The sequence below is a fragment of the Manis pentadactyla genome, chromosome 1 (genome assembly GCF_030020395.1).
Source record: "Manis pentadactyla isolate mManPen7 chromosome 1, mManPen7.hap1, whole genome shotgun sequence".
NCBI classification, from domain to species: domain Eukaryota; kingdom Metazoa; phylum Chordata; class Mammalia; order Pholidota; family Manidae; genus Manis; species Manis pentadactyla.
This window is the reverse complement of record NC_080019.1, coordinates 196099995-196240211: the sequence shown is the minus strand read 5'-3', so window position 1 is coordinate 196240211 and position 140217 is coordinate 196099995. Positions and strand designations below refer to the sequence as shown.

The following is a 140217-nucleotide window of genomic DNA, read 5'->3' as shown; positions in this document are numbered from 1 at the left end:
GTGGTTTGTGGAAAGCAAATTCCCTCAGCTTTTGTTTGTCTGGGAATTGTTTAATCCCACCGTCATATTTGAATGATAGTCGTGCTGGATACAGTATCCTTGGTTCAAGGCCCTTCTGTTTCATTGTATTAAATATATCATGCCATTCTCTTCTGGCCTGTAGGGTTTCTGTTGAGAAATCTGACGTTAGCCTGATGGGTTTTCCTTTATAGGTGACCTTTTTCTCTCTAGCTGCCTTTAACACTCTTTCCTTGTCCTTGATCTTTGCCATTTTAATTATTATGTGTCTTGGTGTTGCCCTTCTTGGATCCTTTCTGTTGGGGGTTCTGTGTATTTCCGTGGTCTGTTTGATTACTTCCTCCCCCAGTGTGGGGAAGTTTTCAGCAATTATTTCTTCTAAGATACTTTCCATCTCTTTGCCTCTCTCTTCTTCTTCTGGGACCCCTATAATACGGATATTGCTCCTTTTAGATTGGTCACACAGTTCTCTTAATATTGTTTCATTCCTGGAGATCCTTTTGTCTCTCTCTATGTCAGCTTCCATGCGTTCCTGTTCTCTGATTTCAATTCCATCAATGGCCTCTTGCATTCTATCCATTCTGCTTATAAACCCTTCCAGAGTTTGTTTCATTTCTGCGATCTCCTTTCTGGCATCTGTGATCTCTTTCCGGACTTCATCCCATTTTTCTTGCGTATTTCTCTGCATCTCTGTCAGCATGTTTATGATTCTTATTTTGAATTCTTTGTCAGGAAGACTGGTTAGGTCTGTCTCCTTCTCTGGTGTTGTCTCTGTGATCTTTGTCTGCCTGTAGCTTTGCCTTTTCATGGTGATAGGAATAGTCTGCAGAACTGGGACGAGTGACGGCTGGAAGGACTTCCTTTCTTGTTGGTTTGTGGCCCTCCTCTCCTGGGAGAACAGCGGCCTCTAGTGGCTTGTGCTGCGCAGCTGCGCGCAGACAGGGTTTCTGCTTCCTGCCCGGCTGCTATGGAGTTAATCTCCGCTGTTGCTGTGGGCGTGGCCTGGCTCGGGCAGCTACTCCAAAATGGTGGAGTCACGTTGGAGCAGGAGCTGCTGGGAGGCTATTTATCTCCGTAAGGGGCCTCCCTGCTCCCTGCAGCCCAGGGGTTAGGGTGCCCAGAGGTCCCGGATTCCCTACCTCTGAATTAAGTGGCCCGCCCTGCCCCTTTAAGACTTCCAAAAAGCACCCGCCAAAACAAAACAACGACCACAAAAAAAAACAAGAAAAAAAATTTTTTTAATTAAAAAAAAAAAAAAATTTTTATTTAAAAAAAAAAAAAGGTGGTCGTTCGTTTTTCTTTATTCTCCGGTGCCAGCCTCAGGCCTCTGCTCACCGGTCTTTCTGCCCTGTTTCCCTAATATTGGGGTCCCTGTCCCTTTAAGACTTCCAAACAGCGCTCGCCAAAACAAAGCAGCAAAAAAGCAAAAAAAAAAAAAATGGTCGCGCGCTTTTCTTATGTCCTCTGTCGCCCAGCCTCCAGTGCCCGCTCACTGTTCTTGCTGCCCTGTTTTCCCAGTATCGAGCGCCCTGCACTCTGGCCCGGATGGCTGGGGCTGGGTGTTCGGCAGCCCTGGGCTCCGTCTCCCTCCCGCTCTGCCTGCTCTTCTCCCGCCGGGAGCTGGGGGGAGGGGCGCTCGGCTCCCGCGGGGCCGGGGCTTGTATCTTACCCCCTTCGCGAGGCGCTGGGTTCTCTCAGGTGTGGATGTGGTCTGGATATTGTCCTGTGTCCTCTGGTCTTTATTCTAGGAAGGGTTGTCTTTGTTATATTTTCATAGATATATGTTGTTTTGGGAGGAGATTTCCGCTGCTCTACTCACGCCGCCATCTTCCGCCCCCGAGAATCGACAATGAACTTTTATCTATACCCTGTACCACATACAAAAATTTACTCAAAATGGATCATAGTTCTACATGTAAAACCTAAAACTATAAAACTTCTAGAAGAAAATGAGAAAATCTTTGTGACTCTGGGTTAGACAAAGATTTCTTAGATTCAATACCAAAAGCATGATCCATAAAAGAACAGATTGATAAACTTTGATTTCCTCAAAATTTAAAATTTCTATTCTTCAAAAGACACTATTAAGAGAATGGGAAGACCAGCCACAAACTCAGAGAAAATACTTGCAAACTGTATGGCTGATAAGACTTATATCCAGAATATATAAAGATCTCTCAGAATGCAATAAGAAGACTAATAATCCCTTTAAAAACTGGGCAAAAGATTTGAACAGAATGTAAATGATATAAACACTTTTGAAAACAGTTGGGCAGTTTCTTGAAAAGTAAACATATGTCATCCACACAATCCACTACTTTACTCTCCAAGAGAAATGAAGACACACATCCACATAGAGGCATGTACATAAATGTCAGTAGCAGTGTTACCAGTAATAGTCAAATGCAAGAAGCAACCCAGATGTCCATCAACAGGGGAATGGATAAACAAAACTGCAGTATATATCTACAATGGAGTTCTGCTCAGCAATAAACAGGAATGAAACATTGGTTCACACGGAACACAGATGAATCTCAAAATAGTGATGCTGAGTGACAGAATCATTCCACTTACATAAAACACAAACTAATCTACAGTGACAGGATGCAGGTCAGTGGTTGGCTGGAAATGGGGACAGTGGAGAGGGCAGCAGGGGGTTCACAGAGGGGTGGGAGGAGACTGGGGCAAAGATTATGTTCACTGTCCTGATTGTGGCAATAGTTTCATAGGCATGTACATGGGTCACAACTTGTCAAACAGTGCATTTTTAATGTGTGTAGTCATCGTACGTCAACTTTACCTCTCTGAGGCTGTTTTTAACATTCTGAATAATGACATCAGTAAGATGGCAGAATAAGGACATCCGACAAGCCTCTTATCCACAAAAGCATGAGAACACTAGCAAAAAATGGTCAGAATCAACTTTTTCAGACCTCTGGAAATTAACCAAAGACTTGCAATGAGGAATGTTTGTCTAAGAAAAACAGCTGGATCTTGGTAAAAACTGAGCTTTGTGGCATTTTAATTCACCCTCCTCCATTCTGCCCACCCCTTTTCCACAGAAGCCTTGAAAACCAAGCTGGCAGCCACTGCATAGGACAGAATAGAACTGGAATCCCTGCAAAGCCCCATTGCTAGAGAAGGGTCATCATCTAACCTGCATGGTGCCCCCGGAAGACACCCGCTGCAGAGCTGTCTGCATCCGGCTTGGCTTGGAGCTCACCCCGTAGGAACAACCATTTCCCCAAATGCATTTTTTTTTTTTTAAATCAGAGGCAATTGTTTAATATTTCAGCTGCCCAAGGCTGTGGATAACAGTTGGGATAAAAAAAGATTAACAAACAAGTGTAAAAGGAAAAGCTGGGAAATGAGCCTTTCACAGGGGGCATCTGAAAAGCTCCTACACATTCCTAGGAATCTAGAAGGCTGTGCACGTGTCCAAGGCTGAGCAGACCCCACACTCTCGGCTCCAGGCAGGAAGCAAAGGCCATGGAAAAGTTGTCAACTGCCTTGTTGAGTGGTGAAGGTGCCCCCAACACACACAGAGGCCCTCAGCAAGGACCGGAAGCCTTATTGGTTCCCGGAATCAAGGGAAATCTCTGCCCACTCATTAGCTGACCACTAAGCCAGCTGAGGAGAGACTTACATGGCTACACATGACAAAGAATACAGACTTTATGGAATTCAGAAAATAACTAAACAAACACCACCACCCTACAAATAGCAAGGACAAATAAGCCTTGGGGAGAGGAGAGAATCTGATTTCCAGTGTTGCCACGTTATATTATTTTAAAGTCCAGTTAAAAAAAATGGAGACATACCAAGAAACAAGAAAGTATGTCCTACACTCAGGAAAAAGCCATCAACAGAGACAGCCCTGGGGCAGCCCTGGGAGTGAATGTACTGTCCTACTTCAAAAAATCCAGAGAACTGAAGGAGACCGTGTACAAAGAACCCCAAGAAAGTATGAGAACAATGTATTGCCAAGCAGGGAATATCCACAAGGAGAGAGAAAAATAACCAAACAGAAATTCTGGAGTTGAAAAGTACAGTAACTGAAAGGAAACATCCACTGGGGGCCTCACCAGCACATCTGAGCAGACAGAAGAAAGAACCAGGGAACCTGAAAACAGGTCAGCCTGGTCACCTGAGAGCAGAACACAAAAAGAATGAAGAAAAATGAGCAGAGCCTCAGAGACCTGTCAGAACACCACTAAGAACCAAAGACACATAATGGAGTCCCAGAAATTGAGGAGAGAAAGAATATTGGAAAAAATGGCCCAAACTTCCCAGATTTAGTGAAAAACATTAATTTTCACATTGTAGAAGCTCAACAAACTCCAAGGAGGATAAACTCCAAGAGATGCAAGCCTGACAAGTCATCAAACTGTGAAAAGTCAGGCAAAGGGCGATTTTACAAGGAGCAAAGAGAAGTGGTTCGTCAAGTGGTCACAAGCAAGGAGGCCTGAGTGAGACGGAAAGCTGACTTCTGACCAGGAATCAGAGAGGCCGCGGTCACCACACTCAAAAGTAAAGACTGTCTGCCAAGAGCTCTGTAAGCAGTACATCTTCTTTAAAAAGTGCAAGAGAAATGAAAACAAAATGAATAAATAAGGCAATTGAAATACAATACATAAAAATGTATAAATATAGAAATATGTTTAAATCTTAATAAAATGAACAAAAATTAACAAAATGCATCACTAGCAAACCTGCCCTACAAGAAATGCTAAAGGAAGGCCTTTAGGCTAGAAATGGACGACTAGACATAGCTCAGATGGACATGGAGTGACAGAGGGCATTGGAAAAGGGGAACATAGACGGCAGCACCCAGGTGCTGTTTCAGTCAAACACCTTTCCCATTCACAGTTCAGTCAAACACCAAGTCGCCCTCTGGCCCAGCAGCTGGGCTCCTGGGTGTCTCCCCAAGAGAACGAAAGCCTGCATCCATGCCTCCTATGAGCAAATGTTAGTCCCAGCATCATTTCTAAGACACACCATCAAGCCAAAACATACATAATGGAGCCCCAGAAATTGAGGGGAGAGAGAATATTGGAAGAAATGGCCAAAAATTGAATACGACCCAAATCCATTAACTGGTGAATGCAGAAACAAACGGGGTCTCTCCACACAGTGGGATATTACACAGCCGTGAGGAGGGAGGGGCTGTGCCCACCAGAAAAGAGGAGCCTTGGCTTTGTGCTTGCCGAGGTAGGCCACACACACAGGATCACACACCATGTGTGCCACTCACACAAGATGCCCAGGGACGGAGGGCAGATCCGCGGTTGCCATGGCTGTGAGAGGAGGTGGATGGGGACGGACTGCCAGCGGCTGTGGGATTCCATGGGGGAGGTGACAGGAGAGCCCCAGACCTGGATGGAGGTGACTGCTTCATGGTGTGAATGTACTACATGGTGCTGGACTGAGCCTTAAAGGGTGAATTTCAGGATTTGTGAATTACCTTAATTTTGAAAATTCTGTAGGAGGTAGTTTTCTAAAAGCTGGTAACTGTAGTCACCGGGCACAGGGCGGCACACAGGGGCTTGCCCAGGGGTCTCCTCGTGGCAGCGCTCAAGCAGCTGGCCCTGTCCTCAGCCCGGGCCCCCTGGGTGCCAGTGGCGCCCTGGCATTCTGCTGAGGCAGTGGAGGTTTCTGGCCCTGGCTGGCTTCCAGCCCTCCGCCTCTGCCTCCGAGGCCTAACCTACATGCATCTGCCCTTGATTCTAATTCTAAGGACGCTGTGTTTACAGTGTGGTGAGATGAGTGCCCCTGCAGGAGACTCTAGAAGCCAGCCCTCGGGGCAGGGCAGGTGGTGTGCCAGGAACCCCTGCCCCTTGGCTCCTGGGCCGCGTGCCTGGGGAGCCCGACCTTAATCCCAGGGCCTGGCAGGAGAGGCTCCAGGTACTGGTGACAGGACACTGAGCAGGGGCCAGGACTGCAGTCCAGGCTCTCATATTCCAAGAAGAAAGAGCGACAGGAGGAAGGAGCCAGGCAGAGTCAGCTCAAGTCCAAGCCCCCAGCCCCCACTCCCCAGAAATCGGTCACTGCAGATTCCTGAATCTAAAAAAGCGTCCTTCTGATTCTTAAATAGTAGGGCCACACGGCTCCTCGGTTGTCATGGTTCCTTGTTGCAATGAATCAGCTGCAGAAATCATGGGGCTGCGGAGACCAAGAGGATTTGGCTTCCATGGAGATCACTGCCAACCCCCGCTACTCCCCTCCCAGCATGTGCTGGGCGTGCAGGGACTGTGCGCTTGTCCACAGTCCTGCGTGGGCACAGAGAGGCCCAGGGCCCACGTGCAGAACAGAGGGACACAATCCCTATGCTCAGTGACATTTCCCAGGTCCCCACATGCACCAGCTTCCATACTCGGCTCACCGAGGCCGACAGAGCACAGCTGACCTGTCAAGTTCAGGGCTGGAGACAGGGTTTGAGGGGAGCACAGTGGCCTCGGGGCCTGACCCACCAACTCAGCCACCTCCAGGATTGACCGCCTGCAACTTGGTGCCCCACAAGAGGCCAGCCCTCCTTGGACCCCACTTCTAGGGGACGAGCCAGCCTGAGCCCCTCCCCCTCGACCGGGTCCACAGTCACTGTCTCCTGTGGACACTGTGGGGTGGCAGAGCTCTGCCTGGGAATTCACTAGGCCTGGATTTCACTGCCGCCCCGCTCTGGACCTCCCGCTGGTCCGTCAGGACAGAACCAGCTCCCAGCCACTCCAGCACTGACTCACCCCACCACTGTGGCCGACCTTCTCTCCGTAGCCCGCCCTGGGCATGCGGGGTCACCTCGAGGCATGTGTCACGGGCAGAGCTGCCCATGCGGAGAAGCAGAATGCAGCCCTGGGGCGCATGCCAGCTTCCCCTCCTCAGAAGGCCAACTCAGGAGAGAGGCTCGGCAGTGCTGCGAGGGTCGGCGCCTGGGGCCTGGGAAACTGGCTGTTGTGCACGAGCCTCAGGGTGGGGGGCGGCGGTGCGCTGGGAGGAGACCCTGGTGCCCGAGCTGGACTCACTGATATATCTCTAGATTTCGGTTCCACAGGAGTCCAGGCCGAGTTAGAGCGCCAACCGGCAGAAGTGCCTGTGGGCCGAGCGCAGGACGCCGCGTGGCCTTGCCTGGTCCTGTCAACGGAACCAGACGGGGTAGCCTTGGGTCTGGCTTCTTTCACTTGGAAAACGGCATCTAAGGTTTGGGTGTCGTGGGAACGGCCGCCCCTTTTCACTCCTATGACCCCATGGTTGTTCACTGGCTAAGGCCCCTGGGTTCTGTCCGGGTTTTGGTGATAATGTGAAGCGGCCGTGAGCACAGGCTTTCCATTCACCTGGGTGACCCCGGAGGGCTGTGGCCAGGGATCCAGCAGCTCCAATGGGCGCAGCCAGCAGAATGCCCTCTGCAGCCTGAGGATGCCCACGGAGCTGGGGCCCAGAGAGGGAGGGAGGGAGGAGGCCGCAGCCCAGCACACCGTGCCAGCTGCAGAGGCTGCTCCCGCCATCCTGAGGTGCCAGGGCACCACCCTCATCTGCTGCTGTTGGTAGTTCCCGGATCTCAGGTGAGGTCAGGTGAGGTGTGGGGCCCACCTCTGCAGAAGCGGGTGGTTGACCCCTGATCCCCTCTCTGGACCTCATTCCCTACATACCCACCTGGGATCACAGGAGCAAAGAGCTCCCAGAGTGAGGCTCAGGTGGACCACCTGAGATGCAGCCCTCAGGGGGTGCTCACCACGCTGCCCAGCACATGCAGCCCCTGTATCATGCAGAAGTCTATTCCTTCCACTCAAATTGGTCACGCCATGCTGTGAGTATGGGCAGGCAAAACCAGAGAGCCCAAAGCCATAATCCATCCTCCTGTGCCAGCGGCGTGGGCAGCCTTTCCAAAGGACACTGTCGGGATAGAATGCAGGAGGCACGCACACCAGGGCTTCCTGGGGCCACCGGGCAGCTCACAACCACAGAAGTGTGTTCTCCCTGAGGCCAGGGCCTCCCTCCCTTCCGAGCCCCGAGGGGTGGCTCCTTCCTGCCTCTTCCAGCTCCTGGTAGCCAGCATTCCCAGGCTCGCGGCCGCATGGCCCAGCCTTCAAGACCCCACCAGGGCTCCCTGAGTCTCCGTGATTGGAGGGCAGTGGCCTTCTCCCCTGGTGTCAGCCCAACCCTCGGCCCCCTCTTACAGGACGTGAGGGCATTCAGGGTCACCCCGTGTTTCAAAATCCTTGGAATCACATCTTTGCCATGTAAGATAATATTCAGATTCCAGAAAATTAGGAAGTGACTATATCCTTCATGGGCATTTTTCAGCCTAATACACTGGCTTTATATTTTCCAAATGCATATTTCGGCAGTGTGGGAAAGATAGAGATTTTTAAAGCTTGTGATCAGACATCTTACCGATGTTTCATGTTCTTCCGTTTTTTCATGGAACTCTCTCAGGCACTGCAGGAGCAGCGTCACGCCCGGCAGGGAGGTGATGCCGCAGTACCCGCCCCCTGCACCGCTGGAGCCCCTGGACTCTGGGTGGTGGGGTGCCCGCAGACCCCCCAGCCCATCTGCCTCCATGGGGCCACAGCTCCTCCACTGCTGGACAGACATGGGCCACAGTTCCCGGGGGACGTCACACCGTCTGGAAGGGCATCTCTCAACGCCCAACTTTCCAAGATTTTCATTTTTTAGCAGAATTAAGTAATCAGGGCAGGAGTCTCTTAAATTTGGGGAAGATCAGCAAGATGGTCCCTTCATTTGCACAAATATGAAATTGGTTCCTACTGGAGTTTTCCTGGACAAAACTGTGAAATGAGCAGGAGCTTCATGCAGGTGCACGCCAGCAGAGCCTGCGGACGCCTCACACTCACATGCTCGCTGGGCCACAAGAGACAGCGCAGGCAGAGACGGACCGGGGGGCCTCAGCACGTGGTGTCAGCCGGGGAGGAACCTGTGGCCCCAGAGCCGAGCACCCAGGTAACCGGCCCTTGAAGGGACACCCGGAAGGGCCTGGAGGCTGGGGTGCAGCCCGTGCGCACCTGGCAGCTGCGAGCCTTCCCAGCCCGACCACACAGATGGGCAGCACTGAGGCTGCACAAGGGTTGGGCCTCTGAGCCTCAGAAGGACGAGCACACAGCCCCCAACCAGCGCCTGTGACACCTGTGGGGACAGGGCTGTGCTTGGCCATGAGCCCCAGTGCCAGCCTGTGGGGGGTGCCAGGTGGGCAGGCACACAGAGGACCCCCGTTCTCAGTGCAGCACCAGAGGGAGAGGGTGGGGCTGCCGGAGAGCATACCTTTCTCAGAAAACATCACAGCAAAGATCTGCGTGTCACTGCAAAGTGTGCGAATATCACAGAATAACTGGAAATTAACCTGGCCTGGAAAAAATTCATACAGCCAAGCCCCTTGCCTCACCATCTTGCTGACCCCCAAGTGCCCCTCAAGCCAGCCAAGGCGGCTGGGTCTGCTGCATGACAAACAGCCCCCGAGCTCACAACAGCTCCTCCCTCGCAGCCCTGCCTGCACGGGTCAGTCTGGGAGTCCCTCCGGGACCCAGAACCGCACAGGACTACCCACAGCGCCTGGGCAGCGTCAGGAACCTGTGGGGCTTACGGGGCCCAGGCCTGCACCCAGAAGCAACACACCTCCTTCCCCTCGCTTCCCTGGCCCCGCCATGGCAGACAGGAAATGCAGCCCTGCCACATACCTGGAAGGAGGGGCACTCCGTGCTGAGACCGCAGGACCCCCTCCACCAGGGGACAGACAAGCACAGCAGGGGTCCTGCCCTGCCCACCAGGACATAGCAGCAGAGGTGGGGGGCTCCCAGGATCTGAGCAGCTTGAGCTGAGAGCACCAGACGCTGAGAACTGCCCAGAGGGTCACGGGCACGGTGGGCCCAGGACAGGGGAGGCATGAGGCTGGCTGGCACCGGAGAACAAAGGTGGGGTCTCAAGGAGCATGCGCCTTCTCTCCGATGCCTGTGGTCACATCCCACATGAAGGATGCTTCCAACCCCTGTGCCCTAACACAGCTGGGGTCCACTCTATGCAGGGGAGCCCACAAAGCCAGGGCCAGCCCAGTACTTGAACCTGACCTGCAGAGCTCCAACCCTCTCCTATGAAAGGCCTTCTCTGGTGTCATAGGTGGGGTGTACACACAACAGATGCGTGCCGCTCTGTGTGTACCCATCACGTGTGTACGTGCTCTGCGTGTGGGCCCACTGCCAGCTGGATAGCTTAACCATGAATGAAGAAAGAGAGAGAAAGCATTCCTGAAATTCTAACAGGTCAACGTTGAGTTACCAAAGCGAGTTCAGGGTCAGCTTCACAGACACGCACACCAGAGCTCATTGCCCTGCTGGGCTGTTGGTTACCTCTTGGTTACATTTCCTCAACAAGCGCTCCCAGCACCCTCTGTGGGCCCAGGAGTGCTGCTTCCAGGGGCTCACGGGTGCCTGGGAACTGCGCAGAGGCCACAAGCAGGAAAGAGGGTGGCACTGATTTTCATCACTGGGGCTGTTGGACCCACCACCCCTGGGAAGCCCCAGGCCTCTCCAGTGGCACACAGAGGGGGCCCTGAATGCGAGGCCACCAGCCTGGAGTGGGGGCTTCTCCCCTCTGACCATCTGTCCAGTTTCGAGTCCAGCTTCAGTGCCAGGTGGAGGCCAGCCCACCTGCTCTGGCTGGCAAGGACCGCTTCCCACCGGAGGCCCCGCACAAAGGCCCCTGCAGAAACCCCAGGTTGCCGGGACTGGAATCCACAAGGCCACACACGCTGAGGGTCCGAGAGACACCAGTGGCTCCCATAAACCCGTGGGAGAGGAGCAAGGCCCACGGTGCGTGGTCTGGCCCCGCTCGGCCCACCCAGACCGCGTGGGAGACTCCTGACACCCACGTTCCAATGTGTAAGGAAACCGGTTAAAATCTGACAGCCTCGTATCTGCAGCTTCTTAGAAAACAGCATTTGAGGTCCTCAAACTCAAAGGGCACATAAGTGGGGTCCCTGGCGCTTGTTGGGGCACAAGTCAACCCACAGGAGACCAGCCTGAGAAGGGAGAGTGTCTCCTGGGCCAGCCAGCTGTTTCCTGGGAGGGGAGGCTGCACCCCGGGGGACCACCATCTGCAGGAGGCAGGGCGACACGGAGGCTGCCCCACGAGGTGCGTCTCAGATTTTAAACATTAAGAAGAAAGTGAGGGAGAGTTAAGGTTCAGTTTTTAAAAATCGCCTCCCATCAGACCCTACGTTTTCTGTTGTTCGCTATCCTGAAGCAATATTCCCAAGATAAGTTCATAAGACACTGATTCCATGAGACTTGCCATGAAATTAAGATATTGATTAGTTTAGGAATCCTGCCACCCCACCCTCTCTGGAGGGTCAGAGTTCACATGAGCCGGTTGAAGGCTCTGACGCGTCCTGCTGCACAGCCCATTTCCAACCTTACCTCACTCCACAGCTCCCAAGCTATTTTGGCCAAAGAACCCCCCTCCATATAATAACCAATCCTCCCCAGTGCTCATCAGACCCACCTTGGCGGAAGTCGCTGCACGGTAGATGCACAGAGGTCAAATTAGACAGAGTCTGGCCTCCTGAATGGAAGGATGTCAAAATCCTCCCTCATTCATGGGCCGAGCCTTGCTGATGCCCCTGGCTCCAGGCGGGATGGCACCTGCTTGCTCCCAGCAGAGAGGGACTGAGCCCCAGTGAATGCCAAGCCCAGAAAGACAGAAACGGGACAGACCATCAGAGGGAGAGACCTGTGCCAGCCGGGCAGAACCACAGCAGCAGGAGGGTGCAGGGGGCAGTGCCTGCAGGGAGGGCGCAGGGGACCCACGGCCGCCCCAGGCTGGGGGACCCTGACGACAGCGGCAGCTGTGAGGACAGCAGGACAGGCAGCTTCAAAGCAGCCTCCCCTGGCCTGTGCTTGTGGGCTGGGCTCCGTCCACCTAGGTGGGAAGCCTTGCTCCAAAGGGCAGGGCTCACAGAGAACAGGAGAGTCAGGGGACCATATGGCGGGTGCCCAGCAGAGGGCCTGGGACACGGGGTGGTCCTGGCCAGGACAGGCCCACTGTGAGAGCTCCCCAAAGCCTGACCCCTCCTCAGATCAGATGCAGGGTCTCCACACGTGTGACCCCCGGGCATCCCTGGACCCAGAGAGCCAGCGGCCAGATGGGTGGGCAGCCTGTGCACCCCAAGCCCAGTGCTGCTAACGCCCGTTGATGAACTGAGTGTGCCCCAAACCACATGTCAAAGCCCTGGCCCCAAGGACCTCAGAATGTGACTGTATTTGGTGATGGGCCTTTAAAGGGGTGATTCGGTTACAGTGAGGTCATCAGGGGGCCCTGATCCCTGTGAGATCAGGACACAGACATGCACAGAGGGACGGCCACGTGAGGACAAGGAGAGGCAGCCCCTCCACACCCAGGAAGGAGGCCTGGGGCAACCAGCCCTGCCCATGCCTGGATCCCGATGCCAGACGCCCAGACTGAGAGGGAATAAGTGTGTGTCGTCTGAGCCGCCAGGTCTGTGGTATTTGTTATGCTGCCCTGGCTGACTGGTACAGCCTTGAACCCCAACTGGCAGGAGGGAGACAAAAATGAGCCCGGGGCCCGAGGTGCTGTTCCAGCAGGGAGAGGCAGGCAGGGCGGCAGGCCATAAACCAAGCACTTTCTCTGAGAAGCCCCTGACCTGGTGCAAAACAGGAGCTGCTTGCCAGTTTCCAAGACGCCCAGCCCCAGCGGGCTGGAGGAGGGCAGCCACCACCGCACTGGCACCCCTGAAAGCATGCGGACTGCAGGCCCTGGGGACCTGGTGGAGGTAGATGGCGGAGAAACTTGAGGGGACATGTTTCAGGCCTCACAGATGAGGGGGGCTGAGGCCAGAGTGGGAGGGACCTCCCCAGACACACCATGGAGAGCCCGGACCCCCGGCCCCACCTGCCCCTGCAGCTCCCACCACCAGGGCAACTGGGCAGTGCCTTGGGGGCCGGCCAGGGGCAGCAGGGAGGCTGGAAGCCCCCATGTCCTGAGAAGACAAGTGGGCCATCCAGGAGCCGCAGGTCACTGTATCCCTGCCGTGCCATCAGCGTGCCAGCCTCTGCAGGGACAGCTCCTCAGTGGGAGGCAGCTAAAGGTGTGTGCAGAGGGGCCGGGCTGCCCAGAAGGCACCTCTCATGGCACAAGGCCGGTGCCCCTGGAGGGTGGTGAGCAGGAGAGCCTGGGCCAGACCAGCCAGGTTTCTGGAGTGCAGGTTTCTGGACGGAGGGCCTGGCCTCAAGGAGCTGTGGCCTCACTTCATGGTGTTTGGACACAAGCGGTCACACAGCTTCCCCGGCCCAGCCTCTGTGGCCTGGGGGCAGTGGGCAGAGCCACGGCACCAAGCCAACATGGCCCTGCAGGGGCAACTGACCCCCAACTACTGAGCTGAGCAACCCCACTGCAGGCGTCGAACACAGGGCGGACAGCCACTTGGGGCAGGCCCTGTCTGCAGCTCCTGAACCAGCAGGTCCAGAGGGCTCTGGCCTTTCACAGAATCCCGTGGAACATGCCAAGTTCATTCCCCACAAGAAACCACGCCAGCACCTAAGCCAGCTAATGGAGCACACAGCCCCAGTGGCCACTTCCAGAACCTTCTATTCTGGAAATTTCCAGGCAGACACAGAGGGCATGGGGGACCCTGGCAAAATCCAGCCCACAGAGCATAAGGAGTAGGTTGACCCCAGAAAGGAAGGGCCAGCCTGATGTGGGCCCCAGGAGATGGGGGAGCCCCTGAAGGCACCAGAGCTGGCCCAGAGCCATTGGGGCATGCTAGGTGGGGTGGGCAGCAGCCGGGCCCTGCTCAGTGTCTAACTAGGGGCCACACCCTGCCCAGGTCTCAGCCAGGTGGTCAGGGTGGGCATAGCCTGGTGGCCCATGAGGCAGACACAGCCCAACTCGGGTTGTACTGAGCACCCTGAGTGCCCAGCCGCCAGGAGGCACCCGCTGGGGAGGCCAGTCCTGACATCCAGCCAGCACCAGGGCTTCTGCTGCCGTGGCCTGCCCTCTCCCCAGCTTCCAGGCCCAGCTGGCCTCAGCCCCTCCATGCAGAGCCCGGGGTGGCCCTGGGTCCCGTGCACCGGGAAGAAGCCTGCGGAAGGTGCTGGAGGCTGCCTGCACCCGCAGGCCCACTGTAGTCGCCCTGACGCCCAGCCCACCGCAGGGAGCGGGAGTGCTGCCGAGTCCCAGGGCCCCCACGCAGCTGCTGAGCCCAGCCAGGGGCAGGCCCCAGGCCCCACAGGGCCGGCACAGCATGGGGGCTTCCCTCTGGGGATTTGCTTGCAGTCAAAGGGGCCTGCTCACAGCCCACCCCATGCCCCCTCCCTCGGTACCAGGGCCCCCACGTGAGGCCCCCGATTCCCTGAGGGGGCGCAAGGCGGGGGGCTCGGACTTGCTCAGCTGGGCTCAGCAACAGAGCAAGCTAAAAACAGCAAGTACTATGGAGATGCCAGCACCGAGCTTGTGATGACCCCCAAAGGCAGCAAGCTCCTTCCAGGCTGCAAGGGGCCCAGAGCTCATGGCCAGCGGAGGCAGGCAGCGGGTCTGCATTGCCTGCCCTCCCAGAGCACATCGTGGGCCTTAACCTCCCCTGCCCCTTAGCCAAGGGTTCGTAAACCTCAGGGCATGTGAGAATCACCTGGGAAGAGGGGCTGAAGTCTGGATTTCCGTCCCCACCCAAGCCCCAGGGAGGCAGGCCCTCGGGGTGGGGTATCCTGGTGGGGCGGGGCCTCGGGTCTTGGACCGACTCCACTGGGGAAGGAGGCCAGGAGCGGGAGGGAGGCTGGTGAGGCCCAGCTTCCCCGCCCCAGGCCAGCAGCTGGACCATCACCTCCCATATGTGGTGGACAGAGCAGAGGCTGGCACCTGGGGGCACACAGGAGGCCAGGTCTCAGAACGCTGGGCCCATGTGGGGGGACCCTCCTATGGGCTCTGGTTCCACAGCCTGCTGCACGCAGCCTAGGGGTGCAGCCTCAGCCCTCAGACCCTGTGAGTGGGGCAGCACATGGGACCAGAGCCCTATCTGCCAACGGGGAAAGGACCCAGTCCCCGGAGGCAGCAAAGCACAACCAAGCCAAGCACCTGGTATCTCTCCGCAGGCCAAGCTTCTGAAGAGAAACTCCACAGTTTTCTAAACAGGAATCCGGTCAGGACCTTCTGCTGTCTTCAGGGCATCCTCCCGGTCTGGAGGCCATGAGCACCTCCTCCCTAGGAGGCAAGCTCCAGGGAGGAGGCCAGAGAGCCATCTCTGAGGGGCAAGGCCGCCTCCCCTGCATCAGGGCCTGGGCTTGGAGGGACAGTGGGGTCAGAATCCCCTCTAAATAGCTGGTTTGGGGAGCAGGTAGAGGCTGCAACCTTCAGGCAGCTGGACCTCTGCCCCCACCAGAGCCTACAGGCCCCCTGGAGCTCCACGTGGCCCGGTCCTGACCAGACCAGGCCCCAGGCCTCAGGGGCAGTGCTTGAAGCCTATCTCTGTGTGTCACCTGGGGTCCCTGATACCCCTTCTTCCTGCCCAGGGCTGTGCTGGGCACACAGTGAGGCCCCAGCCCAGCCCCACCCACTCCCAGGTCTGGCCAGGGGCTACACCTTCAGTGCCCCACCAGCAGCCCCGACCTCAGGCTGCCTTGGGCAGCCTCTGCCTGTGTAGAACTGCCCCCACGGCCAGCTGCTGAGCACAGGCCCCTGGCACCCGGGCGGCCTCCAGTTGTGCTGTGCAGCGCCAGCAGCTTCTTGTCTTCCTCCCCTTCTGGGAGATGGGCTGTTCCTGCTGCTTCCGGAAAGTGTTTGCTATGTGGCTCCTGGAAACACCATCTGATTAAACAGGCTCTGCCCCAGCCGCCAATCAGAAGCTGTAGGGGCCCAGGGCCCACCATCCTGCAGGAGGGGTGGCTGTGACAGCTCTGCCCTCCAGGTTGGGGCCCGGCCAACAGGACGTGGAAGAAATTGGGAAATCCTCCCTTGGAGCAAACATGTGGCTTCCCGCAGCAGCTTGCAGTGGAATCTCACTTTTCAGGCCATCACCCTCCAGCAAATTGGGCCTTGGGCCCAGGATTTCAAGTTCAAGAACAAGAAGGCCCCATCTTGCACACATGCACACACACAAGGGACACACATGTGCTCATGTGTATACACATCCCCAGTGCATAAGTACAGACACACACATGCATTCGCATATGTGTACACACAGATACCCACGAGCAGGCAGTGGTCTCCACCCCACAGTGTATTTACAGAGATATCAGTTAAACACCTAATAAGTAAGTGAACAGAAATGTAAATCACTGATAAAGTCCCATAAACAATGCCAAGTGGAAATCTGTTTACGACGTGCAGGAACACAGACAAGCTGACAGACACCTCCCGCCCACCAGTCCTCCGGACATCCTGGCTTCCTCCCCCTACATGCCCTGTGCTCCCCCACCCATAGCCTGCAGCTCTGGGGATATGGGCCAAGACGGGGACCACCATGCTCAGGCAGGAATGCTTCCCTGGGCCAGCCAGGGCCTCCTGGACTCTGTCTGCAGGCAAACGGGCACGTCTGAGGGTGAGAACTGCCCCGGGGGGTCCTGCCAGGGTCGCGGAGCGGAGTGCAGCACAGGGACCTCACTGGCCACGCTGCCTCTTCACAGGACACACGTCCCCAGGGCTGCACACATGCCTCTCCCACCACACTGCTGTCCAGCTGTCCGCACAGTGTCCCATGGCAGCTGGAGTGGTGGCTGCCAGGGTGAGCACCTGGCACACTCGCCAGGGCCGGAGCAGCTGTGGGGGACACGGGGGGTGGGGGGCAGCTGTGGGGGGTGGGGGGGGCATGCGCAGCTGTGGGTGACCTGGGCCTCAGGCTCCAGAACGGATGGGAAGACCTGGCCTCCCTCGGTTTCCTCCCAGGCAACAGAGGTGCGGGCTTGCCGGGGCCGGGAGGGCTCCATGATGAGAGGTGAGTGGCACTTGGCCCGGCCCAGGAGTCTGGGGGCCCAGGGGCATGCAGCGCCCGTTGCCATCCTCACCCACCCCGGGGCCACACTGGGGGCACGCGCTGCGGGCCTCCAGCTCGCTCAAGCCTTTTCTGGCTGCCCGCAGGCAGAGGTCCCGCAGCGGCCTTGCGTTTAGGGCCCTCGCAGCCCTGCTCCTGGCGGCGCTGGTGCTCGCGCGGGCCCTGGCTGTGGCGCACACAGGGCTGAGGTCACACTCACGTTCTCCTAGATGCAGGGTGGAAACAAAACCAAAATATTATTACAAGGCTAAGCTCTGCTTCACAGCTGCCTTTAGCAGACGACAGGCTTGTTTTAGTTTCGTCTAAACAACTTTCCCTTCCAGCAGCTGCCTGTCTTTCTGCTCACAGCCCCTGAGGGGACAGAAGTTAGGTGGGACAGTTCAGAGGCCACTTGTCCAGCTCACCGCAGAGCCACGTGCCTGAATGTGGAGGTCTCCAGCCACCCCAACAACACTGTCTCCAGAGAGCCCCCACTTTCCCCTCGGGGGGCCCTGGCCGAGCCAGTCCTATTGTTGGGGTGGCTGGGGGGCGTGCTCCCATCAGTGCTGGGGCTCCGTGTGGCCCCCAGACTCCCAAGGCCCCTGAACAATTGCGTCTGGACAGGACAGAGGAGGGCTCAGCCTAGCATGGTTCAGGCCCCCGCCCCAGCTGGCCCTGGTTGAGGGTGCACACACCACCTTCCAGGCCTGTGGGTACAGCTGTGGACCCACAGGCATCACACACTCGGACGTCAGGATTCTGGCGCTCTTTCCAGATTGCTGCAAGGTCACTTGGCTATAAGAAACAAGCCCTTTGGGGCAACTAGGGCCTTCGACCCTCTGTACCATCCAGGGAGTCTGGCTCCCTGCAGCTCAGTACAGAATCATCTCCCTTGGTAGAAACGGCAGGACAAGGCTAGAAAGGGTGCCCACGGTCGGCCCCCGGCAGCTCAGAGGCAGAGCAGAGAGCTCTGGCTTAGCTGTATTTCTTATTCTCCCTGGTTTGCAATGAAAACATTTAAATGATGCCTTTTGCTCTGCATGCATTTTTGGCTGCCTTCTAGAAGCTTCTGTGGCCTGTGTCCTCTGTACATGCCCTGTCTAGACCATCCCCTTGGGCTCAGTCCCTCTGGAGAGCATCTGCTTCTTTTCCAAGTTCTCTCTCTGCCCACAGTGGACTCAGAGGCATGCCCCCAGCCCCTCCGAGTGCATCAGAGGCTCACGGTTGTCAGGAGTGCTTGTTTGGGGTCTGCCCTGGGCAGGTCGCCAGCCTGAATCACTGACAGCACCTTCTCCTGACCTCAGAATGGACAGAGCAACCCGCATTTCTATTCCTCGGTCTTCTCGGTGGAGACGAGAGGAGGCTTATCAGTCACCATGGTGCAGTGATGCTGTAGTAACAGACACTCCCAATGGCCAGCAGCTCAACGACTACGGTGGCTTTTTAACTCACATGACAGGCCTGCTGAGTCCAAGGGGCTCTGGTTCGTGTGGCCCTTACTGTGGGGCCTGGGCCAACAGACAGGCCACTGTCTGCAGCTCTGCCGCTCACCACACCGGCATACTGCATCGTGCACTGCCTCTGGAGGCTTCCCCCAAACTGGCACATGTCACCTACACTGCACGCATCAAGCGCCCAGCTGACCTAACCCTGGGGGCGGCGGGGGCAGCAGGGACAGGCCCACTCTGAGCTGGGGCAGGCCAGCAGGGTTAACATGTAAAATGCACACACCCAAACTTCCTGAGCCCCAACACCCGTCTGAGAATCATCCACTGGGCACCTCTCCAGACCAGCTGGGCTTCCCAGGGCAGAAGGCTGTGGCCATGCCCTCCTCTGTGGGTCCCAGCGCAGGGTCACCTTCCCAAGGCCTGCCAGGTCCCTGACTCCTCTCACCTTTAAACCACCACCCTCCAGCCCCAGCTGATGCCTCTCAACTGCAGGTCTCTTCATGCTTCTCAGACATTTGACAACAGGACAGGATAGTGTCAAGGATGTCAGAGGGATGGGCTGTGCAGCCCCAGCACCGGGAACTCCCGGAGAGCTCTGTACCGGCAGGCTCTGAGGCCCATCGTGTGCAGGGAAAGGACACCGACGATTCATGTCTGCCCGGCAGAGGCGAGGCCCCTGTGCTTTGCTCTTTGCATGAGACCCGAAAATGTTCCCCATGAAGCAGGTTCTGTCTCAGAGACAAGGAGGTCCCAAGAGCCCCCTGGAAGGGATCATGGGGAGAGGACCTGCATCAGGACCCCAGAGAGGGTGGTGGTCCCAGGACAGCAACCTGCTCCTCCTGGAATGTGAGACCAGGACATCAGCCCAACAACAGGACATCTGAGGGGCAGACCAGCACCAGGGGACCTGCAAATCCCAGGCCTGCTGCCCCAGGAGGAATTCAGGGTAGGGACAAAAGGCCAACCACCCAGGCCAGCAGAACCAGGCAGAGGCCCCACCCAAGGCCGCGGGCAGGGGCTGCAGCGGTAGAGGTGTGGCCTGGGGGCTGGGCACATGGAGGATGAGGGCAGGGTGGGGTCCAGCCTCAGGGGACCACGAAGTAGGGAGCTGGAGCACAGACATGGCCCTCCCCCACCAGCAAGGTGCTTGCAGACCGTGTGGAAGGCTCCCTGTGACCTGCAGGAAGATCCTGGCTTCCCTAGCTCCAGGTCAGCTTGTGTCAGCAGAGAGGGGCACTCCAGAGTAAACCCCAGCGATGCAACTTAACCCCTGTGCCAACCCCGTGACCCCAGGAATGCAAAGTGGTACAGCATGTGGAAAATTAATCACTCCACTAGCCCCGAGCAGGAAAAATAATAACACAACATAGGATTTTCTCAGCAGGAGCCAAAAGGAATTCAGGAAAATTCGCCCTCTCTTCCTAACAGGAGGCCTAAGAATTAGGGATGCTGGTTCCCATTCTTTGATAGGTTACGCACCTGAGAGCCTACTCGTACTCTGTACCTATAGAAGATGTTCGATTTCGCCCTAAAAGCAGTCAGGCATGTGCACATATACGCAAGCACACACGGCATACACACACACAGCGTATGCACACATACACACATATACATGGACACATGGCACACATGCACACCTGTACATGGACACATGGCACACACACACACATACAAGTGTGCACACCGCACATGCATACACACATGATCATATATGAACCAGGCACCAGTTCCCTGTATGCATGCACATACACACACACACACATGTACATACATGGGTGTGTCCTGTGCGCAGATGCATGCATGCATGCTCACTCTCACACACATGCCCCATGGTTGATAGGTCCCCAAGAGAGCAATGGGGCCTTTGAGAAGGCAGCCAAGCTGCCTGGGTGGGGCTGGGGAAAGGACTGCCCAGGCCTCTGAGGGCACTGCCTTGTACATCCCACATCCCGGCCCAGCTCCTCCACAGGACAAGGCCCTGGGGAGCAGCATCAGTGTCTCGCAGGCTCAGAGCAAAGTCGCAGTCATGCACAGCATCCAGCTCAGGGGAAAATGACTGGGGGACCCAGGGCCCGTGGCCCTGGGGCAGGAGCAGCCAATGGGCAGGGCAGCAACTGCCCCACACCCCAGCCAGCACTATTGTCCGAGATGGGCCGCAGCGATGGGGCCCGCTGCCCACCTGGCCTGCATGGTGCTCGAGCTGCTCCCAGCCAAGCCCAGCGGAGTCAGCAGCACCTGACACCCAAAGCCAAGAGCCCAGCAGCCCCCAAGCAACCGCCAAAGTGCGGTCATCCTGAGCAACCTTGTTCTCTTCTGGGAAATGGGGGCCCCACCTGCTCCCAGGGCCGGGCCTGTCTTCGTCGCAGGGACCTGCCTCAGCCCTGGATCCTGAAAGGGGACCCTCACGCTGGGCCCATCCAGCCCCTAGGGCCTGAGTCCTGGCCTGGGCAGGTCACTCACCCTCTCCCCAGCCTCAGGGTCCTGGGCCTGAAGACCCCAGCTGCTGTTGAGAAGAGGCAACCCCTCCCGGCTCTGGCCCACCCCTACGAGCACCCTGAGGACCCGAATGCAGTGTGCCTGTGATGAAGCGAGCTGCCCGGGAATGCTCCTGCATCTGGAGGACCCGGAGGACCCAGAGGGCGGGAGCCCAACCCTGCTGGGACCCCTTCCCCTTCCAGACCAAGTTCTCTCTTGCTGTCCCAAGCTCGTCAGCCAGGCACATAGGGCCCTGGGGCAAGTGACTCTGGTGCCCCAGGGTGCAGGAGCCAGCGGGGCCTGGGGGCTGCTTGCTGAGCCCAAGTCAGGGTACTTAGGAGGGTTTGGACTTGCGCTTGTGCTGGTGCTGCCCTGTGGTGACCTCCAGGGTCTAAGGGCATCTGGGAGGGACCTGAGTCTGTGGGGACAGAGGGCAAACTGTGCAGCAAATTCTAGAGATCCCTCAAGATTGCCCGACCTCTCCCCTACACCCTCCCGCACATGACACTCACCCAGTCTGGGCGGCCCCGCCCACTCGCCTCCCCTCCCCTCCACGTGTGTGCACCTTTTATCCAGGTGTGTACCCGGGATGTGCATGTCTATTCATCCCTGTGTGTAACTACGTGTGCATGCTGCCTTACCCACATACACGAGTCCTGTGTGTGCGCACCCACCTATCCACGTGTGTGCCCGAGGTGCACGTGTCTACTTATCCGCATGCAAGCACACTTACTATGCCTCTGTGATGCACTCATGGTGCTCTGCTAACACACTCAAGGCATGTGCAACAGTGAAGTGTTTAAAGAGGAAACATGGGGCTGGACCCAGGGGACAGTTCTGTTCACAGCCTGGACAAGCATCCACCTGGACAAGCCCTGCCCTGAACCCAGGAGGCCCCAGCGTGGGCCTGGTCTGCCAGCACCCAGAGCCCGGGGGGCCAGGCCTGAAAACCACAGGGGCATGTGCGGGGCTGAGCTGAGCACACCCCGGGCTGCCTTTTACCCCTGGGCCCCAAGGGGTCGTGCTCACAGGGAGCCCTCCTGCATACCCAACTGACAGCCGCCACCCCTGCTGACCACCTCCGTGCGCTCAGCAGTTAAAAATAAAAGCAGGAGCTGGTCCCTGCTGGGTCCCACGGCCATGGCCCCAAGTCAGCAGGCAGCCCGACACCCTGGCAGCGGGAGCCGAGGCCCCCGAGGGCCGGGTGAGAGGACTCGCTGTGCACAGGACACCCGGAGCGGTGCACTGACCACCCACCTGACTCGCCCACAGGGGTCAGGGGACAGCAGCGCACACAGCTCTGCGGAGGAAGCCCCAGGCATCACCCTGCTCTCCCGCAGCCAAGGCCACCATCCCTCCATCAGCCTTCAGACAGGTATGGCAGCTGCAGGGGCTGACCTGGCTGGCTGGGGGCCCCCAGAGCTCCCTACTGCCCCCTCCCCCACCCCAAAGCAGTGTGAGCCACGTCACTAGGACAGTGTCCTCTCCAGATGGCCTTTGGGACTGGTTTCTTCTTCCTGCACTGGACACCACTTCCGTTCTGAGAACCACTGGTGGTTTCTGGTCTGCAGGGAACCCCCTTGTTCCCACTGACAAAGCCAACAGCTCCCCAGGACTCCAGCAGTCACAGCCATAGGGAAGGAGTGTGTGGGGACACGGCTGGGCTCCTGGAACCAGAAGGAGGAGCCCTGAGCGGGGCCCCCAGCCTGGAGTGGACCCTGCAGGCACCATGTCTCCTGTCGCCCACGGGTGCAGGATGGGCACTTCTGCACACTAGTGACAGCCACTCTGTGCCAGCCACCAGGACAGCTGGGACGGGCAGCTTCCCTCCAGGAGGCTGACTGTAAGTTCCCTCTAGAGGATGCAGAGCTGTGTGCCAACAGCATGCCCAGGGACTGCTCTAGGCCAAAGGCAGGGTCATGCGATCAGGGTCAGAGGGCAAAGGACATCTGGAGGCAAAGGAGACATGCTCTCCACAGCAGAGGCTCTCTCTTTCTGCCCAGCCTCCCTTGAATGGGGGCAAAGGGGTGCAGGGGCTGTAATCCAGCCCTAGCCAAAGAGATGTACCTGGACATTGCTGGGTGGGTCTCTGAGGAAAGCCTTTGAAAACAGCAGGGTAAGCCCCTATTCTTCTTGCCTTTTGCCCTCTGTCTTTCCCCCTTTTCCTGCCTGGAATGTCAATGTGATGGCCAGGGCACTAGCAGCTGTTTTAGCATGAGAATAAGTGAAAGACAGTGGAGTCCTGGGTGGCTGATGGCATCCTGGACATTCAGACTGCCTGCTTCTGGACTGTTCTTGTGAGAGAGACAACCCCATACCATTTTAAACATAATCAACCACCAAGACTTGGGTTTTGTGTCATTAGCAGCTTGTAGTACAAACTAGCAGATGAACAACAGCCCCCTCTCCTCCTCCTGACCCTCAGCTAGACGATGCACAGTAATCCTGGGTCTGCCCCTACCCACCCTCCGGTGTACCACCCAGCCTGCTGCCTCCAGACCGCACCCGGCAGATGCAGGGCTGGGACCATAAATACGGCCTCTATACCACCCTGGCACGGAGCCAGCACCCTCCTTGCTCATGCTTGCTGTGGTCCCCACCTTCCCATGTGGACTCCCCTCCTTCTCCGTGTTCCCACCCCTTCTGAAGGCATCCCCTGGTCCGCAGACCTCCTGTGCACCCCAGGCAGCCTGGCCGAGCTTCCAGGGAACAGCTGTACCTGCCCCTGCCAACCGAGCTTCCGGTGGGGAGGGTCTCTCTGTGCAGCAGATTGGGGCACAGGGTCCGAGGATTAGGGCAGAAATACTGGGAGGAATGAATGAGAGGGAGCTGGAGGTGGCCCGTCAGGCGGCAAGCCCGAGAGCACAGGGCACATCAGTCTGGGGGACAGGGGCTTGGATTGGCGACTGGGCCAGGTCCCATCAACCTGGGTGGGGGCATCCGTTCCCCCAGGAGCCCTGCAGCCAGGGGTCTGACCAGGGCTGGCTCTCTAATTACACACTGTCATGTAATTAGAATCTGCTCCCAGCCTAGGGGCCACCTGAGGTGGGAATAATTACCACTGTGCTAGAAACCCTGATGCCAAAGTGGGAGAAGGGCACTGGCTGCCCACGAGGGCGAGGAGCAGAGGGGCCTGGCCCAGCCCTGTGGCTTGCCTGGTGCTGACCTGAACCTAGGGCAGATGCCAAGTGCCTAAGTGGGGGCCACAGGGGGAGCAGCCAGCTCCCCATTCCCAAGGGTGTCAGCAGGAAAAGCTCCTGACGGCCCCCAGCTCCCAGCCTGGAGGTCGGGGTGGGGGGTTCCCTCTCCAGGCTTCAGTTTCCCCTCCAGGTGACCCCCAGGGCCTTCTCTCTAGGTGTCAGGCACCAGAGGAAGAGAAAGGACAAGGCCCCAGCCCTGGCAGGAGTCCTGAGGCAAGAAACATGTGAATTCAGAAATACAAGTAACCATGATTACTTTCCAAGATTCTTGAAGATTTCCCACTACTGAGAGGGACTAACACAAGCCACTATTGGAAATTTGCCAATAATCCCATTTTCACATCCACTGTCTGATCCCTTTTGGAAGGAACACACAGTAAGCCTGTGACTTTAAATGGCGAGGTCCTCCGCACAGACCTGCAAGCTTCAGGTCCAGGAGCACAGGACTAGCCTGGGGAGCATGACGGCAGGGCAGCGGAAGGCCGGCGTCTCGCTATCTCTGCCAGCCGGCGGGTCCTCACCATGCCCTGGAAGCACATGCTTTTAGCAGCCCTGGAAAACCCTGATCACTGGGCAGCGGCCAAGAACCCATCAGAGGCATGCAGGGGCCGGGCGCCAGCACACTACGCCAGCCCAGGCCGCTGTCACCGGTGTCATCGCCGCACGAGGAACACTCCAGAAGCAGCAGGCCTGTTGTTTGTACCAGCGGCACAGGACCCTGACAGCCAGTGATACAGCCCAGCCACTGGCCTCCCTCTTTGTCCAAGGCGAGTCTGCTGACACCCAATTCCCTGAAGCGCAGATAGGGTCCGAGGCCCTCTGAGGACTGGGCATGTAGGGGCTTCAGGGCCTGGCTCGGGTGCCGGGCAGGTGGCCCTGTGTGAACCTGGTGCAGGCACCGGACCCTGTGCAGACAGGCATGATCATTAGCCCAGTGAGCAGACTCATCCGGCCCTGGGCCTGCTTCTGAGCTCAGGCTTCCACGATACATCCAACCCCAGGGCCTGACTGTTCTACAGCGGGGGCCCTGAGGTGGCACTTGCTCCCGATTCTGCCCTGAGCCCCCCTTGCAGGGGCCCAGCCACAGTCCCCTAGGGGGGGCCTGCAGCCTGGCAGACCAGCAGGGAAAGGAAGCAAGCAGAGGGGACAGAGGAGGGGCACTTGCTGGGGGTGTTTCCAAGTGGCACTGCAGAATGGCCCTCTCCCCCCACACCGTGTGCCCTCGAGGCCAGCCAGCACGAGCCTGGGTTTGGTCTCCTGGGCGCGCCCAGGCCTCTGCTCCCTGACTTCCCTTTACACTGACCACATCCCTATGCTGTCTGCAGTTCTGCGTCGGCCCTCAGGGGCCTGCATCCCTGTGGGGAAGGGAAAGCTGAACCAGGGGCACACAGGGCAGGCCAGGCAGGGGGTTGGAGACAATTCGGGGAGGACCGCCAGGCCCCACCATGATGATGGTCCAGCCGGGGTCCTGTATGTCCCAGGGCTGCCCCAGGCCTTCTCTCCGTCCCAGCCCTCGGCATGCCCCCCGCCTCACGCCCAGCTCTGCGTGGAGACTAGTTGTCCCTCTTCCCTGCTTGCTGCCCCACCTCACGAGGGGTGGTGCATACTGTGAATGTGCACTCTCTACTCACCTGCGGGCCTCTAACACTCCTGATGCCTGGACCACCCCCGGTCCAAGTCCGTCTGCAAAGATCAGTGTCCACTGGGACCTGAGATGTGACCATGGTTTACATGGGGTTTCTGTGGGGGGATGTGGTTGGGACATAATGGAGGGGGGCCCTACCCTGGCGTCCTCCTGTGAGGGCAGAGGCAGGCAGGAGGGAGGCAGCCGACCACATCAGAGCTGTGGAGGCTGTGGCCCTGCCCAACTGGACAGAACATACTCCTACTGTCTGAAGCCACCTGTGTGGGAGTGCCACCCCAGGGAACACGTTCGGTGGGTCTGTCAGCCAAGAGGAGCCCAGCGGGCACCCACCTGCAGAGAAAAGGCCGCACATGTGGGGAAGTGTTTGCAGAGTAGTGACAGGTACGACAGGACACACCCCCCAAATGGACTGTGCGCACAGCAAGGAGGACCCAAGAAGAGGCAGGCCCAGGGGCGCTACAGAGCGTGAGACAGGGTCTGACATCTGCCCAGGAGCTGGGGGTTTAACGGTGCCTCAGTCCCCAACCAGGGAACCTTGGAGTGTGCCCAAGGGCCCTACAGGAGACCACCTGCAGGGGAGGGGCAGGCACAGGGCCCTGGGTTCTTGGGGGCTCGCCTGAGCTGGTCTTGTCTGGGCATGCAGACCCTGCTCCTAGGGCCTGGCACTTGCTGATCCTCCAGCCGCACATCCCCTGCCCACTGCCCTCCTCCTCACAGGCACGCAGTACGTTGTGTGGGCCCCGTGCCTGAGTGGACATGGAAAACGGGGACCCCAGCCCAGTTCTTCTGGGGCCCACAGAGCACCAAGGCAGGGACTGCCGTCCCCAACCAGAACTCCTCCAAGGGTCCCACAGGGTGGGGGAGCCACCCAGCCCTGGGAGGCTCTCACTGCCCTGCCTCCCTTTCAGAGCAGGAGCGCCAACTGAGCGCTCCAGGGTTTAAAAGTTATTCAACTTCATCACCTCATGTACCACAAAATGATTGCCCACTCCCTCTGCTAAGGTGGAAAAGACGAGCCCACACAAGTAGGGACGTTCCCACAGCCACTCCCCTTCCTCTTGGGTTGGGACCCATGCAGAGCACCCCCGTGCAGCCCAGGAGGCCCCTCAGCCCCACGCAGAGATCTGCACCCCCCGCCGCCAAGCTCGCAATCCCGCCACGGCCCGGGCGAACGACAGCTCATCCGAGCAGTGGCCATGTGGTTCTCTGCTCTGAGGGTGACAGTCCCCACATAGGCCAGTCCTGAGGCCCCCCCACCCTGACACCTCCTGGGTCTGCCTTCCAGGGCACTGCCCTCTGTGACAGCAGCTCCCGGTGGGTCACACTGCAGTGGCTGGAGGACCAGGACGCCAGGTGCGTGATAAAGGCACAGTCACATTTATTAGGCAAAACAATACAGAAAAGTGTGACAAAGACCGAGCGGCCCGCACCACCTCCCAGGCAGCCAGCAGCGCTCCCACACACCCTGCCTTCTCTCCCAGCACTTACTTTATTGCACAAGTGGGTGTGTCACAAATACTGCTCTTCAAACTGCTCCTGTCACATAGCCTGTTTCTGGGCCCAGAGCTGCTGTGGGGGCCCTTGGCTTTGGAGGCACATGCCCACCTCTCCCCTGTAGGACGCAGGCTTTGAGTCCCTGCCAGGCACAAACCCCGATTCCCTCTCCTGGGAAGAGCCCAGGCCAGGCCTCGGGGGCTGGGAAAGTACCCTCCACGTTCCACATCCTCAGATCAAGGGTTGAAGTCAGTTCTGCAATCCAATCACGAGACCCCAGGGCTTCTAACAACACGGCTGCTCCCAGGGTCCTGCCCTGCTCACCACACGGTGACAGCGGGAGAGGACCTGGCTGGAAGCCACAGGGAGCCAGGGCAGGGGGCCCAGGTGAGAAGGCAGGCAGGCCTCGGGCCTCCACCGGCCCTTTGGAGCAGGCGAGGCAGCAAGCAGCCACAGAACCCAACAGAGCGGCATCCCCTGGTAGCAGGGTGTCCCGGGCCCTCACAGCCCGCTTAGCCACCATCCTGCTGTGGGGAGCAGGGCCAGTGTCCCATGCTGGCCAGCCTTGGGAAGGGCAGTGGCAGGTTGGGAGTCCACGGGACGGCCGAGACACAGAAGGAAGCGGCTATGACCCACGCCTGAGCTCATGCAGATTTATTGTCCCCACCCACCTCCCAATGGGGGGAGGAGCACCATGGGGGGGCAGTCCGCCAGGCTCAAGGTGACATGGCGAAAAGCAGGACTCTCTGGGCACCTCCGTGCACACGCCCGCCGAGCCCAGCACACCCGGGCTGGTCAGAGCTGGCAGTCCTGCCGCATCTGCTGGGCCAGCTGCTGCCCGATGGCCAGCAGGGGGCTGGCTCTGTAGGCCGGGCTGGCCAGCAACTCCTGAAAGCGGGTCCTTTCTTCCTCGCTGAAAGAGTCCAGGTCAGAGCAGGTCAGCAAGCCCCACGCCCTCCACGGGAGGCCAGAGCGAGCATCAGCAACCCCAGGACCTGCCTCAGCTCAGCCAGCCCACACACAGGCCCCTCAGCACAGGCCAGGGGTTACCATGGGATCAAGTGGCAGGGCCTGAGGGGTCCCCGTGGGGAAGGGGGGGCTGGAACAGGGATGGGGCTGAGAGAGGCAGGGGCTCTGTGAAATTCTGCCCAGACCTTCTCCATCCGGGGCAGGGGGCTGCCTTGCTGGGTCAGGCGGAGGAGGGACAAGGAGGGTCTGAGGGCTGACTGGGGACAGTGGGCAGCAGGGCCACCTCAAGGTCACACACACCTCGGGCCAGCCCACAACCTTGACGGGGGGCTACTAAAGGCAGGAGGCTGAGAAGCATGGGGGACGGCAGCCCACACGTGCCGGGCAGACTGGCGGCCTCATCAGAGAAGACACTCTGCAGACGCAGACGCAGTACTGCAGAACAGGCGGGCGGGAAGCTGCACCCCACGTGTCCTAAGGCCCGCCCACTCACCAGGGGGCCCTGACGGGGAGGCAGGAAGACATCCTCGGACCCTCTCCTCCTGCAGGAGCCCCGAGCCAAGGTCACCGGGCGGCTGCCCGTTCCCAGCCAGTGGAGGGGGTCACCCTGCCTCTCAGAAGCACGGGGGTCGGCCTGCACTCCATAGGCCCTGCAACTGGCCATGGCCACCCGCGCCTCGGCTGGGTGCCCCCGGGGAATAACACCTCTGCCCCAGACACTAAGGGGATTGGTCAGAAACCAGCACAGCAGCTCCAGGCCTACAGGGCACCCTGTCAAGAAGGGAGATGGGCAGGGACAGCCTACCCTCGGGGTGGGTGAGTGGGGTGGGAGCAGAGCTCGTGCTCTGCTCCTGCTTGCATGACCCCAGCCAAGGTCACAGCACAGTGGGCCCAGCTTTCTTGGCTGCTGATGGGGAGACAACTCCATTGGGCAAGGGGGGCCCACACCAGCCCCCAAGAAGGACCTGGGTCCCAAGAGGTGGCATCAGCCCTCATTTGGCAGCACCTGCCCCTCGCCTCCCCAGGGGGGTGGGGAAGGGGCTGTGTGGCCCTGCTGCAAGCAGGCTCCTCATGCCAACAAAAGGGGGCTGCCAGTGATGCCCCACACTGCCCCGGCGCCTGAAGGGCCTGGGGTTTGGGGACTTTGCCAGGCGCCTGACAGTCCTGGGGGTGGGGTGGACGGATGGCGGCAGACTATACTCACAGAAGCTGGAGCCTCTGGGCTGCGCTCATGCGGCTCCACTCGGCTGGCCGGGGCCTGCTGCTTGCCCTGCCGGACACACAGACGCTGAGTCAGTGCGGCCACCTGCCCTGCACCTCTGCCAACTGCACTGAACCCAGAGGTCACCAACCCCAGAGGGCTCCTGGGTCACTTGGGACAGCGTGCTCCCCACTGTGGGTGGGAGCACACATGGCCTCACAGGCCCCATGTGGTGGGAGCATGACCCCGACAGGAGGGCAGGGCAGGAAGGCCACCGAGCACAGGGCATGCACCCAAGCTGAGCCTCAGTGGGGAGCTCGTCCCTCACACACGCCTCAGTCAGAGATGAATGAACGGCATTTCTGAAGACCCACTTACCCCTCCCCACTGACTGGCCTGGGCTTCTGCTCTCAGCTCAGTCCTTCTGTCCCATGCAGGCTCCCGTCTCTGACACCCCATCTGCGGCCTCTCCCAGGTCAGCCTCGGCCTCAGGATATGGCTGTGCTGCCTCTCCCATGGTTGACCCCTCTCCCTGTGTGCACCCCGAGCAGGTCCCTTGAAGAACTGCTTCCCTCTGGCCAGTGCCCCCAGGGGGCGGCCGCATGCTGGGAGGTCAGGGGGCTGGGGCTTGGATCCCTGTCCAGTCTATACAAAGGCAAATGGGCAGAGGCCTCCACAGCCCCTCCACTGACAGCTGAGTGTCCCAAGGCCACATCCAGGAGACCCCTGAGCATGCAGGGACTGTCATGAGCCCCAGCCAGCTGCAGGCAGTCTGTGAGATCTGGGAGGCTGCGCCAGTACGTAGTGCCCTCAGCCCTAGCTACCGGCCCAGGTGTGCTCCAAGTGTCCACTCCAAGGCCACCAGGCAACACGGAGTGCCAGTAGCAGTGACCCAGTAGCCAGCAGCATGCGGCGCCTGCCTCGTTCATCAGGCGGAATACAGCTGTCACTGGGACGTGCATGCACACAGACCTCAGGACTCCAACCTCTTCCAGACAAGCACAGCCCGCTGGCCGCACCCTTGTTACTCGCTGTCTCCGGGCAGCCATGCTGTGGGGTCTGTGCTGTGCAGCTCACCCTGAGGGAGCCTGAGATTTGGAATGGACTAGGAGGGGCCCAGGGCCTGGGTTGGGATGTCTGAGAGGGCAACTGGGGTCTGACTGTCCAGGGCCACAAGGCTGTCCACACACATCCCAGCCAACCCAACTCCAGGCCAGGCCTGGGGGGCGGCAACAGATTCGGGTCAGCTGCGCCATCTGTCCCCCTGCCTGAAGTCACCCCTTGCTGGGACCTGCCTGAATGGCACTTCTCCCTGGCTACAAGAAATCCTGTCCAGGCAAAGGCATGGATGAGCCAAACACCGCATGTCACGAGCATTCAGGGGCTGAGCCTGCTCTGCGAGCTGCAAGACAAAGGGACCCCGGCCTGGTGAAATGAGGCCAGTTGGGGAAAGATGGCCTGGAGGCTCAACAGGGCACGGAAGTGGTGTAAAGAGACCAAAATCCACACACCCTGGTGACAGAGCCTGAGGCTAGCCCTCCTGCCATCCACAATGCGGAGAGGGGGCAGAAAACTGTGCGAGTGCACCCCGCTGGCAATACTCCTGCATGGTCCGCACGTGGCCATCGGGAACCCCACTGTCCTGCCTCCGTGGGGAGGCGTGGCCAGAACCCTGCATAGGGACCCTGGGGTCTTGTCCCTTGGCTGACCTTAACCTGTACCCTTCCGCCATGACAACCCAATGAGGGATGTAAAACCTTCTGTGAGCTCCGTGTGTCCTTCTAGAAAATTAGCAGACCTAACAGTGGCCTTGGGGACCCGCACACTTGCCACCTCAACACAGGTGAGGATGGTCTTATAACCATGGCAGGAGCACACCCTGGTCAGTGTGCACACATTGGCTGAGGGCTCCCAGTCCACAGTCAGCACACTGAGCACAGGTGCAGCACCCACCCTCCCATGAGGGGCCAGGGCCACCAGGGAGTGCCCAGGATGGGCCACAGCACCTGGCATAGCCAGAAGGAAGGAAGGGCTCAGAAACACGGCACTGCCCACCACGGATGGGCTGTCAGAGGGACACGGCCCCCTGGAAGCAGCTCCCCGAGGCCGGAGCAGAATGGTGGCTGGAGTGGAGCCCAAAGCACAAGGAGGCCCCCATGAGCCCACACAGACATCAGTGGCTGGGACGCAAGCAGGGACAAGAAGGAGCCTCTGCAGGGGAGCTCCAGGCCGCTGTGTGGCTGCCTCGTCCCCAGGGAGGGGGGCACCCCTCAGGTGTGGGCAAGGAGGGCTCCCTTCCCCGAGGACAGATGGGGACCAGGCTGGAAAAGCCCCGCTAGGCGGCACGGCTGATGCCCAGGCGAGGCCAGGCTGGGCACGCGCTGGCACCGGGCAGAGGGACAGCCCCCTCTATGGTCTTCTCCCAGCACCGTGACCCAGTCCAGTCATGAGAAGTCCCCAGGCCGTGCCAGCTGGGGACAGCCTGCAGATGCCTGCCCGGCGCCCCTCAGTGCCATCAGGGTCATCAAAGCCGAGGGAAATCAGAGGAGGCCTGACGGGCATGACAGCCAAACACACGGTGTCGGGATGGGGTCCGGGACAGAAAGAGGGCGTCGGGGAAAGCTGGGAGACGGGCTGAATGGCCATGTCAGCACCAGTCCCTGAGCTGTGCTGAAGTGCCACACTTGCGTAGGATGTCATGATGTGTGAAGTGTGTGGGCCTCTCGGGACCGTCATCCCTCTGTAAACCTGTGACTGTTCTAAAATAACGTTTATTCAAACCAACAGTCCCCTAGTGCCAAGCAACTGGAGTGGGGAGAGTGATCCCAGCCAATAGAAGGCCCAGTGGCTGGGAGGCCAGCCGGGAGCGCTCCTGCACCCAGAGATACCCATGGCCTCCCCGGCATGCTCAGCTCAGCACCGGGCGGCCCCAGGGCCCGCACACACTCCTCCTGGAGCTGCTGACAGGGTGTATATGCAGTTCTCTCTCCTCTGGGGGCCCCAGGAGCATTTTTCAGATGAGAAAACTAAAAGCAGGGAAAGGATTCTTGACCTGGGTCACATTTTTGTTCAAGACCCAGGATGGAATTTGCATCCCAGGCTCTGGTTCTGTCTCCAAGTCCCAACGCCAGTGGCCACTCCTCTCTGGACTGAAAGTCCTGGCTGCTTCCCCCCCCAGGGAGCCTGTCTGGGGCCGCGGCAGCTGAGTGGCCTGAGCTGGCCCATCCCTCAGGCCAGTGAAAGGCTGCTTTCTGCTTAGAGGGAAAGTCAGTAGGAGCAATAGAATATTTTTTGAAAAAGACAAAATTAGAGAGAGCACAGTAAAAGATGCAGGTAGAGTGCCGTGACAGAACAGAAAGCCCTTCTGACTCCTACAAGTTCTGAGCGAGGCCAGCCCGAGCCCAGAGCCCCTGCCAACCAGAACAGAGCGATCCAAGCTGCACACCTGTGCCAGGAGCCTCCCTGCAGGGCCAAGCCCAAGGCCTTCTCCTTTTCTAAAAAGAGCAGCCTGGGAACAGGAGGGACGCGCTTCTGTACAGCCCACATGTCCTGGGAGGCAGAAAGCACCCTGAAAGAATGCTCTGGTTTTGGAGAGAGGCCCCCGTGGCAGCAATATGGCAGGCTGCCCCCAGGGTGAGAGCAGGGCCCAGAACATCCAAGGAGCAGTGCCAGGCAGCAGCTGCCTCCAGGCTCAGGTGCTCCCCGCACAGGGCTGAGGCATGTCCCAGTGTGCCCGCCACAGTGTTCAGGTTGTCGGCCAGCAGAGGCCCCAGGGCCCCAACCTCAAGCAAGGGAGGGCCGCCTGCTCACCTGGCAGTTCAGTCCCCGAGGACAGATCTCTGGGGCACCAGCAGGGCAGACACCCCATGCCCCCCACCCCTGGCAGCTGCTGCCCTGCCCTACGCAGGGTCACGGCTGCAGCTTCTGCCCCTGGCAGCCTGGCACCCCTGAGCAGCTTTGGATGGACACTCACCCTCGGGTGTGCGGCTGCTGGCCGCCAGCCTGGGGCTCTGGCAGCTCAGGGAGGGCATCCCTCAGGGGCTGCAGGTCCCCCACCACCACCGTGGCCCTCCGCCTCCGTTCTGCCTTGCGCTTCTGCTCGGCCAGTTTTATGGCTTCAATTTCTGAGGAAGAGGGACAAGGGGTTAGCGAGAAGCCAGACCAAGGGCTGCATAAAGGAGCATGGCGGCAAACAAGGAGGCAGCCTGACAGTCCGACTCCTGGGCCCCGGGGCAGCCCGCCCTCTTGCCTGCAGGCACCCCCACCTTCCCTGCATCCACAGGCTGCCGCCCGAGCCATCTCCCTCTATCTCAGAGGACACTTTCCCATTACAGACCGAGGGCCTGAGGTTGCAGGTGAGCCTTTCGCCTGGAAGAGGCGTTGGTGGGGTTCGGCAGAGGGAGAGGGAGCAGCAGGTCCCCAGGGGGGCGTCACTCTCTCCTGGGTGTGTGCAGGAGGGAGACAGCTGGTCCCCAGGGGGAGGCTGCATCCAGACAGTGACCTGGAGGGGCGGCCAGCCCAAAGCGAGAGGGGAGGGTGCCGCAGAGGTCCCGCACAGGGGACAGGCAGCCACAGGAGGGGCCTGCGACCACCCTGGGAGGGGTCAGCCCAGGCAGCTGGGCGCAGTGCAGGTGAGGAAGACCCAGGGAGTGAGGCTGCCGGGCGCCTGCACTGGAGAAGGGGTTCAGGCAGGGCCGTGAAAGTGGTTTTCACTAAGGAATATGTTTATTTCAAAGTTGCTAATAAACACAGGCCCAAACACATCATTTCTACTGTGGGCCTAGTGGGAAGTGAGGTTCACTAGCCTGTGAGCAGGTCTTGCCCCAGGAGACAGCTGGCAGCCAGGGTTTCAACACAGTGAAAGGCGTGGCCGCAGGCTGATTTAAACTACAGAGGCACTGAATAGTTCCGCATTTGACCTTTCATTAAGAGTTTGGAGGCAAGGGCTGTGATGGGTTTAGGATGGCCAGACCTGAGCTTCCAAGCCCTCCTCACCTGCTGTGAGTAACAGGTCACAGCTGAATCGCATCTCAAAAGGTTACAAGTCACTTTCTCCACAAAGGCAGACGACTCACAGCCCAGCCCCTTCTGGAAGGCCATGTGTTGCCAGAGCGGCGTCAGCCTGGCCCACAAGTGACCCCTATGGACTCTCCCTCCCAGAGCTGGTGCTCTAAAACCAGGTCCTTCAGCGGTGTGCCCAGCCATCGCCCCTTGGGGCATCCAGAAGGGCAGTGAGGCCCGGCAGGCACAGAGCAGGCCAGGAGGACTGCAGGCCTGGATGGACAGGACAGCCCGCCAGCTGATACCAAGAGAGTGTGTGCACAGCACTGAGGCCCAAGAAGCGTGTGTGGAAAGCCAGTGGTAGGTGGTGGCACCAACAGGTGTTCTCAAAAGAACCCTTTCCAGAAACTGAAACTGCTCGTCTCCCAGTGAGGAGCCCCGGCAGGCTCTCAAGGCAAGAGGCAGGGCCTCTCCTCCTGGCCCTGGGCAGTGCTGCCCGCCCCGATGCCCCTCAGTTGCAAGAGCCTTAAGGCCCATCTGCCCTGACCACATCCCTGATCAGGAGAGCCCCGGAGGGTCCCCAGGAGCCTCTCCTCCACGGTCCTTGTGCACAGAGCCCCACAGCAGCCCCATGTCCTGCGTCATCAGGGTCTGTGAGGGGCCCTTTGATGCTTTTCATCCTGCCAGGAAGAGGGTAAACGATTGAGCTCCTCATGAAGCTGGGGGCCTCCTGCTCAGAGCTCAACCCCCTAGGTGGGCTGAGATGGCTGGGGGCAGGGGGACTCCAACATCACAGGAGCTTCCCCGGCTGGCGGACCCAGCACCAGGCTGCACGGGACCAAGGCAGGCAAAGCGGAGGCCGGTGGCTCCTGGGAAGACAGGTGCAAACAGCTACACAGGGGTCAGTGGTCAGAGCTGAGCATTTTAGATCAACAGTGCATGCGGTCAGGCTCGGGTGTATCCAAGGCACGCAAAGGCAGCTGGACACGGATACATCTGCCAGGCGGCCCCCAGCAGTGTCTGCCTAGGAGCGAGAAGCCACAGTCGCCACCAGGAGTGCCTAAAGGGAGCTGGAGGCGCCCATGTGCTCAATGAGAGTCACAGAGACCACGACCAGAAAGGAGGGAGGGATGCCCTGACGTGGACAGATTACCACCAGAAGGGTTACATTTTGTGGTAGAACATTTGACACTCAAACACAAAGCAGAACAAGAGGCTGACGGAGACCCAAGCCAATCCCCGCGGCTGGCTCAGTACCCAGCAAGGGACGGGGCGGGACTGCGGGGCCCTGGGCTGCACACCAGCACGTGGGAGAAGCTCTTCCACTCCAACCAGTCCACAAATCCAATACCACGTCAACCTTCAACAGGATTTTTACCAGAATCTGTGAAACTAACTCTAAATCTGATTTTTTTTAAGAAGACTAAATGTGTAAAAATAGCTAAAACAATTTTGAAAAGGAACAAGCAACAGGAGAGCAGGCCTACTGGACAGTAAAGCAAACTGCAAAACAACTGAAAATCAGTGGTGTCATGGGGAGGGGTCGTCCTTTTGGGGAAAGGTGGGCCCATCCCTCCATTTCCTAAAATTAATTATGTGGGTTCCCCTAGAAATCACAGGAAAGACAGATAAGGCGAGCCCCAGACCATCCAGTTCAGAGTCCAGTGATGGGTCTGGGGGCCGCCCAGAGCTGGAGGACAGGGTGACCCAGGCAGCTGGACTCCCCAGGCCACCCCACATCAGGCAGGTGGCCGGGACCTTAGCAGCACTTCACGCACCAGGGAAGTGCGTGCATGAAGCCGAGGAGCAGACGGGGTGGCCATGGGGAGGGCTCTGCAGCAGGAGGACTGGCAGGGACAAAGGCCCTGGGGCAGCAGCAACATGTGCACAAGGGGCAGGGGTGTGAACCCACCAGCCCCAATGGGCAAGGCTTCATCTCACACACAGGGAGGGGACACACACACAATGTGTTTCTACTGCTCCAAACCCCAGCACACACGCCAGCACAAAAGCAAGTCTCTGAGTGTAAGCCTACAGCCAACCAGCAGTAAATCCTGGCCAGAAAACGGGGGCCTGGCTGGTATAGAACAAGCCCTCAACTTTGCCTTAACTTGCTACTTAAACTCCTTTATACTGTCTACCAGAGTGCAATTAAAATCTTACTTGCCCTCAGATTTGGGTGTCCTTTCATTCTGGCCAAGGAGGTGGCACCAAAGATGGAAACAATAGGGAATTGAAGAGGCCTTGGTTATGTGCCTGCAGACCCCTCACTGGACTCTGAACTGAATGGTCTGGGGCTCACCTTGCCTGTCTGTCCTGCGATTTCTAGGGGAACCCACATAATTAATTTTAGAAATGGAGGGAGGGGCCCACCTTTTCCTGGCACAGGGCTGCAGGCTGGCAGCTCTCAGCAAGGCAGACAGTCTCGCAGACCTCTCCACGGCCCCTCCCCGCCCCAGGCCACAGAGCCCACTTCCGCAGCACAGGTATGGAGGAAGGCAGAGGGGAGGCACGGCCACTGCCCTGGCCCCACCCTCCCGGCGGTCCTGAGGGGCAGGCCCTGCCACGCCCTTGTCCTGCCTGCTTCCCCACCCCCCAGGCCAGGTAGGCTGGGGCTCACCACACCTGGTTGGCTTCCCCCACAGGTGGGCACCCTGTGCACAGACAGACCCGTTCATCAGCTCCTCACCTGGCAAACTGTTCTGAGAGTGCCAGTCCAGAATGACTTGCACGCTACCATCTGTCCCCTCAAAAGCAGACTTTCAAGGCCAGCCCACTCCTGAGCAAAGGGGACAAGGAAAGGTCCCTTCCACCTACTCTGTGGTCTGGAGCAGCAGTGCAGAAGCAATGACGGTGGGGGAGCATTTTCAGGGTGGCCTGGCTGGGGGTGCACAAGGCCTCGTCCCACCCCAGCCACTCTCCTGCAAGGTTCAGCTATGAGAGATTCCCAGAGACTGATGCCCCTACATCCTAAGTGGTTTAATTCAAAACTAGCTTGAGGTACAATCAAGAAAAAGCATTTCATATGCAAATTAGGCCTCCTAAAACAACCTCACTGGCTATGGGAAGCCCAGTTCCCTGTGGCACCCAGGTGGGTTGGCACAAGCTCCCTGAAGGGAGGCAAGGGAAGTCTTCTTGTCATTCCCTCCTTCCTCCCTGCCCACATTTGCTAGTCCATAAAAAGCTGAAGGGAAATTCCTTACAAATAGGGCCTAAAACAGAACGCATGAGGGCACCTCGCTGTGCACCACTATGGCCTGGTCACTCACCCTGAACAAGGCAGGCTCACAGGATGCTGACCATGGCCCAGACCCCTAGCCCCTCAAGACTGTGAGAAATTCTGCACCAAAGGTTCAAGCCACTGCAGTAAGAAGACATGAAAACATAAAGTTTGGAAAGGAAGATGTAAAACTGTCTCTATTTTAAGAAGCATTACTACTTATGTAGAAAATTCTAAGGAATGTACAGAGTAGCTACCAGAACTAATACATGATTTCATCAAGGTCAGGGGTTACAAGATTAAAACAAAGAAAATATTTTTACACACTAGCAGAAAAGTAGAAAATGAAGCTTTTGAGAATTCTACCTACAATAGCTTCAAAAACTATAAAACAGCAATAAACTTATCAAAAAAGACCCATGTGAGCCCTCTCCTCTACAAACTACACACTGATAATAATAGAAATTAAAACCAGAAGAAATGGAGACACACATACCATGTTCACAGATTCAAAGACTCGGCATTGTTAAAATGGCAACTCCCCAGAATGATCTACAGACTCAAAGCAACTTTAGTCATTCTCCTACCAGGCTTTTTTTGGGGGGGAGGGGTCTGGTGGTCTTTAAAAAAGCGACAAGCCTATGATAAAATCTATACAGAAATGCCAAGGATCTGCAATAGCAAAGCCATCTTAGAACTGCAGAGCTGGAACAGAGGACTCCATGGTCTGACTCAGACTTGTGCTAACACCACAGCCTGTACTTGAGAAGGCACGAGAAAGGGGTCAACAGAGGTGTACCCCAAAACAGGACCTCACTTAGAAGCCATCTGATTTTTCACAAAGACTCCAAAACAACCAAACAAGGAAACACAGGTCTTTATAACACGTAGCGCTAGCACAACTGAATATCCACATAGAAGAGAAAAAGAGAACCTTAGCCACCACCTCACACCACAGACAACCATTAATTCAAGATGGATCAGAACCTGAAGATAAAAGCCGAAAGTTCAAAGATTTTAGAATAGGACAAAATCTGTATGACCTCAAATTCAGCAAAGTTTTCTTAAACAAGACACACACATTAACCATATAGGAAAAAAAAATTAGATTCCTCTAAATTAAACTTCTTTGCATCCAAAACTAAAAATTGTTAAGAAAATGAATAGGCAGGTCAGTCTGAAAGAAAATTATTTGCAAAACAAACACCTGACCAAGGACTGGTCTCCAGGAAATAAAAATTCTTGAAGCTCAATAATAAAAAGGCAAAGGGCCCCTCGAAACAGACACTCAACTGTAGACGATGCTCAAACAGGCAGTAAGTTAAGCACAGAAAATGTTCATTAGTGGCCATGAAAATTTCCAGCACAAAAAGCTACCACTTCCAGAAGAGACCAGCATCACAGAGGGCTGGCAAAGCCAGGGTGCGGCCAGAGCTCTCCCACGTTGCTGGTAGGAGAGCAAATGTATAACAACTTTAGAGGAACGTCTGGAAGTTGCTTATGAAACTAAACATACACCTGCCCTATGACCCAGCATTCCATTCCCAAGTATTTACCCAAGAGAAATGAAAACATATGTCCACAAGAAGACTTGTAAGGAATGTTCATAGCAGCCTTATTCATAGCAGCTAAAGAGAAAAACGGCCAGGTGTCCATCAACAGTGGGCCCCAAAGAGTATGTCCATATAAAGAAGCACTTCGAGCAATACAAGGGCGTGGCAGCAGCTGCATGCAGCACGGGCAAGTCTCAGAAACAGCCCACTAAGCCAAAGGATCCAGAGCCCAAAAGAGCACATCCTACATGGCACCGTTTCTATGATGTCTGGAGCAGTGAGACATGAACTATGACCCCAGAGCAGTCGGACAGTGGCGACCTCTGGGGTAGCCAAGGGTGGGAGCTGACGGAAAGGGTGGGGGCTCCCAGGGTACGCCAATGTGCTGTACCTGGAAAGGGATTTTGGTTGCACAGGTGGCACACTTAACTACCTGCATTTCATTGTATGTAAATTTTACCTCAAAATAAAAATAAAAAAGAGCCATAACCAAGCAATGAATTCCAGAAGTATTTGGGAGAAAGCGTCCTGATGTCTGCAGTTGACTCTGGAAGGCACGGTGAGGCGCAGGCTGCTGGACGGGGGGCTGATGAGCAGTCAGCGAGGACATGTTCTGTGTAAAGTCTAGGTGGTGGGACCTGCTCTTCTGTATGAAATTTTCCATAATAAAATATTAGGTAAAATCGACTTGGGAGCTGTAGTTAAGGCTATATTCAGAGGCTAACTTATAGCCCGTCATTCCCAAACAGAACAGATAAAAACACAGGGGCTAAGTACTCAGACCTAAGAAAACAAGAACAAGGTATTAAAAAAACACAAACTAAGAATTTAGAAAGCAGAGGAGCAGAACAGACAAATAACTACAAGAATTCTTAGAAGGGAAGAGATAAGCTGCCCAGAAAGTGAAGAGGCGTTACCTGAAGGACAGGGATCACGCATCAGGGGGCCGAGCCCCGTGATCTGATCATGTTAGATGCTTTCACAGGAAATGAGAGCCCGATGCTGATGGGGCAGCAAGAAAGACTGACCGCCATGGAAGGAAAGTTGAATGTCACCCAAGCACTGAGACCAGAAACATTCGGGGTCCCAGTGGTTTCCGTCAGCTTCTCCACATCCGCTTCCCGAGGGATGCTCTGCAGAACCCCACACTAGGGACCATGTAAAGGAAAATGGATGAACAGAACACTTTCTTAAGAAACATCCAAAAAGTGACAGAAAACATAAAATTAGTAATTGAGGAAGAAACTAACAAATATCTCTAAAAAATTAAAAACACACTTTCCTTACGACCTTCAAGGAAAAAATAATGTGGATCATAATTTCACTGAGACAGCATAAAAAAGAAAATATTCCAAATTAACTTAAAAAATTAACAGAATGTTAAAAAAAACAGAAAGAAAAAAATTAGAAAACAATCTTAACAAGAAAATCTTTAGAAAAATAGTAGCAAATATTCAGCATCACGGGCAGTAGCTATGTCCCGAGATATTATCGGTGGAAGGAGGGGCGGATATCCGACCGTCTGGGGCATCCGGCTGCCGGTGGGCGAGGAAACCCGCTAGGCGCCAGGCCCCGGGGCGGGCACGGCCTGAAGGACACACATCTCACAGAGAACTGTCAGGAAACTCCCGTCAAGCACGACACTCTGGTGATGACACATCTCGTCACCCAGCTTCAGGGGCCCCCCTCTTGGGAAGGAGCTAGACAGGGCCCTGCAGGCCCTGGTGTGGGAAGGCAGCGCCCCCCCTCCCGGGCCGTGTGCTGCGCACAGGCACATCACAGCCACCCAGGGCATACGCGCTGCAGGGCCTCCCCGGCCTGGGCCTCCGCCGTGCAGCGGTAGGGCAGGGCAGACTTACTCTGCAGCCACCTCTCACGCCTCAGCTTCAGCTTCTCCTTCTTGGGCAAAATGGTCTTCGCCTCGGTGCCTGAGGGCAGACAGAGAACAGGTGGGGTGAGGGGGGCATTCTCGTGCCCACGGAAGCCTGCAGATCCCGCCCCATGGGGTTTCCTTGGCTATTTACACAGATCCATGATGTCTGAGGATGCCCAGCAGGCCTTTACCAGCAGCCCTTCACCCCGACACCAGGATGGCCGTGGGGATGAGGTGCAGCATACCCATGCAGCCCAGAGGTGCCACACAGCTCACAGAGAGGAAGCACGAGCCAGCAGTGACTGGGCAGAGGCCATGAGGCCCCCAGGTCCCTGCTGCTGGGCCCCCTCAGGAGCCTGTCCTCAGCCCCACAGCATATCTGCTGACCTTTAGTCAGAAGCCCTGGGCACGTTTCCATCACAGACCCTATGAATGAGCCCCACTTCACAGAGCAGAAAGCAGAGGGTCAGAGGGGCCAAGACTTGCTCCAGGTCACCAGGACACCGTGGACGGACTGAAACAGAGCTGATGGCTGGGCCCCAGCCTCTGGTCTCCCCAGCACAGTGGTATGGGACTGAGCCCCACTGACATCACCAGCACCCCTGGGACCACACAGCTGGACAGGTGTTTGAGACACAGGATTTACAGATTTATTCCCCAAAATAAACCAGGAACCAAGGTGTAGGCACAGGTTCTACTTCACTAAGGCCAGGAAAAACAAAGCAGCACCCAGGTCTGTCGAGAGAAACACAGTGATCCCACTAAACTCGACTTCGTTTCAAAACCCAGGTAGAAGCCCAAACCCCATGACTCCACAGGAACCCAGTCCCTTTCCCATCAGCGAGCTCCTGCATGCTGTGGCCTGTGATTAAACCTCCAGACACGCCTGGAGCTGACCTACTTTCCTCCTCATCCTGGCCTCTCATCCGCCAGCAGAAGGGGGCCCTCTGACTGCAGAGCACCCTCAGCTGAGAGGTGGCAGGCTGTTCGCGAGAGAGGGAAGAGCAGGGGGCCTGCCGCACACCCCTGCTCCGCCAGCCAGCATGGTTGCCGGCCCCCCAGCGCTCCCAACACTGCACCCCAGCACAGGAGCCACAGGCACAGCACCAAGGCAGGCACCTGTGCAGCCTGGTGCAGGGGTCACAAGTCCTGGGGGCAGGGGCACAGTGTGAGAAGGGTGAGAGGCACCTGTCTGGGGGCCGTGGCTGACCCCACCCAGCAGAAGAAGGTGGGAGGGGGGCCTCCCACGGGAGCCCCCACGGACACCAGGTAGGGAGCACACCGAGGGGTCCAGGAAGACTTTCTCCCCAACACCCCACAACTTGCCATCACTCAGAAATATTTCAAAAGAACATTGTCTACAAGCTCAGGAGACTGACCCATATGTGGCAGCATCTGAATGTAAAGCAGGCGGAGCCCGACCCTTCCCAGCTCTGCCTGGGGACCTCTGCCCAACAGCCCATCTCCATGGCACCAGGGAAACAGGAACCAAACAGGCTGGCCCTGCAAGTCGGCAGAGGGCTTGGAAAGCTAAGCCCTGCCGAAGCAGCTGCAACACTAGCAGCAGGCCCTGCGGGTCCCAGAGCTTGGGTACATCTGCGGCCCGGGCAGTATGCCAGACACAAGGCCGGGCACCAGGAGCCCTGCTCACCTCGGGTCCCCGCTGTGTCCCTGCGGGTGCCCCCGTGCACCTGGAGGGCTCCAAGAGCCCAAGCCACTCGGGGCAGGCAGGGCCCCGGCTCCACGCTGAGCCCCAGCCTCTGACAAGACAGGAGAAGGAGCCCTGCTGGTCCCTGCCTTGAACCGCAGCAAGCATGCCCAACCTATGGCTGCCTGCTCAGCGCACCTCCAACAGCTACACCAGCCTCAGCAGAAAGGGCTGTGGGGTCACACAAGCAGGGTGTTTAAAAGCACCTGCACAAAACCATGCCCTGGTCCCTCCCAGAGCCACGGTCTTGGGACACCCTGACCGCCAGATCACCCGGAGTCAGCACTGCAGCCCCACTGGCCGTGGGTGAGGGGGACAAGAGGTGTCCAGCAGCATTTCTCATGATTCACAAAGTGGCAGCGATGGGTCCAGTCATCCCAGTCCGAGGGCTCAACAGGAACTCAGGGCGGGAGCAAGGAACGCCAAGTCTACAGCAGGCCCAGCCGACCCGGGCGTCCACAGGACCCAGCGAGCAGCCTGTCCTTAAGGATGAGCAGCTCTCCAGGCCTAAGATAAAAACAAGACTTAAAACAAGACGTATGCACCTTACATATTGGTTGTGGCCAAGCTATGGCAGTACCCAAGTGCCTACTGCTGGACACCTGGCTGCAGGTGTGGTGCACATACGTACAGTGGACATTACCCAGCCATAAGTAAGAAAGAAACCCTGCCCTCTGCAACATGAAGGACCCAGAGGGTGTTATACTAAATGGAATAAGTCAGAGAAAGACAAACACCATATGATGTCATTTATATGTGTAATCTAAAGGATAAAACAAGTGGACAAAACACTCAAAACAGACATAGACACAGACTGGTGGTTGCCACAGAGGAAGGAGGCAGGGGGATGGGTGTAGGTGAAGGGGATAAAGAGGTAAAACTTCCAATTATGAAACAGTCACAGGGATGGAAGTACACACAGGAAGAGAGCCGACAGTCCTGACATTTCTCTGTGCACTGACCACAGGGAGAGGGCGAGCAGCACCCATGGAGGCACGGGGCCCTCCTGGGGCGCAGGCCCCTGCTCTGGGGCTCCCCTCTGGGCACAATGTCGAGCCAGCACGAGGGGAGGGATTCTGGCCTGCCGTCCACTGCCCACCCGTGCCTCCACCGACCTGGCCCATCTCCCTGGCTGCCCCCAGGTTATCATGGGGGGGCCAGGCAGGGGGACTTCAGAAACACGGGCCCAGGGGACAGCAGGCCGCACAGCTGCACGGCACCTCTGAGGGTTCCAAGGACAGAGGCAGGGGCTCACCCTCCCAGGCTCCTCTCAGGAGAGAAAGCCAGCAGAGACCATCACAGGAGCCAAGCACCCCCTGCGCTCCGCTGCCACACAGCTCCCAAAGTGCCGCCATGTGCTCACGCCAAGGCCTGCCTCCCTCTGGTGTCTGGCAGAGGCTGGGGGCCTCAACATCTGCCTTGAGCCACCACACATGTGCCCTGCACGTGTCCCCTCCTCTCCTCCACCAGCATGGGCCCACGGAGGATGAGGAAGGGACCACTTTGGGGTTCCACACCAGATAACATGCACAGACCTTCCCCCACCCCCCGACAACGGGCAGTACCGAGCCCAAAGAGGAAGCAGCAAAGTGTCAGGGGGTCAGGCACGCACAGGGCCACGAGGCTCAGCTGTCACGGCACGTTTACACCAGTGCCTCACCTGAGGACGAGTGGGAGGGCCAATTAGCCAGAACGTGCCAGGAGGGCCTCAACCTCACAGATTCCAGGGGGAACACACACAAGTGTTTAGGCACCCAAAAGGAGATGTGCGGCTGCCAGACTCCGGACACCAAGTGCCACCAGCCTGGGACAGCACGGAAGAACCGGGGACGGGGAGGACATCACACACACACCGTGGCACACAGGCCTCAGCCTCCTCCCACCATCCCCAAGCTTCTGCCTGAAAGTCCTCGGCCGCCCTCCAGCCCCAGCCACCCACGACAAGAGTGACGAGCAGACAGCCTCGCAGAATGCTGCCCACCAGGCTCTACAAGCAGCAGAAACATGCCAAGGACCTAAAATAGCTCCCGCCACCGAGTCCAGAGTGCTGGGTTTAGAAATAGCAACTCACAGGCTCAGACGCACCTCCCGGCCCCGTCTTCTGCAAGCACACAACCCAGATGTGACAGAGAAACAGCCCCTGCACAAGGCGATGGCCCCCACACACTCCAGCCCGGCGCAAACCCACTGCGGGTGGGCAGCTGTGAGGACAGTGCCCCCCTTGGGAGGAAGGTCCCAGAGCTGGCCGCAGCAGGTGGGGGCCCTGCCTGGACAAAGGGCGGGGGCGAGCTTGGGAGAGGAGCCGCTGGCTGCTTCCTGAAAGGGGTGGGAGGGCGGCGTCAGCGCCACCAGGCCTGTGAGCTGCGTGGTCTATGGGCGGGTGGGTCACAGACACAAAATCCCACATGGGGCCATGGGGACATGTGGACAGTAGTCTCTGAGCAGCAAGAACAGGCTTTTGCTTTATTTATTTTCTACAGTGATCATTTCCTTTTACAATTACAGTGTTATTTTTCACAGAAACAATTTTAGGGAGTCTGGTCCCTAAGTTTCAAGCCTGCCAGAGGCGGGCTGTGAGGAGAAGCAGGGTGGGGCCACTCAGATGTCTGGGGTTGAGGACTTGGGCATCCAGCCACATGTCAGCTCAGTTTCAGTGGGCTGGAGCCCCACCAGCATGGAGAGGGGTCTCCACCCACAGTCGGGACCCTCCAATCCCCTCAGAGTTCCAGAGCAACCCCAGATCCGCCCTCTCTCAGGGCAGAGCACGCTAGGACCTGATGCCCTCCGCTGCTCCAGGGACTCCCACCCACTGGTGCATGGGGATGTCCCACTGAGGCAACATGCTGGCCCTCAGACTGCTGCCAGCCTCTCCTGTGCCCAGGATGGCACTGATGCCAAGGAAAGGGGGACCACATCCATGAGAGTACAGGGCAGGGCTCCTGCACCATGGGGCGCATGTTCAAGCCACCTTTAAGACCAGCAAACTACTTTCATCCAATGAGCACTTAGCCCGCCATGCTGCCACGGGTGTGTCCCCATCATATGGTCACCTGCTTGGGCCATACCCTGCACTCAGAGCTCTGCAAGGACAGACCCACTGGGCCTTACAGATGAAGGAGCTGCGACCACAGAAAGCGGATGTGACCCAGCAGTCTGGCTCGTGACCCAGGAAGCTGAAGCATGCCTCGCCCCTCAGGATGACTGTGGCAGCACTGTGGACAGTGGGACCACGGGAGAGAAGTTCACGCAGAGAAAGCCGTGGGCCAGAGCAGCCCGTGGGCCTTGGTGTGCTGACTACTGGCCCCATGCCCTCACAACATGTGGCTCACGGGCTTCCAAATTCAAAAGGTCAGCCCTCCCCAGACACCCAGGGCAACCGAGCACCACACAGTGGGTGGACCCTCACACCAGCGCTACTCACTCCACAGAGATGGGATGGCCGGACACTACCCTGGGGCACAGGCAAGCACTGCAGCCTTCCCTAGCTGGCAGTGGGCGCTGCCCCGTCCTCTCACTCTGCAGAGCGGGTACCCGCGCCCTCACAGAGCACCCGCGGCCCAGGACCATCCTCCTGCACTTGGCCATGAGAACTTCCCAAGCACCAGCACAGAGCACAGCGAGAGAGGGAGGGCTGGGCGACAGGAGCACTGGGGCAGCTGCAGTGGTACCGAGGTGCTGGGGGGGGGCACTCACGCACAGGACCAGGGCATCCAGCCCCTCCCGAGTGCCGACCACAGAGGGAGCAGGGCGAGGCCCTGTCCCCCAGAGAGGAGGTGGCCACGCCCAGCCCCACAGCTGTCCCAACCCCCACCTCTGGGTACCATCCACACAGGGTCCTGGGCTGCCCACCCCTGCCCTTCTCGGCTTCCTGCTGTGAACACAAACAGGCTCCAGATGATCCCGGTGAGAAGAGCCGGCTGCAGGGCCCCCTCCTGCCCTCCCAATATGTCCCTGCAGGGCCAACGTGCTCAGCACTGTACTTGGCGGCCCCCTGCCAGCTGGCCCAGAGCAGATGCCACACTCTGTAGTCCTCCACTGGGTCAAGCACACAGCCTCCAGGCCCTGCTAGCAAGATACCCCTGGAGGCAGCGGACACCCCTCCCCGGGGCCAGGTGCCAAAGGCCTGCTCCCACAGCAAGGAGCCAGACACCAGGTGATATGCAGGGGTGCGCACAGCCTGCAGCCGCCTCCAACAGGTAGCACCTCACATAAGCAGGAGACAGGCAGGCCTTCCCCAGCTCCCCAACGGGCAAACGCCACCACCCACTGAAGACCTCCAGTCTTCCACTCCAGTTGTCTCTGTGGGGCAGGAGGCCAAGGGGAAAGCCAAACACCCCCTCCCACCTGCCTGCAGAGCACAGTGGCCAGTGGGCCTCAGTGTCCTTATCCTGGGGCTGCCCCCACAGACCGGCAGCTCCCTCTCCTCACTCAGCCCTCTGGGTCTTGCCTCACGTCTGGGGTTGGGGTGAAGACAAGTGAGGAAAACGTGGATTTTGCCATCCCCTCACCTCACGGCTGGAGGAAAGGGTGGATGAAGTCTTTGAAGAGGGAAGTTTAAAAGAATCCCTGAAGACAACCCCTGGAAGCTCTCCCTCTGTCTGTGTGCATGGAGCTTGGCATCTGCGCCTCCTGCCGCTCCAAACGGGCTCGCCTAACAGACACAGCTTTGCCGCCCTCTGCTGAGCAGACTCCACGTCTGGCCTGCCCAAACAAGTTCTCAATAGAAACCACAGTGGTCAGCCAGCCCAGAGGGGAACCTAAGGTCACAGCACTGCAGCTGTGCAGCCACAGGCACAGTCCTCAGGAGACGAGAGGCGGGCGCATAGCTCCAGGAGCCCTGCAGCAAGGTCCCTCTGGCCAGCCCTGTCCGATCCCCAGCGCTCCTCCGGCCAAGGGCCAGTCAGCCGCCAGAGCCCAGCAGGCATGTCTCCACACCACCCAGCGTGCCGGCCACGCTCTGGCGACACTGATGCTCTTCCCTCCCGCCCTTCTGCCCCCACATTCCCGACCAGGCCTGTCCTCCTGGCCTGCCCCACCCCATCCCCTACTAAGGGCTTGCATCCGGGGCCAGCACTGCCTGGCCCAGGCCACAGGACTGAGCACTGGCCCGACATCCAGGGGCTTTGCGAACTGGGTGGGCTTGTTTTCTGTAGCTTTCCAGCACAAAGAACACAGAACTAGAAACAGAATTGGCAGGGTGGCATCCTTAGCAGGGGAGGAACCTGGACCTGCAACAGGCCAAGGAGCAGACACAAAGGAGTTGTGCCGCACTTCCCATGTGTGATGCACTGCCCGTGGGCCCTGACCCTGAGGGCAAAGCCCTGCAGCCCCACAGAGCCCCTCAGGGAGCTCAGAGCCCCCGCCTGGAATCAGAAGGTGGATCCAAGGGGCAGACCTGGCTCCTGGGCCGGCAGGGCTCCCAAAGGCCCCACTCAGAAACGCAGGAGAGAGCTACCAGCTAAGAACCCACAGGGTCAAACAGGCCCCCGCTGGGTCCTGGCAGCATGCAGGCATGTCTGCATGGGGGGGCAGCACAGTCCGCACATGGGGGAGACAAGTGCACATGGACACGTGGGGCCACACAGTGGACATTCATTCCCCGGGGAGGGACCCACAACCAGGTCAGGCAACATGGCAGCCAGAGAGGCAGGGAGCACCTCTGTTTGTGAGGCAGCCCATGGCAAGGACATGTGGGGAGGGCATCTGAGTGGATCTGGGCAGACAGGCACCCTCGACTTCGCAGCCCAGCAGGCCGCTGGGTCATCGAATGCCACTTTCCACATGACCTGCACCTGCCCCAGGCCACCGGTCCCAGCTTGAACCGAAGGGAGCCACAAGCCCACACCCCTGGGGGTCCAGGGGCTGGACAGTCAGGAAGCAGAGCTGACCAGCGCCAAGACGGAAGAGCTGCTGGAGATGAGGGAGGCGTGCAGAGGCAGATGTGCCCACCTGCCCACAGGAACCAAGGGGCGTCTGGGCCCCAGGCCAGCGGAGACAGGGCCTCGCTCTTGGGGACACACGGCCACCCCCTGCGCAGCACCAACTGACACCACCTCACACACCTCACACCCCAACTGCCTTGACTCATCTTACCCCCCACAGGCAAGTCAGGGGCCAAGGAGCACCGGCCCTCCCTTCACAAAGGGGCAGTGCGGGCCCAGAGCAAGCCAGTACCCTGCGGTCACCGCCGTTCCCAGGTGGGCCTCATGGCTCTGAGCTGCGCAAAGGGAGGGGGACGGGCCGCTTCACACCCCACCCCCTCCCCGCATTGCATCCTTGTCTGACGGGACAAGGTATGCCAGCCCCTCACCGACATGGGAGTGCCACCTGGCCAGCATGGTTACAGGAGCCTCGGACAACTCCCAGGCAGGCCCTCATGGCACACCTGCCCACATTCACCTGGCAGGTGATGTTTAACAGACACTCCCAAACCAGCTAACTGTGCGTGGCACTACGGGCTGACTCAGGTTTTATGACTCCACAGTAATGCTCTGTCCCCTCCACTCCCTCCAAAATGCACCAGGACACTGGCTGTGACACAGATGCCCCTCCTGCTCTTTGCCCCCACCTGAAGACAGCCCCTCACAGAGACCCCACTACAGGCAGGCCAGAGGCCGGAGCAAGGCTGGGGGCCCCAGCACCCATGAGGGCCCAACCGGCCTCTCCCCTGAAGGTAAGTTCCCACACGCCCTGCACCTCCACGGACATGACTCCTACCGAGGGGAAGTTTGTCAGCTGCTGAGGGAGCGAAAGCCACATGCTTGGCAGCACTTCCCATGCCCTGGACAGAGGTGAGAAGTCCCAGTCCCGCACCAAGCAGCAAGGGCCTGGGGCTCACCATCAGACAACGGGTTCTGGTCAGGCCCAGGCACTCCAGCTGGGTGAGGCCGCTACCACCAGCTGAGCTTCTTCACTTGTTCAGCAGCAAACACAACTCACTAGGGCAGCTGCGTGGAGCAAATGAGGTGAGAGTGTGCTGTGAGCCCAGACGGTGGCCCAGCCTGCGGGGGTGAGGACCAGGCCAGCCATGGCAGTGCAGCACAGAGCTGGACCACAGCAGAGCCCATCCCACAGGCAGAAGCAAACCCGGCCCCACAGCCCCAGGGGAGGTGGAGGCTAGGGGAGAGGCTGCAGGGGTGGGAATACGGGAGTCACCCATGTGGGGAACTGTCAGAAGGCGGCATCTGTCAGCTCTCTGGAGGAGCAGCTTATGGGGCAATTTAAAAACCTAAAAGGGTTTTTGTATGAGATAATAAAGAGCAGCCTTCTACAATACTTAACTCATTCATCCAAGTTTAAGAAAAGCACTCAAAACTGCCCCAAATACAGACAAACCATAAGAGAGTCAGTGAACACACAGAGCCATGGGATCTGGGTCCACTGGTCACCAAAGTAAGTGCCTGTGGCTCCACCTCCAGGTACAGGCCCACCCATCCCACCCCAGGAAAGAACTGGGGGTCCACAAGGGGCAAGAACACGCTACCCAGAAACAAGCTGCTTTGGGGGCCACGTAGGTCAGTTTGAGCCGGAGGAAAACAAAATCACCCACTGCAGAAGCACCTTTCAGAACTTCCCTCATCTGAGTAAAAACTGCTAAGTGCGGCTGCAATCCCCCACGAGATGTCCCACAGTGAGGCCCCCACGGCAGACCGGTGCCCCTGCTCCCGGCTGAGCTCAGAGGTGCAGGCTGTGGCCACCTCTGAGAGGCCCATCACGCAGGTGTCTGACGCGGGACAGGTGCTGTGGGCGTGAATAAACAGCATTTCCTCTGTGAGCCGTCTTTGGTCATTGTGATTTGCGGCCTCCCCAGAACCCAGAGGGTGGAGGGAAGGTTTTTCCACCCTGCAGTTTCTAAGCACAAGGAATGACAAAGGCCCAGGCATGGCGTCCCAGCAGAACAGAGAGACCCAAAGCCATGATGTGGACGTGCCCCTGAGAAACGCTTGACAGATATCATACCAGGGAAATCATTACAACTTACAACTCTTAGAACAGTTCACGAGCAGTAGAGGGGAACCTGAGCAAATCACAGTAGAAATCTGGAAGCTGCTCAATTATCCTACAGGAAAACAGTGAAGAAAAGTGGGAAAAGGGCACATGTCCACGCAACACACTGACACGGGGCCACAGAAACGTGGGCCAATGTGGCAGGGCAGCTGTGGGGGGCATAAAGAGTGGGGCCTGTGGCAGGGTTAAGCCCACACGAAGAGGCAGCACAGCAGGATCACAAGGAGCCCAGCGCCAACATCTGGAGGCCAGGGCTCCCTCAGGGTCCCTCCAGCAGTTTTTAAAGAGTGCCATTCACACAGGCAGCATGGAGGCCTCCCCAGCACGTGGTGGTGGGCCTACCCAGGCCTCCAGGACCCACCCCACCTCCCAGGCCAGCCTGCCTCAGCCAGAAAACTCTGACTAAGAATGTTGGCTGGGTTGGGTTAGAGAAACATGTCAAAAGACACCAGGAAAATGCAACCAGCAAACTTCTAAATGGGGGAAGTGCAGTAGGGAAAATGATCTGCCCCCTCATCATAAAAACATGAAAGAAAAGGTCGAGAAAGGGCCGGGCTGCACCAAAGCATGCAGCCCTCATTCACACTCTTTTATCTGATGGTGTAAGTTTTAGGTGTGATCATGGTGTTATGGGTAGTTTTTCTTTTTTTTTAAGAAATATATACTGGAGAATTTTTGAGTGAAAAGCTATTTTCCTTTAAATAACTTCAAAAGGTGTGTGTTGAAGGCAGGTGGTGGACACATGAGATTTCTTTATACCATTCTATTTTAGTACATGCTTAAATTTTTCCACTAATTAAAGAAATCTCTTAAAAATGTGCAGGGTAACTTGGAATTTGCCCTGGCACCTCAGAGCTGGCCTGGCACCAGCACTGTAAGCACCCAACCCCACGGACGGCCTCCTTGCTCTCACCTCTCCTGATGGAGGTGACACTCCTTGTGTCCAGGTCCAGCTTCTGCACCAAGGCACTGGGGTCTATCTTGGTCCTGGCAAAGACGTCAGTGCTCACGAAGGCCCACTCCTGCAAAGGTGAGGGGGACGGGGACGTAAGCCTCACCTCATGGCTCAGGGTGCAGCACAGGACAGGCTGCGTGGCATGGAACCCTCAGTGAGGCTGCGGCCAGGCCAGCTGATCACCAGAGGGCCTGGGGAAATGCCCCTTGCCCTGGAAGTGCAGCCAATCATCAGGCAGTCCGCTCCTGGTCTGGGGACCACCTTAGGCCAGATTCAGGGTCAGGAATGCATACAGACGACGACCTCAGCACTCAGGAGCACCTGAGGCAGGATCCGATCTCCTCCCAGGCCTGGCGCCTCCTGATTCTCTCCCCGGCACTCTCCAGACTCACAGCTGCTCTCCCATCTCAGCAGTCTCTCCCACGGCTATTCCCACCTATGCTCATCCCTACAGCTAGATTTCGAAGCCTGCCACACCACTGCCAACCATGCTGTGCTAACCCAGAGCCTGCCTCCCAGACCTGTCCGGCTCGCTCCACGACAGGGGCCACGGGAGGCAAGGCAGCCTTGACCCCTAAGAGTCACTGACCCAGACACAGGACTGGGTAGAAACTAGCTCAAGTGCCAAGAAGGAGGGCCCACACCCAAAGCCCCTGATAGATAAGCCCTCGCTTTTGGGGAGCAGCTAGCACAGGGGATAGGAAGTCATCAGAGAACTCAGAGAGAGCAGTGCTGCCCCGCGGTACCCAGGAGCAATCAGAGCGAGATGAACACACTTTCTAGAAAGCACTCCCCCAGCTGAACACAACACGGAACAGGCGGCACCTCTGTGCAAACATTGGCTGAACAGTAAGTTTTCTGACCCAGGTGCAACTCCTAGAAAGTGGCGTCCACGGCAGTCCAGGTGCCAGTCTGGAGGCTGTGTGAGGCTCAAGGCTGCACCAGCTCAGGAGTGATCAAACGTAACATCAAAGTTGCCAGTCCCTGGCTGAAGGAGGCTCAAAAATGTCCCTGAACTGTGACAGCACCTCTGAGCCAGATATATGCACCCAGGGGGAAGGGCAAGGGGACTTCAGCACAACCCTAGCCAGTAAGTGGCCTCTGCTGACCCAGGTAGCCAGGCTAAAAGACAAAACAAGAAAAAGAAGGTGAGTGGGGCGCTCAAAGGCTGGACACTGCTGAAAGTGGAAGAGACTTCACAGAGTTCGTCAGAGCCAGGCAAACAAACCAACTGCATGGGTGCTGAAATGTCCAGTTTTCAAAACCAACCAGTACAACATATGAAAAATATCAGGGAAGTGTGACCCAGGAACAGAAGCTGCTTTTGAGGGGCCCACATGTTGGGCCCAGTAAAGACTTCAAGGCAGCCATTGTGAATACAGCCACTGAACTAAGAGACCACATCCAAGAACCACAGGAAGGAATGAAGACATCTCATCAAACAGCTATCAGTAAGAGAAAGAAACTGAAAAAAATAAAGTTCTGGAGTCAAGAAGAACAGCAATCAAAATGAAAAATCTCACTAGAGAGGTTCAAAGGTAGATTTGGGCTGCAGAGGAAAGAATCGGTAAATGTGAAGATGAATAAAAATTATGCCACCTGAAGGAGAGAGAAAGGTCAGGGCCTTGCAGAAAAATAAAGAGACTCAAGACGCCACTAAGCACGCCAACACACGTACATGTGATAGAAGTGCCAGAAGGAGAGAGGCAGAAGTAGTCAAATATTACACATCCAAGAAGCTCTATGAACTCCAAGTAGGGTAAACAAACTCCAGATAGAATAAACACAAAGAAATCTATAGGGAGATGCATCAGAGTCAATGTATTTAAATGCAACGAGAAGAACTTGAAAGCAGTGGAAGAAAAATGACATCCCAAACAAGGGAACTCCAGCGAGACTGCGGGCCAGCTTCAGAAACAGAGAAAACCAGAGGCAGTGGAAGACACACTCAACTAGTCAACCAAGAATCTTACATCCAGAAAAACTAGCTTTCAGAAATGAAGGCAAAATAAAGACAATCCCAGATAAACCAAAGCTGGGAGAATCTGTCACCAGCAGACCTGACTTACAAGAAATGAAATACTCAGAATTTTTAATGCTGAACTCAAATGTGGTAATTCTAAACAAAACATGGAGCCTGGGAAAGGCAAATATGTAGCTAATTATATAAGAGTAATTACAACAACTTAAGGTTGGGTGGGAAAATACATAGACACAACCTCCACAACACAAGGAGATGAGTAGGACTGGAGTCACAGGGCAGTGAGGAGCTTACCTCTCACCAGAATTACCAGTTTTACCTCCCATCAGAGTAAATGCTGATGTACACCATAAGCCCTACATCAACTGTTAAAGGTCACCCACTGACAAAGATTCTCTCCATGACCAAACCCTGCTCAACCTCCTGAGTTTTTCAACCAGACCTCAACTTTTCACACCAAAAGCACAAGCAACAAAAGAAAACAAGATAAACTGGACCTCATCAAAATTAGAAACTTTGTTCTTCCAAGGAAAATGTCAAGAGAGTAAAAAGACAACCACAGAACTAGAAACAACATATGTAAACTGTGCATATGTGATAAGGATTTAGTATTGGGTATATATAAAACTCTTGCAACTCAACAACAAATAATTTTAAAATTGGCAAAGGATTTGAACAGACATTTCTCTGAAGAAGTTATACAAACAGCCAACAAGCTCATGGAAAGATACCCTTAGGGAAAAGCAAATCAAAGTCAATTTAACAGCCCCTTACATCTACTAGGATGACTGTAATCAAAAAGACAGTAACACATGTTGGTGAGATGTGGCTAAACTGGAACCATCACGTATTGCTGATGGGGAATGTAAAATGGTGCAGTCACCATGGCAATTCATCAAGAAGCTATACATAGGGTTCCATACAACCTAGCAATTCTAATCCACTAAGTACACAGAAAAATTTGTGCACAAATGTTCACAGCAGTATTATTCACAATAGCCAAACATTTTGGAAAAAACCTAACCATCCATCAATGTATGACTGGAAAAACAAAATGTGGTGTGATAGGGTATACCCATATAACAAGTATTTTTCAGTCATAAAAAGAATTTAAACAAAGAAAAATGCTACAAAAATAATGCTACAAGGTTGAACCACAGGATGAACCGCAGAAACATCCTAAGTGAATGAACCCAGACACAAAAGGCCACAATACAGTATTATTCCACTTTGACAAAATCTCCAGAACAGGCAAATCTATAGAGACAGAAAGTAGATTTGTAGTTACCAGACTGACTGTTAAGTATGAAGCTTCTTTTCAGGGTGATGAATGTTGTGAAATTTGTAGTGATGACTGCACAATTCTGTGAATATACTACAATAATACCCGTTGAACTGTACAGTTCAAATGGGTGAGTTTTATGACATGTTAATTGTATCTCGATGGAGTGTTTATAAGCCAGGGCACTGGTGCCAGATCCAGGTCCAAACATCAGCTCCTTCAACGGCAGCTGAGTGCCCTTGGCAATTTTTCTAAACTGAGCTTTTGCACCTGTGAGCCCTGGGGCTGTTAGGAAGATGTCAAGGGCCTGGCTCACAGCAAGTGCTTAATAAATACGGCTGTCCTCGGCACCACTGTTCCAAAGCCATGTTCTCCGGGGACCACCAGCAAGGGCTCCGGGGCCGGCGCCCGATCAAACAAAAGGTCTGTCCACTCGGTGGAATTTTACAGCACCATAGAAAGGAGTGAAGCACTGACACATGATACAACCGGGATGAACCCTGAAAACGTGCTAAATCCAGGAAGCCAACCTGTGTGCCTCCATTCGTATGAATGTACAGGACAGACAGAAAGCTTAAGGCTGGGTGGGCCGGGGGTGACTGCCACGGGTGCTACGGGGTACGGGGTGTCTTGGTTTCGTCGTCAGCCCCGGGCATCTCCCTTCCTTTCCCGGGATCACCGCTCTGACTCTGGATTCCCGCCATGCTCGCGCGCCTCTCCGGCGTTGCGGTGGGAGGTTTCTGTTCTCCCGCGCACAACTCCCGGCGCGGTGCAAGCCACCCGGTCCCGGGCCCTCGGTCGGCGGCAAACACCGCGCAGGCCGAGGCGGCCAGGGGCGCCGAGGGCCCTTCTCGGACAGGCGCCTAGCCGCGGGCCGCCGAGACGCAGGGCTAAGCCCGCCCGGACCCCGAGGCCGCCGGCGCGGCGCCCGCCCCGCCGCCCGCGGCTTACCTTTCCCCCGGCTGCGCCGGCAGAGGCCTGCGGAGAGGTCGCCTCCCGGGACGGGGACGCGGGGCGGCGCGCGGCCTCCCCCACGGGCCTCACGGCCGCCTGGTGCACACGGGCCCGTAGCCCCCTCACTTTCCCCATGGCCTCTCCGCACACCCGCGGCCGACCGGAAGCCGTGGGCACCCGCGGCGGAACGCGCCGGAAGCTGGCCCGGCGCGCCGGCGCGCGGGCGGAAACAGGGGCCGCGGCAGCTGGGGTCCGCGCTGCTCCGGGGCCGGCCTCCCGGCGTTTAGTGGAATGACCCACAGAGCGCGGGGCGGGGACGAAGCATGTTGAAAATACATAGTGTTTGCTAGAGTCCTTTCTGTTAGAAATGGCATAAAACTAAATGTGATTTATTCCCAGAGGAATTAATGTTTAAACAAAGCCTACATGTCAGAATAATGCCGGGGGTGGGGGCGGTTCTTGTTCGCGGAGTCGAAGAAGGAACTTCGTGAACGGACAAGGCAGGAGATTCACGGAGTTTTTATTCAGATACAGAGAGAGAGCGCTTTATTCAAGATAAGAGGAAGTACGGAACGCCCCGCAGGTGCTGGGAGGGGCAAGGCTGCCGCTTGGGGTCTGGGTGTCTAGGGTTTTATGCCTGCTGCAGTGGGAATTCTCTGCAGATCCAGCCAGAATGCTAGTTACATTTTAACCTATGCCTGTGAGGGTTTCCCGGATACCCTATTGTAAGCTAACGGGCCTACGCGACTATGAGCAATGAGCTGTTCTAGACCACTGGGTCCCGGGGGGAATAAATTGTTACATCGCCTCAACTTAAAGCACCCTGTTTCCTAAGACCTTGTTCTTTCCCGGGGCCACCCCTGCCCTCACTGGGTCGGAGCTCCGCCCTGCTGCCTCCCCGTCTCAAGAACATGTACCAGGAGTCACGCGGACTGGCAGGGGGGAGGGAGATAAAGTGGGGGCTGTGTATCTCTTTCAAAAGAAAAAAAAGTTTTAAACTAGCCAATGAAATTAAGACAGATGTAAAAAAAAGCCTAATATTGATATAATTTGCTAGGCGACGTCTGGGGAAGACTGTGAACCCTGCGGTACTCAGCCGGCGAGGAACCGGGGGTGCGATGCGCGCCAGGGAGTGAGCTGCCCGTCCTACCCGCCCTGAGGCCGACCTCATGGCCTCACCGGGCCGACCCTGCATGGCCCAATAAAGCCCCGCGCCGCTGCTCTCTGTGACTAAATCGGACCAGTGAGTGCGTTTCTTACACTTTCAAAGTGCTGTGGGGGGAGAGAAAATGAGAGACGGGACCCTGGGAGCGTGTGGTGAGGAGCAGCGTCCTGCCTGAACGGGGAGACTGAGGCAGAAGTGGCTGGGTCTGAGGGGGGCCCAACAGCACTTGACTGAGCTAGTCTGCTTGTTGTAACCATGATTGAACTGTGAACCTTACTCCACTTCAGTGGATAAAATAAGAGTTCCTGTGGCCAGGATTCTTACCTGGCCCTGGTTGACTAGCCACTGCACACCTGTGGGCAATGCATGACTGTTGACTCCTAAAGAGCTCCACCCAAGTGCTCTGCGTACAACACGGTGGGACAGTTGCAAGGCTGCAGGAGAGCAGAGCAGAGGTGGCAGTGCCAAGGACAGAGGCCCAGAGGACGGCTGTGTGGGACGACTGTGCAGAGAGACCCAGAGGACGGCTGTGCGGGACGGCTGTGTGGACAGAGGGGCCCAGAGGCAGAGACTGGCTTGCTGCATACAGACTCACTCTGAGTGAATGGGATTCTGGTGACTGACCTGCCACCTGGAAATAAAGTTGGGTATAACCCTTTCACCCCAAGAACGTTTTGCTGTCATTTTCTTTGGTCACAGGGAATCTGTAGCAAACTTGCCTGGGGCTGAAGCCCATTGGCAAGACAACTTCTATCTTGTTTTTACTCTATTTACTCAGAAGAATCCCTTGGAATTGGGGGGTGTAACTCGCCTGTTAAATAGGAAAAAAGAGCTGGAGTAATTGGCCACCGGTCGCATTCTGGAAGCTCCAAGCCCCTCACCTCGACTGTGGCCTACTCACTGGCTTGGCTGCCCCACGTACAGCCCTGAAGCACGCACTGGGGAACACAAAGTGCGGGTGGTGTAATCTTCTCCCTCAAGGAGCCCATTGTGTTGGGGACACAAAGCTGATACAGCTGGAAAAAGTCTGCATCACACAAAACAGCAGCTGCATGGGGGGTCCGGGTTCAGCCAGGTGGGCAGCCACATCCCCCACCCCTCCAGGCAGCAGGTCGGTAGGAGGCCTTCAGCCTGCACCTGGCACATGCTTCAGGTGAAAGCACTCGGCTTTATAGTCCCTGGATGCAGGTGAACATTCAGTTTCATTAACACAGATCACTACCTGTTAATAAAAACCTATTAGAAATGGCTGCATACTGTATGAGTCCATCTCTGAGACGTTCTGGAAAAGGTAAGACGATCAGTGCTGCCAGGGGCTGGGGGCGAGAGGGAGCAGAGAGGGCTCTGTGGGGCATGTTGTGGTGAATGACGTCACTATACACTTGTCCAAACCCACAGAATGCAGAGCACCAGGGCCCCTGATGCAGGCTGTGGACTCTGGGGGGGTAATGGGGTGTCCGTGTGGGTTCACTGTTGTAACAAACAACAAACGTCCCATTTGGTGGTGATGTTGACAGTGGGAGAGGCTATGCGTGTTGGGGAGGAAGAGGGGACACGGGAATCTGTACTTTCTGCTCGATGTTGCGGAGAACCTAAGACTGCTCTAAAAAATAGTCTATTTTTAAAAATTCAGGTGGGAAAAGCAAGTCTTTCTCCCTCCCCTGCCGCCAAACCCTAGTTCCCTCCCCCGACTCAATCATGATTACCACCTTTCTGATGACTTTACAGGAACTCCTATGCAAAAAGTTTTACTTACGAAAATACATTCTTCATTGATCCTTCTGTCACCCAAGTCATAGCTGAGCATCCGCCCTGTTCTGCACCCAGCTGGCCCCAGTTTCCTGTGCTAACACATGCTGGCCTGTGTCTCCTTACACATACAAACAAGCTTTCCCAAGAAGGCTTCCAAAGGAGCTCTTAACGTTTGGAGCTGTATGAAGAGTTTGAGCCTACTGGTCTCTCGCTGCAGTGCCTGAAAACAGGTGGGAGGCTTTCTCCAGCCAGGAGGCCACATGTGGGAGAGCTGATTGAAGGTTTCTGTCGAAGACAGCTGTGGCTGCTGTAACAAAGCACAGACTGGTGGCCTCAGTAGCAGGCATTTAGAGCCTGCAGTTTTCACAGACTTCTTGCTGTTGCAGGTAGAGAGCTAACGAATTTGCCACATTTCCTTAAATAACTTCTGTAGATGTCAAAACTAAAGGAGGTGGGCAGGGGCAACCCCATGATATGTGCCCACCCAGCCCGGTGGTGGGGGGCAACCACAAAAACCAGCAGCATTTCCCTTCCAGCCAACACCACCATCCACTGGGGCGCCACTCCCTGCCTCAGCCTCCTAGGTATAAGTTACCAAAGTGCTCTAGCATAAAATCACCCCCGTGTCCTGGTGGCACCCAATCTAGAGTGCCCACACGCCTTGGAACCGTCCCCCACACAGTTGACACCAGCCTGATTCCAATGATGAGCCCCTCCCCTCCTAAGATCCCCAGTGTGTTTCTCCTGCTATACTGACCACATAAGGTCAACATGCCCTCTTCAGTGGATTTTGAGCATTTCAGGGACTCTGGCCAGGCTGTGCAAGAGCCCAGCCTCCCAGCTCCAAAATGTCGAACAGCAGATGAGGCCATCTGTGGATGACAAAGGCAGAGACATCAGGCCAGGACATATGGGGGTGGCTTCACAGCGTGAATCTGCACTGAGGCCAGAGAGAAACATCCTTGGAAGAAATCCCAGAAGCCCATTCTCAGGTTTGGCACCCCGCACTCTGTCCGCTGCCTGCCAGACCAGTCTGGTGGAAAGGGAGTCCAGCTTCCATTGGCTACAACCTCATGCCCAGCTGTGAACAAGACTGATGGAATTTCTGGAAGCAGGTTGGCTATCTGGAGTGGGGAGATGGATGTGCCCACCCCTCAGTCATGTCCCCACCCATTTAGTGCCACCCACATCTTCTTTAAGTAGGTGTCATGCAATGTTGTGAGAAAGGCCTTCTCTAGCTCTGTACCACTGTGTGGATCCACAGCTGTGCCATGAAATAATGCGAACACAGAGGTCATCACTGCTGGTAAAGTAATGCCAGGCTGAGCTAGCTAACAACAGCATGTGGGCACAGAGATAAACCTCAGCCAGCTTGGAGGAGCACCCCTGGCCAGGTAGGGCAGTAGGGAGCTTCCAGAGCAGCTCTGTGGTAAGGGCTCAGCATTGCTGATCTGGTCTGTAACACACTTGTACCCTCTCCGTCTAACCAAAGCCCATTTCCTGAGCCGACCAAGGCAGGGAGACCAGCTTGGCTCCTAGCCCAGGGGACACTGTCCCCTGCCTGACCCAGCTGGTGATCTTGGCCCCTGGCCCATTCCAGGGACCTATGAGTTGGCTTCAGTTTCAGGGTTTGCACTGTGCCTCTTCTGTGCAGTCCATGCTTCCTCAATAAAAGCAGAAATGTCTTACCACTGCAGAAATGATCTGATGTGAGATTTTGAAAACCCTGGGGCCCCTTCTCTCTCCATGGTCCCACCAACCCCCTTGGGACATTCCATCCAGAACTTTCCCTGCCCACGCAGCTACCCGGATGTTTCCATCTCTCTGCAGGCTCTCTTCATCTCCTCCTGAGAGTTTAGTAGAAATCTCAAGCTGAAACTCTTGGTTCCGGTCCAGTCTGCCCCCACTGCTCCACAGCAATAATCCCCATCTGAAGATTAGCACTGTCACCCCCACAGTGCCCAAGGCAGACTCCAGGTGCCCCCCTTTGCTAGCTCCCCCTCCTTGTAGTGCCCGACCCAACCGCTTGTTACCGCCCCAAACCGCCCTCGTGCCTGGCTCCTCACTGTCCCCCTGTGCTGTCCCTCTCGGCTCCACCCTCCATCCGAGAAGACCCTCTCCACCTACAGCACCCTATCTCCCCAGTGGGGGCCTCCCTGTCCACCATCACCCTGGAAAGGCCACCCCTGGGCTTGACCTCCCAGGAAACCCCTCCCTCAGCCCCTGGCCCGTCCAGGCTTAGCTGCCTGCCTCCCTGCGGGACCCTCGGGGCCGCCCTGGTCCCCAGCGCTGCCTCAGAGCCTGGCTCCCAGCTGCCCTGCAGTGACTCGTGTTTCTTCTCCGCCTCGCTCCTTGGTCGCCCGGGGGCGCTCGCGGCCCGGCGTAGCACGCGGCTCGTTTCTGGGTTTCCCGGGAGGAGCTGGACAGACGCCGCGGGTCCCTCGCCCCTCCACTTCCCTGGCGCTCCAGGGCCTCGATGGGGGGGGGGTCCCCCGCAGACGAGGAAGAGGGGCTTCCGGGAGGTGCGAACCCCCGCCTTCCCTCACGGTCCACCCCGGCGCCCTGGTGACGGACAGGGCAGTGAAGCGTCTGGCTCTGCCTCCGGGTTTCCGAGCCCCACGCGACTGAGCTGGAGAGCAGATGCCGCCGCCGACGGTGACAGACGGCGACTGGCTCATGGCGCCCGGCGGCGCCCCAGGCCTGCCTGCCCGAGCAGAAGCCTGACCCTGCACGTTCCCTGTGCCCGTGTCAGAACCTCCCTCGTGGGGTGGTCGTGGGCGTTGCCACCAGCCTCCCCGATGCAGCGCTCGGTCCCCGAACCTGCCCCCAGATGGGCCCCCTGAGCCCCGGGACTGTGTCCCCATAGCCGCCCACTGCCCCCTCCGCCCCTGCTTGGCCTGAGTCTGGGTCTCAGGGTGTCCTCGGCCTGTCCCCAGAAAGGAAGGCCCTGGTCACGCTCCCCCAGGGAGGCGGCCAGCTTGGAGGTGACTTGAGCAAGGTAGGAATTTCGGAGCCTGTTTCCCCGTCCCTCCGATGGCAACCCCAGGGGCGGGTTCCTCGAGGACCCTCAGGTAAAGCCCCACGAAGCGCTTGCAGGCAGCGCGTGCTCAGTGGATTCCAGCGGCCCTGTAGTAACGGCGGCCGAAGAGAGGTCGTCGGCGCAGAGTCGGGGTAGGGATGTCATGGTGCAGGTGGGCATCGGGCAGAGACAAAGCCCTGAGTCCAGCCCTCGCCCTTACGGCCGGGCTCCGCGGACGCTCCCCGGGGTCCGGACCCCGAGGAGGCTAACACCTGCCGGGCGTGCGGCTGGGACCTGCCCAACTCTGCGTGCAGCGGGGTCCGCCCACAGGCTGCAGACCCGGGGACTAGGCCGAGCCAAGTCCCTCTGCCCTCCGCCCGCTTCCGCCTGGGGTGCCAGGCAGCGGCCGCGTCGCCTCTCGGAGGCCCAGAGGGCGCAGCGGGGCAGAGGCCGCCCTCCGGGGGTGGGGTCGCCCTCGCCGCGTGGACGCGTGGGCGCCCGCGCGCAGCTGCCTCCAGTCGCACTGCCCGGCGGAGGCGACCGCAGACCGGGGCGAGGGGAGCCTGGAGCGCTGCCGAGAGGAGACAGCCGGGTTCGTGGTGGCCTCCACCCCCGTGACCTGTGTGGCTTTGGTTCAGGTACACCTGTGGTTAAAAATGGTCGGTGTGTGTCTCAGTGGGGCCGTTGGTCATCCGAGCAGTCCATGACCCGGCGAGTCTCCGGGAATCCGGAGCTCACGCCTGTTGGCCCCTGGGTCAGCGCAGCCGGTCCCCAAGCTGTGCGCCCGTGCGCAGAGCGACCGCCGGGTCGCCGCTGCCCGTCTGTCCACGCCCAGGGATGCGACAGGAAGTCCAGATGCAAAGATTTGGGGCTCTGTAGTTTCTGCATTTGGAAACAGACGGACTCGACAAGCGATCGCAGGACGATGGGAGGAAGTGGCCAGGGCGGGGGCGAAGGGGAAGAGGTGGGGATGCGGTTGCCCAAGACGCAATTTCCACACGCGGCTTTGCGCCGTGGGGGTGCGACGCGGCGGGCCCCAGGCACCCAACCCCCACAGGGCCTCGCCGACCCCCAGGGCGGCCGCAGAACCGGGCCCCATCATCACCGCGGTGTTTCTCGCAGACGTCCCTGAGCTGGGGGAGAGCCGTTTCTGGGGCCTTGGGTCCCTTTGCTTTTGTTTTATGGTACGGTTTACTTAGTTAGCAGTAACATCTGATTACAAAATTCTGATTATAAAGGTAGTATGTGGCTATCGTAGACAATGGGGAAGTACAGAAAGCTATTTTAAGCAGCTAAAATCCCGTGGACCCTGATGCCCAGAGATGCCCTCAGTGGAGCGTGCCAGTCTCAGCTGCGCGGTCTCTCTCCCTGGGTCATGCAGCCTTTCTAAGTTGTAAAAGTTCATGTTGCTGAAGTGGAAAAGGGTAGCTCTCCCAGAGCCCACCCAGCTCACAGCCCGGGGTCTCTGCTCCGCAGCCCACCCCACCCCCACCTCCCAGCAGTGGGGACTTCCCGCAGCGGGCATTCCCTGGGTGGATGGGTCACACCCAGACTAGGGCAAACGCTGCCTCCTTGCTCGACCTCCATGTCACCCCAGCTTAGCCAGCCTCTGGGGGCCCTACTCTCAGGGTGAGACCTTCCCGATGCCTACTCCCCTGCCCTGCCTCGCTCACCTACCAGAGCTGCGCCTCATTCAGCCACAGGCGCTGGGCCGGCACCCCCCACCCCGCCAGCACTTGGCCCCAACCCACACCCTGCCTCCACGTTCCCAGGCCCTACTGGGAGCTCCACCCACTTCAAACCAGCGGCCTCACGAGGCAGACCCTGCACCCTCATTTCACAGATGAAAAAGGCACCTCTCAGGAGCTGACCTAGGCCATGCCACCTACCAGCAGGTGCCCAGGACTGCATTCCAAGGGTCGTGGGCCACCGCAGCTCACTGCCCCGCTGCTCTGCCGGCCAGCAGCAAGGCCTACCCATAGTGCCCCACACTGGAGGGGGGCTACCACTTCCTTAGAAAGAAGACGTGAGGGAGGAGGACAGAAGACTGCCCCTTGACCTGCAGGGCTCCCCAGGGGAAGAGGGTGAGCACTTTCTGGAGAGTCCTTCTGGGCTGAGAGGCCAGCTCTGAACTGGGACCCAGAACCAGAGGGGAGGGGGGGAGCACCTCCTGGCAGGGGGAAGGAGGCCTGCACCCCCAACCAAGCCGTGATGCCTGCCAGGGTGTGGGGACACAAGCGGGCCAATACTGGAACTCCCACATCCTAGGCTACGGTGGGGCCTGGGGAGCCAGAGGAGGTGCTTCAGCCTCCTCTATGGAGGATGAGGTTCTGGGACTGGAGAGGCCAAGAGAGAAGATTCTGAAGAAAGAGGCCCGTAGGGCCCACTTTGGCGTGAGGTGATCGCTGGTTCTGTTCTGGCCGAAGTCCTCCTGTCCTTCCTCCCCAGCACCACACCTCTGCGGGCAGGACCAGCGTGGCTGGGGCCCAGGCTCCCATCTGGGCTGTGTGCCCTGCTGATGAGCCCAAGCCTGAGTGTGTTAAGCAGACCCCCTCAGTGGGGTGGGTGTGGCCCAGGGGTCTGTTCCTAACCAGCCCCCAGGTGGGTCACTGGGTCCTGTGCAAGCTCCCTATCCCCTCAATGCCGTCCTCACTCTCCTAGCATCACTGGGCCTGAGCGGGGCTCTGCCAACTGGCCCACAAGCTGCACTTCTGCCTGTTTTGGGATGCAGCTGTGCTCATTCATGGGCAGATGGTCTGAGGCTGTTCTGGTGCCCCAAGGGTAGACCTGGGTGACTGCCGCAGAAGTCATATGACTGGCAAAGCCCAAAATGCTCACTTTCTGCCCTTCACGTTTGTTGAGCTCTTTCTCTGTTCCAGGCACTGTTCTGTGTCCCCATTGGCCCAGAGCCTCACTCCGTGACATAAGCCCAGTGATCCTTGTCCCCATTGGTGGGTGAGGGGACTCAGCCTGCACAGTTTGGACACAGCCCAGGCCTCTGTCCTGCACCTCTGTACACTGACATGACACACTTCTGATGAGAAGGCCACCCTGAGGACAGAAGGGACAGCTCCTTACCAGATGAGGAGGGCCCTCTGGGAGACAGCATTCCTGCGGGACCCTGTGGGATGGGAAGTGTGGGGGCAGGCAGGGGGGCTTCTGAGTCCACCATTCAACACAGGGTTGGGATGAGGCAGGTGTCCAGATTTGGCTGAGGCAAGAGACCCTGGTACGAGAAGGAGTTGAAGGTGGGCTTCTCTAGACCTACCAGGAATCCTGAGCCGGGAGTGGTATGAAAAAGAACTTCTCAGACATTCCTCTAAAATCTTGACCTGCCTGAAACCCAGCTTCTTCTGGGGTGGGGGGTGGGGCAGATGCTGCCAACCCCCAGCCACCCAAAGGTTTTCCGACACCACACCCCTTACTTCATTCTCCCAACCTCAAGGACAGCCAGCTTCTCACCTGAACCGCATGTCTGGGTGGGAAGGGGAAAGAATTTGATTCCTCCCTATTACATGCAGAAAAAGGACAGGTTCATTGTATCCCAAGGTCAAGAGTTAAAAGAAGCAGAAAATTCAATGCGAAAAAATTTCTCTGTAAATCCAGATATAGACCCTCCCCTCAAAGAAAAAAATCTGCTATAATGTTACCAAAAGCTCCATGACTGCCAGTCCCGTCTCATTGTTTGATTTCCATCTTTGTATTTATTGGCACCTGCCATGCATCAGGCCATTTCCTCACTCATCCTCACAATATGGGGGTTAGTGGGGGCAGGAGGAGGGGTGGCTGAGGCCCAGAGAAGGGGCCAGGGTCCTGAGCACGCTACCACTACAACTGGGCCCAGCCTGGGACCCCAAGTGCAAGCTGGGTCTCTGGCCTCAGCCTCCCCGCCTCCAGCCAGGCCTCTGGGGCAGGAGGAGCTTAGTGAGCAACCATGGAAACCAAGCCACTTACTAGCCAGGGCTGGAAGGTGCACACTGGCTTCAGCAAAGGCAGCCCAGACTCCCGGTAGTCACACATCCCTCACGTGGCTCCATCCCACATTGGTGGAGACCACAGATTGAACAGGAACCGGCAAGTTGATAAGTGTGGGAGAGAGAGGAATGACCCTGGGGCCTGGGTCAGGGTTAGGTGGCCTCTTGACCTCCCTGGGCCACCAGTGCAGCCCAGCCTTGGTGAAAGGGGAGGTTAGATTCCTGGGGCCTGGGAGCATCTGACCTTCCTGTTCTGGCAGCTGAGAGAGCCGGCTCCTCACACCCCAGCCCATCTCTCCTCACCTCCCGCCCTGGCCCCCACGCCCGCCTCTCTGTGGAGCTCTACTGCAGTTTGACTTTTAACTCAGGCTCCGTGCTTTCATTCTTCTAAGCATGTAAAGGTATACTGATGAACCAAGTGGACATACTATAATTACATTTTCTTCCTTATACAACTTTCTGGTTTTCCCCCAGAGTTGCTAATTGCTTAACTTTTTGCTGGCTCATTGTCCTTTGAAGTTAGAGCCATGTCTGCTGCCTGCCCTCCTGCTGACAGGTCCATAAGATGGTTCTCAGAGTGACCTCCTGCAGGATCAGGCCTGCCAGTTCAGCTCTCCTTCTGAGGATGGTCGGGCAACCCCCGCTCAGGTCAAAGGCTAGCCCCATGGCAGTCTCCCCAAGGTGCTCTGACACCTTCCTTTAGGTGAGTTAGGGAAGCAGGGATGCTTCCCCATGGGGGGAGAAAGCGTAAGGAGAAAAGGCTCTCTGCTCGACTTGAAGGTGGTGCCTGGGTGGGAAGTCACTGGGGCCACCAGGCCAGCATTCAGGGCAGGAGGAGGCTGGAAAGCACACCTGGCCTCTCGAATCTCTCCTTTCTGTGCTCCCCTACCTGCTCCCTGCACGTACATGGCTTGGATAACAGTGAAGATCTCCATCACTGTGCTGGGTGACTTTCTGCCTACTGGTGTGGATATGGTGAGGAAGAACGATCTGAAGCACTTATTGCAGCAAGGCAAGTGCCAAGCACCACTTCCTGCCCTCCTCCACCCCCACAGAGCCTGCCTCTCCCCAGCAGCTGCCAGCCCCCGCCCCTGACTCCGCACAAAGGAACAACAGCTGAATCTACATTGCAGAAGGAAGTTGCTGGGAGGAAGAAAGTAAAAAGAAAGCAAAAACGGGGGAAGGTCTAGACTAGAGCTGGCTTGGAGGGGGGATTTGCAGGCCAGAGGGAGGGAAGCTGGTGAAAGGGCGGCGAGGGCGTGGGAGCGGGGACGGGCGGGACCATGTGGTCAGCCTCTGCCGTTCACCTGAATGTCGTGGAGTCACACGGGCATGTTCTCAAGGCTTTGCCTTCTGCCTTGGGTGCCGTTTTGCTCCTTCTACAGGCACCTCCTCTGAGGGACGGACCTCTGGTTCTCACACCTTGCTCAGTCCCACTTACATGGCATCCGGCCCCAGGGCCCACCTCTCCAACCTGCCCCCAGCATCGCCTAAAATTCCACCTCCCCACCCAGGGAGCTCAGTAAAGTGAGCCAGGAGCCCCTGCTCCACATTCTCCATCATTAAAATATTTCTTAATCTTCAAACTATCACAAAATTTATATTTATATACTTCTGTGCACGGTGGGGACATGGCTGGGTGGGAAGTGGGGCTGGGGGCTCCCAGGATGTCTCTGGGAACAGCAGGGGACGGACACAGCCTGTCTATTATACATCTCCCTCTGTTCTTCATCACTTGGCTGCCCCCTGCCCTGCAACACCTGGAATCCTTTGGGGATATATTTTCTTTCTGCCTTACATCACAGTCTCCCAAACTGGGTTGTGATGTCCTAGGGGGCATGGTTTCTGTACTCTCTGGGCATCCAGCTCAATGTCAGTCCCAGGGACAGGGTGTCCTCAAAAACACCTGATAAAATCAAGTCGATTTTCTGGGAGGTGAAGGTGAAATTGATGGCAAATGGAATTGCTTGGCTGACTTAGGGGGAAAAATTATTCCCAGAGTCCTGCTCCAAAAGCTCCCAAATTCCCGACTCCAGTTTTAGAAATGCAAAGCCTGTCCCTTGCAATTCCTTCCCAGGAAGGCTCGCAGGCTGCTGGTCCACCATGTCCTCTGTCTCACATTCTTATTCCTGAACCCAACCAAGGAAACCCCTTTGCCACACGTCCCAAACCTCCCTGTCTGCTGTCTTGCTGCTGGTGTCCTGAGCACCACCCCTTCTTTTCAACAACTCTGTGGTGTCCCATGGAATGAATGAGCTGTTTTATTTAGCCATTCCCTGTTACTAGACGTGATTTAACTGCATTTTATACAAATCCTGCAGTGAAGACATGGAGGCTTCATTAGTCCTGGTGGTGGACATCAGGAGAGGTACTGCAGAGCCAGACAGAGTGCACGTTATATATGTGAACACGTGATGCCAAATGTCCTCCCAACTCCTCACAATCTTTCACTGGCTTGCAAAAGCATGCCCCTGTGATAGCTGGGAGATGGCATCTCGCTGTGGTTCTGATGTCCATCTCTCCTTGCTTATTGAGTCTCTGGTTTTGCTGGCCTGTGTTTCCCCAGTTCCTTCGCTTAGTGTGATGGTCGAGATTCATTCCTGTTGTTGGGTTTCTAATTGTGCATTTAATGCTTTTCATTTAATGCTATAAATTTCCCTCTAGGCACTGCTTTAGCAACACCCTACAATTACAATATGTTGTTTTTCATTTCATTCTGTCAAAATACTTTCTTATTTCCCTTGAGGCTTCCATTTGACCCCATGGATTATTTAGAAGTACGTTGTTTCCTTAGAGATTTCCCCATACTCTTATGTTGCTATTTTGTGGTTTAATACCATTATGGCTAGAGGTCCTATTGTGCATGATTTTAATTCTCTTAAATGTCTGCAGGCTTCCCTAGCAGCCCAGGAGACAGTCTACCCCAGGCAATGTGGCTGTGCCCATCTGTGGCTGCTGGTTGATGGTGTTTCTTAGGTCTTCTCTGTACTTGCTGACTTCGTGTCTACTTTTTAAAAATTGATTCCTGAGAGGGGAGGGCTGAAGGCCTCAGCTGACTCTGCATCTATCTATTTCTCCTTTCAGTTTTTCCAGCTTTTGCGCCATGTATTTTGAAGTTCTGTTCCATATACACCACTTAAATTGCTAGATCTCCCTACAGAGTGGATAGTAGTAAAGTAAGTAAATCCAGAGTCTCATTCAGTAATATTTGCCAGTAAGTAAAGCCCTACTAAACACCTGGTAGTTTCCACTGCTGTGAAGTCTACTTTGCTTGGTATTAACATAGGCATTCCACTTTTCCTTTCGATTAGCATTTCTATGGTATCTTTCCCATCCTTCTTCTATTAACCTACCTATCATATTTATCACATTTTAAATATGTTCCTTACAGACAGTATAGAAGTTGGGTCATTTTCTTTTAGAAATCCCACCTGCCAATACCTATCTTACAGTTGATGTATTTAGACCATTCACACTTAATGTCATTATTGAAATGGTTGGATTTAGGTCTATTGTTTAAGTTTTTGTTTTCTGTTTGTTCTTTGTTTTTCATGATTGTTTATTTCCTGCCTTCTTTTGGACTGTATGAATGATTCTAGCATTGCATTTTAATTTAGCAGCTGGCTATTTGATGATACCTCATTATATAGGATTTTCAGTGGTTGCTCTAGAGTTTATAATATGTACACTAAACACTTTATCTATTTAAAATTAATATTTTACCACTTCAGTGAAATGCAGTGGAACTTAAAAACAGTGTAGGTCCCTTTACTGTCCTCCTTTTTATTGTAATTGCCATGTACCTGACATCTACATACATTGAAAATCCACCAATGTTATAATTCTCACCATCAACATATCTTAAAGACCTTAAAAGGAGAAAATAGTCTCTTACACTTACCCAGATATTTCCCATGTCTTCTGCTCTGTCTTAATTCCTATGTTTCCAAGCTTCTTTCTAGTATCATTTCCCTTCTGAAATCTTATGATTTCTTTTAGAGCTTGTCTGCTGGAGACTAATTTCCTGGCCTTCCTTCATCTGAGAATGGATTTATTTCCCCTTCATTTGTGGGGAATGACTTTGCTGAAATAGAAGTGAGAGTTGACAGTTCTTTGAGCACCATAAATATGTTGCTCCTTTGTCTTCTGGCCCTGTGGTAAGAATTTTCAGTTCTTCAGATAGTTATTCTTCTAGACATAATGTTTTTCTCCAGTTGCTTTCAACACTTTTTCTTTACCTCTGGTTTTCAGCAGTCTGACCATGATGTATACAGGCTTGATTACCCTAAAGTTTATCCTGGTTGAGGCTGGCTGAGCTTCTTGAATCTGTAAGTTTAAATATATATATATATTTACCAAATTTGTGAAGTTTTCAGCCATTATTTCTCCAAATACTTTTTCTGTATCAACCTATACTCCTCTTTCTTCTGTCTTCACTATTCTCCTATTAAGTCTATTGAGTGAATTTTTTATTTGTTATTATATTTTTAGTTTTTAATAACCACTTAGTTGTTTTTTAATAGTTTTTACATCTCTCCTGAAAATTTGTGCCTTCGCATTTGTTTCAAGAAAGGTTTCCCTAATGGAGCATATGAAGAATAGCTGATTTAAATGCTTTATGGGATAATTTCAACATTTGGATCATCTCAGAGTTGGCGTCTGTAAATTACTTTTTCTCTTATGAGTTCTTGAGATTTTCTCTACTGTTATTATTTGTTGCTTGCCAACTTTTAGATTGTATTTTGGACATTTTTAATATTACTGAATGAGACTCTCCATCCTACCAAGATCTTCTCCATTGTTCTCCAACCCTGGTCATTTGTTTTTGCGGGCCGTCAGCCTGGTTGGGTCAGGTGACACGCTCAGGCCTGCCTCCTGTGGGCTGTGGCTCCAATGTGAGTTGCGTGGATCCGCCTCGCTTGCCCTGGGTCCAGTTTTTGACCTTGGCAATGGTCTGTGCCATGACCCAGTCCCCAAACCTTTCGTCACACCCTGTGGGGTCATTTCCAAGCACACCCACCTCAGGGCTGAGCCCGGGACCTCATACAAAGCTGCACAGGGTCTTTCCCTGTCTCTGTCTTACTGATTTCTCCCCTATGCTCCAGCACCCCAAGGCCCCGTTTCCCGGTGCTCTGGTCCTCTGGCCATCAGGCGGGAATTGTAGCCTCCATGCTCTGCCACCTGTTTCCTGTGCCTGGATCCACACTGGGTCCAGTGGCCGTTCCTGTAGCTGCCGCTACCGCCATCCTGGAGTGCAGGAGGAAGGAACTGAAACGGGGCACTGGTCCCTCTCTCTCTTTCAGAGCAGCCCCCTCCCAGACCACCGACCAGGAAGCAGGGTCTCCCTTGGCCATGGCCACTGTGCTGTTCCGGGCTCCAGACAGCCTTGAATCTGAGCCGGGGGCCTCGGGGGACAAGATCCTCCCCAGGACACCAGGCTTCCCCCAGGTTTCGATTTCTCACCGCGGCTGTTGCCAAGTTGCTTTATCTTACTCTGCGGTATGCGTTCTCGTGATCAGTGACAGAGACCGAGGTGAGGGCACTTTGTGTCAGCTAGGACTGGAGGCTCCTGGTGCTTTTAAATATTCTTAAACTCATTCCTTGTTTTACAACTTCACTAAGGAAGAAAGTATATGCCACTATTCAGTCATTTAAGTGCACAGTTGAATGAATTTTCGCTAAATTTACAGAGTTGTGCACTCAGCATCACGACCCAATTTTAGAACACTTCCATCACCCCCAGAAGCCCCCTTGCTCATTTGCAGTCACTCCCTGTTAGCTCCTTTAAAAAATAACATAGAGTGTTTCAAAACTATAGAAAAATGTAGAGATCAACGTCAGAGACAACCATGTACCCACCATCCAACTTTAGCATATGTAGCATTTCACATTACTTTGCCCAGATTTTCATCTTCTTTATTCTTAATAAATAAGCCTTAAAAATCTGAAACTGAAGTCCACTTCAGACTTCTCCCAGGACCATTGCCTTCTCTACCTTCAGAGGTAACCCCTGTCCTGAACTTGGGGTTCATGAGTATGTGGGTGTTTCTCCTGAAGTCTGGTGGGATGTGTGTGGTATTGTACAATGTAGCCTTTTGCGACTTGCCTTTAAAAAGAAGCTCAGTGATACATTTTGACATATGGCCCCAGATCAATATTTTAATTACTGCTTGTTATCCCATTGCATGAATGTGTCACAGTGTATTCATTCTAGATGAGGTTTGTTTCTAGTTTTTCAAGGTGCCAGGCTTTTTGGAAATTAATGTCATACAGTCCGCATGCGTTGTGTTGGTTGATGTGACTCTTAGGTCTCAGTCTGTGGGGTCCCCACGCCCTGTCTCCTCTTTATTTCTCTCTCTCGCAGTCTGCTGTTTGTGGGGTTTTCTTCAGTCTGGATTCTGCTGACTGCCTCCCTGCCATGTCCTTTAACACATCCCTCTGTCCCCAGTGTTTCCTACAAACTGGTAGTTCAATCTAAAGTCTTGATCTGATTTGGATTCAATAGTACTAATTGTTATTTTTTAAATTGTTATTATCTTATTATTTTATTATACTTAATTTTTACTATTTTAAAGTACTTCATTTCACCCAGACTCCTTCACAAAAGGCATGTGTATCGCAAGTGGTGTGTGTTTCTGTGGCATTATCGCTGGTGACAGTCATTGCTTCATCGAGTGGGTCACCAGTGGGTGTGACCTGGGGACGGTCTCAATCTATCCTTCCGTCTTCATTGTTTTCTGGAGTTCTACAAAGAGGAAGTTCCCTTGACAGAAAACATTTAATTGGAACTTGTTCTGTCTCTTTATTTTTAAAACTCAGTTCAAGCATTTGTTGATTTGAGGAGGGAGAATATAACCCATTCACAGATGCTGTGACTCCTGAAACTCTGGATTACTCTGGAACTATTTGAAATCATTCCTGATACCTTATTGTGTGCTTTTAATTTACAATCCTTTCTTGTTCTATTTGCCTTGCCTTTAAAAAAAAGTTATTGTATTTTCTTTTTTCAAATGTCCACATCCCATTTATATTCTCAAGGAGACTTTTAAATTGTCATAACATATAAAAGTAAATACTTCCCGTAAGTGTCCATTGATGAGGATCAGAAACAGAAGCATGCTCCCCACTTCCTGTTCTGATCCTTTAGGGTTTTTGTTTTGGGTTGTTAATATGCTGACCACTGTTTTTAAATCAACGGTCACTTGGGCTTAATAATGTTACTTATTTCTTTGCTCAGGGTGTTACCTGCCCTTGTATTCCTCTTGTATTTATTCACCTGTCTGTTTGTTTCTGGACAGCATCTTTCAAATAGCATTTAGAGGAGTCAGGTGTCTGAGTCCTGCCTCTTTGGGATGTCTGATTTTGTTCCTTGGTGAAGCTCCCCAGTCAGCGTCTCCGGCTTCTCCTTCCCCTCCTTCCATCCCCTCCTCTTCTCCCACCCTCCCTCCCTCCCTCTCTCCCAGTCTCCTCTCTGCACTTTTTGTCTCCAGGATCTGAGGGTGCTGTGTCCCAGCACGACTAGAATTGAGTAGTATTTGCTTCCTGTCTTCTCTGTTCTGTGACAGCCTCGGACCATCCTGCCTGTGGGACCTTCTGTCCCCCGCCTCTCAGGTCTGGAGCTCCCCTGCCGTGTGAGCATTCCCTCCCCTGTCCACAGCTCTCCGGAGCCCCTGTGGTCAGGCCGGCAGGGGCACCCACGCATCTGCATCTGTCTTGGCCCTTTCCTTCTCCTGGTCCCTGAGCTGCCCCCTCACCCTTTGCCCTTCTGCCATTTAGTCTGAGTCACACTTTTTATTTCCATGGTCACTGTCTTGATTCCAGTGCCTCTGTCTGCCCTCCTGATGGGCACGCTCTCCCCTGCCCTCTGCACTCAGTCTGAGGCTGGGCACCCTCTGTGGGGTGAGAGTCCCACGGAGTCACCCCTGGTGCTGCCTGCTCCCCCATGGCTCTCCCTCGTGCAGGGCGCAGCCACTTCCCCTGACCACAGCGAGCTCCCCTCCCAGGAGCTGCCCCTGCTTCTCACTGTGACCACGTGCAGTGCCTGTGTGGCCCGTCTGCTCCTGTGGCTGCCGCTCGACAGCCTGGCCGGGGGCCTGCACAGGGCAAAGGGGTTGAGGTTGACGGGCCAAGGCGGCGTAATCACCCACATGTAACTACTACTTCCTCTGAGTTCTGACTTGGAACAGGAAGCACTGTGCCTCCACCATCAGGGCTCGCCTCCCAGGGTCCTCCCAGACGGGCCCAGCACCAGCTCGGCAAAGAGCAGAGCTGAAGGCTCTCCAGCCCAGCCCAGCGGGACACCCCTGCCAAGGTCTCCAGTACACCGAGCAGGGTGAGTGCACACGGGCTCCTTTGTGCTCAGGCTCACAGCTCAGCCCTGCGGCTCCTCCCGGGCATGGCTGCGGCCTTTCCCAAAGGCCGCAGCTCCAAGTGGCCCTGGAGGGGGCCCTGGTGGCCCTGGTCCCTGTCACCTGCCAGGTCGTCCACTCTAGGTTCCCTTTCACCAAGATCCAGCGATGGGAAGTGCTAGGTGCAGCGGGGGCAGAGCTTCACTAAGTGACAGGTGTGTTTGTAACTGGAGGGGATGGGACCCTCATGGAGTGGGGACATGGCACACCCCAAGGTCTCAGCTCCCAGGCCTGGGTTTCCTGACAACCTCAGACACTTGCTGAGCCCCTGACATGGGGACTGTGAGGCCCAGCAGAGCCAGGAGGAGGCTGGGAGCCAGGCCAGACTCCCTGCTAGTGGGTGTGGGGCGGGCACAGCAAGGATGTGCAAGCGGGCCATGGGGAGTCCCCACATGTGCCTTCCTCTTCCTGCCCAAGCTGCTTGCCTCCTCCGTGCACACCCCACGGCTGCCCAAACCATTCCCCTCCTCAGTGCACACCCCACGGCTGCCCCTGCCTGCCCTCCTCCATGCACACCCCATGGCTGCCCAAACCATTCCCCTCCTCTGTGCACACCCCACGGCTGCCCCTGCCTGGCTCCCTGCACCCTCTGGCGGTGGCTGAGCCTAGAGTGCCCCTCCTCTGAGGGCACCTGGGGCCGGGTGGGAGGGGGCAGCTGGGAGGAGAGGGGACAGCACAGTGTGTGCAGGAACAGAGGAGGCCAGATCCTGGGGAGCTGGCAGAGAAGAGTGGTCGAGAAGCTTCTGGGAGGTCAGTCAGTGCCCTGCCCCTTCATATGTGATGAAGGGGCCCCTATGGTGTCTGCAGCCCGCTGCTGCCCAGTCTCAGGCCCTGAAGCGTTCACAGAAAAACCACGGGGTCCCTTTCCTGTGGGGTCCCAGGCCGAGGTTCAGGCATGGCAGTGGCCAAGCCCACACCCTGGGACCTCTTTCTGAGCAGGGCCACAGGGCTTTGCTCTAAGGACACCTGATCCCCAGGTGACCCGGACAGGTGACCGAGGGCTGAGCCAGCTCAGTATGGCCCATGTAGGGTTTCTGCAAGGCTAGGGTTCAGCTCTGTGGTGTGTCACCACCGTGTGGCTAATTTGTGCCTGGCTGAGCACCTGGCAGAGGTGCTGGGTGGGGGCACAGGGTGGCCCCGGTGCTCTGCCTGGAGGGTGGGGTAAATCAAGGCATTCCTGGGTGGTTTGCAGGGCAGCCAGACACCTGTCCACCAGCCTAACTGAAATCTGGGTGGATTTCCCTGCCTTGAGGTCATCCTCAGCAGGCACCCTGTCAGAGGTAGCAGGCCCAGAGGGCAAATTATGTCATTACACAGAGATGTCATGGAGGGAAGATGCCACAGTGCCTTGCAGAACTTTCCACAGCGGAGGTCGCCGCTGTGGTGGGGAGCAGAGGAGGGGTGCCCATCCAGAGGGCATGAAAGGAGCACCACCTGGCCTGCCCCCTGCGGTCTGGGGCACTGGATGCCATAGCTAGACTCCCGACTCTAGTCAAATGTAGAATTCAAGGCTCACTTCCTGGGGAGCATTATGGGGGGCAGACAGGCAAGGTGAACCTGAACACAGGGGTCCCCTGGGTCCAGCTCAGGCACAGCCGTGCTCTGCAGTGCAGGGCCGTCTCAGGGCATCTGCCCTCTGTCCGGGTCAGCACCCACCCCGTGGTGGCGCTGGAGGGCCTCACCTTTCTGCCAGTTGTCACTTTGTGAGTCCACGGTCCTGCCTGAGCTCTTTTACAGGGGTGTGCTCCAGTTCCCAGGTGGGGAAGCTGGCCGCAAGGGGTCATGGACACTCTGCGTCCCCAGTGGGCTGGGGCCAGGCCTGCTGAGAACCCCCAATCTGGATGCTCCCAACCCAGGTTCAGAGCCGTCTCTTGGTGGTGTCCAGTCAACACCCAGCAGGTGCTGGGCCCGGCATCCTAACCAGTTTTCCTTTGCACACACCTGCCTAAGTGGGAGTGTCAGTCTTGTGCCAAAACATCCCACTGAACAGAAGCAGGCTGCTGGGGGGCAGAGTGCCTGGAGTGGGGTGTCTGCCTGGCTCTGTGAGCCCTGTGATCTGGGGTCCCCGCTGGCGCCAGGCCGCATCTCTACAGTGGCTTCTCACAAGGCAGGCTGCTGGCCCTGCATTCAGCTGTAACAGCTGGGTAACCCAAGCCCCAGGGCCAGGCTGGGGCAGAAGGTGAGGTGCAGCTGCTCCGTGCCCACCCAGGCTGGCAGCACCCTCAGTCCCTTTTCTCTGGTGCCTTCTGTGGGCAGGCAGCCTGTTGGCAGAACAGGGGCCTTAATGGGGCTGGCGGCCTCCAGATGCTCCCACCATTAATGAGCAGGTGGGATTCCCTCTTCCTCCAGGGACCTCAGTTTTCATAAGGCTGTCAACTGATTGGGTGAGGCCCACCCACATTATGAGGGTCAATCTGCTCTGCGCAACATCTACTCACTGAATGTGAATCTCATTTAAAAAATGTCTTTATATTGACACCTAGACCAGAGTTTGAGCAAATATCTGGGTACCATGAGCACTCTTGGCTCTCTGTAAGAGGGAGGAAACAGGCCCAGAAGCTGAAATGGCCTGTCCGCTGTCACTCAGCATCTAGGCATAGGTTCAAGAGCACCAGCTCTGAGATCAGGCTGGCATGGACTCCAGCCACAGCTTCAGTTCTGGTTGTGTGGCATGAGCACGGGACTAACCCTCCTGAGCCAGCCCAAGAAGTGGGGAGCAGGCTCCCCCAGAGTGGATGCAGAGTGAGTGAGACTGTGTGTGTGCAGGGTAGCCAGGCGGGCAGGTTGGCTGCCCCGGGTAATGCCCAGCCCTGTTTCTATGGGACCCGGAGTCCAGACAGGGCCCACCACCCACTGGCAGACGCCCCCGCTGAAGACTGGTGTCATCTCCCATGATCCCCAGCATGGCCGTGCAGGCCTTCCACAGAGCAGGTCACAGCCTCTTTCCTGTTGGCAGGCCAGGCAGGGTCGGGTAGGGTCAGGCTTCTGGGGTGCTTAGATCTGGCCAGTCTGAGATGCAGAGACCTCTGTTGCACATGGGCTGGGCTGGTACTGCTGTACTGGAAGCTTCCAGCGCACCCTGGGCTGCAGCTTGATGTTGTCTGGGGGGCTCCATGACTGCTGAGGAATTAAGAGGGGGCTGAGGCCAGCCTCCTTGGCAGGCAAGACCTCAGCATACCAAGGCTGCATTCTCCTCAGGATTGGGGGACACGGAGACTCAGCTTCCTAGGAGCAGGGCTGCTGCCAATTTGGTTCTAAATAGTATGGATTGTGGCCATGATTGGTTTTTGGAGGGGTGGGTTTTTCCAGTGTAATGGAATTTCAGTGGAAGCCTGGGGGTGGGGGCTGCAAGATCCTGGCAGAGGTCAGAATTCTAGACCCCGGGACAGCAGTGCCCTGTGCATGCAGGAGGTGGCCCTGGGGGGAGGATTGACAAGCAGATGTTTTCCCAGGGAAGGGCCCTGGACCCGTGGTCTCTTCCACCACCCGGGAGTAACAGGCCTCAGAAATGTCGGCAGTATCAATAGAAAGACTGAAGAAATTCCAGAGCAATTCATCAACCAAAATGGAATTCAGATTTTTTTTTATGTATTTTCATAAACCATTATTATATTTATTGTAGAAGGCTTGGAAATAAACAGGAATAATGAAGAAATACTTATAATGCCACTACCCAGACAGAAACACAGACTGTTCTGGTATATTCACTTCTACTTTGTACGATGAAAATTGAGTTGCCCTGAACAGTTAGTTGTTCACATGTTCGCATCACCGAATGCACCAGACAGATATTAAATATTTTTGTTTATTCAATTTTTTATGTATAAAATTCATTGTTTTTGAGTCCATCTATTTTATTTTTTTTTAATTTTTATTTTGATATCGTTAATGTACAATTACAATTACTTGAACAACATTATGGTTACTAGACTCCCCCTATTATCAAGTCCCCCCCCACATACCCCATTACAGTCACTGTCCGTCAGCGTAGTAAGATGCTATAGAATCTTTACTTGTTTTCTCTGTATATACTGCCTTTCCCGTGTCCCCCTCCCTGCTACATTATGTGTGCTAATCGTAATGCCCTGTTTTACCCCTTATGCCTCCCTTCCCACCCAACCTCCCCAGGCACTTTCCCTTTGGTAACTGTTAGTCCATTCTTGGGTTCTGTGAGTCTGCTGCTGTTTTGTTCCTTCAGTTTTTTCTTTGTTCTTATACTCCACAGATGAGTGAAATCATTTGATACTTGTCTTTCTCTGCCTGGCTTATTTCACTGAGCATAATACCCTCTAGCTCCATCCATGTTGTTGCAAATGGTAGGATTTGTTTTCTTCTTATGGCTGAATAATATTCCATTGTGTATATGTACCACATCTTCTTTATCCATTCATCTACTGATGGACACTTAGGTTGCTTCCATTTCTTGGCTATTGTAAACAGTGCTGCAATAAACATAGGGGTGCATCTGTCTTTTTCAAACTGGGCTGCTGCATTCTTAGGGCTGCGGGAGTCCAGCTCCAGCCTAGGGGTGGGATGCCCGAAGGTGCAGGACGGAGTCGGTGTATGGAGAGACAGGACACGGAGTCAGATGGAGGTGGTCTCTCGACAAAGTGTCGATGACAGCTTTATTTATTCCATTTTGCACAAGGATATGATTATTTTTTATTGTTCTGATGATTCATTAGTATAGGCAGTTGGTTAATAAGTATAGGCAAGCTTTTTTCTTTCTTTTCCTTTCTAATCTATTCATGGTTGGTTAAGCGTTAGACAGGTGATTGTTTTTCTGTTCCTTGACCAAAACTTTTCCTATCAACACGTACTCTATTGTGTTTTATGTTTCTATACAACGCAGTTTCTAAGTAGTGCAGGTGACCATAGGAGCGTGCAGTATGTAGCAGCGACTATGGAGTCTATCAGCTCAGGGTGAAATACAGGTCACCTAGTGCCACAGTTAGCTAGGATTCTTTCCCACAAAAATATTCTTAGCAGCTTTAATAAATTTATAATCAGTCTAAAATCATAAACTCATATCTTCATTATACACCCCTTTACAGGGCACAGTAGGCAGCAAACTACATTTCCCCTTCTTATCTACATTTCTCATTCTTCTGTGTGGATACTAAAACCTCCCTGACATGCTACACAGGTCTCCATGACTCCACTACTGCAGGGACTAAACAAGTTCTTACATGGTGAACAATGCAAGGGCATTCATATCACAGAAAATGTTTCTGTTTTAACTACAAACTTTAAACTATAAACAATCAAGTCAAATATGATGTATGATCATTCATTTGATTTTTATACTTTATATATGAATCTCATATTTTCTCCTTTACGTTTCTAATAAAATGTTGATGTAGTAGGTCGATGCAAGATATAGATAGAAAGCATGATTTAGAACTGTAAGAAGGCAGGTGTAGATGATCAGGTTTGTGCCTACAGACCAGATATTAATCCAAGCCGAACAAGGGCAACAAGATATCCACGGGTGTAGACAATTTCTCTTAAAACTGGGGGGGTGAGGTTCTAAGCCTCACCTCTGTTGGCCCCCATTTTCTCACCTGATGGCCCCCCTGTGACTGTGCCTGTCTTAGGTTGTTCCTCCCTTGAGGAATCCTACCCATCTCTGGCTAACCAGGCATCTTATGGGGCCATACAGGGAGATGTAAAGCTGGTAAGTGAGAGAGAAGTAATATTCTTCGAAAAGGTTAGTTATTCACTTCTTTGCAGATTTATGCTCCGTGGCTTCTATGCCCAGCACTTGTTTTGAAGTATCTTTACTTCCTGGAAAATTATGGTATTTGGTAATCTCACATATAAGGCACAAAGTTTAGTAAATGGCTGTAATTAGGAAAGAAGAAAAACAAACTATAGAAGTAGCAGAGGGAAGAAATATGAGATGATTAATTAAGTGTCAACAAGGTTATTCCATTCAACATTCTCTCATAACTCTATTTCTATAAAACTGTCCATCACTAGTTTCACTAGCATTGTAATAATAAAAGGGGGGTATTCTCAGTGGAAATGGGGTGGTCAATATTTGACTAACAGCAGGTTTCAGTACTTTATGCCAAGATCGCCACTAGGTCCCTGCGTGTTCCATTCTTCAGGAGCACTGTCCTGAAAAGCTCCTGGGAAACTTATGTTCTCATCCTTTCCACACTGCTCAGCAAAGGTTAGTTAACCCTTGGCAACAATGCAAGCAAAAAACAAAACCAATAGTATAATGGAGAAAAGCAAAACCAAGGTGGGCAATAGGGGGAGCCAGCTGCAAAGGCCCCTGCTTTGTGGGGGGTCTTCCTCCAGCCTGAGCTTTGCTACACAGCTTGAGTAGCATGGCTCCCAGCATAGGGTAAATTCCTAGGAGTGGAATTCCTGAGTCAAATGGTATTTCTATTTTGAGCTTTTTGAGGAACCTCCATACTGCTTTCCACAATGGTTGAACTAATTTACATTCCCACCAGCAGTGTAGGAGGGTTCCCCTTTCTCCACAACCATGCCAGCATTTGTTGTTGTTTGTCTTTTGGATGGTGGCAATCCTTACTGGTGTGAGGTGATATCTCACTGTGGTTTTAATTTGCATTTCTCTGATGATTAGTGATGTGGAGCATCTTTTCATGTGTCTGTTGGCCATCTGAATTTCTTCTTTGGAGAAGTGTCTGTTCAGCTCCTCTGCCCATTTTTTAATTGGGTTTCCTGACCCAGAGATACACATTTCTTTATTTCTTGTATCATTTTATTTCTTAAAACTGAATCCACATGGCCTATGGTGTGAAGAGGGGCACCGACCCGGTATTTCCCAAGTCGGCTCGGTGTATGCGGTGAGCATGCCTGCCTTCCCTGGACCTGTGTGCCCCTGCTCAAGGCCCTCAAAGGCTGGTATGGACCGCGGACCAGGATCACACCAACTTGCCTCCAGAAGCTTCTTAATGGATTTACAATCCATTAAATGGTACTTTCTTTATCTTGAGTCTGCCGTTCCAAAACTTCTTGGTGATGGTCATTTCTAGACCTATTCTAGACATCTAGACATCTTCTAGATGACCTATTTCCAAAGAAACAGGTTTTGATGTATTTATCAGTTTTTGCTCCCGTGTTTCTGATTGGATGTCTGCCCTCACCTGTATGCCCCCCGCCTCCCTCCCCAGGGCTTTCAGGCTCTTTCCTCACTTCTGAATCCATCCCTGCACAGCTGTTGTCCCTTCTGTCCACAGCAGAAGGGCTTAGGGTGCCCGGCTCCCTGTCTCCACTGGGGGCAGAGGCTTCTCCTACACAGAACAGAGAATGTCTGGGTCATCTGCTTTCCTAAAGCGTCTGTGGGTATGATTTTGATTTCCTCTTTGACTTAAGAGGTATTCAGCAGTGGGTTTTAGCACTTCTAATGAATGTGTGTGTGTGTGTGTGTGGTGGGGGTGGGGGTGGGCGGGGAGGGTCCCGATTCATTCCATCTGGTGACAAACTGGCCCTCACCACTTCTGCTCTGGCTTCACAAAGTGAAATCAGCTGTGGTGAGCACAGCTCACAGAGACCTTGGGAAACGCGTGTTAGAGGGCGGGGGTTCAGAGGGCACCTGGTTGCACCTCCCAGTCGTCTGCCCTTTTTGTCTCCAGGATCCGAGGGTGCTGTGCCCCAACATGACTAGAATTGAGCTTCTGTCCCATTCTTTTCTGTGTTTGTATGAAGCAGAAAAAACCACATCTTGATACTCTTGTCTTTCAGTTTAAGAAGGCTGACATCTATTTCAGATGCATGACAAACGTTTGCTTTTTACTTCATGACTGGTGGCAACCCTCCTGCCCCCAGGATGGGTGTGTGGGGACTGTCGCCTCTCCCTCCCCAGTTCCTGGGAGCACCTCTGCTGTCATTTATACTCACTGCCACATGCCACTTGATTCGGGGAAGCCCCCTGGAAGCCAGCGCCAGGCTGGGTTTGTGCTCAGACCCTGACAGGCCCCTATGCCCAGCCTGACTGTCAGGGAGTCCCTGGGATCCCGAGGGGCCTCTTCTGAAGCTCTGCACCTTTTTGAAACCTTCGTCTTCGACAGGAAACCTGCTTTGGCACCCGCTTCAGAAGCTGTGCCTTCCTCTGCCCTTACTCAGTTTTCTTTCTTGGCTGTTTCCTCTTTTTCTTCAGTGTTTTACCAAATATGGATTTTATTTTTGTGTGTGAATGAGTGGGATTTGGAAGGACTATGTTCTCTTTCTCTCCTGATGCTCTTTCCACATTGCAGAACCTGCCGGTGGAGAGCTTTATTCTTCCTGAGGTGTGATGCCCGCTAGCTATGCTCATTCTGTGCAGGGTGCAGAGAGCACCCAGGCTGGGTCTCAGGGGACCCAGGGCTGTGCCACTTCCTGGGGTTGCACCAGCACCTCCCTTGATTGCAGGCCTGAGGTTAAGGCTGGCTCTAACGCAAGGTCCTCGCAGGCCCGTGGGAACTTGGGTTTCACCAGCCACTTGACACAGGGTTTTATGCCTTGAGTCTCGGTGTGGGCTGCCCTTAGATCCGGGGAGCAGGTGCCGTGCCTCAGGTGGCAGGGTGGCCTGGGCTCCGGGGCCTGGCTGGAGCACCTGCTCCCCCTCCCTCTGTGCCACTCCCCCTGGCTCAGCCCAGGGCTTCCCGCGGGCCCTCCAGCTCTCCTGCCAGTGCTCCTTGCCCAGCCAAGTGCCCACATGTTAGGGGCTGAGCGCCCCTCTGCACACGAGCCCTCTGCAAGCCTGTCCTCCCCCAGAGGGACTGAAGCAAAGTACACCTCCACCCGGGCTTGCACCCTGCCCAGGGCCATCCCAGGACCCAGGCTACAAGGCAGCACCCAGAGGGGGCCTTGATCTGTGAGGCACCGCAAGGCTTGTTTCAGGCAGGGCCCTGGCTCTGATGTGGGTCTGGCCTGCTGGGCACACCCACTAGGCCCCACAGCCCCTAAGGCCCAGCACAGAGGGGGCTGGCCCTGGCCCTGCTTGCCCGAGGCCAAGAACAGGGCTGGCTGCCAGGCTCCATGCCCTGTCCCTCCACCTGCCCCTCCTCCCCCCTGCTGAGCTCCCAGGGATACCCTGCCTGGGTGCCCTGCTGCCCCCGGGGCTGGGGTGGGGCATCCATGGTGGTGGACCAATGAGGGAGCGGCTTGGGGAGAGGGGAGCCTCTCCCCCACCTCCCTGCTTCCTGTGGTCAAGTTCAGGACATTGCGGCCTGTGGGTCATGTTGCTGTAACCGAGGTCCACTCCCCTCTCGGGGGAGGGGATGTACCGGGTGTACTCAGCACCAGGCCAACATCTGCCACCACTCACTGCGGGCCTAGGTTTCCCCTTGCAGGACTGGAGTCCACCTGCTGGCTGCCCTGAAGGTCAGGGGGGCTGGGGAAGGTCCAATCTTCCTTCCAAGGAGAGGGCGGAGGTCCTTCCCCAGAACTGCGGGGTTACCTCACCCCACGGACCACATACATGGCTCACCCCACAGACTGTGAGCATGGTTAGGGCCCCTGAGCAGGGAGCTCCTGCCCACTGCTTGGAGTGGCCTCTGCCTCAGAAGCGGGGGTGCTGTTGCTAGACCACGGGACCTTGTGCGGGGGCACATGCCTGGTCAGTGGAGGGCTGGTGGGCAGCCTGGCTGCAGAACTTCAGGGGCCCAGATGGAGAGCTGGCCACAGCCAGCGTCAGCCTGAGCCCCAGGGCCCACGACAAGGTGACACAGGGGCTTCCACAGATGTGGGGCCTGGAGTGAACCGGACCCGCCCCCTCGCTCCAGGGACCTAGGAAGCCTGAGTTGGGCCTGAGTTCTGCTTTTGACCTGAACAGGAAGGAACAAGTGTCCTGTTTTAACATTTCTGGGTCCATTTATAATCTTGGTGGGGACCAGGGAGCAGGATCACCTCCAGAAAGACAGGAACTGGGGCTGGGCAAGGCCTCTAAGCACCAGACCCTCCGTGGGAGCCCCTGGCTGGTCCTCCTCCACTCAGAGCCCCAGTGCAGAGGCAGGGAGCGGGAAGGCGAGGCGGGGCCCACCTGCTGGGTGAACCCAGAGCCCCACTGCCCCCAGCCGGGACCAGGCAGGGACCAGCCCACCTCAAACAGGCTGAGGGTGGGGCCGCTGCCAGAGGGTCCACGCTGGGGAGGGGCGGCATTCGGAATCCTCAGGGTAAGCATGCTGACCGTGTTTCTGAGGAAATGCTGGCCCCTCCTGCGTGCTGCCTCTGGGGTGCTGGCTTCCTTGTTCACTGCCTCTCGGGTGTCAGATGACAAGTCCACAGCCGGCTCTGGTTCTCAGGCAGGGGCTACCCTGGGAGGGCATCGCTGCTCGGGCCCAGCCTGGGCTGACTGGGGCGCTGGCGTGGCAGTAGCATCTCAGCATGGGGGGAGGCTTAGAAGGCACTGCCTCTGCCTGGGACCAGAAACAGCACCAGAAGGCCAAGGCCTCCCACCCCGCCTCCATGACCCTGACTCTGCCTTTGAGCCAGGACATCCAGTGGCATCGAGGCAGCCACTGTGCTGAGCTCCTGTCCATGCCCTACCCCAGGCGCGTCTCTGATGACAGCAATGCGCATCAGGAAAAACAACATAATGGTCACCCAGAGCTGGTGGCCTTGGACAAAGCGGGCATTGACCCTGCACAGCCAAGCTCACCCTGAGTCTGAGCAGGTGGCCGCTGGTTCTGGCACCTGGTGGGAGCTCAGGTTCGCGTGTCCTCCTAGTCCTGGTTCTGCCCTCGCCAGGAGGCTAGGGCTAACTGAGTCTCTGCTCCCAGTCAATGCTCAATTCCCTGGGGACTTGGGGCGCCTGATGCTGCAGCCCTCAGATGGGGCAGCACCATGTGTGTGACATGGTATGTGTGGTGTGTGCACGCATGTGTGCCTGGCACAGCTCCCCCCGACTCACCCCTGGAGGCCGGGTGGGCTCTGCACGTGGTCACCCCGTCCCAGCCGGCCTGCAGCTAGCACCCCTCCAGGGACAGGCCTTCTGCTCTCTCCAGGCTGGCCCAGAGGGCGCAGTGGGTGGCCCACCCTAGAGTCTGGGGTCTGAGCCCTCACCACCGGCACCCCTTCCCTCCACAGGACATGCCGTGGCTGAGTGCCCTGTGGCTCACCCTGGCGGCTCTGCTCTGCTTCAGGTCCGGTGAGTTCTGCGGAGGTGCTCGCTCGTCACACCCCAGCAGGAAGGGGGTCCTGCTCCCGTCCTCCTGGTCTGAGTTCCCGGGGTGGCTTGGGACACACTGTGTGCCACTGGGAGCAGGTCCCAGAAGCAGGCTTGGGTCTCCCCAGGCCCTGTCCCTCTGTGCAGGACTGATGAAGGCCTCTCCCCTTGGAGTGCCCCTCCCACCCCTCCTGGTCCTCCTGGGGTCCTCTGCCCCACTGCCCACTGAGCCCTGTCATCTCCCCCAGGCCTCTCCCAGGAGTGCACCAAATACAAGGCTAACACCTGCCGGGACTGCGTCCTGTCAGGGCCTGGCTGCGCCTGGTGCCAGATGCCGGTAAGAGCTGCACTGGATGGCACCACCTCCCTGGGGTTCTGCCAGTGCACCCTGCCTGCCTTCCCACTCCAGCGCTGCGCCCCTTTGCCTGTGCACCTGCTGGTGCTTCGAGCACCACTGCTCGGTCTCCCAGTGGGTCCAGAGCAGCCAGGGGCATGGGACTGTCTCAGCAGACAGACACACAGGCACAGCTGCCTCAGGGCATGCCCAAGGCCACGTGCTGGGGCGTGGCAGGTGCCCGGATCAGGGACCAGAGGACACGCTGTCAGGAGGGCAGCCCCAGGGCCCATGGGGAAGTGAAAGGCAGGTCAGCTTTCACAACACATAAGGGGTGGGGACGTTCCCCACTGGACCTCAATGGACTGTGTGCCACTGGCGGCAAGTCCCTCCTGCAGGGAGTGTCCCCCAGGCCCTGGTCCTCTGTGTAGGACTGATGGGAAAAGCACTGTTGCCTTAGGGATTTTCATGTCTTGTGTGTGAAGCTCCTGGAAAGAGAGGCACAGGCCCACCAGGGCACAGGCTGACTCCTCGGTCCCTGCTAGCGGCCCCTCCCAGGTCCACCAAGCTCCCGGAGAGACCCCTGCCCTGGGGGCCCTCATCCTCAGATCCTGACCCTGCAGGCCTGTTTGGAAATACACATGCACACACATTACTTTTCTCAACCACTTAAGAGTAGGTGGCAGACACAAAGGCCCTCATCCCTTAATATTTCAAGGGCTGTTCTTAAGAACCAGACTCCCTTACAGAAGCATCCCACTCTGTGGAAGACGGCCTGAACGCGGACCGTGCCCCACTCACATCTGCAGGCCGCATGCAGGTTGCCGAGTGTCCCATCAAGTCTCTGATGGCATTTTCCTGGTTGATATGATCCAGGCTCACCTGCCACGTTCCGATGTCTCCTTCCTTCAGTCTCCCTGAATCTGGAGCCCCCCACCCCTGTCCCCGCCCAGGTTTCCTTGTCTTTCGTGTTCTTGACCTTTGGGAGGAATCCAGGATGCCCATTTTTCAGGGCACGGCTCTGGGCACACCGTCACTGTGTCTAGTCTGGTGATGCCCCTTGGCGCTGTCCTGTGAGGTGGCATCTGCCAGCCTCCTCCACCCGGATCCCATGGGATCCCCTTTGCCATTAGTAGTCATTTGTGGCAGAGGCCGGCAAGCATCCTGCTGTGGTGGAGCTTACCCCCACTGGCTTGGGCACCTGCTGCTGATCCATGCAGGAATCTGCTGCTACTGCAGGGATGCGAAGGGCCCTGCTCCGGGCCCTCCATGCCTGCTGGTCTCCAGGGTGAGGAGAGCCGGCATCTGTCCCTCCCTCCTCCTCTATAGACCCATAGATTTTTATTTTATTCAGTAGCTTCTCACTATTGTTTTGTCATTTTGATGCTCAAGTGTTCCAGAGGTGCCCCCCGGGAGTCCCCCCCCCCAGGCTGTCTCTGTGTCCTGTCGGTGTGGCCACCACATCTTCTCGCACGCTTTCCTCCCTCCTCTATGAGATAAGAACACACTCCAGGCCTGTGAATAGCTTCATGGCCCGGCCACGGAATCAGACATCTCTCGGAGGGGCTTCCTGGCTCCGCTCCATGAGAAGCTTGGCTCTCAGCATGCACAACGTGTTCCCTCATTTTCTCGGTCCTGCCACAAACAGAAAGTGCTTTAAGAGTCACCGGGTGAGCACCCTTGGAGGGGACAGGACTGGTATCCCCTCCTCTGGCTGGCGTGTGGCCACAGCAGGTGGCGGAGGGTGCAGGGCATGGACTGGCCCCCTCCCCTCCTTTCTCAAGCTTATTGTATTCGTTTGACAATCTGTGTGGATTACATTTCAGGGGTTTTTTCCCCTCCAGTTCTGTTAATTTTATTTCTCAAGCACTTGACACATCAGTAGGGTTCCAGCCCGAGTCAGGAGGTGCTGGCCCTGTGCCCCACGCCCCCCAGCCTCTTCCCAAGGCTGCTCCTGGGAGAGGAAGCAAAGAGATGTGCATGCTTCTGAGTGGCTCTCCTTGGCGTGCCCTCCCCTGGATGCAGGAGCCTGGGGCCCAGCCTCAGGACTCCCGGGAGGGGGCTTCTTCGCTCTCCAAACCTCATTGGGGGGACTTCATGGGGCCAACCTGGTCACCATGGACCCAGGACCCCATGCGCCCCTCTGGCCCAGAGCCTCGGCCTGAGTACTGGGGCTCCCGGCCCACTGAGGGCTCCCCGGGGTTTGTTATTCTGGCTGCAGACTTGTGAGTTGTTTCTGCTGCCAGAGGCCGTGGGGAGGCAACCGCTGGTTCCCAGGCTCAGTATGACCTGGGGGGCCTCCTGGAGAGGCCATGTGGGGACAGGGGTCTTCCTGGCAGCTGGTCCCGCGGGGATATCTGCCTTGAACCCTGAGTGCAAACGAGAGGTCAGCCTCCTCAACCCATCTCAGGGTCAGTCTTGAGTGGCAGCCACAGTGTGGCCCCCCACATTTTTTCTGTCTCCTCCGGACCCCCCAGAACTTCACTGGGCCAGGGGAGCCCAATTCTGTTCGCTGCGACACCCGGAAGCAGCTGCAGAGCAAGGGCTGCGCGGCTGACGACATCATGGAGCCGCAGAGCCTCGCTGAGGCCCACGAGGACAGACACGGGGCTCAGAAGCAGCTGTGCCCACAGAAAGTGATGCTCTCCCTGAGACCAGGTAGGCCTGGCCTCCTCTGGTGGGGAGCTTGCCTGCCTGCCTGCGTGCGGGCGCTCTGGGGCCAGGGGCCGGCCGGGTGAGGCCCGCGGACCGCTGGGAACCTCGAGAACGAAGCCTTGGCTCCCCCACGGCCCTTCATCCCCACCCGAAGGAGGATGCCCCAACGCCCATCGTCTGGGGCCGGGTGCCTGGTCTCGCTCTTAGCCCTGGGTTCCTTCTGTGTCCTTTTTAAGGAGCACAAACCACCTGAAAACACTACTCTGTCCCACTCTCAGAAGGCCAGGCATTCTTGGCAGAAAAAAGGCTCTGATAAGTCCTGTAGCCAGGAACCCGAGTGACCATTTAAATCCGTGTTGCCAAGCTGACCTGATCCTGGGTCGGGACGCAGCTCCCTGCAAGCACGCCAAGAAGCCTTCAGGAAGGTGGCTGTGGTGGCAGGAGCAAGGCAACATGGTGGACAGGCCTGGGCAGGATGGGGGGCACCCAGCCGGGTGCTGCAGGCTGGCAGGGTGGGCCGGCCGAGGGGCTTTGGCTCAGCCCTCCCACACTCGCTCATTCAGCTACTCGTTGCCTGTTTGCTGAGCGCCTACTATGTGCCAGGCACCGTCCTGGGGCTGGGACACGGGCTGCCTGTCGGGACAGATCAGCAAATCATCAGGTGACTCCAGGTTGTGGTTAGGACGGTGAAAAGCAGGCCCCGGGGTGTGTGACAGAGATGGGGCCTCACGAGACGGGGACCCTGCCAGGGCAGACTTGCTTGGTGGCCTGCCACGGGACGGGCTTGTTGGGCAGACCCAGGTAGACCGGATTTCAGCAGCACCAAGGAGCAAGGACTCTGGTACAAGCACCTCCGTTTTCTATCTGAGAGGGTGTGTTCTTTTTCGGGAATTTGAATCTACCCAGGTATGCTGTGTCTTGACTGCAGGCCTTGGAAAAGGGGGGAGGTGAGAGCATTTCAAGACCTGAGGGTGCATCCGTGCCCCCAACGTGGCCTCACTCCCCCCGTCTCTGCTGGCAGGTCAGGCAGCTACCTTCAACGTGACCTTCCGGCGGGCCAAGGGCTACCCCATCGACCTGTACTACCTGATGGACCTCTCCTACTCCATGCTTGACGACCTCATCAACGTCAAGAAGCTGGGAGGCGACCTACTCCGGGCACTCAACGAAATCACCGAGTCCGGCCGCATTGGTGAGGTGGCCCTCACGGCCCCGTCCCCAAACCCCAGCCAGCCCCGCTGTCCATATGCCTCCATGCACCCATGTGCCAGGGGAGGGCATGGGGGCGTCCTCACGTGGCTTCGCTGGGGCGCCGGCCCCCCCAGCACCTTCAACGCCATCAGCACCTCACTCCCTTTCCTCTCCTCCTTCTTCTTTTGTTTGTGCTCTGATATGCTTAAAAGACAAAGTTCTACAGTGCTACTTACTAAAAACTTAAAGACCACAAGAGCACGTGGGCTGCACAGGAATCATACTATTGAAGAAGTTATCACAGCAACCACAAGGCCCCAGCTGCCGGGCCTGGCGAGCGCTGGCTCGCTCCCAAAGTGCAGTCTCAGACACACACGCCGGCCAGGGACAAGGCAGCGTGTCCCTGTGCCCTCTGCCCCCTGCCGAGCTGCTGTCTCCATGTGCAGGCATGCATGTGCACACACTGAGACCCAGGAGCAGGTGCTCACACACCCATGCACACACATGTACACCACTGCACGTGTGCACACACCCTCCCCACACATACCACCATCCTGCTCTCTCCCGCCCTGGTGCAAGGTAGGGAGGCCAAGGCTTACTAGCTGCCTATTGCCTCGGCCCCCACCCCCCTCATCCCACTGCCCCTCCAGGCTTTGGGTCTTTTGTGGACAAGACAGTGCTCCCCTTCGTCAACACACACCCCGAGAAGCTGAGGAACCCGTGCCCCAACAAGGAGAAGGAATGCCAGCCCCCATTTACCTTCCGCCACGTGCTGAAGCTCACTGACAACTCCAGCCAGTTCCAGACAGAGGTTGGCAAGCAGCTGATTTCTGGAAACCTGGACGCCCCTGAGGGTGGGCTGGATGCCATGATGCAAGTTGCCGCGTGCCCGGTAAGGCCTGTCCTGGTCTGGCCCCCCAGTCTCCCCAGACCTGGGGGCCTCCATCCCTGGCCACAGGCCATTTGCACTGGCTGGCCTTCAGGACTTGAGCAAGGTCCACCAGCCTGGGTTTGGGATGGTAAAGGTCACAGATTTCACTACTAACTGGGATCCTGGGCAAACCTTCTGAAGCCTAAATATAAGCAAATGATCTTGTAAGGCAAGACCGCTGAGCAGCCAGGCCCTGGCAGATTCACAGCCACCCCAGTGCCCCTCAGGGAAGAGGGGGCTCTCCCACGTTACGAGGTCTCAGCGGCAGTGTGTGGCCTATCCCTCAACCCAGTGCCTTCCACCTGTGCCTCTTGCTGACCCCTCGCCCGAGTGGCCCTGTCTGGTTCTGCCCCACCCGCTGCATTTATGATGCAAATAAGCAATGTCCCCCTGACCTGCCACTCTGCTCCACAGTCCAGCCACCGTTGCCAGGTTCCAGTCTCCCAGCTACTCTGCGGGTCCCCAGACGTGCTGTACTAGCGACACATGCTTTGTTTTCTGTGAGCCACAGCTGAGGACACGTGTGCCAATGTCCCCTGCCCACCTGTCCCCTGTTGCCATGTCCACATAGGTTCTTCGCCTTTGTGTTTGCAATATTTTTGCATCGTAATACACATTTCTACGAGTATTTTCTTTACTTTCTCGGGAATATTTCCTTGAGTCCCAGGTTTGAACTGAATGGGTCACAGAGGACACATTTCTTAAATTTAAACGTATTTCAACCCCCATCCCCTCCTGTGTCCCACACACTTAAGGGAAGCTGTCATCCCACAGACATTTCTGGAGTGCCCCTGGGTGCCGGAATCTGGGCTAGGTGTGGGGGCCCCGAATCGAGGAGCCGGCCCCTGATTGGGTCCTGACCCAGATCCTCCTGTCCTGGGACACCACAGAGCGGGGGCGGCACAGCGCCAGCCTCGAGGCCGCCGTACTCTGGGGTTTTGGAGGAGCTTTACCTCACCTCTCCTTGTCGCTGCAAGGGCTCCGCTGGGAAAACCGAGGCAGCAACCCACCATCTTCATCTTAGGAGGAAATCGGCTGGCGCAACGTCACACGGCTGCTGGTGTTCGCCACAGATGACGGCTTCCACTTTGCGGGTGATGGGAAACTGGGCGCCATCCTGACCCCCAATGATGGCCGCTGCCACCTGGAGGATAACATGTACAAAAGCAGCAACGAATTTGTGCGTACCCCCACACCCTGTGTCCTGGGAGGGGCATGGTCTGCACAGGGAACTTGGGAGGAGGGTTTGTGGCTCTGCCCCAGGGCTGGAGGTCAAGGACCAGAAGGGGCTCACGCCTCCAGCTGAGCTCCCGTAGGAGAGTTCCCTCCCTCCAGCTGGAGGCACTCTGGGGGCACACAGAGATCAGACATCTCTGGTTTGGGGGTGCAGTTGTGGGCCTCCACACCTCTCCTTTCATGGGGGCTTGCCCCAGCCTGTGGTGGAAGGACGCCCTGCACCCCAAGTGCTGAAATTCAGGCATTGCCGAGGGCCTGAGCGACGCATGAGTGGGGTTCCCTGCCTGGAGCCTCAGACTTGGCAGGAGTGCTGTGGGTAGAGCTCAGGGGTCCTTGAAGGTGAACAGGAAGAAAGTGACACCTGGAGTCCCAGTGAGCCTCTGCCTGATATTGAGTGTGTCCTTCAGTGAAGAAAGTAGGTGCCTGGGGCTGGGCAGTGCCCAGTGGGAGCCAGAGGTGTCTCCCCAGCACCCCACAAGCGTGGAGCCCTTGAAACACTGTTCGCCCCCATCTCCACTGTGAACATCTGGGAGCAGCTACTCGCCACCAGATTTCTTTTAGTGCACCAATGAAGGGCACATCACAGCTTCCCATATTTTTGACTGTACGTCAGTACTTCAGTTTCCGCCATGATCCCATTACTTTATTCATTTGTCAACATTGTTCAGAAAGGCCCCACCGACGACACGCACAGGGCTAAGCCCCTGGGCTGCAGCAGGTGCTCCTGCTGGGTGGGAGCAGATGATGGCCTGCACGGCTTGACCCCGGCCTCAGGGATCAGCTGACTGGCATCTCCTCCACAGGACTACCCGTCGGTGGGCCAGCTGGCGCACAAGCTGGCCGAAAGCAACATACAGCCCATCTTTGCTGTGACCAAGGGGATGGTGCAGACCTATGAGGTCAGTGCAGCCGGGAGGCCAGGAGTGGGCATGGGCGTTCCAGCCGGACAGTGACGTCTGGGTCCCCGGGGGCGGCGCCGGTTTCTGCGTGCTTAGTGCCAGGCCACCGCTCCCGGGCCTGAGCACTGCTGCTGAGGAGCCCGAGGCCTTTGCAGGACACATTTAGGTCTCTCACCCTGTTGATGAATTTCAGTGGCATTAACAGCAGGTGTCTCAGGGTTTGTCACAATGTTTCCACTTTTGCTACAACTAGCAACTCTTTCCGGTCTGCAGATTCAATCCTTCTGTTTAAGGAAATTTTGTTTTGTAGTTATATACGTTTGAATGTAGGCACTTTTTATCAAGTATAAGATCTATTCAGGAAAGGTCATGAACCTTAAGCCTTAAGCCAAGGCTTTGTGGGGTCCTCAAGGAAGCCACCCAATAACCAGTTGAGAGCAGCCCCCAGCCAGCGCTCTCCCCGCAGCGGCCAACACTTCAGGTGCAAAGACCCTTCCTCTTCTCTGCCTCAGGAACCCTGGGTCTGTCCTGAATTTAGTGAATCACGGTTCCTACTCAGTTCTTCTGCAGATGAAATCCTGCAGGCTCTCCGGTTTGGGCCGTTTCCCTTCCATCCCTCCTCCCCTCTTTTCAGTTGTTGTGTTTGTGTTTTACTTGCTGTGTTGGGCCATCATTTGCTGTGGCCGAGCGAGCGTGAGGGGCACCAGCAGCTCAGATGGGCTGGTGCCTCCCCCTGGGTCCAGCCTTCTGCTGTCACCTCTGCCTGGGGCGCGTGGGGAGCCAAGAGTGAGACCAGCAATGCCTGCTGTCAGTTTTCCCAGACTCTGGAGCAGGGACAGGACCCTGCAGGGGACACGGTGAGGGGGAGGGAACATGTCCAGGAGACCCCTGGGTGGGACGGCTGGAGCCAACCCCCAGGGGCAGGGGCTCCGTGCGGGGCAGGCAGATGGCATCACAGGCTCAAAGACTGCCCACCACATTCGCTGCATGAGCACCAGCAGGTCAGGGCGTCAGAGCCACCGTGGCCCTGGCCGTATTCTGAGACAAGGTGACCCCCTCCTCACCATGTGATAGCAGATCCCAGTAACATGCTTTTAGAAGAAAAACTCGTGTTCCAGGAGACAAGGCGGTGATGCGGTAGAAGCTGGGGACAGGAGACCTGAACCCCAAACCCTGTCCCCCGCTAGCATGGACAATGCTCTGGGCAGGTCACAGGCCCTTCTAAGCCTGTTTCTTGACTCCCATTCACAGGGCTTCTGGGTGAGAGGCGTGAAGGCCACCCATCACCTGTAAGGACAGTACATGCTGGACCCTCCTTGGTGTTTCTGCACCAGGGGGAGATTAGGTGGACAGGACAGGGCCGCTTGTGGGAGAGCCCAGCTCCCCCAGCCGTGGTGGCGTCCCATGGCCGGGGCAGAGGGGAGAGGGCAGTGGAGAGAAGAAGGGATTGGTGGCCAGGCTGCAATGGTCCCCATGAGCCTGTGGGGTAACTGGACCCCATTTCAGGGAATCACAGAAGGGTTTGGGGCAGGGAAGTGACACAACCATCAGTCTGTACGGTGAAGTGATGGTGTGATCTCCCACGGAAGATGGCATGATGCTGGGGCTAAGGTGTCGGGGAGCGGGACTCAAATGACCCGGAGGCAGGCACAGGCCTGTGCACTTTACAGGTGCACATGCCTGGGGCCATCATTGGACCAGCAAACACTGACCTGCCAGAGCCGATTGTCACACTGTGGCTTAACAGAGTCATTAGAATTAAATTTTATCAACTCATTAAAATGCTCAGAACTCATCCCTTCCTGATGGTTCTGGTGCACTTTACAATTACCTGTGCAGTTGTTTGTGCCCATTTCGCTGGTGGTAGAGATACTAATCGTGGCCAGGCACATCTCTTCCCCGCTGTGTGTTTGGTGATGTCAAGAGCTTGAAATCAGCCACAGTGGAGTCTTTCTTTATACTAAGGAAATGAGCAAACACTACAACCCAGAGCTTTCTCTTCCTGACAGCCAGTTGTTAAACTTTACCACTGACTGCGCACTGCCTTAACTAAACAGTAAGGGGTCGGGTATAATGTACGCATTTTATGATGAGAAGGAACCTCTGGGATGTTATAGAACTGTGGCCCCAGAGTTCCTGCTGTGACTCACCTGTCCTCTGGTCTGACAGAAACTCACCGAGATCATCCCCAAGTCGGCTGTCGGGGAGCTGTCGGATGACTCCAGCAATGTGGTGCAGCTCATTAAGAATGCCTACAATGTGAGTCCCCTGGGTGCTCAGTGGGGACCCTAGGGTGTCAGCAGAGATGCCTTCCGGGCTGCAGGTCAACAGAAGGGGGTCTGGAGAGGAGAGCCCTGCCTCCTGTGGGCCACCCTGAGACCTTCTGGATAGACTGACCCTGGCACTTCCAGGCCAGCTGTGTCCTCTCTGGTGACTGGCTTGGTATGTGCCACACCAGATCCTCACCCGTACCTTCCCTGAAACATGAGCACCAGCCCTTCTTCTAGGCCAAAGGTCCCAGGGCCACACTGAGTACAGCACAGTGAGAGCACCAGATAAATGTTGTTATCAAGACTGAATTAAGTTAGAGCCCATTGAGGAGGTTCAGTTAGCTTCTCACACCCTCGGAGCCCTAAACTCCCAAAGCAGGCTCCCCAGAGCTCCAGCCGCTGCCCATAGGTGCATCTGTCTTTGCACCAATAATGCCCTCGTCACTGGCTCATTCACTTCTGTCTGTCTGTCTCTGTTTATCTCACTCTTGTTCAGTTAAACAGTTTTTAGCCCCTTCTTGAGCTGGCACTGGGCATTCAGGAGTGGGTGGGACTGTCAAGCCCCCATCCTCACAGGCAGGGTCCATCTGCATGTCTATCCCCTCACTGGTCTGTCTTGGGGGGGCCCTGGCATTGGTAACCCCACCACTGCCTGCTCAGGGTGCAGGACCTGGTGCCTACCCAGGTCCGTGGGCACGTGGGCAGAGGGGAAGATGAGAAATGGAGAGCCATCCAAGCCCTCGGAGGGAAGGGCCGGGCAGCAGGATGGCCCTCTCCAATGGGAAGCCCCTCTTTGCCCACAGAAACTCTCCTCCAGGGTCTTTCTGGACCACAGCACCCTCCCTGACACCCTGAAGGTCACCTATGACTCCTTCTGCAGCAATGGAGTGTCACGGGCAGACCAGCCCAGAGGAGACTGTGATGGCGTCCAGATCAACGTCCCGGTGAGGTCCCATCCCAGCCCTCCAGAAGGTCCTCTCCCGTGACAGTTGGAAGGAGTGCACCAAGGCAGATGGGCTAGCACTGGGATTGGCAGGCTGCAGGGGCCCGTGTCTCTGGCCCGTCCAGTCCTCTTTCTTTAAAATCCTCTGAGGCAGTCAGGCGTGGCTTGTGTGAGATCATGTCTCACATGCTCAGGAGAGAGGCAGGTGGCAAGCCTGGCACACTCCTTGGCATAGGGCATCCTCCTTGTAAACACAAAAGACACCCCTCGTGTCCAAGGAGCCACCTCCAGGATGGCAGCGCCCCCTGGGGACAGATGCTGGACACAGCGCCTCCAGCAAAGAAGGGAGTTCTTCCCCCTGCACTTCTGGTTTTATTTGGTTTCCTAATTTTTATGGTTTTGTTTTGCTTTTTGGCAAAGATATAAAGGGGAGACCCCACAGATTATTAGAAACAGGTATTTAATTATTTCTGTAATAATTTAAATTTACTGTGACCATAACAATTAAATTTTCCCTTTTCTGGCCATGAATACATATTCAGCAAAATGCTTACTTTCACTGCATTTTACAATATGAATTATATAAATATGGAATCCCTTCAAATATGTTACTTACTAAACGTTGGGTATGAATACTTGCTGAAATATCTTTCTCGCATACTGGGTGATGCACATGGGAATTTATTCGATCTTACGACGGGTGGCTGCTTCTTTCCTGTTCTTCCTGCTCCTTGAGCTCCAGCTTAAGGTACCTGCAGAAGCTCATGGAAGGTATTTGGGGCGTGGGGCTTGCGGGCAGGACACTCCCTGAAGCTGTGCCGGGGCCGCTTCAGGCGCAGTGTGCGCGTGCGGACTCCGCTCTGCCGCCCTGGGTCCTTCCTGGGCATGGTCTGTACCCTCCGTTCAGGGTCAGAGGACAGCTCCATGTCCGCGACCTGGGGCCTCCCGCGGGGTTCTGGCACCTTAGAATACTGGACTTAAGGACAAAATGTGTGGAGAAAATGCAGACCCTTTACAAAGTTACTCTAAAATCCTTTTCAACGCATGTATGATAAAAAGTATTCTAAGACGCCCGGCCCACCTCAGCGGGCCCTAAGTTCAGGCCAGAAGACTGGGGAGTCCTGGAGGAGCCCGGAGGGCGCCATGTGTTCCCCCTCCCCCACCCTGAACCACCCCCTCTGGGGCTCCTTCAGATGCTGCCGCCCCTCAGGCCTGGGCGCCAAGGACGGGCACACCCACTCTGTCAGGACATTCCAGCCGAGCCCCTGTGTCCAGGCCAGGGGGTGAGGGGATGAGGGCAGGGCGGCGACCCCGGCGTCTGGGCAGCGCCTGAGCCCTGCTGTTCCCCCTGCCACAGATCACCTTCCAGGTGAAGGTCACGGCCACGGAGTGCATCCAGGAGCAGTCGTTTGTCATCCGAGCACTGGGCTTCACGGACACGGTGACCGTGCAGGCCCTTCCCCAGTGCGAGTGCCAGTGCCGGGACGCGGGCGAGGACCGCGGCCTCTGCAGCAGCAAGGGCTCCGTGGAGTGCGGCATCTGCCGGTGAGGTGCCGCGCCAGGCGGCAGGTGTTCGGAGCCCTGAACCAGGGTGCCCGGAGGAGCCTGACCTTGCAACCTCCGCCCCAGGTGTGACCCTGGCTACGTCGGGAAGAACTGCGAGTGTCAGACGCAAGGCCGCAGCAGCCAGGAGCTGGAAGGACATTGCCGGAAGGACAACAATTCCCTCGTCTGCTCTGGGCTGGGTGACTGCGTGTGCGGGCAGTGTGTGTGCCACAGCAGCGACACGCCCAACAAGCACATCTTCGGGCAGTTCTGCCAGTGTGACGACGTCAACTGTGAGCGCTTCGAGGGCCAAGTGTGCGGGGGCCCAAGTGAGTGGAGGCGAGGGCGTGCAGGGCACAGACGCGCGTCTGGCACGGCTGCGGAGGGCCTGGTGCCCCGGGGCGAGGGCTGCGGGGCGGGCGGCGAGTGCGGCGGCCTCTCTTCCAGAGCGCGGCCGCTGCAACTGCGGCAAGTGCGAGTGCAAACCGGAATTCGAGGGCTCGGCGTGCCAGTGCGCAAACTCCACCCAGGGCTGCGTGAACAAGGACGGGTACGTGTGCAGCGGCCGCGGCCGGTGCCGCTGCAACGTGTGTGAATGCGACACAGGCTACCAACAGCCCCACTGCTGGTCCTGCCCCGGCTGCCCGGTGCCCTGCGGCCACTACATGTGAGTGCCGGGACGTGCGCCCAGCAAAGGGGCGCGGGCTGCCCCTGCGAGGCCCTTCCGACGCAGCGGTCCGCGCCCTGGCTCACGCCCACTCCCCGGCCCCTCCGCAGCGCCTGTGCCGAGTGCCTGCAGTTCCACAAGGGCCCCTTGGCTGGGAACTGCAGTGCGGCGTGCAGCGGCCTGACGCTGCAGAAGGAGCCCCTTGGCAACGGCCGCACGTGCAAGGAGCGCGACTCGGAGGGCTGCTGGGTCACCTTCGCCCTGGAGCTGCGGAACGGGAGGGACAAGTACTTCATCCGGGTGGACGACAGCCGAGGTGAGCCCAGCGGGCAGGGGCCAGGGCTCATCCGGGGCCTGCAGAGGAGGCGAGGGTGCCGCACCAGGAGGGGCGCCTGGTCATCTCCCGCTTGAGGGCTGCCCCAGGCTCGGAGCCGCGGGTGCCTAGAGCTGGCCCGTAGGCAGCCGTGCTAGGATTACTCACGGGCCTCTGAATATCCGAGTACTCAGATCTCAGCTCTGCAGGGCCGGTGGGGTCCCAGGAGCCCCGGCGCCCAAACGCTGTTCACCTGTCTGTCCTTGAGATTGCTCCACACCAGGCCCAGTAGTGGTCAAGGACATGGACACACCCACCCTGTCTTCATGGGGTTCTCGCTCCAAGGGGGGTGGGGACACACTTGGCCTACAAACACATCAGAACACCAGAGTCTGAGAAAGCATGGGGCTGCGGCCAGGGTCCTCCAGGGGCAAAGACCACGGCCAGGCGTACACCCAGGGTCAGAGGTCAGGTCTCACAGAGGGGGCCATGCTGCAGCTGAGAGCAGAGGATGAGAGTGCCTGGACAGACAGAACCAGAAGCTGAGCTTCGGAGGCTCTGTGTGTCCTGGGGGGCATGCGAATCTTTTTCCAAATGCACCAGGAAGCTGTTCACAGCTTTGTCAGAGAGTATTTTCAAAAGCCAGATGCAGACCAGGAGAGGCCACATCACACCCCAGGCAGTGAGGCAAGAAGATGGTGGGAGCAGGCCAGGGTGGGGCCGTGGGGATGCCATGGGCAGAGACCACCCTTGCATGGCATGGAGCAGAATCAGGAGGGATAAGTGACAGGTGTGAGACCCACAGGCCCCTAGCAGGTGTGGGGGGTTAGGTCAGCTTCGAGATGGGGCTCCAGGTGATATGACAAGGTGTGAGTGGGGCCCAGTGTCTTTAAACAGGCCCACAGTGGGGTGGGTTTTAGGACATTAGACAAGCGGTGCTTGGGGGCATGTGGCACATGGTGCAAACACTCGGCACCCCACCCCCTTCCTTCTCAGAGAGGCTGGGAGGCCTGGCCACTCAGATGACCAGCCCAGGCACGAGCCAGCAATCCCAGGGCCCTTGCAGGACCGAGACCTGCTCCCAGCTCCGCCTCCCCAGATGGGATCCCAGGAAGGCAGGCTGGGCTCGGGTCTCCCCGTGGCTGGGAGCTCCCTGCCTGTGCTGCAGGGCTACAGGCTCTGGCCTGCCAGAGAGGACAGTTCTGTCGAGGTTTCTTTGGTGGGCAGGTTGGGGTCACTTTCGGTTTTGTGTGGCCTTGGCCACATTGTGCAATCTCTGCGAAAATAATAAAGCTGCCTAGAGAGGCCAGGATGGTGGATGGAGCACAGGCCTGAAGGGGGAGGGCGCCAAGAGTGAGCTCCTCCGTCCCTCAGGAGGAGACCTGGTGCAGCCCCATGGGGAACTGGGACACCGGCCACTCATCCCAAGGCTGCTGCCATTGGCTGCCTCAGAATGCCTTCACCAGGCAAGCGCCCGCTCTTGTACACCACAGGCTGGCTGAGCACCCTCAGGTACCACGTCCTGCCCAAGGACTGGCTCAGGCTCAGGCGGTTTTGGTGGTCGGGCCAGTGGGGGTGCCAGCTGGCTGTGACTGTGAGCCAGGAGGCAGGTGTCCGGCCAGGGTCTGCCCAGGCCACTCGTAGGCCAGGCCCTGCCTTCTTCCCTGGTGGAAGTAGACCGTGCATCTCCCTTGGGGCTGCAGGGCCTGGCCCCCTTCCAGCTCTGTGCCTCCCTGCTGGGCCAGCCACAGGGTGGGGGCACGGGAGGGCCTGACGCTGTGTACATGCGCTTCCTCCCCACTTTAGAGTGCCCGAAGGGCCCACCAATAGCCGCCATCGTGGGGGGCACCGTGTCGGGGGTCGTGTTCTTCGGCATCCTCCTGCTGGCCATCTGGAAGGCCCTGATCCACCTGAGTGACCTCAGGGAATATAAGCGCTTCGAGAAGGAGAAGCTCAAGTCCCAGTGGAACAACGTGAGGGGCCATGGGGGCTGGGGGAGGGGCCAAGCAGTGGGTCCACCTCCCACCCCCCCAGCCTCTCTGCATCTGCCCCCACAGCTTGTCCTCAGAGTGTCCACAGCTGTGGGCAAGCTCTGCCGGGGGGCAGGGAAGCACCCCACCTGGCTCCCCCCTCCCTGCATTGAGTCATGTTTGCCTTTTTCTCTAGGATAACCCCCTCTTCAAGAGTGCCACCACAACAGTGATGAACCCTAAGTTTGCTGAGAGTTAGGGGCACCTGGTGAGGACATGTCAACCAAACCAGCCAGATGGGACCACCCCCACACCACATCTCCATCTGGCCACCCGTGACCCTACTCTGTGGACATGGCTTACACTGCTTACAATTTCAGCCATTAATAAAAAATCCACTGTTTTTTTTCTGCCCTCAAAATGACAGCTATGGACAGGTGATTCTATGAACTGATGAGAAGGAACAGCCTCTGCCTTCTGATATGTACAACTTCTTGGTAGAGTCTTGAAAAAGGAATTGCTTGAGTTTTACCAGGTTAAATACATGTTTTCCTGTGTAAAAATTAGGATGGTATCTGGTTAAAGGTAGTGCAGATTTATTTATATTTTCACTCAGGGTATAAAATTACATCCTGTTGATTATACTGCTCCCCAATCATGTGTATAGAAAAAAGATTAATAAAGCTTCTGTAGAGGCCGTCCATGGAAGCTGGGCTCTATGCTGCCATATGCCCCCCACACGCCCATTGCTGCTCTTTACTCACGCAGAGGGCCCACGTCAACTTCAGACCATGCTCAGGTTTCTGTTTCCTTTCCTCCTTCCTCCCCTGTTGGCTGTGCACACATGGCGCCTCTCCACCTCTGTCCCTGCCCTACATCCTCGGCAGCTGTCAGGACACATGGGGCAGCCATGAGAAACGGGCACTTCTCACCTCCTCTCTGGTGTCTACACCTGCTCTTGAAGAATGGGGTAGCAGAAGGCAAGCCAAGAGGGAGTTTTACAGTGAGTCTGTTTCTCACATACCGACACCTGGGGTGGCTTGGGAGTCACCCTGATCCAGGGCCATGTGGTGGAGTGAACCAGAGTGACCGGCCTTGTCTCGTGTGATCACGGTGTGTGTATGGGTCCAGCAGTGGTAACTGGGACATGTGAGTGCCTGCCCGTTGGCACTGATCTGCAGGCCCAGTGTGGGCCAGGCTCTGGGTGCAGCCAGTGAGAGCCCATCCCCCAGGAAAGGGCCAGGTTCTGACCCTCTGACACCCTCTGCAGCCACCTCACTGCTTGCTCTCTCATCTCCAGATGGCAGATGTGAGAGGGGCGGATAAGTGTGAACATAGAGGAGTGTGTTTGTGCATCTGTACTCGTGTACGTAATTGTGCTTTCAGATGATATTTGCCCTTATTTTCTTACCCTAAAAATATCTAATTCTTTATTAAAATCTCATCATAGCTCTTGATTAAAAATCAATTCATTCAAATGATTCGCCCAATTCATTCAAAAATCACGAATGGAGCACTGCTACGTGCCAGTCCCTGGGAAGAAAACTGTGGCACCAACAGATGCTTCCCTTGCCCTCCTTCAGCCACACACAGTAACCGTACAGCCAGGGAAGATGACCAATGGCCCGCGCTGGGAAGGCAAATACAGAAAACTGAGTACCACTCACTAAACTTCATCTGTCAGCAGTTCCCTCTGCTGGGGCCCCTCTGCCCTCCTCCCTCCCCGAGGAAGCCCTTTCTTTCTGCTCCCAGGCGCAGTGGGTGGGGCTCCCGCTCGCCCAGCCCAGCTGCCCTGACAGCACCACCCGTTTGCTGCCCTTCGTGTCCGGGGGGCCTCAGCGTTTCCTCCCCTTCCGCGTGTCGTCTCTTTGCGCAGGCCCTACACCTCTCTCCCTGGGCCGGGGTCGTTCCACCTGGGTCCTCAGCCTGTTAGCAATCACCTAGCATCACTCATTTCCACCCCAAGTCTGTCTGACTCATAAACAAGTGTATTTGAAACAGAATGGTCAAAGATCAACCTTTTACCACATTTTTCCATGCCTAAGAAAAAAATCGGGCTTTATTTTATCCAACCAAAACGTTAAAACCCAGTTGAACAACAGGATTACTTTCCTGCAATGCTGGGCATCCTTGTGTCCCTGCCTGGTAAAAAAATGTTGGTGGCTTGACCCACTCCCGGCCTTGACCCTTCCTTCTATCCCCACCCCCCCAGCTAGGGCACTTGGTGTTCCCTTCCAGCAGCGCAGGTCTGCGGCCTGAAGAAACACCCAGAGACACGGCTTCTGCTTTCGGCAGTGCTCTCGGCCCTCTGGTGGTTTCAGATACGCATTTGGAGCCAGGCTGAGGCTGAACTGGTCCCCAAGGACAGGGATTCAACCGTGCGCGCCCAGGGAATGGGGCCTCCACAGACCCCGTGGGTGGGGCCCAGAGAGTTGCTGGGCTTGCCCAGGAGCTTTTGGGAGGGCAGTGTCGCAGAGGGCACGGAAGCGCTGCCCTCCCCATCCTCTCGGCCAGGCTGCTGAGGCCAGGGTGAGGCTCCAGAAACTCGTACTGCATGGCCAGTGACCCTCAGGCCATTGTTCCTGGTTTGGTGACATATTCTGGGAGTTTGCAAATAATCCTCTTGAAACCTTCCCACCTTGTCTGGGGTGGGGGGCTGGAGGGGAGCTGGCTGAGACTGCTGAGCCTGGAGTCCAGGGTCAGCCCCACCTCTCACTGGCTGCGTTCGGTGTTCTGTCTTGTCAAGGGACGGGTGGAGTGGGCAATAGAGCCCCCTTCCACCTGCCCCTGAGGACGCTGAGAGGCGGGCATGGGGAGCACTCCGAGAACCAGGCCTCTCCCAGGGGACGGGGACCAGGGCTGCTTGTGTTGTGTGCCTCCATCCAGGGCAAGTCTCTGGGCCTGCAGAGGCCTGGCATGGCGGGGACAGGTCCAGGTTCAAACCCACACAGCGGACTGCAGCCTTCACCCCCACAGAGCCATCCCACATACCCGTGATGCCCACTCTGTACCTTGGCAAATGGGCTCCCCTGCCCCTGCCTCCCTCTGCCCAGAGCTGCCAGTCTAAGCACAACCCCAGACCTGTCCAGAGCCCTCCAGGGCAGGGCAAAGTCCCAACCCTTCCAGTGTTCATTCTCCAGAGCTGGAAACATTGTCCAATGTTAATGATCGAGGTGATTTAACCTCCCAGAGAGCAGCTTTGCTCTTTTTACACGGCCCTTCTTCTGGAAGCAGTTCTTTAACTGACTAAGGAATTGCATGTTTAATGATAAAGAAAAGGCAGCACACTGACAGCGGTGAAAATGCCCGGCTGGCGACTCCGGTCTGCACAGCTCTGGGGCGGGGGCCTGGGATTCCAGGGCCACTGGGCTTTGGCTCCGCCCACCCGCCAGTGTGTGCTCCTGGGCAGCCCTTTCCATGTGGTTCAATTCAATGATCATTTCTCCTGAATTGACACCATTGTGACTGTGCCAGTCTCATTCTTAACCATCTTTCTTCTTGGAAAAACCCTATGCTCCTTTAACTCCAGACTGCAAACAGTAATTGTTGTTTTTCTGAAAAATCACTGTAGTTTGCATTTTCTCATAATGTGTTGTTTGGGTCTTTCCTACGAGCTTGATGCTCTTTGACAATCCAGTGTGTTAAATAATGATGCCCTGTCCTCCCCTTTTAAAACAGGAATTTAGGATCTAGTTACTGAGTATATTTTGAACTTCTGTCTTGTTGAGTGCCCCACAAGTTGCAACTCCAAGTGCCATTGCCGGTGGCGCTGTCTCAAGTGTAGTAGTTCTCAGTGTCTTGGTGGATGTGCAAAAATGTCCAGTGTCCTTCGACTTCCATTAAATTGTTGTGTGGTTGTATGTTAGGGTGAAAAATGGTTGGTTTCTGGGGCCACAGTTCTAAACTCAGGCTGCTGGTTTACTCTGTTTCCAAAGGCAAGAGAGTTTTTAAGCATGTTTTTATATAACAGATGATCCAAATGGAGAAATGAAGTATTTTATATTGAAGTGGAAGAGGTGGGTCAGACAGTTTATTGTGGTCAAGGGCCCTTTGCTGCCTCACAGGGACAGAAAAGAATTGTCACTTTACAAGGGGCAAAGTCAAAGACATGCTCGTTAAAGCTTTTGATGTAGGCACTGCCATAATGTCATGAACCCTGTTCTGAGCAACGCCAGGCCAGCACCCTGGAGACCTGAACTAACTGAATCTGTCCTCAAGTGGAAGTTTGGGATGCTAGTTCTGGGCCATGACCTGCGGCCTCAGGCTACTCTGTACATGATCTTGTGATCCTGGGGTGGTCAGCAGGGCTGTGAGCCGAGCCTTGGCCACTGAAGCTCATGCAGGCTGAGTAACTTGGCTGAGGTCACAGAGGTAGGAACTGGCAGGGTTGGGACGCCAGCCTCACGGCCCTGATGTGCCCTTCCTCTGGCTCTGAGACCATCTGTGCTCATGAACCCCTTGGTGTCCAGCTTTCCATAACTGCATGATGAGGATGGATGAGGAGATGCTGCCTTCCATTGTTGCCCATCAGTGTTGTTGGGCAATCCAGTCCAGGGTGGTCTCCCTGCGCACTAGGTGAGACCTCAGCCTGGGAGAGGGTTTTTGACTCTTATTGAGAAAGAATTTGTGAACAGGTTGGATGAGTGTAGGTAAGAAGGAATTCATTAAAGCGAGAGTAGCAGCAAATGGCAGCAGTCGTGGAGGCAGCAGAGTGCAGGGAAGAGCAGAGGGAGGAGAGGGATGCTCATTGAATTCTTGCTCATAGGGCAGATCCCTTGCCGACTCCTAAAGCCAGGCTTCTCTGGAGTCCAGTGCCAGCTTGAATCTGCATGGCCTGGGAACTAAGCCCCCACCACCCAGGATGTGGGGGAGCTGCAGAGCACAGGGTGGAGTGAGGTTCTGTTCTGAGAACTCCCCAAAGCAAAAAGATTTCCCAGCAGGCCGCTAAAGAGCATCATCATAGAGCTGCAATTCCGTCTGGGTCACCCAGGTGACAGCAACTTGTAAGCCCAAATCAGAGATCTCAGTAGCCCTTCCCTACTTGTCTGAAGTAGGACAGGAAGACAGAAGATTGTGCTTAAGTCTAGAAAACTGAGTGAAATAGCAAAGTGACAGAGACACCTCTGGAGGTGGAGGTCAGTGAGTTCTTGTCTTATCATGAAGAAGGGTAGAGACAAAGTGCAATGGGCTTGTGCAACAAGAAAGTCAGGTAAACTCAGACGGGAGTGTGGCCACCTCAGAGAGGAAGCGCAATTAACAGTTTAGGATTTGGGTTTTTGAGGATTCAAGAATGGGGTAAAGGGCCAGGGGAGTGTAAGCTATGGTCTCATGATGTCTGTCTCCAGTGAGAGACAGTATGTTACCATCCAGTCTGTCCTCTAGATTTTCTGTAAGATAAACTTGACACAAGGAATCTATTAGTCCTGTTCTCCAAGATGGTGGTGACCCTCAAGCAGTGGGGACATATCATTTAGGACTGCTTGCCCTGCCTTGAGATAGGATCGGTTATTGGCTAATTACCATAAAGTATGTTAGGAATCTTATCCTCTAACTCCAGGGTTTTTAAAATGAAATCTTAGTCTTGAGATGGAGTCTCTCCTACTCTTATTGTACTAACCCTCTCAGCATTTTTCATCATAGGCAGAAGCCAGTCATGATGCTTGCCCCATGTCCCTGGTCTACCTCGAAAGGAGGCACATACACAGTAACCAACCATGCCCTGGGAAACGGTCTTCCCACACTGGCCACAGAGTGCCAGGGCAAGTTAAAACCTACTTTGAGGCCCTCTCAGGAAGAGGAAGTGCAGGTTTTAGAGGCCTCACTGACTCCTAGCATGTTGAATCCTTAAGGCTTGGTGAGATCCCCGGATCAGACCCTTGCAAAGCTGCTGCCTGGAGTTCACCGCAGCCCTTGCTTCCCTTATGGGCTGAGGTAGGCACGGGACATCAGTGGAACGTGACCCAGTAAATGACTGCTGGGGTCTCGAGGATCATGGACAGACACCTCCCCTATGACAGCCATGGGATCCCCACAGACTTCACCAGCTGCTCCTCCTGAGCTGGGAAGGGCTGGGAAGGGCTGGGCTCCCAACCCATCCCCCTACACAGCCCCAGTGAGAGGTAGCTTAGGAGGTGGGTCTCCAGCTTCCCTGAAGGATTCCCACATCCCCACTCCACAACTGTGAGAAACGTGCTCACTGGTCCAAACTCAGTAACTGGACCTGTGACAAAGAGAACAGCAGAGCGAGGCTTTAATGGAGGTCTTGCAAGACCGGGTGCCTGGTGAGCAGGCGTGCTCAGGGCAGGTAGGAGAAGCAGCTTATTCCTTGGCGCGCAAGTCCCTCCCCCAGTTCCTTGCCCGCTGAGTACCGCAGGGTTCACAGTCTTTCCAGGGTGCTGCCTAGGCAAGTTATAGCCATATTAGGCTTTCTTTACTTTTGTCATAATTTTATTGGCTGGTTCAAAACTTCTTTTTGCCTAATAGGCACAGCCCATTCCTTCTCAACTTCCTTCCCCCTCCCAGCCTGGGCATGTACTTCACCACGTGGGCTTTTTTTCAGTACATTCATTCCTCTGGGAATAAATCACATTTAGTGTTATGCCTCTAACACTCTGCCTATGAAAGGAAATCTTAAAACGAGAGCCCTGGACTCCTGCATTATATATTTTTATCACTTTTCAGGTATCCTTACGAAGAAGTTGGTACCTCCTCTCCTGAACTTGAAGATAGCAACCTCGGCAGTCCAGTACTAGGAGGGGGCACTGGGCGGCGGCTCCCCGGCCGGGTGGGGACGGATCTGGGGCGCGACCTTCCAACCCCGGGGAGCTCAGGATTGCATTCTCCGCGTGAAAACGGGAGCGGGAGGCCCAGCCTCTCAGGATTTACGTGAACGTCTGAAGCCGGGCGAGCGCGTCTGGGCTGAGGTGCAGCGGACCTGCGTCCTCAGCGCTATTACGTGAGAGCCGACGGCGTCAGGAAGGCCCAGGTCCAGGCGGGCGTGGGATGCCCGGCGCGGACGTGCTCCAGAGCCCCGCCCACAGCCCCGCCTCCCAGTCTGACGCGAGGGGGTGGGAGGAAACCTTCCAGCCGCTCAGGCGCACCGACCCCAAGGCGGCCCCGCGGGCCTCCAGCGGCGCAGGATGAGGGGCGGGGCGAGCCGGGGCCGCGGCTGCGCACTCGCCTGTGCCTACCCGGAGACTTCCGGCGCGGCGCTTCCGGACAGATACTGTTTACGCCGCGTCCGATTTGGGCAGCGTTGGAGTCGAGGCGCGTCTGTCCACGGCTGAGCGAGCGGCGGGGTCGCGCCCATGGCGTCCCGCGGGGCTCGCAGGCTGACATTGTGCGCGGGCCTGGCCCTCGGCGGCGCCGCGCTGCTCCTACTCCTCCTCCCGGCGGCCGCGGCGCAGGAGCCGCCCAGGGCGGGTGAGGGCGGGGACGGCGGAGGGGCGCGGGGAAGGGGCCGGCGGGGACGGCCTCTGGGGCACGCTGTCCTCTCGCGTCGCCGCACCTCGGCCCTCCCGGCGGGGCTCTCGGGTGTAGACTCGGGGGCGGGAGGGAGAGCTGACGGCCCTGCTTGCGTCCCATGGTTGGTGGTGGTCGGTGTCCCGGCGGCCGCTGGACGGCGGGGGGAGCCAGGGCTGGTCTCTGGGCTCCTCCGCAGGCGAGGGGTGCTTGGGGTTATGCCAGGCCGTAAGCCCAGGAGGCGGCACCTGCCGCCTGTAAGTCCTCGGATTGCGCTTCTGCCCGGCCCAGGCCCCGGCCCCGGGCGGGCTGCTTCATTGGTTCATCCCACCTTTCTTACTAACCTGTGAGGTGCAGGGGTCTCGGTGGTGACCAACGTTCAGACAGAGGTATTGTCTTTGAGGAGCTGAGTTTCTGGGGCGACCAAGAAACAAACAGCTGGCTGGGTGAGCGGGTGAGTGAGAGAGGGGCGGACTAGAAGAGGAAAGTGCGTGACTTGAGGCCAAACGTGGATTCCAGAAGTTCCCAGAAATGAATATTGCCAGAGGGTGGCTTCCTGTGGGGCGTGGCGGGGCCTCCACCTGTGGGCCTGGTGGAAATCGGGGAAGCGTGTAAGCGGTTGGACCAGTTTCAGAAATGTCCCGCTGGCTGGCGTGTGTGGAACACCTGAGGGGTTACTCATTGTGAGTGATGGAGCCACTGGTGAGCCTCTTAACCTATTTGATGGTGTTTACGCATAGGTTTGACCGCCCCGGGTTGAGGGGCCGGTGTTTTTCTCTGTTAGCCAGGCTTGGTCAGGTTCTCTTTAGCACCTTCCCTCTTTGTGACCTTGCTGAATGTTCCTTCCAGGGCAGGACCGCCAAAGTGTCTCTGTCTACTTCTGCGTGTACTTCGTAGTGTGTTTGTGACGGTCGCTGTGCGGCCTTCCCCGTTGTTCACGAAGCGGTCCAGTTGCACCGCTCAGGGACCTTTTGGTCTAAACTGAGTCCTAAGCACAAATGTGCAGTGATTTCCGCACAGGAATTTCTGCCAATGGCTACCAGGTGTGTGTGCTTTGCGTAAGGTAACTAGTGGGCCTGTTGGAAATGCCCTGAGGTGTGTTTGGCTGCTTTGCTTTTCCTGCTGCCCTGGATTCTGAAGCAGAGACCCCTTGTGAGAGGAGCAGGGGGTGACTTTCAGGGTTTGGGAATTACACCATAACGGTAGTAGTATTCCAGGGTAAAGCAGCTTCTCCTTTATCCTGTGGAAGGAAGCTGCTCCCAGTTGCTGCTGTTCGTGGTAGCTGCTGGCCTGGGTGTGCCCAAGTCCTGGGTGGAGGGCGGAGGGGCTGTCGTCTCCCTCATCAGCAGCACTGTCAGGTGGGAGGAGCTGTGTCGTGCTGTGCTGGCGTTCACTGCACAGGTGCCCAGGGTCTGCGCTGGCCTTTACCTGGGGAGGGGCGCTGCTTCAGGGCTGAGGCTTCCCACACTATTGTGTGTGTTCAGTGTGAGTTGTGCTTCGTGTCGTGCTGTTTGAATGCCACCACATGTGTACTCCTCGTGAGGATATTAGTCATGCTGTTTGTGGTATGTATACACATGACATGTGTTTGTTTTTAAAATTTTTTAAATTTTCTTCTGCTCACCCTAACTAGTGCAGTTACTATCTGTTAACGCAGAGAAATCTTACAGAATTATTAACTATATCCTTTATGCTGTATTGTTACTCCCATGACTGATTTACATTATAATTGAAATTTTGTGCCTCTTTATCCCCTTCACCTATTTCACCTGTTTTTTTAATATACAGATGGTCCCCAGCTTAAGATGGTTCCATTTTGGACTTCTCAACTAATTTGTGGCGGTACAACAGTGATACATACTCAGTAGAAACCACGCATCAGATTTTGAATTTGGATCTTTTCCCAGGCTCGTGATATGCATACAGTATAACCCTTTTGTGGTCCCGGCCAGTGGCAACAAGTCATTGCTCTCCACAGTTGCTTGGTAAACAATTGATATGCTTAAAACCATTCTGTCCCGATATAGCCACTCTGTTTTTCACTTTTAGTCCAGGATTCAGTCAATCAGAGGAGATAGTCAGCACTTCAGTACAAAGCAGACTTTGTGTCAGATGATTTTGCCCAGCTGTAGGCTCACTTGGGTGTTGTGAACGTGTTTGGGTGGCTAGGCTCACTGATGTGCAGTCGGTAGCAAATGCCTTCTCAGCTTAGCACATTTCATCCCCTGATGGGTTTGTTGGGCTGTAACCCGACTGTGAGTCAAGGAGGGTCTGTTCTGCACTCTTCACCTCTTTTCTTCTGAGGTAGGAAAATGGCCAGGACTTTTTTTGTCTAAATGAGTTTTCCACGTGAAAGTGACAACAGGTGTTTGCTGTGCCTCTGTCGTTGCAGTGTGGGCACAGTGCATGATTCAGTGGCTTGATCTGCTGGGGGCCACGGCCAGCTGCCCTGCTCCAGCCTGTGTGCGACAGGTGCACAGTCAGTGTGTACTTACTTGTTTCCTCATTTTTTAAAAACAGGTCTCTTCCCATGTGGGTGTGTGCCTTTTGTACTTAATGGACTCGCCTGAAACTTTAAGAAAGAACTTGGAAGTGGGTCATGGGTTTGTGCATCCTAACAGGAGAAGCAATTTTTTTTTTTTGCATTTAATTCCAGTTGAATGAGAAAATTCTCCAATAACTAGTAAGTAGAACCCAACCCGAAGGTTTCTGGTCACAGGACTTCAGAAGTCAGGACATTCATGTTCACAGCGTTAGACTTCAGGAACAGAAGGGCATATTTTTCCTTACCTCTGGCTTTCAGCACACAGTTTATCTGTGTCCCGTGACCAGCTAAACCACACAGCAAGTGGCTCTTGGGGCAGTGCAACGGTGTGTTGGCAGCAGTAGCAAATGGTCAGAGTGTTTCCCTTCGTGACCGCCGCCCATGCGCGCGGAGCCTGGAGTGCCCTTTCCAGGCCCCGAGCTTGCCGCACGAGGGCTGTTTCTTCTTGAGCTTCTGCTCGTGTTGAAAACCTGCCCTGTTCTTGGCAGTTGTACTGCTGGAGGAGGGCTGGTCACTGTTGACTCATGCGGGACTGGAATCGAGGCCTGCAGGGCCAAGGTTTATGGTGTGTGTTCTGGAACTTAGTTCTTTTAGTTCATGTGAGACCAGTTACGAGAAGGACCTTGAAAATGAAAATCCCCATGGAAAGGACCCTGTAGATCATCGCCTGCTTCCTGTGGCCGCTTTGTTAAGGTTGACGAGAAGGAAGTACAACCTTTCCTGTAGAATTTTTCAGAGGACACGAGAGTGGGTGTGGTTGGCCGTTGTGCAGGTTCCCTGTGCTTCCCCTGCCCGGCTTGTCTGGAAATGTCAAAGCTGCAGGAGTGGTGAAGGAGTAAACAGTGCAGTGAGCCTGAATCACTTTCTGCTCTCACAGCGCTTGCCACAGCCCCTTTGCCCACGTCTGCACACCTGCTTGCTGCCCAGCCACCCTGGGGTGGGCTGGAATGCGGCCCTCCACCCTGGAGTTTTCTGGCTCTGCTCCAGAGGCTGAGGACGCTCCCACATACAACACTGGAATGGCCAGGCTCTAGGCTGTGGCCACGGGTGTGATACGGGGAGACTGCTTGGCCGGCCGTGTGCTCAGGCATACGGTTTCCCAGTGTCCCCGTACCCCTTGGGTACGGCGTGTCAAGCCGTGGGACCTCAGTCCGGTTCACCTGGGGCAGCTCTGTGGTGTGTCCTCAGGAAGCGACTCGTGGGCAGGATTCTCTCCCGTAACCCTTTCCCCCTCACTGCTCCTGAGCAGGCGTATGCTGTCACTTTGTCCCGTTGTGTCACAGGTACCGTGGTGATATTCTGATCCCTTTAAGGGGCTGTTTTCTCTTGCTGAGCGACAGCACACTTGCTTTGCGACTGGCAGCATCCTGTTGCCCCCAGGTGCATGCGGCAGCTTTGGCAGCCTCGATGGGTGGCTCCTCATTGCTCCCTTTGCCGCTGAGCCCTCTCTACTGACCCCGTGTCAGCTTGAGACTGTGGCCCACTCAGTGGGTAGAGCCCCTTGCTGTCGCCCACTTGGATTTTGAATTGTCGCATCAGAGCAAGGAGGACCCCCGGTGAGATAGCTCCTGGGTCCTTGTGCCATTTACCTGTAAGTCTGTGCCACTTGCTGGCACAGCAGGCTGTCTGAGGTGCCCTGGTCCCCTCTCAGCCTCAGTTCTGGGACCAGCCGTTTTCCAGGGAGGCCTGGCTCCTTTAGGTGGGGAGCAGTGGCTCGACTAAGGCCTGGGTGCTCTGCTGCCAGTGTCGCCCTTTCTCAGCCCTTGTGTGAACAGAAGCAGGAAGTGGGTTTTTAGGTCAGGAGTTTACCCTGTCTGTCCACAGAGACCTTTGCCCTGCCTTTGCACGTGGCTGGCCTGCCCCCAGGGCGCTTGGCCCGGTCCTGGCGCTGTTCCCTCCAGAGTACCGCCGGCGACCTGGCCCTCAGCAGTGCTGCAAGGAATCGGACTGCAGGGCTGGTCAGTCTCCCTCACCCTCCTGGGGCTCTGTTCAGCCATGCTGAATAAAGTAGTTCAGATGAGCGTCAGCAGAAACCTGGCTTCACACCACCAGGCTCCGAGGCGAGTGCTGTGTGGCACTGGTGGCGCATGGCCCGCCTCTGTTGTGGGGAGACGGAAAGCCCCTCCGTGGGCAGTCACCATTCCCAGGAGACCCCACATGGGCAGGAGTCGCATGTGCCGCTTCCGTGTCCTCTGTGCATGCAGCAGGGCTGGTACCCACTGTGTGTTCCTCAGAGGCTTGGTGCCAAGACGGTGTTCGCCCCATGGTTCCAGAGTCAGACGGAGGGTCACTCCCAGATGCCCCCTGGCCTTCTGGCTGCATGGCTGCTGCGGGGTCCATGACCTGTTTGTGCTTCTCCCGCAGCCTGTTCTCAGAACACCAACAGAACCTGTGAAGAGTGCCTGAGAAATGTCTCTGTGAGTATGTGGTTCTCACTCATCTGTCATCAAATGCAGTGGTGTATTTTTTTCCTGCATATGTATATAACAGTAACAGTATTACATGCAGCAGTAATAGTAGTACAACTCCAGGGTGGGGCCAGGGGAGCAGAGGAGGCAGCACATGGGGCTGGGGTCACATTTAGCCTTTAATCTATGACTTTACTGGGATTGGGGCTGTCTTATTGGCGTCATTAGACCATAAAGGCCCATTGGGACAGGGCTGTGACCATCTTGCAGGCAGGTCCCCAGAATGCAGGGTGGGGGTCCCCAGAGGCCTGTTAGCTGCTGCTTTGCTCAGACAAACCTGATGAGTCAGCTCTCCCATCAGGCCTGGCTTTGGGGAAAATGGCAGCCATAAACCTCGAACCAAAGCTTCCGACCGTGTGTCCGTGTTCTCCTTGGCTCTTCATGTGGGAACGGAGACAGGCCAGAGCTGGAGGGGTGCTCGCCGTCAGATCAGCAAGAGGCTCACAGGGCATCTCGTCCTGGGCTCAGACTACCCATAGCTCACTCAGGTTAAATGCACGTTCAGATGTCATCTTGATTGTTCTAAGTTTCAGTGTGGCCTTGAGCAAGAGGGTAGTGTCAGGGTCCAGGGGCTGCCTTTGAGGTTTTGGGGCAACGTGAGGAGCAAAGAAGGCAGTGGGAATCGTCATGGAGGGTGTTTAAAAGAGGTCACTTTATTCTGCATAAAGCTGTACTGTTTATACTGCTACAGTGCTAATGCATGGTTGCATAAATATTAAAGATGTGCATGTCTGTGACCTTCATGGCCAGGTGCCTGGCCTTCAGGGCCCTTATCTTGCTCCTTTCCCATGGGTACAACATGCTGTGTTTTCAGATTTCTCAAGGCCAGACATATCTGGCTCCATACAAGGCCACACATATGTGGGGTGAAACAGCGAACAGCTGTCCTCATAGAACAGTAGGGAAGGGGGCGGTGCTTCCCTGCAGTAGCTGCCCTGGAGATTGGGCTTGGGGCTCCTGGGGTCGCCTCCAGATGGGCCATAGGGTCTAACACGTAGAGGTGTGTGTGCGGCTGGCCATCTAGGAGAAGTGGAGCAGGATGCTAGGAAGCTTTCAGAGGACTTGTGGGAACAGAAGCACATGCCCAGAGGTCCTGCCCTGCAGGCAGCCATGGCTTTCTCAGCAGTTCCCGGTGAAGCAGCCCTGCCTCAGTGCAGGAGCATGGCCATCACTGGCAACCGCGAGGCCTGGGCGGGGACAGCTGGGAGAGAAGACAGCCTTCTGTGGCCCTTTGCCTGGGGCTCCCTCTTGTGGTCGGGCTAACGAGGGTGCTTGAGACTGCTCGGGAGCAGTGTTACCTGAGATTTAAAACAGCAGGCAGAGCCCGACCTGGCAGGCATCTTAGGTGCCCCCTGAGCACCACAGCCCTGCCAGGCCCTGCGCTCCCATGCACTGGTGTGAGGGTGCTGTCAGCCCTGCACCCCTTGCGCTTTCAGGGGCTTGGGCAGGAGCACCTGCGAGGCTCCCTCCAGCTCTGAGGTTTGGGGCATGTGCATTGAAGCCTTAGCTGCAGTGTTTTTAAGATAGCCCACTGCACGTGCAGCTGGAGAGATCAGATGCAGGATGGTCACACCATGATTGCCACAAGGTCACAAGGTCCACCCACAAATCCTTAGGAGCCCCTGTGGGCCAGGCCTTGTCCCCCGGCTAGGGGTCTGTCACTGGAGCGCACAGATGCCTGCTGTCCTGCCGACAGCCCAGGTAGGCATGCTGTCTGAGTGTGCTGGGGGTGCTGCAGTGGGGGAACAGAGGGGTGGGGCACTGTTAAGCAGCTTGCTCAGGGTAGACCTTGAGGAAGAGGTAAGAGAGCTGCATGCATTGGGAGCAGTGTTCCAGGCAGAAGCAGCAGGCTGCACGGAGGCCCTGGGAAGGGCTGCCTGGCAGCTTTGAGGACCAGCCGGAGCCTGTGTGGCTGTCAGGGCGCCTAACGGAGGAGCTTGGGGGAGCCCAGGCCTTGGTGCACGAGGCAGCGCTGAGCCTTTGTTGGGGTAGGAGTGGACAGCACAGCGCACAGAGGTGGTTGGGGGGCCGGGTGCAGGACAGGGGTTCTGTGCTGTTGGCATTCCATTTCTAACCTACCTGATGTTCACATCTTTCAGTGTTTGTGGTGCAACACTGACAAGATGTGCTTGGACTACCCAGTGACAAAAATCCTACCGCCTGCTTCTCTCTGCAAGCTGAGTTCTGCGCGCTGGGGCGTCTGCTGGGGTAAGTTGTCTTTTTTGCTGGCTTCTTGCAAGGTCAGTGCTGCTTTGACAAGTCTGGTTGTGTTCGATTAATGTAAGCTGCCAGAAAGCACTCCAGGAGTGGGAGGCTCCCAGCAGGAAGTCAGGAGGCTGGTGAGAGTACACGTGTCTTGGGAGGCAGTGGCGCCCTGTGATCCGGAGCCCCACGTCAGGCCAATGTCCTCAGCTCCGCATGGGCCTCCCCGTCCTGGGACGGTGGAGGGGAAAGGCGGGTTGAAGGCTGCTGTTTGGGTGTCTAGGCTCATCATATCTTGGTGGTGTCACATGCCGCCTTGACACCCACTGCGGGTTCCTGTGGGGCTCTGGCCTCCCCGAGCTAGAGTCCCACTCAGCGTGGGCATGTTCCTGCATCTTCCAGTGTGCCCCTTCCTGTCTGCCCAGGGTTTCCTGTACAGGCATTCTTTTGCTAGGACAGAAACCCTTTGTGAAATCCACATTGGTTTTTAGCTTGCCTTTTAAGTTAGTTAGTGGTGTGTTTTGCTATACGGAGCTCATCTTTATGTCATTGGGCTTATTAGTCCTTCCTCTTCAAGGCTGGGAGTCACACAGAGGCTGCCCTCTTAGCTCCATGAAGCTGCACTTGGATGATTCATTTTCTGTGTTTGTATCTGGATCTGTCTGCAGCCTATTCCTTATTTTTCTACCTTTTTTCTAATTTCCATCTTAGAGTCTAGAACCTCCATCTGAAACAACTCATTTTGGGTTTCAAGGCCCCAGAGAATTCAGAGGTTTGTGTATGTGTGAGTAGGTGTGTGGTCCTGGGATGCTGGGCGTCTGTGTGCACGCTGTGTGTTCCCGCACCCGTTACATCCCAGCAGCTGGCCATTCTCCCTGCTGCCCTCACTCCAGGAAGGCTTTGCCGGCCTCATGCCTACTGGTCTGCTTCTGTCTTGACACCAGCTTCTCTGTGGGACCTTCTTTACCCACTGTCCACAGAGATCCCTCCTGGATCAGGGAATCTGTGGCATTTTGAGCACAAACTGCCGAGAGGTTTTCAAGTGGAAGCATAACTTGTAAAAAGTGCGCACATGTAGGCCTCCCTCCTTGTGTGTAGGCTGTAGCCTGTGATGTAAACACATACATGTATGCACACATGTATCTTCAGCGGGGTTTTATGTTAAGTAGACAGCTAATTCCCACTAAGCGAAATGCGTAGGCGTGTTCTGCATTCACGGCCTGGCCTTAGCAGGGCCCCTGGGCAGCCGCTATACTAGCTGCCCGTCACAGGGTTGGTGCCGTCAGGCCCCTGTTCTTCCTGGAAAGGACGCCATGTGTCGGAGTCCTGCGTCTGTTGTCTGACTGCTCACTGCTGTGTGGTGGTCACGCTCACTCACCCGTCCTGCTGCTGGCGGGTGTCTGGGTCATTGCCAGCACTGCCATGTGCCCTCCAATCCATGTGGGAGGCCAGTTGACCCACGTCCCTGCCAGCATATGGGCAGATGAGGTAGCCTCTCATTGTGGCTTTCATTTGCATTTCTCTGATGACTGAGGATTTTGAGCACCTTCTCAAGTGGTGGGCATTTTGGGTAATTCTGTGAAAGGAAATTCCCACCCTCAGCTCTGGGGCTGGCTGAGCACCGGACACCCCCCCCAGGACAGATGAGACCCACAGCATTGTACAGCCACGTGCAGTCATGGCCTGGAGGCTGCACTGGGAATTAGCCAGCGGGGGCCGGCTGGGCAGCGAGAGGTGGCAGTGCCCCTGTTCCCGAAAGCAGGTGCGCTTTGGTGGTGCTGCAGCCTGGCGTGGACTGAGGCCTGCTCATCGCCTGGCAGGAAGTGCCTGGCCCCACAGCAGGGAGGGCAGTGGGTTGGCCCTCCTGGCAGAAGCAGGTTGTGGGGAGCTTACTCCCCTGGAAATAAACACAGTGCTCTTGACTTTGATTTAAAAATCAAGCTGCATCAGGCTCGACTCCGTTTCCATGAGTTCCAGGAAATTAAGAGCTTTAAGTGTTTCGGGAGAGTCTAATACATAAATGCACAGCCGAGGACCCTCTCTTGGTGGCTCTTCTCTGGCTTGGGGCATCTCGCCAGCATCAGGATGAGAATAGCTCATCTGTAACCTGGGTCTGTTTTGGTGTGTGGTGAGCTTTGAGGAAGTCAGGTGTGCTGAAAGGGGATGCCCTCCGGTGCGCTCGTTTGCAGTGAACTTCGAGGCACTGATCATCACCATGTCGGTGGTCGGGGGGTCCCTGCTCCTGGGCTTGGCCGCCTGCTGCTGCTGGTGCGGGAGGAGGAGGAGGAGCCGCCGTAAGCCTGACCCCAGCGAGGAGAAGGCGGAGCGAGAACGCGAGGACCGGAGGCTGCGGCAGGAGGAGAGGTGAGGGGAGGGGAGGGGCTGAGCCGCAGGATAGGGGGAGGGAGGGGAGGAGAACAGTGGGAGGAGGGGGGCCGAGCAGGAGGAGAGGGGTAGTTGTGGTGGGAGGGGAGCAGAGGGGAGGGCACTGTGCCTGGGGAGACATGGTTGTTACAGCGCTCGGGACTGTCCACCAAGAGAAATTAAAGTGTCGTGTGTCCTGAGGGAGTCCTGGGCTGTGGTGTGAAGAGCAGCAAGCTGTGGTGGGTACCTATCAGGTCACCCCAGGCCACCGCCGACCATGTCTGCTCCTGGGCAGCCCCTGAGGCGCAGGTTTGAACCTGGTCTGGCAGCAGCCCCAGCAGGACTGATCCAGGTCACCTGTCTGCCTAAATGGGGTCTCAGGACTGTCACCAGTCCTCTGATCAGCACCTGCCTGGTCCAGGGCACTTGGGCGAGTGTGTGTGACGTCCCTGTGGGCCATCCCCGGGTGGCGGGTGCCGGGTGGCAGGTCCCCTGTCCTCCCTGACATGGGATGGCATCGTGGCCCCAGGAGGTGCTTTGTCAGGCCAGCAGCTGGTGGGAACTGAGGCTGGACGGATGTCCGTGCGGTCACCCTGAAGCCATGTGCCCCAAATAAAAACTAGCATTTGCATGTTCCCAACTGCCGTCAAACTGAGCACAAGATTTTTACCAATTAGTGCATTTTGTTTATGTGGAAAAAGATTCTTTAAAAATGGCAATTTCAGCATTGGGACTGCTTTTGTGGGAATGAAGGGTTTAGTGACGTGGTGGTGGAGCCGCTCCTAGAGCCTGCTGGTCGCCCCCTGCTGTCCCGGCAGGAGTATGGCCACTGACCGAGCTGGTCCCCACCTGTCTGGTGCTGGGGAACAGGAACAAGCCCTCAGCCTCTCCGCAGACCACGTGACATTGTGTGCTGGTACTGAACAACGTGTTTGTCTTTTAGGAGAGCAGAAATGAAGTCAAGACATGACGAAATCAGAAAAAAATATGGTGAGAAGCAGTTGAATCTCCATTTAGTTAGGAATCGATGCCAACTTGTCTTGGTCGCTGTTAGTGCCCTTGGGATCTGGCCATGGTCTGTGGGCTCCTCCCCCGAGACCCAGGGGCCTCTGTCCTGGTCTTACCCTGTGGTGCTGTCGTGAGCTCGTCCGCTGAGGCCTGCGGCTCCCCCAATGGGATTTCTTGGCTGCCTGTTTGCTCATGAAGCAGAGGAACGCCAGGAGGCCAGTGGCTGCACACTGCCCTCCTGGGTGCCCTGCAGGCGTCCATGCCACCCCTCGCCTCCAGGATGTTGCTGTCAGTCCTGACTGCCTAGTGTTGCAGGCCACATTCCTTTTTTAAGGAGTTAGCCCAACGGAGGCCCCTTCTGTTTGTTTTTTTGTTTGGAAGGTGACTGTTCTTTTAGTGCTTGAGTTAAGTCTTCTGTATTTCGTTCTGTACTGATTTTCCAGTCCTTGGACAACATGGTTTTCTCCCCTGTGCAGCGGCTGCTTGGCGTTGCTAGGCTGTGGGAGTGGTCCCCTTGGCTGTCTGGAGGCAAGGTGCTGTGGCCCTCACCCTCACCAGTGACAGCATGGTGCTCCCTGCCGCCCACCCCCCCTGGCGCTGGGTCTCTTCTGTCCAAAGCTGTCAGAGCCTGTTCTGCTGCGTGCCCGTGCTCAGCAGTGGGTGCCGCATGGCCTTCACTTCACGGTTCTGTGAAGTCAGAGCCCTCATCCTTTCCTGGCCACTCCTCCTGCCCACAGCACCTGCCGGGTGGGCCCTTGTTATGTAACCTCGGCATGGCACCCTCCCTCCCTCCTGGGCACCCACTGCCTGTATGTGCCCCCCTTAGCTGGGACAGCTAATTGTAAAATTAAAAAGCGTCAGAGAGCTTTTTGGCATCTGATTAAATGCAGATTTAATTTAAAAATGGAAATCTGATCAATGTAAATAAAAGACAAACCAGATGTGTGCACATGCACATGTGTGCATGTGTGCATACACCCCCCACCCCCAAAATGCTTTTATTGCCAAGCACATGTAGCATTTAGGATCTATGACTTCACTGGCCCCTGTACCTCGTTGTGAGGGGCCTGGTGGGGCCTGGGTCAGGGCTCGGGGTGGGCAGCCGGTTTGCCCACTTACCACTGGTGTATTCCTACATTGCATAGTTATTCTGGCCTCTGACCACATCAGTGAAGTTGTGCCCATTTGTAGAAAGCCCGTTGAAGGGCCTGGACTTTGGGGACCTCGGTCGCACAGGGGAGTGTCCAGCGGCAGGGAGAAGGCACATGAGGATGCTGGCTCAGCACAGTGCCAGTGTAGACATAGACAGGCCCTTTTTTGGTTTTAGAAAATGTTTGACTTCCTCATTTCAAAACAGTTTACCTCTGTTTTCCCTTTAAACTAGAAGTAGGTCTAAAGGCTGGGGTTTTTTGCCAGCAAGACTTTATCTGGACCACCTGTGTTTTGCATTGGCATGACATCCTGTTTCCGAACTGACGCACCACCTCCCAGGCCTGCAGTCCCGGCGGGCATCCCTGCCCGCCCCGCCCTCTGCTGGCTCTCTCCATCTCCCTCCCTCCACACAAGCCAGTGTCCTTTTAGGTGTGAGGCAGTGGTCCGGACGATTCTGGTGAGGGGACGGGGAGAGTGTGTGTTTCCGCAATAAAGAGAAAACTCCTAGTTTTTGTGTATTTTGCATCACAGATAGATTTTTATGGCTAAATACATGCTTTATTACAGTTGTATCATAATACTTGACAGTTAAATTGGTGGCCACCTTAGTTTTTTGTAGCTGTAATTCTAAAGTTAATCAACATTTATAAGGATATTTAAAATAAGGTGATTTTATTTTTGACAACTACTATGGTAAGAAATGGACTTCAGATGTTTCTTTTAAGTTTCTTAATATTAACTCAGGCTTTATTTCATAGGATCTGTTTTTCTTAGAATTGTGGTTCCCAGTAAATGTTATTTCAATCTTAAAGTCACCTGTGGTTTGACGCTGCCAAAAATGATCACGCATAGGACTTGAACCTCCTGAGAACACCCGTTTTTCTTACGGCCTCCATAAAGCTCCACATAAAACACGATTGTATTACTGTCTTTGACTTGTTTCCCATCGGCTGAGTGCACTAATAATCAAGTCTCTTTTGTTTTCAGGTTTGTTTAAGGAAGAAAACCCATATGCTCGATTTGAAAACAACTAAATGCGGCTCCGACAGCTGCTGCTTGGCTTGGGCCTCCAGGCCTCCGGGCCTCGGCGCGCTGTCGGAGCACTGAGAGCAGTCTGTCCCTGTCCTCTCCACTTCTGTATTTCTTCTCCTGAGATGGCAGCCCGTCTGGGTTTGTTTCTTGGTAATTCGAGGAGGAAATGTACACGTTCCATGACTACCAAGTCTCTAAGCTACGGGCAAGCCCCACAGCCTGGCCACGCGGATACCGGGCGGGTTCCGTCTCAGTCTCTTCGCAGCAGTGCCTTGTTCCTGTCTGCCTGCCGACAGGCTTCATGTGCAGTGAAGGAAAAGCGTTTTCATTGCCACCAATCCCTGTTGCTTTAAACTAGAAAAACATAGGTTTGGGAAAGTGGGTCAGCAGGCACGTAAAACGAGCAGCGTGCCCACCTCCATGCTTGTGCTGTCGACTCACAGCACGGGTGGGGCTCTCGGGCAGACCGGTGTGATCCAGACAACTTGACATACTTACTGATTACTCTTTAAATTCTGTATGTGAATTGACATTTCTATCCTGAAATTTTCAGACTGAGAATCTAACCTTTGACAGATTTTCTGGTTTTATTTCTCTGACTTGGGCATTTCATAGCAATTCAAAGTATTATACAGCATTCCTAAGCATTTTATAGCAGCCTGCAAGTTTTGACTTCCACCGTTGATGTATAAAGGACACTTTGTAACGGACTTGAATAACCTCGCAGCAGTGCAGTAGTTCTATGGAAGGCCACTTTGCTCCTTGAATTGAGGTTGCCGAGCTGAAAGAGGCAGGGGTTGTTTGGGGAGGTGTATCTAATCCTTCACCCAGTGGGACCCTCCTGGGGCCGCTGCAAGGCCTTCCTGGTCCAAGACCATTTGGACAGGTGGAACTTGTGACCTCGAGGAAACCAAGTGCTCAGAGTGCCTTAATTTTAACCAGTTCTCAATAAATGGTTGAATACATGTGTGCTGCGTGCTGTGTGCCCTGTGTCCCTGGTGTTGTGTTTCTGGACGGGGGAGCCCATTCCCTCTGGCCTCCTGTGGTTTCTTGTGCACAGTTGGAATCAGACGCAAGGAACCCCAGATGAAGGCAGCTCTGCCTTTGCACTTTGTCCGTGCCACCGTTGGAAACGTGGAACTGCACAGACCCCCTCCCACCCTCCCTGTCTGGGGGTCTTCAGTGCCTTTCCCACCCCTCGGTTGCTGAGCTTTTCCCATTACTTAGGTCGCTGGATGTCCAGCCCTGACTGCGGTGGGAGTGTGTGTAGTGTAGGTGTCCACCCCCACCCAGTGAGACCCAGCCTGGTGGAGCAGCCACGGTGACCCACTTGGGTTAGAGTACATGGGAGGCCAGCCCTGGGTCCTCCGTCCTGGGATGTCTTAAGGCTGCAGGCTTACATCCAGAACAGAGGAGGCGTGAATGTGCCCCTGGACACAGGCCCAGGGCAGCTTTGTGCCTGGTTCATCCTCAGGGTCCCCAACCCATGTGGGCAGCCTGCCTTGACTTAGGACCCTTTTAAGAAGTTTGATCATGGTGAGGCCTCAGCTCTGAGGAGAGGAAGATGAGTGAAGCTCTTCCTCTGTGATGTCTGCTCCTGAAGAGAAATCCCTTTGTGCAGGGGTAAAGGTAACAATCAGATGGGTACATGGTGGCAGTGTCCCCAAGCTAGGCTGTGTCAGGGCTCCTGGTTGGCGCCTTCGGGTGCCTGGGCCCATGCGTGTGGCCAGTGCCTCCAAGTGGCCGTGGAGCGCCATGTCCCCCTGTCCCTCTCGGAGGCTCTACACACCTGTACTGCTTCCATTGAAATGAGGGAACTGGGGGGGTCAGTTCCTAGAAGAAGAGTCTCGGATCAAATGCATGCTTAAAATGTTGGTAGAACCTGCCAAATGACCCTCCAGAGAGAGGACACCTTGAAGTACTGACGTTTTGCAAGATGGAGGTAAGTCGTACCATGTCATTTAGCCAAAACATGGTGTGGAAGTCAATGCATAGGAGGGTGTCCAGGATCCCAAGTGAAGCGCAAACCTGCATGCATCCCCGCAGGTCTTATGGTGGGGGAGTCAGCAGCTGCCTCCTGTGAGGCCCCGTCTGGTGCTGTGGCTCTACGCTCACAGGTGGGCAGGGCTGCGGGCAGCAGGGCTACTTGAAGGAGGGCTTGTCACCTCTGCCCTTGCTCACAAGGGGCCCTGCAGGAGCTGAGCCCTTCATCACCGCGCTGACTGCTCCCTCCGGCCTGCTGCTGCACCCTGAGAGGGGGGCGGCCATGTTCTCCCTGCTCTAGAATCTCCCAGGAACCTACCTACTGCCTCAGCTATGCCAGCATGTGCCACAGTCACCTCCTGCCCTGGACAGCACCTGCACCCACTATGCACTCAGCAAACGTTTGTGCAATGGGTTGAGTGCATGAGTGGTAAATGGAGGATGGTCGGGGGTGACTCATGGAGGCAGGAGGGGGAGCTGCATCTGGGTGCAGATGCCTGCCCGGGGAGCAGGGTGTGCGGGCGCGGGAGGCTGGAGCAGAATCTGTCCCCACCTCCCGCCAGCCCCACTGTCACCAGGAGATGGGCTGGAGTGGGGAGGAGGCCCTTCCGGGCTCCTACGTCGCTGCAGCTGTGCCTCTGGTCCTCCCAAGGCTCTAGTTGCAAACGCTCCCTGGCTCTGTGTGTCATGGGCTGATGGTACTTCTTGCGATGCAGAAATTTTGTATTTTTATGTCAGACTTTAGGGCCTTTGGGGCTGCTATTTGGCCTTACTCCACAATGATGCTGGTATATTGCCTGTATAGCACCACTTCACTCTGATTTTACATCTCAGTCTGCCAGTCCTCTGGAATTTGCACTGGTGTGAAGTAGGATCTAGTGGTACGTTTCCCAGGTGGCTGTCTGTCAGCAAGACTCGGCAAAGAGTTCCTCTGGCGAGGGAACCCTGGACCTGCTTCTGGGGCTGTGCCTCCATCCACCAGCCATAGCCCGAGGCCTTGGGAGCAGGCAGGGTGTGCCTGCCTACCGGTGCAGGGTGGGGTGGGCACTGACACGTCCATCCCTCCGGGGGGGCCTCCCATTCAGGATAACAGCCCCACCCATGCCCTCGCTTCCCAGGCTCCTCCCAAGGGCCTGCTTGCCATCCCAGGTCCCCAGAGCAGTGTGGGAGTGAAGGGTCTCCAGGCCTGGTGGGGAAGAGAAGAAAAGAAAGCAGCTGGCTGGGGAATTGTGGGCATACAGATGAGTAGCTTGATACTGGCAGGGGGTGCCCCAACCCCAGCAAACAGCAGCTCCCTATGGTCACCTGCCCTTAGGTGGCCCTAGCATACTAACTTCTCCAGGCTGGCAAGACACAAAAGCAGGCGTCAGGGCCACCGCAGCCTGCCACACAGCTGGGCGGCAGGAGGCACGGGCCGAGCTCCCACCAGCCTAACATGGGCCCTTCTGGTCGGGTGGGACCATGGGCCAGCTGGGGAGTGCTTATCATGGATTTATGCTTGTCTCCGTGTTAGCATCACGTCACACGGGCATCTCCGCAGCTCCTCAGGGCTGGCTGGGCAAGGAAAAGACCGCCCTTCAACGTCTCAGAGCACGAAGGGGTGTTGGGAGGCTGTGGTTCCACACTCCACCCCAAGACCATGCGTCCTGCAGGGTCTGAAGAGCAACTCAGGGAGCTTGCTCTGTCTTGTCCACACCAGAAGTCTTGCCTTCATTCCTGGAATATATTTTGCTGGGTGCAAAGGTCAGAGTTAAGGCCTTTAAAGGTGTCCTATTGTCGCGCCAGTTGTTTTTGGGCTTCCATAGTTCTGCAGCACCTGCGCTGTACTTCTTATATTTGCTTCTCAGTGTGTAATGTCTCTTTCCCTCTATCTGCTTTTGAGTTATTTTCTCTATGCTTTCCATCATTTGAATGTGATATGCCTGTTTTTTAATTTGGATCTGTGGTGTGTTATGCTTCTTTATTTTATTTTATTATATATATATATATTTTTTAAGTCTAAATGTAGTTACTGTATTTAGTGAAAATGAAAAGTTATTATTGAGTGATATAATAAGAACCACTTTTAAAAATATGTATTTCTCATCTTTCTTAATTTCTAAATCTGTGTATGTTTTTTTTTTTTTGAGAGGGCACCTCTCATATTTATTGATCAAATGGTTGTTAACAACAATAAAATTCTGTATAGGGGAGTCAATGCTCAATGCACAATCATTAATCCACCCCAAGCCTAATTCTCGTCAGTCTCCAATCTTCTGAGGCATAACGAACAAGTTCTTACATGGAGAACAAATTCTTACATAGTGAATAAGTTCTTACATGGTGAGCAGTACAAGGGCAGTCATCACAGAAACTTTCGGTTTTGATCACGCATTATGAACTATGAACAATCAGGTCAAATATGAATATTCGTTTGATTTTTATACTTGATTTATATGTGGATCCCACATTTCTCCCTTTATTATTATTATTATTATTATTTTTAATAAAATGCTGAAGTGATAGGTAGATGCAAGATAAAGGTAGAAAACATAGTTTAGTGTTGTAAGAGAGCAAATGTAGATGATCAGGTGTGTGCCTGTAGACTATGTGTTAATCCAAGTTAGACAAGGGCAATAAAACATCCACGGATGCAGAAGATTTCTCTCAAAACAGGGGGGGTGAGGTTCTAAGCCTCACCTCTGTTGATCCCCAATTTCTCACCTGATGGCCCCCCTGCGACTGTGCCTGTCTTAGGTTGTTCCTCCCTTGAGGAATCTTACCCGTCTCTGGCTAACCAGTCATCTTCCGAGGTATTTTATTATATTTTTATTGAGGTATCATTGAAATACAATCTTATAAACGTTTCACATGAGCAACACTGTGGTTACAACATTCACCCATATTAAGTCCCACAGCCACACCCCACTGCAGTCACTGTCCATCAGTACAGTAAGATGCTACAGAGATACCACTTGTCTTCTCTGTGCTATACTGCCTTCCTTGTGCCACCCCACATTATGTGTGCTAATCATAATGTCCCTCAATCCCCTTCTCCCTCCCTCCCCACCCACCCTCCCCACCCCTTCCCCTTTGGTAACCCACTATTCCTTCTTGGAGTCTGTGAGTCTGCTGCTGTTTTGTTCCTTGAGTTTTTGCTTTGTTGTTATGCTCCACAAATGAGGGAAATCATTTGGTACTTGTCTTTCTCCGCCTGGCTTGTTTCACTGAGCATAAAACCCTCTAGTTCCCATCCAAGTTGTTGGAAATGGTAGGATTTGTTTTCTTCTTATGGCTGAATAATATTCCATTGTGTATATGTACCACATCTTCTTTATCCATTCATCTACTGATGGACACTTAGGTTGCTTTCATATCTTAGCTGTTGTAAATAGTACTGTGGTAAACATACGGGTGCGTATGTCTTTTTGAATCTGGGATCTTGTTTTCTTTGGGTGAATTCCTAGGAGTGGAATTCCTGGGTCAAATGGTATTTCTATTTTTTGTTTTTTGAGGACCCTCCATATTGGCTTTCCACAATGGTTGAACTAATTTACATTCCCACCAGCATTGTAGGAGGGTTCCCCTTTCTCCACATCCTCATTAGCATTTGTTTTTCCTTGTCCTTTGGGTATTGGTCATCCTAACTGCTGTGATTTTAAATTACATTTCCCTGATAATTAACAATGTGGAGCATCTTTTCCTGTGCCTGTTGGCCATCTGAATTTCTTCTTTGGAGAAGTGTCTTTTCAGATCCTCTATCCATTTTTAAATTTGGTTATTGCTTTATGAGTGTTGAGGTGTGTGAGTCCTTTATATATTTTGGATGTTAACCCCTTATTGGATATGTCATTTACAAATATATTCTCCCATACTGTGGGATACCTTTTTGTTCTACTGATGGTGCCCTTTGCTGTACAGAAGCCTTTTAGTTTGACGTAGTCCCATTTGTTCATTTTTGCTTTTGTTTCCCATGCCCAACATGTGTTCAGGAAAAAATTGCTTATGTTTATATTCAAGATGTTTTTGCCTATGTTTTCTTCTAAGAGTTTTATGGTTTCATGACTTACATTCATGTCTTTGATCCATTTTGAGTTTACTTTTGTGTATGGAGTTAGACAATAATCCAGTTTCATTCTCTTACATGTAGCTGTCCAGTTTTCCCAACACCAGTTGGTGAAGAGGCTGTCATTTCCCCACTGTATGTCCATGGCTCCTTTATTGCATATTAATTAGCTGTATATGTTTGGGTTTGTATCAGGGCTCTCTATTCTGTGCCATTGATATACGGGTCTGTTCTTGTGCCAGTACCAAATTGTCTTGATTACTATGACTTTGTAGTAGAGCTTGAAGTTGAGGGGCATAATCCCCCCCACTTTATTCTTCCTTCTCAGGATTGCTTTGGCTATTCGGGGTCTTGTGTGGTTCCATATGAATTTTAGAACTATTTGTTCTAGTTCATTGAAGAATACTGTTGGAATTTTGATAGGGATTGCATTGAATCTGTAGATTGCTTTAGGCAGGATGACCATTTTGACAATATTAATTCTTCCTATCCATGAGCACGGGATGTATTTCCGTTTATTGATGTCTTCTTTAATTTCTCTCAAGAGTGTCCTGTAGTTTTCAAGGTCTAGGTCTTTCATCTTTTTTGTTAGGGTTATTCCTTGGTATTTTATTCTTTTTGATGCAATTGTAAATGGAATTGTTTTCCTGATTTCTCTTTCTTCTAGTTCATCATTAGTATATAGGAATGCAACAGATTTCTGTGTATTAACTTTGTATCCTGCATCTTTGCTGAATTCAGATATTAGATCTAGTAGTTTTGGAGTGGATTCTTTAGGGTTTTTTTATGTACAGTATCATGTCATCTGCAAACAGGGACAGTTTTACTTCTTCTTTACTGATCCAGATACCTTTTATTTCTGTCTATTGTCTGATTACTGTGGCTGGGACCCCTAGTACTATGTTGAATAAAAGTGGGGAGAGTGGGCATCCTCTTGTTTCTGATCTTACAGGAAAAGCTTTCAGCTTCTCACTGTTAAGTATAATTTTGGCTGTGGGTTTGTCATAAATGGCCTTTATTATGTTGAGGTACTTGCCCTCTATACCCATTTTGTTGAGTTTTTACCATGAATAGATGTTGAATTTTGTCAAATGCTTTTTCAGCATCTATGGAGATGATCATGTGATTTTTGTCCTTCTTTTTGTTGATGTGGTATCTGATGTTGATGGATTTTAAAATATTGTACCATCCTTGCATCCCTGGAATAAATCCTACTTGATCATGATGGATGATCTTTTTGATGTATTTTTGAATTCAGTTTGCTAATATTTTGTTGAGTATTTTTGAATCTATGTTCATCAGGGATATTGGTCTGTAGTTTTCTGTATTGTCTTTGCCTGGTTTGGTATTAGAGTGATTCTGGCCTCACAGAATGAGTTTGGGAGTATTCCCTACTCTTCTACTTTTTGGAAAACTTTAAGGAGGATGGGTATTAGGTCTTCACTGAATGTTTGATAAAATTCAGTGGTGAAGCCATCTGGTCCAGGGATTTTCTTCTTAGGTAGTTTTTTTTATTACCAATTTGATTTCACTGCTGGTAATTGTTCTGTTTAGATTTTCCATTTCTTCCTGGGTCAGTCTTGGAGATTGTATTTTTCTAGAAAGTTGTCCATTTCTTCTAGGCTATCCAATTTGTTAGCATATAATTTTTCATTGTATTCTCTAATAATTATTTTTATTTCTGTGGTGTCTGTAGTGATTGTTCCTTTCTCATTTCTGATTCTGTTTATGTGTGTAGACTCCTTTTTTTCTTGATACATCTGGCTAGGGGTTTATCTCTTGTTAATTTTGTCAAAGAATCAGCTCCTGCTTTCATTGATTCTTTCTATTGTTTTATTCTTCTTGATTTTATTTATTTCTGTTCTGATCTTTATTATGTTCCTCCTTCTACTGACTTTGGGCCTCATTTGTTGTTCCTTTTCTAGTTTTCTTAATTGTGAGTTTAGACTGCTCATATGGGATTGCCCTTCTTTCCTGAGGTAGGCCTGTATTGCAGTATACTTTCCTCTTAGAACTGCCTTCGCTGTGTCCCACAGATTTTGTGGTGTTGTGTTGTTATTTTCATTTGTCTCCATATATTGCTTGATCTCTGTTTTTATTTGATCATTGATCCATTGATTATGAAGGAGCATGTTGTTAAGCCTTCATGTGTTTGTGGGCTTTTTTGTTTTCTTAGCATAATTTATTTCTAGTTTCATACCTCTGTGGTCTGCGAAGCTGGTTGGTACAATTTCAATCCTTCTGAATTTACTGAGGCTCTTTTTTGTGGCCTAGTATGTTATCTGTTCTGGAGAATGGTCCATGTGCACTTGAAAAGAATGAGTATCTTGCTGCTTTTGGATGGACTGTTCTGTAGATGTCTGTTAGGTCCATCTGTTTTAATGTGTTGTTCGGTGCCTTTGTCTCCTTACTTATTTTCTGTCCAGTTGATCTGCCCTTTGGAGTGAGTGGTGTGTTGCAGTCTCCTAAAATGAGTGCATTTAATTCTGTTAGTATTTTTTTCACATATGTAGGTGCTCCTATGTTGGTTGCATAGATATTTATAGTGGTTATATCCTCTTGCTGGACTGACCCCTTTATCATTATGTAATGTCCTTCATTATCTCTTGTTATTTTCTTTGAAGTTTATTTTGTCTGATACATGTACTGGAACACTTGCTTTTTTCTCCCTGTTAGTTGCATGAAATATCTTTTTCCATCCCTTCACTTTTAGTCTGTGTATGTCTTTGGGTTTGGAGTGAATCTCTTGTAGGCAGCATATAGTTGGGTCTTGATTTTTATCCATTCAGTGTCTCTGTGTCTCTTGATTGGTGCATCCAGTCTATTTACATTTAGGGTGTTATCAATAGATATGTACTTATTGCCATTGCAGTCTTTAGATTCATGGTTACCAAAGGTTCAAGGGTAGCTTCTTTACCATCTAACAGTCTAACTTACTCACTTAGTATGCTATTACAAACACAATCTAAAGGGTTTTTTTTGTGTCCTCCTTTTTCTTCCTCCTCCACTCTTTATATATTAGGTATAATATTCTGTACTCTTTTTGTATCCCTTGACTGACTTTGGGGGTAGTTGATTTAATTTAGCATTTGCTTAGTAATTAATTGGTCTACTTCCTTTACTGTGGTTTTATTTTCTCTGGTGACAGCTATTTAGTCTTAGGAGCACTTCCATCTATAGCAGTCCCTCCAAAATATACTGTAGAGATGGTTTGTGGGGTGTAAATTCCCTCCACTTTTGCTTATCTGGAAATTGTTTAGTGCCTGCTTCAAATTTAAATGATAATCTTGCCGGTGAGAGTATTCTTGGTTCGAGGCCCTTCTGTTTCATTGCATTAAGTATATCATGCCATTCTCTTCTGTCCTGTAAGGTTTCTGCTGAGAAGTCTGATGATAAACTGATGGGTTTTCTTTTGTATGTGATTTTTTTCTCTCTCTGGCTGCTTTTAATACTCTCTCCTTGTCCTTGATCTTTGCCATTTTAATTATTATATGTCTTGGTGTTGTCCTCTTTGGGTCCCTTGTGTTGGGAGAGCTGTGCACCTCCATGGCCTGAGAGACCATCTCCTTTCCAAAACTGAGGAAGTTTTCAGCAAGTATTTTCTCAAAGAGACTTTGTATCCCTTTTTATCTCTCTTCTTCTTCTGGCACCCCTATAATGTGCATATTGCTCTGTTTGGATTGGTCTCACAGTTGTCTTAATATTCTTTCATTCTGACAGATCCTTTATTCTCTCTGTGCTTCAGCTTCTTTGTATTCCTGTTCTCTAATTTCTATTTCATTTACTGTCTCTACCTTATCTAATCTGTTTTTAAATCCTTCCATTGTATGTTTCATTTCAGATACTGCATTTTTCAAAGTTTCCCTCTCTTTCTTGAAGTTGTCCCTGAGGTATTGATTATTTTTCTGTAGCTCTGTGAACATGTTTATGATTTTTATTTTGAAATCTTTATTAGGGAGATTGGTGATTTCAGTTTCAGTTAGCCCTTTATCTGATGTTTGAGATTTTTTGGTTTGTACCAGTTTCTTTTGCTGTTTCATATTCCTAATGATTACTATGGAATAATGTTGTGTAGGCTGCACCCTCTAGTGTCCAGAAACTCTACTCTCTGGAGCTTCCCAGCACCTGGAGCAATGGTGGGGGTTGCAGGACAGAGGTGCCAGTGTCTTCCGGGAGGAAAGAGCTCTTTCCTGATTCCTGGCTATTGTGCCTGCCTCCACTGCCAGGGCCAGTGGGCCAAGTGCACAGGGAGGAGCCTCTGCATTACACCTTTGTAGCTGTTGTAGGCAGGGTCCCCCTCTGGTTGGCCTGGAGCAATGGTGGGGTCAGCAGGTTTGCAAACAAGTGCTGGCTGGAAGAAGCAGCAGGCTGCTTATCACAGTGGTGGGCCTCGGGGCTGCATTACCAGCCAGGGGGATGGAGTGCCTGACGCCCCTGAAAGTTTCTAACCTGCCAGGCTGAATGCGTGTGGATGGATGATTTTGTCCACCTGTCCTTTCTCCTGAGCAGCAAGGTCTGTGTAATCCTTGCCCCTTTAGCAGCCCTCTCGCTGTTGGGAAGTATTTCAAAGGGCCCACCTTTCCTTTGTCCCAGAGCAACTGCTTGTGGGTACCTGCTCTCCACAGCAGCTGGAGTCTCAGTCTCTCTGAGTATTCCCCCTGTCTTTGCTTTCCTGCCCTGCTAATCTCCAGAGTCCTATGTAATATAGGGTTGTGCTCCCAGAGTAGATCTCCAGGGGTGGGTATTTAGTAGTCCTGGACTTCTAGTCCCTCCATGCTCCATTTCTCTTCCTCCTGCCAGTGAGCTGGGGTGGGGTCAGGGCTTGGGTGCCGCCAGATTGTGGTTTTGCTACTTCACCCTTTTCTTTGATGTCTTCTCTTTTCCCCAGATGCAGGCCATCTGTTGCACTCTTCTTTCCAGTCGCTCTTCCATGATTACTTGTATTTGCTGTATTTTCATGTTATATGTGGTTTTGGGAGGAGGTTTCTGCCTCACTTCTCATACCACAATCTTGTTTAAATCCCCTTTTCTATGCTTATTCTTGGAACATTCTTAGGTAATATTTTTTCAACTATTTCTTTTGCTGCAGTCTCTCTTCTCCTGTTTCTCCAGTTGAACAAATGTTAAGACCATTACTCCAGTGCTTTTGTCTGTCCTTTTCTGTCAAGGGGTTTTCCACCATCTTTCTCCTTTGTTTTGGGTTGGGTGACCTACGCAGCCTTCTCCTGAAGCTTACCATGCTTCCCTTTCCTGCCATGAGTCTTCCTGTGAGCCTGTGGGGGATGTGCCTCACGTATCACTCTGGTTTCATTCCCAGCATTCCCATAGGTGCCTTCCCATAGTCTCCATCTCGGCCGAAATTCTGCCTTTTCCCTCGTGTTGTTTATCTTTCCCACTAGAGGCTCAACATAAATCCTTCTGACAATCCCAGCATCTGAGCTATTTCTGAATCTGGTTCTGTTTTGTGTCTTGGCTGTGGGCTTTTCTTTTTTGTGTGTGTATCTCATAATTATTTTCTGAAAGCCAGATATTGTCTGTAGGACAACAGAGACTGAGGTTATTTATATCTGGAAATGGATATTCCTCTTGTGTTTTGCTGTCATTGTAGGGGTTGAGTTGAGCAGGTTAGGAGTTGACTGGGTTGGGTTTTGTGGGTGCTGTGTTACCTTCAGTGTGCATGGACGTCAGAGTCCTCTGCACCATCTGTGCTGAAGCAGAGGATGGTTTTCTGCAATGTTCCCGCTCTACCTTCCACACTAGCCTCGTCTGTGCTCCTGCTCCTTGGGGAGGGTCTCTCCAGGCTTTGCCCTTCCCTGTGCTGGGTCACTGCAGCTTGCTTCTTGCTGCTGATGGTCCTTGAATGGGAGTGTGGCAGTTAGAACTCTCTGTGGCCTGGTCCGGGCTCTCTCTTAGGCATGCCTCATGTCCTTGGATCTTGGGGTGGGACTGAATCAGTGACCCTGTTTACTCTCCAGATACAGAAGACCAACAAGGGGCTGGGCCCAGGATGTCTTCTGACAGTGAGGACAATGACCCCTTTACAGGCTTTAACTCCAATTTCTACACCCAGAAAAATATCTTTCAAGGATAAAGGGGAGACTTCTGGTGTGGCCATGATGAAGTCAGAAACTATTCGAGGACTCTGGAAAGGTAATTTGTGTTGGGTTCCAAGTCCTCTGTATATGCATCAACACAAGCCTATTAATTGTGTTATTCAGAGTCTCTATACGCTTACTTAGTTTTTGTCACTGTGGTACCTTTTGGAAAGAAAATGGACTCTCACCCAAAATTTGGTTCAGTTGTTGAGACTAATGACAGCACACATACATACACGCACACACACGCACGCACACACACATACACACAAGGGTATGAAAGGCTCATTACTCACACAATAAGGCTTTCTGGGGGGAGCTTGGCAGGCTCCCAAGGTGGCCAGAAAACGGGTTGAGAGAGCCAGGAAAGGAGACCTGCTTGGGATTCCCATCATGCTGGGGGTGGGGCCGAGGTGGGGCTCCATGCAGGGCAGGCACCCGCATCATTTGAGTCTCCCACTGGGAGCAAAGGAGGCAGCCCCCAGGCCTTCTCAGTTGCCCTCCCAGATGTGGGCAAGAAGAAGAGGTGAAGGGAAGCGTTTAGAGACATCAGCAGTTAAATATAAAAAATTGAGTCAGATCCCTCTTCACATTTTCCTACTCGCTTCTTGGTGGAGTGGATGCATTACTAATATAAGGCATTTCTCTTTGTCCGTTTAATGCTTTGTGGTTTGAATTATTTTATCTGATATGAAAATTGTTATAAGCTATTAGCATTTTTGCCTTTTATTTGTACCCTTTCTGATAATCTGTAGTTGTGTTTCTTATAAAACACAGTTGGAATTTTTTTTGACCCATGTAGAGAGCCTCTTTTAATAGGACAGTGCAATCCATTTGTGTCCACTGATCTTCCTCATCCTAATAAAACCATCGAGTTGAAAATATATTGTAAGTCAAAATACATCTAACGTACCAAACATCACAGCTTAGCCAGGCCAACCTCAAACATTCAGAACACTCTTATTAGCCTACAGTTGGGCAAAATCATGTAACACAAAGCCTATTTTATAATGAAGTGTTGACTATCTCATGTAAATTGTCAAATACTGTACTGAGAGTGAAAAGCAATTGTTTTCTGGGGACAGAATGGTTGTCAGTGTATCACTTGTTGACCCTCACGATCTCGTGGCTGACGGGAGCTGCAGCTTGCTGCTCTGCCCAGCATTGTGAGAAAGTACTGGACCACAAATCACCAGCCTGAGAAAATAACCAAATTAAAAAATTGGTGGGTAGTTTCTACTGAGTGCATATTGCTTTCACACTTCCATAAAATCAAAAAATCAAAAAATCAAAAGTTGAACCATCATAAATTGGGGAACATCTATAGTATGATAACTGGTATTGATTTATTTTTTGCTATTTTATTTTGTAGGCTCTATTCTACTTTCTGTTTTAAAGCTGGTATAATCTTTTGTTTGAACCTTTCTCTGCTGCTTCCACTAACTGGATAACCTTGGATAAGAAACCTATGCCTCAGTTTCCATATCTGTACAGGGCAGAATATGGTAAGTGTAAAATGTATGTAAAATGATACTTTTCTTCTTCCATAAACAGATGAAGTATAAGTGCAGCTTACATAATAAGTGCTTCTATTATTTCTGTTGTTTCATTTTACTTCTTTTTATGAATTTGGCAGATTGCGTGAGTTTTGTTGCACTGTCTTTCTCCTAGTGGCTTGAAAGTTACTTCTCATTTTCTTGGGCAATCCTAATTTTTTCTTTACTAACCACTTTGTCATTGAAATTAAAACACATATGATAAAGGACATACATAAGTTGAACATTTCTATATATGTGTTCTAACTCCCATTATCTGTCAGCAAACACCAGCTCTACATGCCTGTCTTCACTTTGAACCAGACGAGGTCCTTAGGTGTCCATGCTTCCCTTTTTCCTGCGGCCCCTCTCCCACACCCACCCCTCATCTGCCATGTTATAATAATTTGGGTTTTTACATTAGGCACAAAAATTATTTAGCAATAAATACGAGTTTTGCTCGTTTATTTGCTTACTTCTTTTTTTCCCCAACTAGGAAACAATACCACTCAGCCCTGAGTCATTGATCACATTGCAATTTAAAGTGAGTGGTGTTCCTGGCGCGGTGTGTACTCAACAGTCCACCTGGTGGTCCTGCTGGGTTCTGTCATGAGTTCCATCTGTATTTTGCTACACTTCAATGCTTCCTGCCTCTGTGCTATTATTGTCATGTTTTAATTCCACATCTATTTAAAACTCCAGAATCCGTTATTGTAGTTGCACACGTCAGTATTCTTTTAGCTTTACCCACATTTGGATGCTTTTGGTTGTGTTTGCATGTTTCATTCCCTCTTATATTTCCATGCTTTCATCCGGGATCAGTTTTGCTCTGCTAGAAAAAATTATTTTAGTAACTCCTGTAGTGTATGTTAGCTGGCAATGAATTCTTGATGATCTCCTTTTTCTGAAAGACTCTTATTTCCCTTCCATTTCATACAATACTTCTATTTGGTATAGAACTCTATGTATGTAGCTGTTTCCTTTAGCACTTTGAGATGTCACTCCATCGTCACCTGGCTTCCACATTGCTGTTGAAATGTCAGGTGTAAGACTTGTTTCTCTTTTAAATCTCTGACTGAAACTCTCACTGTCTTTGGTTTCCTCCATGTTTAGTATCATACACCCAGGTGTGGATTTCATTGTATTTATTCTTTTTTTTTTTCAGCTTCTCGCTGTTCAGTATGATGTTGGCTGTGGGTTTATCATATATGGCCTTTATTATGTTGAGGTACTTGCCCTCTATACCCATTTTGCTGAGAGTTTTTATCATGAATGGATGTTGAATTGTGTCAAATGCTTTTTCAGCATTTATGGAGATGACCATGTGGTTTTTGTCTTTCTTTTTGTTGATGTGGTGGATGATGTTGATGGATTTTCGAATGTTGTACCATCCTTGCATCCCTGGGATGAATCCCACTTGGTCGTGGTGTATGATTCTTTTGATATATTTTTGAATTCAGTTTGCTAATATTTTATTGAGTATTTTTGCATCTACATTCATCAGGGATATTGGTCTGTAATTTTCTTTTTTGGTGGGGTCTTTGCCTGGTTTTGGTATTAGGGTGATGTTGGCTTCATAGAATGAGTTTGTGAGTATTCCCTCCTCTTCTATTTTTTGGAAAACTTTAAGGAGAATGGGTATTATGTCTTCCCTGTATGTCTGATAAAATTCCGAGGTAAATCCATCTGGCCCAGGGGTTTTTTTCTTGGGTAGTTTTTTGATTACCGCTTCAATTTCTTTGCTGGTAATTGGTTTGTTTAGATTGTATGTTTCTTCCTTGGTCAGTCTTGGAAGGTTGTACTTTTCTAGGAAGTTGTCCATTTCTTCTAGGTTTTCCAGCTTCTTAGCATATAGGTTTTCATAGTAGTCTCTAATAATTCTTTGTATTTCTGTTGGGTCCATCGTGATGTTTCCTTTCTCATTTCTGATTCCGTTAATGTGTGTTGATTCTCTTTTTCTCTTAATAAGTCTGGCTAGAGGCTATCTATTTTGTTTATTTTCTCAAAGAACCAGCTCTTGGTTTCATTGATTTTTGCTATTGTTTTATTCTTCTCAATTTTGTTTATTTCTTCTCTGATCTTTATTATGTTCCTCCTTCTGCTGACTTTAGGCCTCATTTGTTCTTCTTTTTCCAGTTTTGATAGTTGTGACATTAGACTATTCATTTGGGTTTGTTCTGCCTTCTTTAAATATGCCTGGATTGCTATATACTTTCCTCCTTAAGACTGCTTTTACTGCGTCCTACAGAAGTTGGGGCTTTGTGTTGTTGTTGCCATTTATTTCCATATATTGCTGGATCTCCATTTTAATTTGGTCATTGATCCATTGACTATTTAGAAGCATGTTGTTAAGCCTCCACATGCTTGTGAGCCTTTTTGCTTTCTTGGTACAGTTTATTTCTAGTTTTATACCTTTGTGGTCTGAAAAGTTGGTTGGTAGGATTTCAATCTTTTGGAATTTACTGAGGCTCTTTTTGTTGCCTAGTATGTGGTTTATTCTTGAGAATGTTCCATGTGCACTTGAGAAGAATGTGTATCCTGTTGCTTTTGGGTGTAGAGTTCTATAGATATCTATTAGGTCCATCTGTTCTAGTGTGTTGTTCAGTGCCTCTGTGTCCTTGCTTATTTTCTGTCTGGTGGATCTGTCCTTTGGAGTGAATGGTGCGTTGAAGTCTCCTAAAATGAATGCATTGCGGTCTATTTCCTCCTTTAGTTCTGTTAGTATTTTTTTCACATATGCTGGTGCTCCTGTGTTGGGTGCATATATATTTAGAATGGTTATATCCTCTTGTTGGACTGAGCCCTTTATCATTATGTAATGACCTTCTTTATCTCGTTACTTTCTTTGTTTTGAAGTCTGTTTTGTCTGATACTAGTACTGCAACTCCTGCCTTTTTCTCCCTATTGTTTGCATGAAATATCTTTTTCCATCCTTTGACTTTTAGTCTGTGCATGTCTTTGGGTTTGAGGTGAGTCTCTTGTAAGCAGCATATAGATGGGTCTTGTTTTTTTATCCATTCAGTGACTCTATGTCTTTTGATTGGTGCATTCAGTCCATTTACATTTAGGGTGATTATCGATAGGTATGTACTCATTGCCATTTCAGGCTTTAGATTCGTGGTTACCAAAGGTTCCAGGTTACTTTCCTTACTATCTAAGAGTCTAACTTAACTCACTTAGTATACTGTTACAAACACAATCTAAAGTTTCTTTTCTATTTCTCCTCCTTCATTCTTTATTATTAAGTATCAGATTCTATACTTTTTCTCTATCCCTTGATTGGCTTTGGGGATAGTCAGTTTAATTTTGCATTTGTCTCACAATCAGCTGCTCCACCCTCCCTACCATGATTTTACTATCTCTGGTGACAGCTATCGAACCCTAGGAACACTTCCATCTATAGCAGTCCCTCCAAAATAGACTGCAGACATGGTTTGTGGGAGGTAAACTCTCTCAGCTTTTGATTATCTGGAAATTGTTTAATCCCTCCTTCAAATTTAAATGATAATCTCACCGGATAAAGTAATCTTGGTTCCAGGCCCTTCTGCTTCATGGCATTAAATACATCATGCCACTCCCTTCTGGCCTGTAAGGTTTCTGCTGAGAAGTCTGTTGTTAGTCTGATGGGCTTTCCTTTGTATGTTATCTTATTTCTGCCTCTGGCTGCTTTTAACAGTCTGTCCTTATCCTTGATCTTTCCCATTTTAATTACTATGTGTCTTGGTGTTGTCTTCCTTGGGTCCCTTGTGTAGGGGGATCTGTGGATCTCCGTGGCCTGAGAGACTATCTCCTTCCCCAGATGGGGGAAGTTTTCAGCAACTACCTCCTCAAAGACACCTTCTATCCCTTTTTCTCTCTCTTCTTCTTCTGGTATCTGTATAATGCGAATATTGTTCCGCTTGGATTGGTCACACAGTTCTCTCAATATTCTTTCATTTTTGGAGATCCTTTTTTCTCTCTGTGCCTCAGCTTCTTTGTATTCCTCTTCTCTAGTTTCTATTTCATTTATTGTCTCCTCCACCGTATCCAACCTGCTTTTAATACCCTCCATCGTGTTCTTTAACGATTGGATCTCTGACCTGAATTCATTCCTGAGTTCTTGGATGTCTTTCCGTACCTCCATTAGGATGTTGATTATTTTTATTTTGAACTCCCTTTCAGGAAGAGTCACGAGGTCCATATCATTTAAATCTTTCTCGGGAGTTGTATTAACAATTTTACTCTGGACAAGGTTCCTTTGGCGTTTCATGTTTGTATATGGCGCCCTCTAGTGTCCAGAAGCTCTATTCTGGAGCTGCTGAGCCCCTGAAGCAATGTCGGGAGTTGCAGGGGAGCAGTACTGGTACCCAGTTCGGTGAGGTCTGCTCTTTTCTCCAGGTGTGTGCAGTCTGACGCTGTCCTCTTTCCTGTTGCTCTCTCTGGATTAGTTGTGCCAATTAAATTTTCTAATTGTATCCAGTTTTAGGAGGAAGCCTCTGTCTCTCCTCTCACACCGCCATCTTTAATCCTGAATCTGTCCATTGTATTTATTCTGATTTGGGTTGGTAATTTCTCTGTAATCTGTAGTTTGTTATCTTTGGTTAATTTTGAAAAATACTTTTATTATCTCTTCAAAGATTGCTTCTGGCCTGTTCTGTTCTTCTGGTACTCCATTTTACAAATGTGTTAGACCTTTCCACCACATTGCATATGTCTCTTAGGCCTTTTACTGTATTTTCCATACTTTTTTTCTCCCTCTGCTTCTGTCTGAATATTTTCTTCTGACCTGTCTTCCCATTCACAATAATCTCTTCCACTCTGTCTAATCTGTTGTTAAGCCCATCTAATTGAATTCATAATTTTAGTGATTGTTTTTGTTCCAAATTTCCATTTGATTCTTTTCTATTGATCTAATTTCCCTGTGGGAAATTTCCATTTTATAATCTATTTCCTTGAGCATATTAATTAAGTTAAAGTCTGTGTCTGACATGCCAATATCCTGTTCTCCTGTGGGTTTGTTACTATTATATGTATATTTTTCCTGGTTTTGCATTGTTTATCCTCTGGTTTTCTTTATACACTTTAGTTCAATTCTGGGTATTGTGTATTGTGGATATTGTAGTTAATTTAAGGCCATGATGGTGTTTTTTTTCCCCCTTTGGAGTGAGGCTGGCAATGGGCTTCAGGCTGGCAATGGGAAGAATAAGTCAGCTTGGTCCAGTTTTGGAGTGAGCTGTTTGGAAGCTGGGCTTCCATCTTTGTGAGGATTGTTTGACACCTTGGCCTTACTCCTTTGCCATTAGCCCCCGTGTTCCAGCAGGAGGCCTGGGCTGTCCATCAGACCCCTACCCATTTATCTTGCAGTAGGCCATGCCCAAATATTGTCTCCTCCATCCTGAGACCCAAGTCTCTGTTCAGTCTCAACTTATTGTCCATGCACGTATTACAGACTGTACTGCGTCTCTCCCCCGTCTTCCCCTCCCCACCTCTCCTGCACTCCGTGAACATAGAAGAAAGGCCACGTGAGGACACGGGGAGATGGTGACCGTGCACAAGCCAAGGAGAGAGCTCTCACCAGAAACCAAACCTGCTGGCACCTTGATCTCAGACTTTCAGCCTCCAGAACTGTGGGAAAAAAATGTGTAGGCATCCAGTGTGTACTGTGTGGTTGCAGCAGCCTGAAGTGACTGATACATCATACTAATCACCATATGCCTGAAAAGGAAAAATTACCTTCCTTCTTTCTGGGTCTTTGCCCCTCAGAGAAAGTTTTGGTAGCTATCTGATGTCTTCAAGTAGATTTTCAAAATATTTTATACAGATTTTCTGGTTGTTCAGAGCCACAGTAGTTTAATAATTTGCTTTTAAAATCTTATCAGTATGTTATGAGCATCCTTTCCCATTATCAACTACTCTTTTTTTAAACAGATTTTTTTTAGTAGTGACACAGGCTTTCATCATATGAATGGACCATAGTTTCTTACTGTAA

General features: G+C 54.3%; 3 protein-coding genes across 6 annotated transcripts; 2 read left to right on the top strand and 1 right to left on the bottom strand.

The window, feature by feature from the left end:
• Positions 1-27120: 27120 nt before the first annotated feature.
• On the bottom strand, positions 27121-56149 carry SLX9 (SLX9 ribosome biogenesis factor). 2 transcript variants are annotated; one of them, XM_036912080.2, is made up of 6 exons: positions 55960-56147; positions 51704-51812; positions 41062-41130; positions 33402-33552; positions 29432-29497; positions 27121-28171 (listed from the first exon to the last, which is right to left on the bottom strand). In XM_036912080.2, exons 1-6 carry the CDS (start codon positions 56095-56097, stop codon positions 28054-28056), a joined length of 651 nt encoding a protein of 216 aa, XP_036767975.1. In that variant the 5' UTR covers positions 56098-56147; the 3' UTR covers positions 27121-28053. The 2 variants fall into 2 exon arrangements, with proteins under 2 accessions (XP_036767975.1, XP_057361340.1); XM_057505357.1 differs by lacking the exon at positions 27121-28171 and adding an exon at positions 29014-29131 and having other exon boundaries at positions 55960-56149.
• A 6099-nt stretch (positions 56150-62248) lies between these two features.
• Positions 62249-101067, top strand: ITGB2 (integrin subunit beta 2). 2 transcript variants are annotated; one of them, XM_057505356.1, is made up of 16 exons: positions 62249-62536; positions 85327-85387; positions 85654-85742; positions 88217-88397; positions 89416-89586; positions 90236-90477; positions 91541-91696; positions 92556-92651; positions 94821-94910; positions 95725-95865; positions 97222-97409; positions 97494-97738; positions 97857-98076; positions 98187-98392; positions 100196-100362; positions 100556-101067. In XM_057505356.1, exons 2-16 carry the CDS (start codon positions 85330-85332, stop codon positions 100616-100618), a joined length of 2313 nt encoding a protein of 770 aa, XP_057361339.1. In that variant the 5' UTR covers positions 62249-62536; positions 85327-85329; the 3' UTR covers positions 100619-101067. The 2 variants fall into 2 exon arrangements, with proteins under 2 accessions (XP_057361339.1, XP_036767972.2); XM_036912077.2 differs by lacking the exon at positions 62249-62536 and adding an exon at positions 73972-74204.
• Positions 101068-107547: 6480 nt separating this feature from the next.
• PTTG1IP (PTTG1 interacting protein) lies at positions 107548-121556 on the top strand. Of its 2 annotated transcripts, XR_008998760.1 has the most exons (7): positions 107548-107781; positions 112730-112782; positions 114933-115041; positions 117225-117399; positions 118343-118389; positions 120547-120858; positions 120906-121556. XR_008998760.1 is itself a non-coding variant. In XM_036912076.2 (6 exons), exons 1-6 carry the CDS (start codon positions 107667-107669, stop codon positions 120591-120593), a joined length of 546 nt encoding a protein of 181 aa, XP_036767971.1. In that variant the 5' UTR covers positions 107548-107666; the 3' UTR covers positions 120594-121556. The 2 variants fall into 2 exon arrangements, 1 of the variants encoding a protein (XP_036767971.1); XM_036912076.2 differs by having other exon boundaries at positions 120547-121556.
• Positions 121557-140217: the final 18661 nt, after the last annotated feature.

Bases quoted from the DNA above. Each gene is read 5' to 3' on its own strand.
- PTTG1IP (XM_036912076.2), top strand. From the start codon at position 107,667: ATGGCGTCCCGCGGGGCTCGCAGGCTGACATTGTGCGCGGGCCTGGCC. The intron at 112,783-114,932 runs GTGAGTATGTGG...CACATCTTTCAG, and splicing joins AGTGCCTGAGAAATGTCTCT to TGTTTGTGGTGCAACACTGA. The intron at 118,390-120,546 runs GTGAGAAGCAGT...TTTTGTTTTCAG, and splicing joins CGAAATCAGAAAAAAATATG to GTTTGTTTAAGGAAGAAAAC.
- SLX9 (XM_036912080.2), bottom strand. From the start codon at position 56,097: ATGGGGAAAGTGAGGGGGCTACGGGCCCGTGTGCACCAGGCGGCCGTG. The intron at 51,813-55,959 runs GTAAGCCGCGGG...TCACCTTTGCAG, and splicing joins CCGGCGCAGCCGGGGGAAAG to GAGTGGGCCTTCGTGAGCAC. The intron at 28,172-29,431 runs GTGAGTATAGTC...GGACTCTTTCAG, and splicing joins GCCCAGAGGCTCCAGCTTCT to CGAGGAAGAAAGGACCCGCT.
- ITGB2 (XM_057505356.1), top strand. From the start codon at position 85,330: ATGCCGTGGCTGAGTGCCCTGTGGCTCACCCTGGCGGCTCTGCTCTGC. The intron at 95,866-97,221 runs GTGAGGTCCCAT...CCCCTGCCACAG, and splicing joins GCGTCCAGATCAACGTCCCG to ATCACCTTCCAGGTGAAGGT. The intron at 97,739-97,856 runs GTGAGTGGAGGC...CCTCTCTTCCAG, and splicing joins CCAAGTGTGCGGGGGCCCAA to AGCGCGGCCGCTGCAACTGC.